This window comes from Pteronotus mesoamericanus, unplaced genomic scaffold (genome assembly GCF_021234165.1).
Source record: "Pteronotus mesoamericanus isolate MK-2021 breed Mesoamerican mustached bat unplaced genomic scaffold, CSHL_Meso_final contig_29, whole genome shotgun sequence".
NCBI lineage: Eukaryota > Metazoa > Chordata > Mammalia > Chiroptera > Mormoopidae > Pteronotus > Pteronotus mesoamericanus.
The window spans coordinates 145,785-277,305 of NW_026555123.1; the positions used below are offsets into that span (position 1 = coordinate 145,785).

The 131,521-nt window shown below is 44.5% G+C and overlaps 4 protein-coding genes and 2 long non-coding RNA genes across 10 annotated transcripts; 2 read left to right on the top strand and 4 right to left on the bottom strand.

Annotated features, from left to right (window-relative positions):
- Window positions 1-19,069: 19,069 nt before the first annotated feature.
- CCL28 (C-C motif chemokine ligand 28) lies at window positions 19,070-38,562 on the bottom strand. Its single transcript, XM_054575283.1, is given in 3 exon segments — window positions 19,070-19,559; window positions 25,380-25,506; window positions 38,446-38,562. Coding segments are annotated over 3 exon segments (495 nt in total). The 5' UTR covers window positions 38,510-38,562; the 3' UTR covers window positions 19,070-19,255.
- A 19,357-nt stretch (window positions 38,563-57,919) lies between these two features.
- TMEM267 (transmembrane protein 267) lies at window positions 57,920-66,706 on the bottom strand. Its single transcript, XM_054575284.1, has 3 exons — window positions 66,437-66,706; window positions 61,976-62,362; window positions 57,920-59,755 (listed from the first exon to the last, which is right to left on the bottom strand). Exons 2-3 carry the CDS (start codon window positions 62,285-62,287, stop codon window positions 59,420-59,422), a joined length of 648 nt encoding a protein of 215 aa, XP_054431259.1. The 5' UTR covers window positions 62,288-62,362; window positions 66,437-66,706; the 3' UTR covers window positions 57,920-59,419.
- A 1,953-nt stretch (window positions 66,707-68,659) lies between these two features.
- On the bottom strand, window positions 68,660-88,067 carry CUNH5orf34 (chromosome unknown C5orf34 homolog). The gene is made up of 13 exons (XM_054575286.1): window positions 87,948-88,067; window positions 84,340-84,572; window positions 84,111-84,200; window positions 81,357-82,003; window positions 79,405-79,506; window positions 78,224-78,347; window positions 76,561-76,652; window positions 75,150-75,219; window positions 74,325-74,495; window positions 73,838-73,932; window positions 72,614-72,712; window positions 69,843-69,883; window positions 68,660-68,922 (listed from the first exon to the last, which is right to left on the bottom strand). Exons 2-13 carry the CDS (start codon window positions 84,535-84,537, stop codon window positions 68,732-68,734), a joined length of 1,920 nt encoding a protein of 639 aa, XP_054431261.1. The 5' UTR covers window positions 84,538-84,572; window positions 87,948-88,067; the 3' UTR covers window positions 68,660-68,731.
- A 374-nt stretch (window positions 88,068-88,441) lies between these two features.
- LOC129071957 (uncharacterized) lies at window positions 88,442-97,634 on the top strand. Of its 3 annotated transcripts, none has more exons than XR_008529323.1 (3): window positions 88,442-88,710; window positions 95,015-95,126; window positions 96,964-97,634. It is a non-coding gene; the product is annotated as an uncharacterized LOC129071957 (long non-coding RNA). The 3 variants fall into 3 exon arrangements; XR_008529324.1 differs by lacking the exon at window positions 88,442-88,710 and adding an exon at window positions 89,359-89,590 and having other exon boundaries at window positions 95,011-95,126; XR_008529325.1 differs by lacking the exon at window positions 88,442-88,710 and adding an exon at window positions 89,740-89,903 and having other exon boundaries at window positions 95,011-95,126.
- On the bottom strand, window positions 93,713-119,964 carry PAIP1 (poly(A) binding protein interacting protein 1). Of its 3 annotated transcripts, none has more exons than XM_054575323.1 (11): window positions 119,847-119,964; window positions 118,451-118,596; window positions 110,998-111,183; window positions 107,247-107,359; window positions 104,003-104,114; window positions 102,495-102,620; window positions 100,838-100,944; window positions 100,233-100,350; window positions 99,462-99,516; window positions 95,702-95,795; window positions 93,713-94,078 (listed from the first exon to the last, which is right to left on the bottom strand). In XM_054575323.1, exons 2-11 carry the CDS (start codon window positions 118,544-118,546, stop codon window positions 93,985-93,987), a joined length of 1,101 nt encoding a protein of 366 aa, XP_054431298.1. In that variant the 5' UTR covers window positions 118,547-118,596; window positions 119,847-119,964; the 3' UTR covers window positions 93,713-93,984. The 3 variants fall into 3 exon arrangements, with proteins under 3 accessions (XP_054431298.1, XP_054431296.1, XP_054431297.1); XM_054575321.1 differs by lacking the exon at window positions 119,847-119,964 and adding an exon at window positions 119,124-119,630; XM_054575322.1 differs by lacking the exon at window positions 119,847-119,964 and adding an exon at window positions 119,361-119,628.
- On the top strand, window positions 99,229-104,277 carry LOC129071958 (uncharacterized). Its single transcript, XR_008529326.1, has 3 exons — window positions 99,229-99,303; window positions 102,005-102,268; window positions 103,640-104,277. It is a non-coding gene; the product is annotated as an uncharacterized LOC129071958 (long non-coding RNA).
- Window positions 119,965-131,521: the final 11,557 nt, after the last annotated feature.

A 131,521-nucleotide genomic window follows, 5' to 3' on the forward strand; every position in this document is an offset into this window, starting at 1 on the left:
GCAGCCTAAGTGTGACGATATACCCGGAAGAGAGGGGAGACACGGAAGGCGTGGCCAGCAGCAGGAAGCCCTCCAGCACTCTGGGCCCCGCCTCTGTTCCAGGCTTGGCGAAAGGAGTTCAATGCAGTGTTCTTCACTCACCGTGATTCCAGGAGTTACCTGCTAACCGCATATGTGAAAATGTTTTAATACTGGCTAGCAATTACGGAGCACCTACTATTTCCCGGGCATTGCAGTAGGCATCTTCGGTACCTTGTCCTACCCACCAACCTTCAAGTGGATATTATTTCCAATTTACAAGTGAAGAACGGAGTTGCAGAGAGTGTTAGTAATTTGCTCATGGTAAATAAGCTGAGATTCAAATCTAGGTCTTCTTTGCCAAAACTCACGTTCTTTCCACTATTCTATGCACCCAAAAAAGCACATTTGTGACCATGGGGCTGGGGTGGCAGACATTCCAAAGGGAGGGGCAGCTTTTCCAGAGAGGCACACAGGACAGCACCCAGTTCTTTGGGGAACTGAACGTGCTCAGGGATGAGGTCTTGTGGGCTCAGAATCCAGCTTTTAAGAAAAGGCTCAGGAGTAAACTTACATCGGCCAAGCCAGTAACGTGTATTATAATATAATCAGAACTCCAGCTCCAAATGCAGTGGCCTGGAAAAGCACAGACCAGTCAAGGTTAAGAAATACCCGTCAGTACACATGTTTGAGAAGAACACTTTCTTGGAACTGTCTTTGATGCCTTGCAGGTGTGTCCTATGTGTCATTTCTGTGGGAAAAGCATAGAAAGTGGGTACTCTCGCGGCTTACAGCCTAGCAAACGAAATGCTACCATGCAAACGCTGTTCCAAAGCATTAATTGTATATTGCATTATAACCATACTCTCAAAATAAGAGTCTCAAATCATAGCAAGTGTTAAGATAAAGAATAATTAAGGGGAAATATGCTCAGAACAGTTATGGAAACCAAATACTTAAAAAAAAAAAAAAAAAAGACAGGATTGTTCTCAGAAGCCTGCATGGGAAAAAAATATATATGTAACATATATATTTATATATATAAACATATATATAAAAGCTTAGAACTTATATTTCCCAAACTACTTGATGAGGAATTGCAATTAAATTGCTGAAGTATTCACATTAGGATTAAATTTAAATAATATGTAGTAATTTTTTTTTAAAGAAAAGATAGGAAGAAAAACACATGTAAGTTGGGTGCTATTTTTTAACACTAGATTGAGGCTCAGTTTCTGAACTGAGAAAAGGATGTTATATCATGGTACTCACATTCTGAATATTTCCGGGTTTAAAAGTAGTAAAAATGGGAGAGCTAATAAATGTGCGACCTCAAGTATTTCTTGGCTTAGGTATTTCCTTTCTTGATTCTCCTAGTTGGAATGAAGATAAACATTTACTGCTATATTAACTTTTTGTCATGTGGAATTTAACTCTTTAAAAAAGTCGAACTGTGGGTCTCATGCCTCGTGATAATAAAGGCACTACAGAATACAAAATCGTGGGTTTATGCCTGACCTATTTTAAGCCATGCAGACATTTGGTTACTTGCATGAACACCCAAGATAGCTGTTGTGCACATTTGTTGGGTTGTTTTGTTTTGTTTTCTTGAAATCTTGGCAGGTGAACATCTTCCCTTTATTTAGGAAATGCCCTGTGAATGTTTCCTGATGTCTTTTTCCCACAGTCTGATGAGAACCGCAGATAATCACTTTGCTAGATCCCTTAAAGGTTAGGGAGAAAGTGTGTGACCTAGAATCTGCCCGTCAGATACACCCACCTGGGACTCTGACTCTGAAGCCAGTGTTGCAAAGAGGCGAGGAAAGCGGAGGACTCCCCGGCCAGGGGCTGCCCTGGCTACACTATCCGTCTTCCACCGGCAAAGGCCAAGAGTGCTTGGGGAGGAGCGGTGCCAGCCGTGGCCCTCGTGTGTGCGCTCTGGCCCTCCCTGACCCGTGCGTGTGTGGCTCCCGGCCAGTCCTGGGGAGACTGGCCAGCCTCCCTTCATTTCTGCCCGTTTTCCAATGCCGGTTTTTTAGCCTTCCCCCAAATTCTCCAAGATACTCAATGTCGGTTCAGTAAATCCCTGTTCCACTTAAACCAGCCAGAAATGGTGTCTGATACCATGGCTAACTTGCTGAATTTATTGTACTTAATTTTATGTTAAAAATAACCTCTACAGTTACTTGCTTCTTCCCATTGGTATTGGGGGATTACGAACGTGAGATGTTAGTGGATACGTGTTGCAATCCAATTTTTCCGACTCTTTTTAAAATTCATTTATTGGGGTAACATTGGTTAGTAACATTATAGAGTTTCAGGTTTATAACTTTATAAGACAACATCTGTGGACCCTACTGTGAGCGCACCGCCCAAAGTCTAGTCTCCTTGTGTCAAGTTGTATTTGAACCCCCTCACCCTCTTCGTCTGAGTCTTTTTTAAAATTTGTCCTTGTGAAACCTAGAAAAATAGCATAAAAATGGCATAGACCTTGCTGAGGTTGGGGCAGAGGGCATGTGGAGGGCAGGACTGTTTACTGTCATTGGCGTCTCTGTACTTACGTACTCCTTCTACCTTCGCAGGAAGGAAGGAGTGACTTACCTAGTTAGAGGCTGAGGGAGAAGGCACCAGGTACGCGCTCTCCCTCCCTGTTGGGTGCAGCGGCCTGCACAGAGGGGTGCTCTCAGTTGCCGCCCACCATGTAGTAGCTGGACATATTGGCCCGGCGCTTCTGGAAGAGGCTGGTCCCCCACGACCTGTGCCTGGGAGGGTGAGCCTGTGGTTCCGGGGCGCAGGATTAGGGAGCCCATGGACACTACGCACTAGACTGTGTCCTTTCCCTTGGCTTTCATCAAAGGCAGGACTTAAACCCCAGCCCACAATTATTTCAGAACTTGGCAGGAGCAAAAAGACTTTTCTATCAAAGGCCCCGCAGACTCTCAACACATCTATACAAGTTGTTTCCTGTCTACTCTTAGAGTCAAATTTAAATGTTCAGTATGTCTATTTTGCTGTTTTTCTCTTTCAGTATCAGTCTGAATCCAATAAGGAGAGAGAAAACACCCCGTAACTGAAAAAGGAAGATTTTACTATTAAGAATTATTAAGTAAACTACAAGATTGAGATAAGAAGGGGTTAGCTGGTCCCGAAGTAAAAGGAGCTCTAAAGAATCCAGGCACAGCAGAGAGACGGAGCCACCACCCTCGCTGCTGAGGCAGAGAGAGAGCGTGGGAGGAGAGCACCTCACGCCACCAGGCTGAGGCCCAGGCTGTGGGCGGGAGCTTGGCGGAGGCTCCTCGGCTGGTAGAGAGATCACTGTGGTGCCATAACATCCTTCGGAATTTGCTGGAAGTTTACCCTCCAGGTTGCTGGAGAAGTGGTTGGGACTCACCAGAGGCACTGGGTTATAAAACTGCTCCAGGCCAGGGAGCTGCCATAGGGGTTGGAACATTACTGGCCTTGGGGTGCCACCAGGTGCCCCCTAACACCCCTGCACTGTGCTCTGCGGGAGTCTGATAAGAGGGGCACACGGAACAAAGACGCAAAACCCCTCTTCCTCCTTCAATGCCTCCCTAGTGTTACCGGAGATCAGAAATGACACCGGAGATCAGACCATGGTTCAGCAACCTCAGTGCTAAAAAAGAATTCAGAGCCAAGGCTCCAATTATAAAAGGAAGTTCATTTGGAAAGTCACAGAGGTAGAAGAGAGCCAACTGGACTGTGTCGGCTCAGGAAATCAGTTACAGAGGTAACAGAAGGGTCCTTGGAGCTTAGGAGAAAGGCAAAGGTAAGGTACCTGGAGGAGGAAGATAAAGCGGAAAGGAAAAGTGTGGGCCTGCTCCTGAGAGAGCGCATGCCAGGGAAGCAGGTGGGTAGGTGTGGACAGGCCCCTGGGAAGGGGAGAGCGTGCCAGGCCCTTTATCTTAAGGTTTTTACCTGTTTTCCAAAGGCGAGAATGAGGTCCTAGAGAAAGATCTCAATAGAATATTCATCAGCTTTATGCTGATGTACTAAAATAAGATTTATTCTAGACTTCACCTATCCTTGCATGTGGTCGGCACAAATGGCATTAATTGGATTTCTGTTACCTATCCTTCTGAGTAGGGTGATATAAGCTATTTACTCTTTGGTTGAGGAGGAGAAGTATAAACCATTTACTCTTAAGTGTCCTTGGTTAGAGAGAGTAGGATTTTGCAATTTACCAGACGGCTATAAACTTCTTGGCCATTTAACTGTCTGTCTTGGTGTCCCTATTCCACTTGTCCCGGCTTACTGACCTGTCTCACTAGCACCGCTCTGCTGACAAAGCTTACCCTTGTGCCGAAGGAGAAATACGGAATCCAGAACAGTTAGCTCAGAGCAGGCATAAGGGTAAAGTTAGACCTGAGACACAACACACCCTAACTGTCATGCTGAGATATTATTCGATTGTATTTTACAGTGATATCAAGTTGATGTATTTTATGACACTCTCAACTGCTTTTGCAAACTCCTTGTAACCCAGTACTGGAGTAGCATCTATCTGTGTTTATCCAAACTCACCTGAGGATTTGGAGTTCACTGTCTGCATTTGCTGCCATTCCCTTTGAGGGAACACTGAGAATTTTCTTCCCTCCCAATAAATGGTTACATATTCAGATGATACTGATAGGTTCACTAGGTTTTTATCACTCCTTCATTTCCTTTCTCACAAGTCTGTTCGTGTTGTCTCTTTTTCTAGGCGTCCTATCTTTTTGGATTTATGGCTTCTTATTTCTTTCCGGAGATGGTCATTTTAATGCAGAAAATCAAGATAATTTACATATGAATCAATAGGGAACTCAAGAGTTAAAGATTTTAGCTTCCGTCCTAGTTGAGAGGCTTAAGCGATTAATGCAGGTGGAAAGCTGTCATTCCAGGAACCGGAATGCGTGACCTATGAGACCCCGGGAGGTCAACAAACAATTCAGCCTTGTGCCCCAGCAGGTCTGCAAGCGATGGATTCGGTATCTGAGCCATTGTGTCCCAGGGAGGGATCATCAGTTATGCGTGTAAAGGATTGTTGATCAACAGATGAAGAAGTGCTAGGAAAATCGCCGCAGGACTACTCCCCTTATCTGATTAACTTTTGTCCAAATCCCTTACCTACCCTTTCTTCTCCTTATAAAAAAGGTCGGCTTGAGATGAGATGTTAAGATGGTTTCTGAGGGTATAGAACCTGCTGTGTTCTCAGGTCGCCAGTGTCTGAAGAAAGTGCCTGTAAAGATTCAACCCTTGTCTCTACTTATTGGCTCTGGGCGTGATAGAGCACACATGCTGGCTTTTCCAGTGTCACACCTAGACTGAGGGGAGGAATCAAAGCCACCTCTCTCCTCACTAAATTGTCTCTTAAGCACTCCTCTTTCAACTCACTAATAGTCTTTGTATCAGTCAGGGTTCAACCAGAGAAAAAGAATCAATACAAAATATATGTATGAATCAACTGCAAGGCATTGATTTACATGGTTGTGGAGGCAAACCCATAGGTCAGGTCAGCAGGAAGGACAGGCTGGAAGCTGCATTCACAGGTGCAATTTCTTGTTCTTCAGAGAAGCCTCAGCCCTACTCTTGAAGTTTGTCACCTAATGGCATCAGGCCCACCCAGAGTATCTAGACATCTCCCTTAGAGTCAACTGACTTTGGATTTTAATTATAAAACACCTTCTTGGCAGCATCTAGATTAGTGTTTGACTGAATAATAACTGTAGCTTAGCTTAGCTGACACATAAAACTGCCCATCACACACTTCTTATGGGTTGAATATTTTTTAGAATAGAAACCAGTGCTTGAATATTTCCTTTGAAAATCTACATCTTATTCTTGCACTCACTTTGGAATTCTATATCTATTATATCAATTTCATTTCCATATGTCTCATCTTGATGCCTAGCACAGGAGAATCGTCCGGGCGAATGAGCCCCTTATTTGTAGTTTCCTGAATCTCCCTGCCTCACCCCTGGTTTGCACCTTAAGTTTCTGCCCAAGACATCTCTTAGCCCCTGGGCTCTGAAACTGGCTGCCAAGTTTTGCAGTTATGGTCTTACTCTGACGCATATCCCATTCCCCCTGGCTCACACATTTAACTGCCTATGCTTAAGCCCCTTATTATTCCTATAGAACGCTCCAGGTTCCCCATCTGTTCCTGCCTCATTCAACGAACATGCCTTTCTCCAGTCTGTCTCATGCTCCATGTCTACATTGGGGGTGCAGAGTGGCTCGGACCTTCTTACCCCTCTGCATTGAAAAGCACCAGGCCAGGTAAAGTCCTACATCTTTACGGCCAATGGCACAAATGGAGCACTCCTTATTTATTGCAGAATATATACCAAAGCCATGTTCATTTAAAGCCCTCCATAATATTATTCTGGTCTATTGTAGAATTTTCTCACCAAACCAGGTGATTTGCTCTTCCTCAAATCAATCTGTTCTTTCTGTGGATGAAAAAGCATTGCTGTAATAAATCATAAATTCCTATCTGTGCAGGTAAAGGTGTGTAGTCACACTCCAGGCCTCTAACTTCTTTGGTGAGAGGTCCTTAAGCCAGTTCTGTCCATTGCTCTTGTGCATTGTGGTTAACACACCTTGGAAATGCCAGAAGTAATACCCCTCAAAGACATAACCACCCTCAAGAGAGCACATAACCTTACCTGTCCTGTAATCCAGTCCCCACCTTGCTTTCTCTAACCTTCATGTAATCTTCCTTAGGTTTTCTCATCAATTCCAACTGTATAAGAGAAACTGAGAACTGTTATTCTCTGGAGCATTTGAGATCGTGCTTCCTGGCATATGTCATCAGTTTTGGTGCAAACTCTTCTAAAAATTCTCCGCAGGTTCAGACGTTTCTTATGTGAACATTTCCTGCATCTCTGACTTAGCCTGCGCTCTCCTTCTGTCTACAACATCTTGCCCTCCTTCCCTCCCCGTTGTCACCCACCAAAATCTCATCCGTCTTCCAAAGCCCACCACAAATGATACCACAACTGCACGGAGACTCCATTTTTTAAACATGACCCTTTCTCTTTTCTGTTTGTCCCCTCACTGTCTTATTCATTAAGCTGCTTAGGACATCAGATTCTGGTCAGCATCAAACTGTTTTAAGAAGAAAGCATCAAGTCTCTTGACCACAAAAACAGAGTTTTTGTCACGCTAAAGATTACATCTTGACATCAGACGTGTTTCAGCCCCAGGCCCATGAGAGCTGAATCCAACCACATCCTCAGGAAACCAGACAGAGCAGTGTCATCCATGGCTGACATCTGGACCTGACCCAGCCGTCACTGCTCCCTGGCCTGGTCCCAGCCACTCACTCAGGAGAGCCCAGGGCCCCGACTCCCTTAGCTACTGCGATTAATGATCTCTTCTCCTTACATAGCCCGCCCCCTGGAAGCCACCCGGGAGCCAGGTCTGTGAGCAGTGCTCAGCTGTGGCTCCAGGCACGGCGCCATCTCCTCAATTAATAGGCCCTCACTTCATTGGCTGCAGACTTCTGTTCATGTATGGTGGGGCTTTGGTGCGTGCAGGCAGATGACCCCCCTTAATCTGGTAACAATTTCCCCTCCATGAATCCTTTCTTAATATCCTTTACTGGATGTCAGGTGTCCCTCCTCACGACCCCATGACTCTTATGGAACATATATTACTCTTATCTTATAGTCACGTCACCTTGGTGTTACTTACCGCCCATCCCCAAATTGGAAGCTCTTGGGAACAGATATTGTTTTGGCTCATGTTTCCATGGCCACTAGCATCTAGCACAATGCTTTGCCCAAAGTAGGGCCTTAACAACTATTTTCTGAAGTGAATGTATTTGATCTGAGTCATTATTTTCCTTAAAATGTTGTGAAGGAGCTGGACATATGATCTGTGAATCAGGAAACTTGACTCTGAGCTTGCCCTTGTTAACCTCATTTTTTTTTTTTTTTTTTCTGGCCCTCATTCTCTTCATCTTTAAAATGAGAAGTTTGGGCCAAATGATTTTCAGAGTTCCTGCTGTGTTCCTAAGTTCTAAGATTTTTTTTAATGCCTAAAATGAGGATGCTGGTTTGTTTTCACAATTCCTCAAAAAAATTATCTTTGCTCCAAGGAGAAAGACATGCTATTCAAGGTGACAAAGTTTGAGTTGCTGACATGATAGTGACTTGGCAACTCTGACCCGCCCTATCTTGCCCTGCCTGGGGCCGCATGCTATCCACACTGCACGCAGTCAGGGAGTAGGAAACCTGGTCACATGTACGAGGAGGACAGCAGATAACATGGAGCAAATGAGGGCAAGAAGAGAAACTGAAGGCAGTTTCTTAAAGAAGGGAATTTCCCAGCCTTAAGGAAAGAGAAGAAAGAGATATCAATGAGTGAAATAAAAGCAAAAGAACCATTTCTTTGATATCACTCCTGATATGGATGACAGGAAAGCCATTGAGAGTTATTGTCATTGAACTTCAGCTATGGTGTTGGGAAGGGAGGCAAGTGGAAGCAGAGGGGGAAAACAAAAACAAAACATTAGGAAGCTCCTCAAATCATCTGCTCATTTCGCAAAGCTGTAGCTATACTTTAGCCTCCGCTCTTGTGTTCTTTACGTTCCCCCTACCTCTGTCTCAGAGGTTCTTATGATCAAAAAAAAAAAAAAAAAGCAAGGGGAGAGGATTTGATGGCATTTCCTAACTTTTTCCCAGTCCAATTCAAATCCATAACACAGAATTATTTCCGTGTTGTGAACACATGTAACTTGGTTTTAGCCAAAGAGAGGGGCGAATTGTGTTGATGCTCAGTGAAGACATCTTGTAATCCCGCCACCCGAAAGGTCAGAGTTTACCTTTTTGCAATGTGACCCCCCAGGGTGCAGGGGGCACTGTCCCAGCTGCGCTCAGGGACAGGCAATTTCTGTGCTTTTGCTCTGGCCTTATTTCTGCTGTCCTGTTGCTTCCTCAGCTGCCTGTGACCCACACGAAGTCACTGCTGCTAAGGGCACAGACATCCCCTCTTCTCTTAGTGACATCCCCAATGTCACCTCTCAGGCTGAGGGAAGACAATGCTCTCCCTTCTGCTGTTTTTGCTAAGGCACAAGGCAGACCCTTCCCCCACTCCCCACGACGCGAGGGAGGCCAGGCTGCCCTGTCTAACAGGTGTGCGAGTGCCAGGAATCAGGGCGTGGAAGTCAAGCTGCAGAGCACACCGTCACTCTCAAAGGCTTTTCTCACTTACGACAAACCAGGTTGCAGTAGCCCCCAAAACAAAACGAGTAGTTCCTGAGATCCTCTTCTGGGGTGAGCACAGCGCTGCACATTACACCTTCCCAACCATCTTTTTTTTTTTTTTAGTGGCTTAAAACACCACAAATTTATTGTCTAAAGTTCTCGAGGTCCCAAGTTTGAAATGAGTCTCGCTGGGCTCAACTCCACGTGACAGACAGGAGGGCTGTACTCCTTTTGGAGTCCAGGGGACCATCCGTTCCTGTGCCCTCTCCAGCCTCCCCACGTTCACAGCTCGTGGCCTCTCCTGGATGGACACAGGACACAGGATGGTCCTGGAGTTTCGGAGCAGCAACCGTGGGTGGGATTTTCCTCACCGCACATCACGGTTTTTCCGAGAGACCAACAATTCTCCTCTTGTCGCGTCTCCTCTGACTCCACAACATCAGTCCAGGTGTCACCCTCCCCACCGGCAGACGGACAACCAACGCCGTCCACAAGGATTTCAGCGACGGCTACCTGACCAGAGCCATCGGTGCTTTTTCTACCGCTAATGCTGCATAAGTGGGTCACCAAATGTCAAAATTAGCTTTAAAGAAATAATGTTCATTCTATCAAATGATTTTCTGGAGAAATTTCTTTAAATAAGAAACTCTCCTGCTTCATTTAAAATTGATTTCAGCTCTGACTCACCGATGTCGGTTGGGCAGCAACCTGCAAAGCAAAAGGTCATCAGTTCAATTCCTGGGTCAGAGAGGGTTGTGGGTTCAGATCAGTGTTCTTTCTCTCTCCCTTCTCCTCTCTCTGGAAATAAATAAATAACATCTTTAAAATTAAAATCGATTTTAATTTATAAAAATAAGTGCAATACCGACAGTTTTCAAGAATGTTTAGTTTATAAAAAAGATTCACATACAGTTTCAAAGTTGTGTGTGTTTTTAAATAGCAATTGCTAATGCCCCAAATCTCCTGCCAGATGATTAAAATTAATATTTTATTTGAATTGTTTACATAGTAGTCACTATATTAGCTTCATATATACTGCTCTGTCTTTGCTGCCCCTGATTTCTCCAGCTGAGATATGGGAAACTGGTTTTGAAATTTAGCTTGGGGAACTGGAAATGACAACTTGCTTCTTTTACAACTGGAAAGTAACTTGAGCCCATTTTGGATGAAGGAGCTATTCCTAATATTAAAAAAAAAAAAAAAAAAAAGCGTGTGTATTAAGGGTCACACCCAGTTACAATCAGACTTGTTCAGGCTCGTCCTGTCTGGGAAGCAATTGTCACCTGTGGTCTCTGTGTGTCAGATGTCACGATTATATCTGATGCAAATGCTAAGACTTGCTCCACGGGCTTCAGGCATAAATAGTCCTATCTTTGTTTTTCCAAGCCATTGATTGCAATCGATTCACCTTTATTCCCAAGAACTGGAATGTGTCCCTTGTAAGTTCTCTCCATCTCCTCCGACGGAGGAGGTGGAGAATTCAGTCTCAGCAGGGCACCCGGCTTTCCGAACACTAGCTAGAGAGAGAGGGGCTCCTGTCGACCAGCTCTGGTGCTGTGCTTGCTCCCCGCGAGCGGTCGTCCCTGAACTCCAGATTCCGTGTTCTTTCTTAGCAACTTCTAGGCTCGGATATTCCCTGAGCCCCTCCTAGGGCCCAGGCGCCCGGCTGAGCCCAGGATGCCGCTGGGAACACCCTGCGCAGGGCTTCTGTCCGCCTGGGCCTCCCCCGTGCCGTGGGGTCCAGGGGATGCTGCGTCTCTCAGCCGGGCGCTCCGCCCGCAGCGGAGAGGCTCCAGGCTGGGGTTCCACTGACGCCGCTCTCATGGGTCACACGCAGGCTCAGGCGCCACACCGGGAGGGGCAGGGGCTTGAGAGCTTTGGCTGCCGACCGCACACTGCGGCCGAGGGGGATGGCCGTCCAGCCTGACTCCTCCGAGGCGAGGAAGCCGCCTGCCACGCCGGTCTGCCTCGCCGGCAAGGGGCGCCTCCCTGCCAGCGGGCCGAAGGCCACCCCGACCGGTTTCCCCGCTCCCACTCTGCCGTTCCGGTTCGAGGGGGAGCCCTTTCCCCCGACGCCCCCGCCTCCTTGTGCAAACTCTACACGTCCGCCCCAGAATTCCGCTTAGATCCGTGGAAGAAACTGCTGCGAAGCCACCAAGGGAGGCAGGGAGATCTGGCTGTGTGATCTTCGTCTTGGCGCGCACACCTTGCATTCATGCAGCCAATGGAAGCTGCTCAAGACACCCTTTCCAGAAGAACTGAGACTGGCAAATCTCCACCCTAAAGTGACTTCCTGACTCTGCCTAGAAAAAAAGAGGCCGGGATCCCTGACAGTGTCAGAGCCCTGCCTCACCATCTTCATCTCGGGGACAGCCAGGCGAGTGACACTATCTGGGCTCCAGAAAATTCTCATTTATATAGACTTGGTTTTCCAATACACACTGTGACTTCTCTAAACTGAGATATATTGATATATAACATTGTAGAAGAACATCGACAAATAACATTTAGGTGTAATCTCAAACACAGGGGTTTGAGATATAGAGACATAGACATAGACATAGATATAGTTATATATGGCACAGAATGACAACGACACGTTTAACACCCATCAGCACACATAGTTACAAATGTGTGTGTGACGAGAACTTTTCAGATCTACTTTCTTAGCAACTTTCAAATACACAACACGGTGTCGTTAACTATAGTCACCACGCTGCGTATGACATCCCATGCCATTTATTTTAGGACTGGCAGTCTGTGTCATTCAGCCACCTTCACCCATGTGAGCCACCTCCGCACCCGGCCTTTGGCAACGACCAACCTATTCTCTGTGTCTAGGAGTTTGGGTTTCTGTCGTTTTTTTTTAAAGATTCCACACACAAATGAGATTATACATGATTATGTTTCAACGGGAGCAACACAGAGCAAAGTGATGCTTTGGGGGTGGGAGGGAGGGGGAGAAAAAAAGGACAGTGACTTTTCACAAAAGTAAAATGTGTGTATGTGTGCGAATGTATTATGTAGGTGGTTATATAGAAATACAAACTATTTTATATATTTATGCCATTCCATGGTTTATATATGAAATTTCAGTTGCTTATCACTGTGCTAACCTAATGAAGTCTAGAAATGGGCAACTCTGGTATCTCCCATACAAATCTTTATATGTTTTTTTATCTTTATTATACTTTTTTCTATTACCATGTAGTCTCCTTATGCCAGCCCTCAGCCGTCTCCAGCCTGTTGTCTGGGCCCATGAGTCTTTTTTCCTTTTTGCTCGATCCCTCCACCTCCTAACCTACCGCAGTTCTGAAGTCTCCCCTACATATCTTTACATATATTTTTAAATTTTTAATTTTTTTCAATTACAGTTGACCTTCAATATTATTTAACATTAGTGTCAGGTGTACAGCTTAGTGGTTAGACAATCATATACTGTACTAAGTGTTCCCCCCAATACTTCCAGTCCCCACCTGGCACCATACATAGTTATTACGATATTATTGATCATGTTCTCGATGCGGCACTTTACCTCCCGGTGACTGCTCTGTAACTGCCAGTCTGCTCTCCTCAGTCCCTTCCCCTTCTCCACCCAGCCCCCAACCCTGCTCTCCTGCTCAACCACCAGTCTATTCTCTGTATCTATGAATCGGTTAGAGAAGGATATTAAACCCTAGTACACTACATGGCCTGGCAGAGAACAGCACTTACAGAATCAGGAGAGTATGGGTCCTGTGTACTGGTTGTGTTAATTTTCTAGCGCTGCGTAACCAAGTAGCACTCATGTAGCCATTTGAAACCACGCTTGTTGATTAGCTCGCAGTCTCTAGGTCAGAAGCGGAGACGTGTAGTGACCGGGTTCTCTGCTGGGGGTGTCACAGGGCTGAGATCAAGATATTGGCTGACCCGCATCCACTCCACAGCCTCCATGGGAGGACCTGGTCCAGGCTCATTCTTGTTCCTAGCTGAATTCAGTTCCTTGTGGTTGGAGGACCGAGGTCGCTGTTTCCTAGCTCTCTGTCAGGGGAAGGGGCCTCTCAGCTCTGAGGCTACCTGTATTTCTTGGGCCTTGGCCTTCTCCATCTTCAAAGTCAACAACGGCACTCTGAGTCCATCTCCTGTTCCCAGTCTCTCTGACAACCGGCCTCTGACCCCTAGACCCAGACTGAAAGGGCTCCGGGGACTCCAAGTCACTCCCACTCAGATAATCTCCTTATCTTAAAGTCAACTGGTCATCTTAAGGTTGCCTCCATTACATCTGCAAAATACTTTAACTGCTACACCTGGATTACCCTTTAGGAGAAGATGTGTGTATTCCAGGAAAGAGGCGTTTTGCTGCTGTGAGGGAAGGTTTCATTTTCAGCATCCTTATCTCTGAAGGCCAAGGGACACGGAGAAGAATCCTAACAACCAGGCCCTGCCCGGTCCCCGAGCCTGTCACACGGATCTCCGCCTCTCTGGTCCAGCGTGTTCCTCCACAGCGTCCACCAAGCCAGCGTCAGGCGCTCGGGTCGGCTTCTGGGGGGCGTCATTCCCCTCTGAAGGCACCCCCGTCCTGTGAAACACATGTTAAATAAATGTGTGTGTTTTCCTCCTGTTACTCTTTGTTGGTGTGATTTTAGGACCTTCCCGTGAGCCCTAAGAGGACTGAGGGAAACTTTTTCCTCCCCAACCACCAGAAGAACTAAATTTGACTCCTTGACTTGCTTATTTAAAGTTCCTGAGATTATGGCTTTTTTTCTTATTTTGGCTGTATAGCAAACTGTTTCAATCCACAGTTGTGCCTTATGGCTCCGTTAAAACTGTATTCTTCAATCTATCAATAAATACTTGTGGTTAAAGCGAAAAGCAAACAAAGGTTAAAAGAGTTTGTGCCAAAGGAGTAGGTCTGGGATTAGGGAGGCTAGAGTGAGAGATGTTGTTTTTCATTATAAATTCTGCTGTATTTTTATATATATATATATATTTTTTTTCCCCCACACACTTGTATTACTTTAATAAAAATATAATCTAAAAAAACCTTATGGGATTAATCCTGTGACCCAAACAGTATGGGTAACACAATGATACTTTAATAGGCCCATGTCAGAGCCGGTAAAGTGGAATTTCCTTCAGAAACTGCACATGGTCCTCAGAGAAAGTTTAATTATCTGCATTACAGTAAAATTTAAACAAACCTTTTAAGTATCTTTTAGTGATTATGCTGTTACAGTCGTCCCAGTGTTTCCCCCTTTGCTCCCTCCACTCAGTACCCGCCTCCCCTCCAGCCACCCCCTCCTTCAGTCCATGTCCGTGGGTTGTGCCTGTAGGTCCTTTGGCTTCTCCATTTCCTATACTGTTCTTAACATCCCCCTGTCTATTTTGTTTTCATTATAAATTCTGCTGTACCTTTGATTATTTTTTTACTACACACTTGTATTACTTTACTAAAAATATATTCTAAAAAAAGACTACCAGTTATGCTTTTTATTCCCTGTACCTTTCCCCCCATTCTCCCCATTCCCCCTCCCAGCTAATTACCCTCCAAATGGTCTCCATACCATGGAATCTGTTCCTGTTCTGGTTGTTTGCTTAGTTGTTGTTGTTGTTGTTGTTGTTTGCATTCAGTTGTTGGTAGTTGTGAATTTGTTGCCTTTTTAATGTTCATGGTTTTGATCTTCTTCTTTTTCTTAAATAAGTCCCTTTAACATTTCATGTAATAATGGCTTGGGGATGACGTACTCCTTTAGCTTTACCTTGTCCGGGAAGCACTTTATCAACCCTTCTATTCTAAATGACAGCTTTGCTGGATAGAATATCTGAGTTGTAGGTCCTTGCTTTTCATCACTTTGAATACTTCTTGCCTGCAAAGTTTCTTTTGAGAAATCAGCTGACAGTCTTATGGAAACACCTTTGTAGGTAACTAGTTGCTTTTCTCTTGCTGTCTTTAAGAATCTCACTTTATCTTTAACCTTTGGCATTTTAATTAGGATGTGTCTTGGTAGGGTCCTCTTTGAGGCCATCTTGTTTGGGATTCTCTGTGCTTCCTGGACTTGTATGTCTACTTTTTTTGCCAAATTAGGGAAGTTTTCTTTCATTATTTTTTCAAATAAGGTTTCAATTTCTTGCTCTTCCTCTTCTCCTTCTGGCACCCCTATGATTCAGATGCTGGTATGCTTAAAGTTGTCCCAGAGGTTCCTAAGCCTATGCTCATTTTTTTGAATTCTTTGTTCTTCTTTCTGTTTTGATTGAATGTTTATTTCTTCCTTCTGTTCCAAATCGTTGATTTGAATCCAGCCTTCTTTCCCTTCACTGTTGGTTCCCTGTGGATTTACCTTTATTTCACTTAGTGTGACCCTCACTTTTTCCTGGGTCTCTTTATTTTGTTGCCAAACTTGGGGAGTTCTCTGAGCACCCTGATCACCAGTGTTTTGAACTCTGCATCTGATAGGTTGGTTATCTCTGTTTCATTCTTTTTCTGGGGTTTTATTCTGTTCTTTCATTTCGGCCATACTTCTTTGTCTTCTCAATTAGAGAGCCTCCCTGAATTTGTTTTTGTGTATTAGGTAGAGCTGCTTTGAGTCCCCATCTTAGTAGCGTGGCTTATATAGAAAAGGCACCTGTAAATTTGTGGGGTGCAGCCTTAGGTAATTGCCAGTGTGGGGCAACCTGCTTCACTGCTCTGTGGCTCTGTGCAGGGTGAAGGGTTGGAGAGGGGACAAGGCCGCTGCCTGGCTTCGGGAGGTTTGCCTGGCACTCACCCCTTTTCCAGTCACTTCACCCACTCCCTGGATGCGACTGGTGCACTTCCAGATGCTGCTCTGGTGCTGAACCCCAGAGTGGGTGGGTTCGCATAGTACTAAGTCCATGCAGGCCCTTTAAGCAACAAAAGTCCAGCAGTTTCTTCCACAGCCCCAACCCCCACTGGTTTTTACAGCCAGAAGTTATGGGGATTTATCTTCCTGGCACTGGAATCCTGGCTGTGCAGCCTGGCCTGGGGCTGGGGTTGCTAGTTCTCAACGTGCCCCTCCTGATATTTATCTACCACATGTGAGTGTCCATTCCCCCGCTGCTGCTGCCACCTCTCATCCTGTCTGTGACTCCGCCCCTCCTCCCCATCTGGACGAATGTGGCCTCTTTAAATCCTTGGTTGCCAGACTTCCATACCACTCGATCTTCTGACAGTTCTGGGTGTTATTTGTTCTGAGATGTGTTTGTAATTCTCCCTATGGTTGCACGAGGAAATGAAGCATGTCTGCACACACCTCCCTCTTGACCAGAAGTCAGTAAAATCAAAATTTAAAAATATAGCATATAGCCCTGGCAGTGTAGCTCAATTAATCGGGCATCATCCTGCACACCAAAAGGTTGAGGGTTCGATTCTGGGTCAGAACACATACCTAGGTTGCGGGTTCAGTCCCCAGTTAGGGCCTATACAAAAGGCTACAGATATTGGATGTTTATCTCTTTCTGTGGCTCTTAGAACCTTCAATTTGCCGTGGCTGGTGTGGCTCACTGGATGGAGCACCGCCTGGAAACCAAAAGGTCACCAGTTTGATTCCAGGTCAGGGCACAGGCCTGGGTTGTGGGCCAAGTGCCCTGTTGCGGGCATGCGAGAGGCAATTGAACAATGTATCTCTTACACATCGATGTTTCTCTCTTTCACTTTTTCCCTCCCTTCCCCTCTCTCTCTAAAAAAAAAGGTCCTGCCATTTGATGCCGTTGGATGACAATGCTGTGGTCTGAATGTTTGTGTCCCCCTCCGACTCCTTTGTTGAAACCCTAACCCCCCAAAGTTGGTATTGGTGGATGGAAGTCTTCAGGGCGTGAGGGTGGAGGGCAGGGCCCTCATGAATGGGATTGAAGACTTGTAAAAAGGAGGCCAGAGCGCCCCCTCGTCCTTGCCACCAATAGGCGAGGACATGGCGAGAAGCCCGTTGTCTACAACCCGGCAGAGAGCTTCCATGAGACCCCAAATCTGCCAAGGCTGCCGCCCTGGACTTCCCAGTCTCCAGGACTGTGAGAAATCAACACTTGCTGTTTCTAAGCCACCAGTCTGGTATTTTGTTACAGCGGCCTGAAGCAACTAGGACATTGAGAAACTGTTTTCCTCAGATCCCCTGTATTATCATATGATCATAGGGAGAAGCTCAATGGGATTGAGGGGAAGAATGCTCAATTTTTTTTACCTAACCTGTCTTTAAGTTGAAGAACCTGGTGAGGCGGATTTTGCAAAACAAAGGTGACAAATAGCGTGCAATCTTCTCCCTTGCCTAAGGTTGGGATGCTCAGCAAAGTCAGGTTGGGGCCTGCTGTCCTCTGCGAAGATGGTGCTTGCTAGTATCGGCACCTCCAGCGCCTGTTGCAGCTCGCGTTAAGGTCAAACTGTCAGCAGGCTTCCGCAGGGAAGCACCAGGTGCACCGATCTCTATCTGAATTCCTCTGCCTCTGCCCCACCTCCGGGCCGTCCAGGGCCCTCTGCTGGGCCTGATAAGAGAACAGGAAGAGTCTGGAGACCTGACCACAAGGCTTATCTTGGCCACTTACTGCGTGACCTTAGGCAAAGTATTTAACATCTTTGAGCCTCAGGTTTCCTTATCCAAAAAGTAGAAATAGCAGTATAACACAGGATGATGGGTGAAAGTAAGTAAATCACCTGCTAAATGATAAAGGACCCATGGACAAAGCCAAAGAGGGGTAGCACTGAGAGTGGGCGTCGGGGGCGGGGGGAAAGCGGTGGCAGGAAAATGGAGACAACTGTGTTTGAACAACAATAAAAAAATTATTGTCAATGAGCAGTGTTAGACAAAGGTCGATGGCGATGCTTCAAACTCCATCAGACTCAGTACCTCATTGTGTCCCTTATCACTTCCAAGTCATCCTGGTGACACTGGTGCCTGGGACGGGCCAGCGGGACAGGGACAGGACTCCTGACACCTGGCGAAGTGGATGTGTGCTCTTGACAACTAACAGCTGTTGATGAAACCAGGTCTGACTCTGCACCCGAAGCTTCTGTGGCCAAGGAAGCCAAAAAAGGGCCAGCCCACAACATGTGGGAAAGGTGGTTAGGAGTTAAAAGATGGAGGCTCCTTGTTTAGGGGCAGTGTAACATCATCCAGCATGGGACCCCATTCCGGACCCCCCCACCCCCAGGGCTCTGAGGACCGGCAGGGGGTAGACGGCTTCTGGGGCAAAGCAGACATATTTTTTTTTTCCAGCATCAGTCAGTAATTATCAACAGTAGTTATTTGAACTAGGTGTTTTAGAGTGATATTCAGCTAAAACTTCTCTACATGGAAAATGAGCTTCAACGTTTACAAAATCCAAACAATGCAATAAGAAATATACAGACTCACACGGGAGGCATTCTTCCTGCAAATGTTGAACCTCGGCACACTCATGACAGACAAACCGGTAGACTTTTAAAGAAATCTATGCCACGGGAAGAAAGAAAAAAGGCAGAGGGACTGTCTTAGATCAAAAGATACTAAAGAAATAGAACAATGAATTGCAACATGTAAACCTTGATTGAGAGATTGAGAAAACTATATAAAATACTCTGGAAATAGTTGGGGAAATTTGAATGTGGAATATACAGATCTGACACTAATTTTTTTAGGTGTAAAGCTGATAATGTGATTATATAGGAACTGTCTTTATTCTTGAGGGATGCTGAGTTGTAACAGTAAAAAGAAATTTAGGGGTGAAGTATCATGATGTTTGCAACTTATTTTCCAGTGGTTTAGCAAAACAATTTATATACTTTTATATATAATGTTTTATATACATACATACAGAGAGAGAGAGAGAGGAAACAAATGTGGTAAAATATTAACAATGACTAATCTAGATGGCAAGAATACAGGCATTCCCTGTACCATTCTTTCAACTTCCCAGTTTAGAAAACTTTATAGTAAAAAAAGTTGAAGAAATAACATCTGTACACTGTGCTCTTAAAATATTATATGAAGATAAGTGTTATTTCTTCATTTCATTTTTCAGTTGAGTATATTATTGGCTATATTTGCACATCCTTTTAACAAATATCATTTTATTCTTCCTTGTTGGCTCCCAAGAAGGAACATTCCCAGGATAAATTTATAACCCGCCGCGGCCAAGTTCACGTCAGGAACGTGTTCACAGGTTCGCCTGGGCCGTCTCGGAGAAGGAGCTCAGGGGCCGCGTAGTTTGTGCCCCGGATGCGCCCCTTTGCTGCTCCTCTTTCTGTGGTGTTTCTTCTTGTGGCAAATGTGGCCTTTGGCATTTCTCTTGGCTGCTTGTCCTTTCATCCACTGCTTAACAGCGTGACTGTGGGGGCTGACACAGATTCTTCTGCGCTTGATGTGAAGGCTGCCGAAAAGAGAAGGCAAAAATCACGGATGGAAAGCACACAGATGGAAAGCACACGAATGGAAAGCACACGTAAGCACTTAGTGACGTGCCGGCAGTTCCCGCTTCCAGACACAGCTTGTTCTTGGGAATGAATCCTAACACTGAGCACCAGAAAGTTGAATCCTCACTACACTGCTGCTGCCTGTGGTTCCTCAGGGAGCAGCAGAACACACAGCAGGAAGAAGGAGAAGGTACTGGAAGGAGAAGGGGGAGAAGTGGGGAGGGAGGAGGGAGGAGGAGGGAGCGGGAAGGCGGGAGAGGAGGCAGAGGGAAAAAACCAAGTGAAAACAAATCCCTCTCTGGACCCCAAGCTCCATCCAACAAAGCCGACTCAGCCCTCACTGCCTGTCTCAGACACACCCTGCTCAGTCAGGTTTTCCTAGACCCTCTCAGCTAAGTGCCCTTTTTTCCCTCCGAGTCTCCGTGGCCCTGACCCTCGTCTCTCTTCTGGCCCTTGGGTGACCCCGTCTTTTATGTGAGTTCTTGTCTCCAACTTTCTCCTTTTGCCGTGGTGTTATTCTTTGAGAGAGGAGTAGTCTGGAAGTGTCTTGAAAAGACCTTGTTCACAGTAGGAATTCAGGAACTAGTTGTAGGTATGCAGCGAAAATCGTTCAACATTAAGGACAGTCTGGTTTTGTTTCCAACAAAACAATCAACTGAAACATTCTAGGTTTTCCTTAATATTGTAATGGACTATAGATCTATGCCACATCTCAGAATTTGTTACCTTTTCCTTTTTCTATGTGAGAATTTGACTTTGGGGGGGCAGACCCCCTGAACAGTATTCCCAATTTCTACTAACTAGAGGAATTCCTGCCCTGGCTGGTGTGGTTCAGTGGACTGAGCACTGGCCTGCGAACCAAGGAGTCCCTGGTTCGATTCCCAGTCAGGGCACGTGCCTGTGTTGCAGGCGGGGTCCCAGGTACAGAGCACTGGAGAAGCAACCACACATTGATGTTTCTCTCCCTCTTTTTCTCCCTCCCTTCCCCTCTCTCTAAAAATACATAAATAAAATCTTTAAAAAAAATTCTTACTATGAAAGATACTGTGACTTTTAATGCCTCATCAGATACCATGCAGTTTTTATTAAATGTTGCAAATCTTGCTGGCTCTACATATACAGTATTTCTATGTCTGGATAAGTGAAGTCCTGTTTGGGGGAGTGGTGGAACCAAGGGTGGAGCTGCCATTTCTCCAAATGACTCAAGAGGTATCAGTTTGTGTGTTGACTCTTGAAATGGGAGGAACAGCTGGGAAAGGTTTGAATAGTTTGCGCATAATCAAGCCAACAAGTGGGAATATTTGTTTGAAAGAAGGGAGGCATCTTAACAGGACAATACATTCTCCGTGTTACACTGAGAGCCTTCAAGAGAAAAGCTACCTCTCACCATGGCCACGGGTTTGCCTTCAGCTTTGAGAAGAGGAAACTTGGCAATAGCACTAATCAAGTGAAAAACTAGAACCAAAAAAGAGTGAAGTTCCTACCTTTCCCAAAGGCCTAAACGCCTCTCTGTCCCCAGATGTCGGTGGGGACCTGAGCAGAGAGACTCCGCGGAGAGCCAGACAAGTCCAGGGTTTCCACGGAAGAGGGTCAGGGCTCAACTCCATTGTTCCGCGGGGAGTGAAGGGTTCCTGGGAGGGGCACCAGCCGAAGGGCAACGTGGACGGGGACAGAGGCAGAGAGAGAGACCCAGGGAGATGGTGAGCCGGAGGAAAGGAGGCCACAGCTGCCGTGCGGGGTCCTTTTCAAAGGCTTACCCAGGGAGAGTTCAGCCTCTAAACCCAAGATGCTCTCACATTCAAAATCCTACAGCCGAAAGAGTGCTTGAACCTCCATTGGTATCCCCTCAGGATAAGAAGAGATGAGGTGACGCTGGCAAGAAGGTGGTCTCCCGCACAGTCCCTGCCCTCCCCCAGCTCCATTGGATTCTGGTGGGCGTGCCCTCTCCCCCCGCAGCCCACACGCACTGGGAATTTCTAGGTGGAAAGTTTGACTCTAAGAAATCACAGGCCGATCCCCTGGTCCTTTTGCCCACAGGAGGGTAACGAACAAATGAACCCAAAGAGGTGGCCCTGCCATCGAGATTGTATCCATAATTGTTCCCTAAACTTTATGTCTTTACCTGCTTCTCTAAGCACAACAGCCCTTAACAACCACTTCTGAAAACACACTCAAGCCTCCCAGCTAACCCTTTGTAACTGTCCCAAATTTCCTTTCCAGCAGACTACGTGATTCAAGAAACCCCAGTCCTCTGCCCGAAAGAGACACCTTCGCATTGTGTTTATGTCTAGAAACATCCAGAAGCTCTTTAATGAAGTCGCTGTGGAGGGATTTTTAAAGAAAGAAATCGTCTCAGATATCAACAATTATAATGATTATCGATAGGGTAGAAGACAAAGGACATATTTCTAGGCAAAAAAGGAAAAGGAAAGAAATCCGGTGAGTTTGCTGTAAATTAATTTATATCAGGTGGTTGTGATTAGTGAGACATCAGTCTAGTGGGGAATTATATTTACAACACCTGCAGTGTCTTCTGCATCTAAAACATTTGTTTCAAACCTTTGACATCTTTGTACACATTCAAAATTAAAGGATAATGTAGTCATGTTTTGTAGTAAAACAATTTGAAAATAATTTTTATCTATTTATGTTGTATTTCAGGAAACACAATACAGAAGATCTGTGATTTATGAGTAAAATATACTCCGTAGTCACATTTCATCTTTTTTTAACCTTAAATTTTTTTCCTCCCTGGCTGGAGTGGCTCAGTGGATTGAGAGCTGGCTTGTGAACCAAAATGTCACCAGTTCAATTCCCAGTCAGGACACAGGCCTGGGTTGCAGGCCAGGTCCCCAGTTGGGGGTGTGCAAGAGGCAACCAACTGATAGATGTATCTCTTGCACATTGATATTACTCTCTCTTTTTCTGTCCCTTCCTCTCTCTGAAAATAAATAAGTAAAATCTTTTTAAAAAATTGTGTAATGCTGATGTTAACAAGCACTAAAATGAAGACATAGTCCTAATACATCAAAAACATTAAAAATTTCTATCGGTATTATGAAAGATTCCAACAGATATTTTTATTTTGATTTATTGATTCTATAAGCACAGCAGCATTCTTCAAAAGGATTCCCTCTTTTTCATTGAATTTATTAGGGAGACATTAGTTAAATTTCATCTTTTTTGAGACAAGATCATAACTACTCTATATTTTTCCATTGTCTCATTGGCCCAAAAATGTCAGTTTACAAACTTGTACTTGAATAAAGAAATTATTTTTAGATCCAAGTGACTGGCTGCATGTTTTCCCTTACATTAAAATCGAGTCCTTATTAAAATGAAGACTTATTTTTTTTTAAGTCACATTTTCCCTCACGTCATCTCTACTCCTACACTTTAGGCCTCTAACGTGCATCTGCTTGCCCCCAAGACACTGCCTTGAAACCCCTGCCACCAACAGTCAGTGTCCCCGATAATCCTCGCACGTGCCCCCTGCTGTTGTGCACACCCGGAAACTTCCGGTGGGCCTTGCCCCGTGCCTTCCGGGGAGTCTCAGGCAGCCCTTACAAACTCCGAGGCCCTCTTTAGCCTGAGGCAACATATGCCAATGAGGTGAAAGGAACTGAAAATGGAGGAGATGACGGTTCTGAGAGTAGCCAGAGCAGCCTTGGGCAGATTCAGTGCAGCCAGGGAGACCTGCCCCAAGTATCCAGAAGTTTCTAACTTTCCAGAGCCTGGTTTATCCATGAACTGCCTATGAATTTGCACCCTCCAGCACTACATATTAAGACTAAATTTTTAAAAAACGGATAGAATTATGGCCGGGCATTTACTAAGGTTTTTTGAAGAATTTGGGAATTTGAAGCATCCCTCGGAAGGTCCCCGAGCGGCTGGAGGGAGCCCGCTAGGTGGTGTGAACTCAGGAGACGCTGCGAAGCACTTGGTCCCCTCCTTTCCCCCACACAGCCAGCCACTCAGGAAACCGGGCGGGCCATCGCCCCAGAAACGCGCTCACACCTTCGTACCCCTGAACCTCAGGGGCTTTGCAGCCCCCGGCCGTGAAGGAAGTGTATCAGCGACACCTTACACACTCTTCCTCTGGACTCCGAAGAGCCTTGCCTTGGAGCAGTGTGTCTCAAAGCTGGGTCACAGACGGCTCCCTCTGGGAAGGCGGGAAACGTGTCTTGACTCTCAGAGGGTGGCCTGCAGGGGCCGCCGGAGCAGAGTCCCCGCAGACTCAGGGAGGACGGGGCCTCTTTTGTCACTGGGGCATCCCCAGCACACACAACTGTGCTCAGCACCTAACTCCTAATCAATAAGTATGTGTCGAATTCATGAGTAAGTAAGCAGGTTCCCCAGCCGCTCAGGCGCTCAGGGATAAGCCGTGGGCCTACGTGTAGCCCAGCGCAGGGAGCGCCGAGTGGCTCGTTAGCCGCGTCTGGAGCCGCAGGCGGTGTGAGGAGCGGCCTGCCAGCGTGATGCCCACTGTGCTGTCGCTGCCAGTGGAAGCCGCTGCATGTCGGGGGGGTTTCGGGGGGCGTGCGTGGTTCGTCCCACCATCGCTGCTGAGAGCCCTGGGAAGGACACAGTGCTCCGAGCAAAGCTGCTCACTAGTCGCCTGTCATCAGGTTCAAGGGTAAAGCCAGCGCCATCGGTTGGCGAGGCGCCCTCAGCCGGGCAGGCCTAGGACCGTGTTAAACATGGCTGCCAATGTACTCTTCTGAGCCAATGGCCCCAGGGCTGGAAATGACTGGAAGCAAGAACAGAACTAACTGCTCCCCACAGCCGCCGGCGGAAGAGAACCCTGGAGCAAACTGGGCCTCGGTTCGATATCCCCACAGTCCCGGGGCCACACAACAGCACCCCCACCCTGTTCTAACCCAGCTATAGCCCAATAAAAGGTCCAAGCCCCCGCCTCCCAATGCTGGCCTATCTCTCCACGCCAAGCCCCTCTCCTTCCTTGGACACTAAATAAAAACTTTGCTCTCTGCACTCTCTTCTCTGTGTGGATTCCTTCACAGCCGCGTCACCAGCCACCCTAACACCAGGTGGACTTTGTGACCCCGTGGTCACCTCGGTCTCCTGAGCGATGTGGCGCTCACAGATGCCTTCCTCTCAGCATTGATGTCAGCATCCAGATTTGCAAAACACCACTGCGTTTCAGACTGTACAGTCTCTACGGAGCCACTGAGTCCACCAGAGTCTAACGTTTTCAGTGACCGAGCCACGGGTGAGGGTAGGACGGGGTGAGAGGGTTCACCATGAGCCAACAGCCCAGAATCAAGAGCAAAGACGGGCGGCAACCGAGCTGGAGGACAGGTGGCAGCTGTGACGGGTGCAGCCATCTCTGCCCCTCTGTTTGACCCTCACACTCCCCCTCGATGAATTCAGGGGTAAAAAGGACGGCACCCCCCATGCTGGCCTGGAGAAAGCTACAGTTAGAGCCATGAAGTAGAGCAGTCACCTTCTGTTTTTATTTTTCTTCATTTGTTTTTTCCTTCAGAATGTCCCTGTTTTGCTTGGAAAAGTTGTGTGCCTTGTTCAGTGGCTGAAGGCATTTAGCCCTGATCTCAGCCCTGCGCTGGGTATCGTAGGGGACAGTGTGGGGCTCCGGACACCCTAGCACAGGAACAGGGGTCACGCATAAGTCCAGGAGCAGGGGAGGAAAGGTAAACTGTGGACTGTCCCCTCCCCGCTTCAGTGACCATTTGCATCTGGTGTATCGGGCAGAACCTTTCCAAGAAATGGTCGCCGTGCGGCTTTAGACCTCCACTCACATGATGGCAGCCAAGTCACAGTCCCCATCAGCTCTCTGAATGCGACAGACGTTCACTCTCTCCAGAAGCCTTCTGGAAATATGTTGGGAGACCTCGGTGCAGCAGCTGGAGGCAATGGGAAGTATGGCTAAAAGAAGAAAAGAAAGAAAACTTTAAACCTTGCAGTTTAGAGGACAATGGCCCAGTTCTCATTTTAAAGATTCTGGAGAAACACCCATAGACCAGTGGGACAGAATAGAAAGCCCAGAAATAAGCCCAGGTCTATATGAGCAACTAATATTTGACAAAGGGGGCAGAAGCATAAAATGGAGCAATAATAGCCTCTTTAACAAATGCTGTTGGGAGAGCTGGATGGCTGCATGCAAAAAAGTGAAATTGGATCATCAGCTGACACCATACACAAAAATAAACTCAAGATGGATAAAAGTCTTAAATATAAGTCGCAACACCATAAAAGTCCTAGAGGAGAACATTGGCAGGAAACTCTCAGATATCCCACGCAGCAATTTTTTCACCGATATGTCTCCTAAGGGACATAAAGGAAAGAATAAACAGGTGGGACCTCATCAAAATAAGAAGCTTCTGCACGGCTAAACAAAACATCAGCAAAATGAAAAGGGAGCCAACTCTATGGGAAAATATATTTGCTAATGATACATCAGATAGAGGTTTGATCTCCAAGGTATATAAAGAACTCACTCAACTCCACTCCAAGAAGACATATGATTCAATCAAAAAATGGGCAAAGGACCTGGGCAGATGCTTTTCTAAGGAAGAGATACAGAGGGCCCAGAGACATTTGAAAGGATGCTCGGCATCACTAGCCACCAGAGAAATGCAGATCAAAACCACCATGAGGTACCACCTCACATCAGTCAGAATGGCCATCATAAACAGATCCACAAACAACAGGTGCTGGCAAGGCTGTGGAGAAAAGGGAACCCTAGTACTCTGTTGGTGGGAATGCAGACTGGTGCAGCCATTGCAGAAAGCAGTGTGGAATTTCCTCAAAAAGTTGAAAATGGAACTGCCTTTCAATCCAGTGATTCCCCTGCTGGGACTATACCCTAAGAATCCCAAAACGCCAATTCAAAAGAACCTATGCACCCCAATGTTCATAGCAACACAATTTACAATAGCCAAGTGTTGGAAGCAACCTAAATGCCCATCAGTAGATGATTGGATCAAAAAATTATGGTACATTTACACAATGGAATACTATGCAGCAGAAAGAAAAAAAGAACTACTAAATTTTGCGACAGCATGGATGGAACTGGAGAGCATTATGCTAAGCAAAATAAGCCAGAGAGCAAAAGACAAATACCATATGATCTCACCTATAAGCGGAACCTAACCAACAATACAAAGATGCAAGGGAAATAAGACCAGCAACACTGAAAGGAAAAGAAACCAACAGAGACAAGAGGGAAGGAGGGAGGGGTGGGTGAGGGAAAAGGAAGAGAAGGGGCAAGTCAAGGAACATATAGCAAGGCCTCATGGACAAAACCAAAGGGGAAGAGTTGAGGGAGGGAGGGGGCAAGGGAAAGTGGCGGGGGGTTGGCAGAGACAAATGTATTTGGAAAAAAAAAATACATAAATAGGAAAAAAAGAAAAAATAGGTTATAAAACCAGTATTTACAGCATGACTTCTATTTGATAAATATACATATCTATGAAAAATTTAGAAAGAGATAAACAAAAAAAAAAAGATTCTGGAGAAACAGAACATTAATCCTCTCAAGCGCAGACGGATCGTGGCTCCGTGCATGCAGACAGGGGCAGGTGCGCCTCTACCTTTCAGAACTTACTCTGTGTTTTGCGGGAGATAAAACCAAGTCCGTACAGGCAAAGACACAAAACAAGTAGAGAGATGGAAAAACACTCCAGACGATGATGACGATGCGAGTGAGGCTGCAGACTGACCGGATAAAAGACGGAAGAAGCAACGTTAACATTGTTCTGAAGAGAGCGACCACATGGGCACCTGGAGCAGGTGTAAAAGTTTCCCTCGGGGGAGCGGGGAGAGGCCTTAGCCAAATCCTGAAGGGATCACATGGGCGGAGAACAATGGAGACTTATCCAGACTAAGGGAAGTACACAGTCAAGAGTTCTCAGACACGCCCTGGCTGGGGTGGCCCCGTGGAGTGGGCGACGCCAAGTGACAGTTCACCTGGTTTGATTCCCAGTCAGGGCACAGGCCTAAGTTTCAGTTTGGTCCCCAGTCCTGGTGGGTATGAAAGTTCTGAGATAGGAAAGCACCACATACTTTCCTACTTACAAGTCATAAAGGTGGGTGCAGAGGTATTCACTAGGGCAAAACATTAGAGACTGTCTGCATGTCTGCCCATAGTTAAACAGACAATGGTACCTCTAAATGGAATAAAGGATGAGGTAGGTATATATATGCTCATGTATGTGAATTCCATAATTTATTGTTAAGTGAGGAAAGCAAATTTCAGCATAAGAACTATTAATGATTCTATTTTTATTTTAAAAAATGTACACACATACACAGCAGAAAAGATATGGGGATATATAACCCCAAATTTATAAGCAAAGACCGCTTCTAGAAAGGGGACAGATTTTCAGCTGGCCTGCGATCCTTGTAATTTTTAAAAGCTTCCAGTGCTGTGGAGATCCGGAACAGGTCCCATAGAAATACAGAGTATTAGTGGACTCCACCTAGGGAAGAGGGAGCGGCATCAAAGGATGCGTGTGAAGTTTGGGCCCAGTTTTAAAGGAGGGGTAGGAATTCACCCAATTGGGGAGGGGGGGTGGCACATTCCGAGTAGAAGGAACCTCACGACCAGAGCCCTAGGGCAGCAGGGGAGGAAATGCTGAGTCAAATTCACAGTCTTAGATGGGGCAAGTGTTCTCTGGCAAGATGCTTATCAGCAATAACAGCACAAGAAGCCAAGGCTCCGCAGTCACTCCAGGCGTTGTCCTTGACCTTAGTCCCAGGTCCTCAAGGAGGGCCCCTTTCAAGTGCACTGGAGCTCTTTGTGGCCAGAAGAAAGGACTTGCACCTTCTTCCCTGCCCTGCCTGTACCAACAGCTCAGTGCTGCTCCTTTTGGAACGGAATCTTGGCTCGATTCTGGTAACCTAGCTTCAGCTCCCCGTGTGTGTGTGTGTGTGTGTGTGTGTGTGTGTGTAATACAGTTCTCAGGAAATTAGAATATACATACAATGTCCAAGTATACTTTAATTATATACTTACATAAATTCATTTACAAAAATGTGTGTCTTCAATAACTTGTTTCTAGCAAGCAGAGTATAACCAGAGACATTGAAATAAAGAACAAACCGACAGTAACCAGAAGGGATGGGGGAGGGGGGTAATGGGTGAAAGAAGGGAAGGGTCATCAAGGGACATGTATGAAGGACCCGTGGACAAAGCCAAAGGTGGGTAGGATTGAGGGTGGGAGGTGGGGGCGGGTGGGGTGGGGGAGAGTGGCGGGAGGTGAGGAAATGGAGACAACTGTGCTTGAACAACAATAAAAAAAAATAACTTGTTTCTATTCATTTTTTCCCCACATGTGGTGACAGAGAATGTTACTGGACAGGTACCAGCCCACAGTGGGTCTGCCTCGGGCTGGCTGCTGGTGTGTGGGTTCTTGGCCTTGTGCAAGAAAGATTTCACAGTACGAGTCCAGGCAATTTTGAGAGGACGTTTATTAAAGCTGGGGGCAGCGAAACAAGGAAGGGTCAGCACAGAAACAATGAGAGAGCCTAGGCGGGACGGCCTTAGCTCACTGGGAAGTCAGAGAAAAGGGGGCCTAGGGGACAGGTACAGGGGTGAGTCCAGGAGAAGCTGCTGCTGCCCACTGCTCCCCTGGTTGCAAGTCTCATGGGGCCCTTAGAGTTTAGGAAGACCCACGCCTCTCAGGGAAGATGAGGGGGAGGGAGAGGCCTGGGCAAGCTCCCAGGAGGGAGAGGGCACCTGTCTTCAATAACTTCTAAACCATGCATTTAAATGAACAGATACAGTTGAAATATAACCACACAGACCATGTAAAGTGTTAATAGTTCTGCTCAACCTCACTTCATTTCTGAATGTTACTCAAGTCTGCAGCAGCCCGAACGAGGGAGAGATTTCCATTCTTTGGCACAAGCTCTTTCATGCTGCAAGGATCTCTCTCTTCCCTCTCAATCTAGAGCCAGTCAGAACTTGCCACTTTATTCGGCACGTGAGCGATGTGTGTAGAGGCACACCGAACACCACACCGAACACCACCCAACCAGAGTCGCTGGAATAGGAAAAGCAGTGTTTGTTCAGCAAACATGCATCGCACCCCGTGCGAGGCCGGAGACCCTGGGTCAGAAATGTTGAACTGAAGCAGCCATGGAGTCTGCCCTCGTGAAGTTTAACGGAGGCGCGGAAGGCCGGCGGCTCAACAGGTACCTACAGCACGGCTACAGCACGGCAAAAGGAGGGGCAACAGAGGCATGTTCGACGTGAAAGAAGCCAGATTCAAAAGGCCACATAGTGTATCATTCTGTTTATGTGAAATGTCCAGAACAGGCAAATCCACAGAGACAGAAAAGAGACTAGTGTTGTCCAGGGGCTGGGGTGCGGGGAGCGGGGTGGGGGTGGCTGCTCACAGGTGCAAGGTCTCTTTTGTGGGGAGGAAATGTGCTGGAATCAGCGGTGATGGTGCATAATTCAGTGAACACACAGAAAACCACTCAACTGTTCACTTTAAAACGGTGAATTTTATGGTATGTGAGTTATATTTCAACTTCTTAAAAAGTGCTGTAGGAGAACAGAACAGTGGTTGTCCTTATATTCATCAATATTAATATCTTTATTTTCTAAAACTAACTGTTTTTTTTTCTCTCTCTAGCTACACTGTGCTGTCCATTCTCCAAACCAAACTGTTTTAATAGCCCCTCGGAATTTTGGAATTTATCCAGGTACCCAACCGTGCACACACCCATCTCACTCTGCAAGTTCTTACAGAGTGAACCACAGCCTATACCCGTATCTGCATCTCGACCTCCCTCTCCATTGATAGCATGTATGCCAGGCTGGAGGCAGAAACACGAGGCGTCAGGAGCTTCAGAGAGAACCGCCTCCAGGTGGTTTGGACGAGGGCAGTGGTGAGATGCTTCGGGATAGTGTCGCCCCCTAGAGGTTTCCTCATGCAGGCTCCAGTCAGAATCTTTCCATTTTTGAAGAATGGTGGTCAGCAAGTCCTCTGATTTCCATATAGGTGAGATTTAGTAGTGGCGATAAGGTTGGAAGGGGGATTCGGTGACATTTCTTCTGCATTTACATAGTTTTTACTCATATGATGCGTTTACTTGTTTGTGGAAGCAAGCTGAGAAGGAATTAGGGAAACTGAGCCTTCCTACAAAGACCAACTTGATGGCACCACTGCATAAGGCCAGGGACCCCAAGGAAATGAACCTGCTTTTGTCCTAAAACAGTAGTTCACACACAGACCCGTCTGATGGAGCAGGGGGTCCCCAGAGGGAACTGTATGAACATTACTGCAGATAAGAAAGAATTCTCGCAGAGCGGGCTTGATAAAGCATCAGGGCCCAGAGGCGTGAGGGAGCAAGGATCCTGCTTCCCCGCCAGCCCCTCTCCTAAGCTTCCAGAGACACCCTCCCCGCCCCCGCGCCCGCCGCTTTGCTTTGGGAAGGACCGTCCAGAATGTCAGCCCAACAGCTCCCCCTGGAGTCTCCTCGGTACAGTGATTTTTTTTTTTTTTTTTCCCAGAGCGGCGCCTGCCAGGCCAAGGTCAGTGCCCTGGGTACCGAGGGGAGCAGCAGGTGGCAGGGAGGGGGTCCAGAGCCGTGGCCCGGCTGGTAGGGGCTCTGACCATAGGAGGGACCAGCCTCCAACCCTATCAGACCCCTTGCCCCAGACTCTGAGACTGGAAGGACTTTTCTCTGGGACCCACAATTTGAGAATTATCAAGACTATTTGGATTGGGGAATCATGGGGAAAACCTGTCACGGCTGCTCGGCTGCTCCGCAAGGCTGAGGCAGGGCAGGGGCAGAGGGAGGGGCTCAGAGCATCGCAGTCCGCGCACCGGCCAGTGAAGCTCAGGCTGCACAGCCTCCGTGGGCAGGGTCTGCTGCGTGCATTCCTCCTCCTTAGCCCACTCCTCAATAAGCGCTCCTCAAAGCTCCATCCTTGACCTTCCCTCTTTTCTTTCTAAATTACAACCTATGTCAGTAACTTCAAAACGTCTTTGTCTGCTTTAACCTCTACCCCAATATCCTGGCATTTAACGAGCTGCTCTTGAACGTACACTTGGATATCCCACTGGCTCCCCTAACTCAATAAATACCCAACTGGAGACAGTATCTCCTAGCCCCTTAAAGTTCTTTTGCTCACCTCCTTTAACCATCATTTACCATTACTTGAGCCACAAACCCACGCGTCACGTCAGCCCGGCCCCCTGCACGCCCCACAGCCGGTCACAGACTCGTGTGCGCTCTACTCCCTTAGCATTGCTGAGATGCTTCTCTCCCTTTGCGTCCCTGCTGCTGCTGCTGCCCAAGTTCAAGACCTCATTAATTTGGCTCCTGGCCGACTGAGCCTCCCGGGTGCCTTTTTTATCCCAGTCTTGTTCCTTCTCCATGTGAATCTGTGGTCCGACAGCGCTGTGTTTCCCTGTCTTCACAACAAAGAGAATTCGGGGTCTGTATGATGTTGTCCTTTGGCTGGGAGCTCCCTCAGGACATCGTTCCACACACACTGTAGCACAGTGTCTGGGATTAATGCTAAAAAAAACGTCTCTGGGGCTGAGCTAAGCTCTGCTGTAGTCCTGTAGATCTTATTTTACATTGGCTTCAGCCTTTTAATGGCATTTAAATATTCCCCCCCCCTTTTTTTAAGGAAATAAGATAATCAGTTTTGGGTCAAGGTCTTATGTCCTGATTTTTTTTAAAAAAATTTATCTATTTTTAGGGAAAGGGGAAAGGAGGGAGAAAGAGAGGGAGAGAAACATCAATGCGTAGTTGTCTCTTGCACGCCCCCTACTGGGGATCTGGCCTGCAACCCAGGCATGTGCCCTGACTGGGAACCAAACCGGTGACCCTTTGGTTCGCAGGCCGGCACTCAATCTACTGGGCCACACCAGCTGGGGCTTATGTCCTTAAATTTCACAGTGCCTTTTAGAAACATACCATCCCTCTACCCTCAAGCAATTAGGGGTCAATTCAATATGAAATGAATCATTTGCCCCATTGCATTTAATATTTTAAAGATGATATTAGTATCTTGTTAAAAGCATTACTATTTCTTTGATTTATTATAATGTTATTGCTTTTGATTCTGTTGGTTCTGGGTTGTTATCCTTGTGGCTTCCAGTATTAAGTGGACTGAGCGCTTAGCCATGAATATCTGTCCCTGATTTGGTTCTGTCAGTTTTGGTCACTGGAGGCTAAAGCCCAACTAGAGTCCTGTGTTCAAGACCTGTTAAGAGGAACACTAAAGCACTACACACCACATCTGTGGAACAGAAACTAGGTTCTGGGTTTTAAGGAAAGGATCCTGTTACTGTGGAGACTTAAACCAGCTTCATCGCTTCCCTGGGTGTATGTATTGCTCAGTCTCTTGCTGCTCAAGTGCAGCCCCCAGAGCTGCAGCGATGGCAGCGCCTGGGGGCTTGTTGGAAAAGCTCCGCCATAAAGGGCACCGTGGACCACGGCACCGCGGAAACAGAGCAAAGGTCCGTGCCGTTGCTGGAGGGAGGACTCCCAAGATAAAGGGAGAAGCTGGTGCGGAAGCTTCGCTTGGCTGCTGAAGCCTATGACCGCAGACTGAGAAGGAAGGTACCCGGACACAGGTAACGCTCCGAGTGTAGTTGGTGAGGGGTACCCTTCCCTGTCCCAGTGGGCTTCCTGCCTTGTGGAGACACACCACATATCACACACGGATACCTCCAGACACAGGCGTCCACTGCCACCCCCAAGCTATGACGCGTGAAACTCTGGGCCCAAAGCAAGCCGGGAACCCTGGGAGAGCGGCTGGGTAATGGAGCGTGAAGGAGGGTTTTTCTTGTCCTTAACATGGAGGCACATGGTCACCAGCACTCCCCACAGCGTGGATGCTGGAGGGGTTCGGGGGTCTTCCTGCAGCAGGGTGGATAATTGGGGCCACAGAGGCACGCCAAGAGGCATCGCTGCTTAGTCATTAAGCATCTAGAGACAAGACAACCAGATTCGATTCCCGGCTCTGCCAGGATGTTGGGTGAGTTACTTAATTCTCTGTCTCAGTTCCTTTATCTGTAATATTAGGTGGGAAGGTAAGGGCACCTACTACCTGTCAGGGTTGCTGTGAGGACTGCATGAGTTTGCACACTAAAGTGCTTAGAACAGGGGTGACAATAGTAAGTAACCAGATAAATGGAAACAAGCAAACATTTAGAGGTCAACATGCAGCGCGGCCTGCAACCCAGGCGTGTGCCCTACACTGGGAACCCGTGATCTTTTGGTTCGCAGGCCAGCGCTCAATCCCCTGAGCCACACCAGCCAGGACTAATAGCCAATTCTTAAAGTACTACTTTCCTTTGTCAGTGGTCATGTTACACTTTGTCGGTAGAGGGCATTAGAGAGACGTTGACGGAAGGAGGGTTTCCCCGGCAGCTTCTCCCGCTACGGGCTCCGCGAGAGCGCAGCAGCCGGCAGCGCCCCTCTCTGGTGAGACACCTTCTGACAGCTTTACCCTGCAGACTGGAGAGCTAACCAAGTGATTATTTTTTGCCCTTAGTGGAGCCATGGCTGCTCCCTCTCCCAGATCTGGAGCTACCCAGGTTGGGCAGCTAAGGGGTGTAGGATCTCTTCTTGAAACCTCCGTCTCAGCCCTAGGAATCTCTCCTATTCCTGTGTTTTCTAAAGAATATAAACATGAGCACTTGTTCTAGCCTGTCTCTTGGTATAATGAATAATTTTCTACAATGGACTTTCCCTGTTCAAATTATTGTCTGGTTTTCTTCCTTGATAGGTCCATGATTGATAATGAGTAAACGAAACTGTAATGTTCCAAATTGTTCTAGGAAGTTTGTATGTTGTCTATAAAATAAATAGTGCAATCTCTTATGCCATAATTGTATGTGTTAAACAGGTATACTGTTATGATTAAGTGAAAGTGATTAATTTATAAATTTTTATTTTTCAATCCAGTTAACATTCAATATTATTTATATTAGTTTCAGGTGTACAGAATCACTGTTAGACTGATTCATTTAAAAAGAAATATGTAGACCGTGGTGCTCATCATTTTTTTAAAAAAATAAGTGTGGGTATAAATGGGTTCATATTTGTAAATTCATAGAGGAAGTTCTGGAAGGACACGCAGAAGCCAGAAGGGTTAATACCTCTGGGGAGGAGAGAGAGATTTAAAAAGTGGAAAAGAGGTACATTCATTTTTTAAAAATCTACATTTTATATTAAATATTTTTATACTAACAATTATTGAACAGCTACTAAGTGCCAGATACTTTCCATATATTCTCATTTAATCACGAGAATAGCTGGGTAACACACAATTGTTCTTTCTATTTTACTGATAAGCAAACTGGAGGTCAGAGTGATTAAGCAATTTCCAAAGTTCTGGCTTGGCCTCTGGGAGATCAAAGCCACCCAGACTCTTCTTGAGTACACCAGCATTTCTCAAACTTGACCTTCCATTGACCTCTGGGAAGGAGCTCATGGGTGTGTTCTCAGGGATCATGAGCTTTCCAGGCATTTCCTAACCTTTGGTATGTCATTTCAGTGATGATCTTTAAATAGACATGTTCTGGACCTTAAGGAAGACGATCGTAAAAGAGCACCTTCAGGACATTGGAACTTTGCTTATGTTTGTGGTAGTGTTGTTGCCAAGTCAGGTCCTGCCTTATTTGTCCCGGGCCAGTCAGGACAGAACAGAGCAGACTCACAATGCATTCACGCTGAGGGAGGGCCAGAGTATATCATCGTGGTTCAAACAGAAAAAAGTGGTGGAGAAAGAAACACTCCTTATTCTGAACATGGTAGTATATGCCCATCACACTCAAAATCTGCACCTCAAGAGTCAGTGTTGTATTCGTGTTTGGAAAGGTGCTTTAGTTTTGGCCAAACTGTATTTTATATTTATACACCAAGTAATATGGTAAAATCATTTAAAAGTAATTGTTGAGAGTAAAAAAATGTTTTCTTTCAAGGGGGCTCACACACGACTCACAGGGGAGAAGATTGCTGTTAATCACGCTTCCTCTCCAGACACAACAGAGGACACTTGAAAAAGCCCTGACTCACATTAGAGATACAATGACTGGGTCTTGAACCAAAACCTAGAACTTTAAAACAGTGCTGAGGAGCACAGGACAGTCTTTGAGCTAAAGGGCGCGCCTGGAGAGACACCGAAGGGCAGGTTACCCGGCGCGTCCTGTTGGGCTTCTCAGGGACGGTTCCCCCAGACAGGGAACATCCTGACTGTGTAGAACAGCTTCTGAGCACAAATGTATGCCCCTGGGAACCCCTCCTAGTGAGCCTCTTATGATTACAACAAGCAAGAGATCGTTTTCTCTCATGAAGGATGCAAGCAGCAGGTCTCTAGCAAGTGTCCGTGCAATAAGGAGCCACCCTAGAGAGGGTGGACCGTCAGTGAGAAGGAAGCCAGTTTGGGGCTCAGTGAAGCAAAATCTCCCACTTGCACCTGGCGGACACAGCCAGGCCCACAGAGCCTGACCAGGGGTGTCCGACCCGCGGCCCACGGGCCACACGCAGCCCAGGAAGGCTGTGAATATGGCCCAACACGAAATCATAAATTTACCAAAAACTTTATGAGATTTTTTTGTGATTAGATGTCACAATGTATTCAACGTGTGGCCCAAGACAAGGCGTCTTCTTCCAGCGTGGCGGCAGAGACGCCAGCGGGTTGCACACCCCTGCATGTGGCTTCCCAATCTGGCTCGGGGCCACAGAGAGTGGGTGATAGACATTTTTATGGACTCAATACTGAGTTCTGGGAGCCAGCCGCCATGCCAGTGTGAAGTATGCCCTCTTGCCTTTGGGTAGAATCCAAGGTTTTCACTCACTGCTTCCTGATTTGTGCAGGACACTGTGGGAATGGCAGTCCCTGCACTGTCCTATCAAGGCGGTCATTGCAGGGATCATTAAGGAACCGGAACGGCTAATACTGAGAAGGACAGAATGTATTTCCCAAAGACCCCAACCGTCACAGGCCACTGCCCCATTCCCTCCCCCGCCTGCAACAACTCCAAGGCCACCTATACCTCCTTCCCTGCACTGCTCAGCTTCCCCACCTCCCTCCCTCCGTGCCTCCGGACCGGCCTCCCCGGCCGGGGTCCCCAAGGGCCTCCCCAGGGACCTGGGACCGGACACTCAGAGTCCGCTGCAGACAGCGGCGGGCGGCCCTCCCTTCCACGGCTGTGCTCAGGCCTCTGCTCACATGTTTCCACCCCAAAGCACTTACTTTCAAAGGGTGGAGGGCTGGGCCTTCTCACACAAGGTAATGTGCCTCTGGCCCAAACAGCCTTCCCGGAGGACTGCTGTTGGCTCTCCCCAGCTGCCTTTCCTTCTTTTCAGCACCCGCTGTTCCTTGGTAAACACCATTGCGTTCTGCTGTCCCACTGTCTCTGCCTGGACCCAGTCTCTCCCGGGGCCTTGGCCTTGGACCTGGCAGGGCTACCCCATTGCCTGCCCTTCCACCTTGCCTTCTGCACCCCACCTTCCATCCTGCAGGCAGGTGCTGTCCCTGCTGCAGCGGGGACGGCGGAATGAGGTCAGGAGGCTGCAGGGAGGTACTTAGGTGAGAAAACATTTGTGTTGCCAAAATGCCCCTGTTTAGATAAAGTCTCAGCAGGCAGAGCTCTGAATCAGCCGCCTCGGCCTCTGCCATTAAGCCAGGGCACCCCGCCCCAGGTCTGGGTAACAGCGCATCGGACTCACTCCCCTCGAACAGTGGGGGTGAGTCCTAAAGTTTCAATGGTGAATTTTTCTGAAGAATCTTACAGAAACATGTCAAATGAAAACCTTTTCTCTCTGCCTTGATAAAATGGGTTCATAGAAATGGAGACGAGATTATGCAGATATTTCCCGGGTTCAGTGGTTTCAGCCGAGCGCTGGCGAACACCCCGGCACCCCACGCAAACGTGCCCCGGAGCCCGGCAGCTCCCGGGCAACGGCAGCGTGAGGCGGGCCGAGGCTGGGCTCTCCCTGGCAGTCCTCTCCGGGCACGCGGGGCCTTTGCTACCAGACCCGATTTTTCAAGAGAAGATTTAAACGTCAATTGGTATGTGTGTTTCTGTGAGTAGGCCTATGTGAGATCAGTCTGTTTTTAAATGCTGGCCTAATTTTTCTTTTTTTTAAAGCAGACCAAATACAACTTATATTTCACCTCTGTTCTGGATTTAGAGAATCTTTTCGGGGTAAAGTTTTAGGAAAATAGGCAGGGAGAAAAGAGTCGACTCAGTCAAGCATTAAGCGCCTGGAGGCAGGGTTCCCTAAAAGAGTAGAAAAGCTTCCTCCAGTCCAAACGGCGTTATTCTCTCCGCATAAGTGTTAGCGGCTCACAAGTACGTTCTCTTTGATACAGTTTGTACAGGTCAGTCTCCTGTATTCTGCGTCCTTCTTAAGGTCAGATTGCAGTTTTGGTTTCCAGTATCCACAGAGCTGACTTTGTCCAGAAAACTTGCACCTTCCCAAACCCCAACCCAGAAGGTCCGCTCTCTCCCTTCCAGGAATACGCGCACCCCCATACAGACGGTCTAGCAGGTTAGGGCGAGAGGAGACCAGGCATAACCGGTGCTCCCACCTAGCCTCTCCCTGGGGATTTCTTAAAATGCTGTCATCAGACAGGAAACTACAAGCTGCACTTAATCCAGGAGGACCTCATCTACCAGGTAGTGAGTCACTAATATTCCTGTTCACATGAAAATTCCTCTGAGAGATCAGGACTTTAAAGCTACGCCATTCTCTTGTAGATGACTGCTAATTCCTATCTGAAGATCGAAATTCCTGCTCCAGGTTGCTGGCAGCCCCTTCCTCTTGGGAGGAAGCCCCCCACCTTCCACTGGAGGCTGAGAAGCAGGCACCCCAACTCACCTTCCGAGGGGTAAAGAGCCACACAGACAGCCAAGGCTGCGAGAGCCAGTCCCGCCTGCTGCATTCCTGCCTCTCCCAGGAGCTCAGGCTCAGACGCAGGCACCACTCCGCAGGTGAGGCTGTGAGATCAGGAAATGAGGCTCCAGTCATCCTGGGGGGCAAGGCAAGAGCGTGAGGAAAGCAAGCCAGCAAGCCCCGCCCCGCACCCACACCCCCAGGCGTGGCATGCCTCCTTCTCAGGTTCCTTTCCTGGAGAGCAGGATCTTTCTTGTGACCAGTCCTGTGTCTGGCCACAGGCGATCAGGCCATGTCAGTGGCCATCTGACAGCAGGTGACTTCATTGGGAGTTAGGGATGTGCATCAGGTCCCTTGGAAACCCTTAAAAAAATAGAATAGCTATCTACAAGAATTCCTCCATGGACCCCTACATCAGAATTTTGGAGTAGGAGGCCAGGAATTTGAATTTTTAAAAGCTCTACCTGGCCATGTAGCTTAGCTGGTTAGAGCATCATCCTGATGTCAAGGTTTGTGAGTTCAATCCCTGGTCAGGGCACATACAAGAAGCAACCCAATGAGTGCGTACATAATTGGAGCAACAAATTAATGTTTCCTCTCTCTCTCTCGCTCTCAAGAAATAAGAATTAAAAATTAAAAAAAGAAAAGAAAGAAGCTCCATAGGTGATTCTGATGGACACCTCTGTGGAGAACCATTGCACAAAAGAATCAGAGTTTTTAAGTACCTTGTTAGAACTGAAAGTTTCTGGGGACAAGGGTGAAAAGTCATAAAAAACATTATTATCTGGACCTGGTAGAAGGCTACGGAAAAATTTGATTCCACTCTGGACTTGGTTTGCAGCCAAATTGTTTTCCAATGAAGCTATTAGTTTAGGAGAAAGGGGAGGATGGGTGGAGGGGCCCTTCCCTGTAGGCCATGCCTGGTAGAAAAGGGAGCCAAGAGCAGGTGTGAGTAGGTACAAGGGCTTGTCCAGCTTTGCTGTTGATCAGCTGCCTGGATAAAACCACAGGGTAGGGAGAGAATAGTTGGATTCTAATGGCGCCTTTTCCATGAAATGGTTGCATAACTTCAGAAAATGTACCTAACTTTTCTGCAAGCCAAGAGTCAGGTCGGATGATCTCCCAGAACCCTGCCAGGCTTCCTGTCTGTCTGAGCTGCCTCCCAGGGTGACCTCTTGTCCACATGTGGCCCTCGAGCATTTGAAATGTGCCAGTCCAAATTCAGTTGTGCTGTAAGAGTGAAACACATGCCTGCTCCAAATGCTTAGTCCAAAGGTCTATAAAATATCGTTTATAATTTTCATATTGATTACACGCTAAAATGATAACATTTGAAGATATTCAGTCAAATAAGATGTTTTAAAATAATTTCACCGATTTGTTTTTACTTTTTTAATGTGACTACTCAGAAAATTTCACATTACAAATGAAGCTTATGTTGTACTTGCGTCAGGCAGTGCTGCCTCACGAGGTCCAGAGCCAACAAGGCGTGGTGCTTAACCGCGCTCCAATTTCACTCTCAAGAAGTGGAGTTATTATAAAAAACAAACACACACAGGAGACGGGAGCTTTGGAAGACACCGGGCGGGCAAAGACAACCGCCCCCGGAATGACAAGACCCAGACGCACAAATCAGCAGTCTCGGACTCTGCCATTAAGCAAGGGCACCCCGCCGCAGGTCTGGGTAACAGCACACAGGGCACCTGCGGAGGCGACTGTCGCCGCGGTGAACGCAGGTGCACCCACCACAACCACAGCGTCCTCTCTGGACCAAGCAGTGCGCCCTGAAGGTCAGAGGCAGGGAAGCTGGGCAAAAATTAAATTCTGAGACGGCCAACTTTTAAACATCACTTTGATTTGTAACGATTTCCAAAAGGATTTTGGTGTACAAAAACAACACGCGTGCCTGAGCACCCGTTCAGCAGCCTGGCACTGTGCCTGGCGTGGTCTCCCGGAGAGTCCTCCCGCAGGAGGGCTTGTCTGCAGGGGAAGGGAAGGGCGCCCCTCGGCGGGGAGAGGAAGCTGGGATCCCACCCGAGGCTGGGCTCGTCCCGACCAGCCTGGGGTCAGGCAGACGCTGTGCACTTCCGCGTGGCCTCGTCCTCGCTTTGCTTGACCGGACAGCTTCCCTTTCACCACGTGCCCGTTCTCCTGCAAGGCACGGCCGCCCCGGGGCTGCCAGGAAGAAGGCACAGGCACGGACTCCAAGCGCATGGAAAGCACAGGGGCTCCTCTCTGAGTCGCCCCATTTTCTGATTAGCATTTTCCCTCTCCTTCCCGGTCCCTCCTGGGGACCACCAGAGGAGCTGGTGGGTTGGAAAGGGGTTTCCTGGGAGACAGGTGCTGTGACGCGTGGGGCGGAAAGCGCTGAGCCTGCGCGCGGGAAACCACCGTCATCTGAATGACGGCCTGGGGCCAGGGTGTGGCGTAAGCCCGGTGCCGAAAAGCCCCCAGGATGTCCACCGATGGGAATCCGAGAGCCTCTGGAACACCCTCCGCCATGCCATTACATAGCAAGACATGCATGAGAGGAACGCTGGGTAGATCCGTTTCGATTGGGGTGGGGACAAAACCGAATAATAGGATTTCTGTCTGGAGGGAACATGATACAAGCAGTAAGAATGGGCCGTGTGTCTCTGTGAATGACGGGGTGGCCACAGGCTGGCACGGACCAGAGTTCACGAGGAAGGAAACCCAAGGAGGGTGATCAGAAAACCAACGTGGATTACTTAAATATTTATATCTGGACCTGGGCCTCCTACAAAACCGAACTGGGGAGGTGGCGGGGTGCAGAGCCGTAGAATGAAACACTTTGAGGACAGCCTAAAACTATTGTTCTGTAATTTTTCATTGTGAAATGTCCCTGGCTAAGAATACCGGGATGCAAACTTTAAAAAAAAATATTTTTTTAAATTTTACCAGAAAAACCAGATCATTTTCATTACAGAGAAGTCAAGTGTAGGTCATTTTAAAGGAGCTTATGGGGCCAGAACCAGGAACTCTTTACGCTGAGACCTGATTGAAGTTCTCCATAGAATGTTAGACACTCGCTAGTGCTGCTGTTTTCCTGAGGAGATACAAGATAGATATAAGATAGAGTGATAGACAGACAGACAGACAGATAGGTGTAAAGTGTACGTCTTTAGGCTGTCATAAAAACACTTCATGACATCCATGCTCTGGATAAAATCACCAATTTGAATTAGGGGGACAAAGATGTCAAAATAGTAACTTTCATGAAATAAAGTCAAGCCAGTAAATTTCCCTTGAAGATTGGTCTTGAAAATTTGTATAAAGAGGGACTATTTTGTAAATCATGTCAACATTGAAATATTTTAGAAAGATTTACAGTTGAGTGGCTCCCCTCCCTGAATCTTTGGTGTTGAGAATAATCACCTTCTAACCTGTGTGATGCTGGTTTTCTGATTTGTGGGTAACAGCTTTGTTGAAGGAGGGCAGAGCCAGACAGGGTTCTCATACTCAAAATACTTCATGGTAGGCTCTGAGCTACAATTTTTAAATATAGTATGCTGTTCTCTTCCAATTGCAAAATTATATTGGGTCCACTGGAGAAAATTTGCAATGTGCCCCCCCCCAAAATATATATATATATATATATAAATGAGAATGTTTAAATATCCAGAAATGATATTTCTTAACCTTTTGGTGCATATTTCTTTAGTCTTCTTTCTATGTAGATCTAGTCATTCATTCATTGCACAAACCTTTATTAAGAACCTACAGTATACAAGACGTCGTGTTAGACAAATGGCTGGCAAAGGGCTGTAGTCCCCTCCAAAGGGAGGGCAAGAAAGCAAGCCTTAGCCACAGCATCTGGTAGGTGACAGCCCAGGGAACCACAGCAGTAGGGCTCCTGCCACTGGGGCGTTTCATCCCGTCTGCGGGTGAACCAGCTCTAAAACATGCTTTTGAATTGCTGCCTAGTTGAGTATTTCATAGCACAAAGGTATTGTACTTTATTGAATGTAACTCTTAGTAGTGCATGTTTAGATTGTGGACTTTTTTCACTGTTACAAATAATTCTGCAATGCATCACTCCTATAATTCAAACCTTTATGCTCATTCTTTAGAATGAATTTTGAAAAGCAGAATTGCAAAGTTAAAGGGCACAGATATTCCAAAGGCTTTTGATATACGTTTAGGCTCTGATGCTGAAATATTTATTTATTTTTCTTCAACACTCTTCACATTTTCCCATCATCCTACAATGAGAGCTCTAATTGTATGAAGCAAATAGCATGCTTTAAAATAGCTTTGGAGGGCACATGGCAAGGCCCTTCCATCCTCTGAAGATCTGTTTCCCAAGGCCAGATTTAAGGCTTTTCTTGCACCTCCTGTAAATAGGAAAACATGTGCCTCTCTGGGTGAATAGTCAGTCCTGTACAATTTGTTCAGCCTCAGGACCCACAGCTTGACAAGCAGAAGGTGTTGCATAAACAAAAGACCCCTCTTCCCTAGAGCAAAGGGTGGGGCAGAGGTGCCCCTTCCTCTGGCAAGATGCAGCCAGGGCGTGGCGTCCGGCCAGCAGGCACCTGCACCCCCATACCTGCCCCGGCAGGCAGCAGCCGTGGGTGACCTGCTGCAGGTGCGCAAATGGTACAGCTGTCCAGGGCTCCCGCCTCCCGGTTTTGCCCTGATCTTGTTGCGCTGGCCTGGCCAAGCCCCTCCCATCCCGGCTAAAAAGCACCTCATTCCTTAAAGCACGACCCCGGAGTCACTGTGTGACTTGTTGCTGCCTTCTTTGCCACCCCTCTGGCCTGGGAGCAGGAAGCTCTTCCGGCCGGACCCACGGGTGCCTTGCTCACCCAGGGTGAGCGAGGAGGGAGCAGGGCTGGGCTGCTTGCCTGCACTTACCACCTACATTTTCATAAACTCTGGTCCTGAGTAAAAGATGTCCCTCGTAAGATGTTTCTATGAACATAAACTATAAGATGCAGTTACATGAACATGTATTTATCACAATATGGTATGAGAAAATATAAAAGTCACTTTTAACCAAATAGCCAGTCAAATGTGAACTTCTCGTTAACATTTGGTTGTCTATCCTTTTAGAATTTTTCATTTCTCTGTGAATATATTTTATGTTTACAAAAACACAGCCATGCAACACTCTCTGACTGTGACTTTGTTTTTTAGTCAACGAGTCAGGGATAGTCCTCCATGGCATAGCCATACCTATAGATCTCTGCTGCCTGTTCTGTAGCAAGGGAGTAATAGTATGTGTGGTTTTGCCATGGCTTATTTATTTATTTAATTTTCTCCACTGCTGAATATTTAGGTAGTTTGCTTGTATTCCTTTTCTGGTGTTTATGATTACTATCGAAATACTTTGATAAATCAGTCACTTTGTCACTCGTTTAAACATTTTCTTAAATTCTTAGAAATGGGACTTCTCAAAGGCATGCCCATGTAAATCTCTTTACTACATATTGCCAAATTATCTCACACTATTATAAATATCTCTGTGTGTGCCTCTCTCCTCCAACAGAGGAGCTCAGTGAGAGCAGGACTCCTCTCTTATTCATTGCTATACAGCCAGTGCCTAGCTCAGTGCTCTGCAAAAGCCAGATGCTTAGTGTTTATTGAATGATCAAGGAATTGGATTATTCAAATACACAGGCCTTCATTACATGGGCCACATCTTGCCGGTGTGCTCACAGAAGTCTACAGGGATAGTCCTGGCCTCTTCTGAATATCTATAGCCTAATTGGTAATAATATTTTGAATGTCTACGTCTCAGTAGAAATTGTTTTCTATACCACACACAAACCCCTTCCCCCTCAAAATTTTATGTTTAGTTTCCCTTAAAGCATGGAGGATGGTTAGATATAAAAATATGTAACACCAGGGGACTTACAGGCTGGAAACAAGAGCTAAGGGGAGTGTGTGTGTCTGGGGGGGGGGAGTGTGTGCATCTGTGTGTGTGGGTGTGTGGGTGTGATCTTTCAGAAATCTGTTTTCTTTAGAAACAGGATGAAACATCAGCTGTGATGGCTGTTAGGAGAGGCAGGCCAGGTCCCTGTCATGCTGTGCTTTCCTGACCTACTCTTTTTAATTAAGTGTGTGGTGGGGCTGGAACCCAGGCATGACAAAGTAAACAGAGGAAAGTGCAGGACTTATCAGAGCAAACAGAGTTTGAACTTAGAGCCAGAGTAGAGAATTTTCCTCCTACTGAATTACTTATTCCTGATTAACACTGCTGTTTCCTTCCCAGACTTAAATTTGTAACTCTTCTTTTTTAGATTTCATGCTTTCCGGATTTGTCAATAACCCAGACTCCTTCCAGCACCATTGTTACCAGTTTTATGATGATGCTGAAGCCCAGAAGTTCAGGGACTTGTCGAAGGTTAGTAAATACATTGGGAATTTGGGCGAAGAAGAACATCTCAAGCTAATAAAGCAAATAGACCACCACCAGGAAGGTCTGAAAAAGAAAAGCAGTAAAGGATCTTTCTGGATTGAAACACATTGTGTATCTACTGTAGACACTAGGTATGGATGCATGCATCCAGAAGTTATATGTTTGTGTGAATTGAACACACAGGAAAGTTTAGCATTTTACATCAGGGAGAGCTCTGGATTACCAAAAGAATGGCTTCAAAACACCTGGTTGACAATGTGGAAAAGATAACAAGGAAGCTTTAAATTCCAAATGTATTAAATATTTAATACAAAGAATTAAAATATAAAATTATCCAGAGGAAATATGAAAGTTTTTTTTTTGTTTTTTGTTTAAGTTTTGGAGCAGGCATGGACTTTCTAACTGAAGCGGTAAAGAATGAAAACTGGGACCACATGAAAAAAAGTGAAATTTCATGGATATACATGGGAAAATAAATCGCACTAAAATACAAATAGCAAAACATTGTGTGTGAGGGGGAACATTTGTAAGACAACAAAGGGCAGCTATATAAAGAGGTCTTATAAATATCAGTGAAGAAGTGTTCAGTGACTCAACAGAAAAAGTGAGCTATGGATATGAACAGAAAAGGCTCGTAAGTATTTTTAAATGCTTGACGTTATTCAAATTAGTTAAACACAAATAAAAGCAAAACAAAGTGAGATACGTTCTCACCTACCAGATGACCAAAGGTCAAAATGTTTCATATTACCTAGTGCTGTTAGCAAATATTTACCCATATATGGTTAATAGGAGTGTAAATTGGTGCTATGTCTTCAGGGGCAAATTTGGAAATGCCTATCAATTTAAAATGAAGTCCTTCAACTCAAGAGTCTCACTACTGAGATTTATACTACAGACACAGAGACATATATGCAAAGACGTAAGTTTAAGAATCTCATGGTAGCATTATTTTTAAAAGCAAATTTTTAAAAATACAACCTGTATATCTCTTAATAGGGTATCAAAGAAATAACCTGTGGCGTACCTGCACAGTGGACTATAATTCAACATTAAAAAGGTGAGAGTAGAATGTTGTAGGAAAAGATCTCTGGTCTGTGGGTGAAAAGACAAAATGAGGTGCAAAGCAGTGGGGAAACACCCAGCCCCATACACAGTTCTTCCCTCTCCGTTTCCTTTGGTATACCTGGTGACCGACCTCACTGGCCATTTAATGGCAGAGAGTAAATCATGAAACCACAGCACTGAAAGAGACCTCAGCGGGCTCTCCTAAAAGCAGTCTCAGCTGAAGTTGTTCTGTCTTGTTTCTAAACAACACAGAATTCTAAAGTATCTCACACAGTCACTGTCCGTGGCCCTTGTTTGAAGATAAATCTAGATATCCATATGTCTATAACTATGATGTGTGCATACACACATACACACAGATGAATGTAAATGCTGATACTACACACAGAAGGTTCCTGGAACGCCGAAGCACAAATTTTTACCGTGTTGGCCTCTGAGAAGAGGGAGGGTGTGGGGTGGTAGAAAAATCTTTTCATTGTTTCTACCCTGCATGGTTGGAATTTTGACTCATGATGTTTGCTTTCTATTGCTGGATTACAAATTAGCAAGACTTAAAGATTTGAAGCAACCTCTCTTTATTAGCTCACAGTCGCTACGGGTCAGGAGTCCGGCTTACCTGTGCTCTGCGCAGGACCTCACGGGGCCGCAGCGTCAGCCGGGGCCACCGGGCCAGCGAGGCTGGGGCGCGTGCCAACGCCGTGGCAGTGGCCTTCACTTCGCCGCTGAACTCAGGGCGGCTTGCTTTCCACGACCCGCCGGAGGGCGAGCGCTTGGTCTTCTTTCAAAGGGCTCACCTGGTCAGGTCCACGCAGGATAATCTCCCTTTTGATTCACTTAAAGTCAACTTAGGGACTTCAAATACACCTGCAAAATGCCCTCACCTTTGCCATACTATCGGCTATCAGCAAGTCGTGCATCCGGCTGCACTCGAGGAGGGGCCATTCCACGGTGGCTGGAAACCAGGAAGCAAAGCCACCCGGGCCTCCTTAGAGTTCGGCCTCCCACACCAGGGTTACCACCTAGGAAGGCAGGGCTTCAAACACTTAGTATATGTCGTCACTGCATTGGCGGAGCAGCCCTACAAAGTCGGGACTCTTATTGCCACCATCTACAGGTGAGGAAACAGGGGCATGGCTTGACGTGATGTGCTCAAGGCCGTGGGATCCGTAAGAGTTCTGGGTTCCTCACCACACCACATATACGTTTCACAGACACAGTAGTAAAAAAAAGTTTTTAAATATTCCAGTGATGGAAGCTGTATAACAAATAGGTCAACGCTTGTGGCCTCAACAACCACAGCATTTATTTCACTCATGAGTCTACTCCTTACGCCAGCGATGGCTCAGGCCAGCTGTGCCCAGCTTCACCTGGAGTGGTTTGGAAGCTGGCAGCTGGGGCCACCTGGAGGGGCTCAGTCACCTGTCCTGCAGTTGACTCTGGCTGCACCTCGGTGGCCTCTCCGTGTGACCAGCTTGTATTCCTCCTCACGGTACGGTGGCCGAGTATCTCAGGAGTGTGAGAGTGAGCCAAGTGGAAGCTATGTTGCTTTTTATGACCTGTCTTGGAAATTTAAGCAGGTTCTTGTCTGCTGCATTTGATTAGTCGGAATAGTCACAAGTCCCACCCTGGTTAAAAGCGAGGGGAGACAGGCTTCACCTCTCAACAGGGCATGGCCAGGTTCTGGAGGAGCGGGAGGACCTGAAACATGGCTGTCCATCTGCCTCAGAAAGATGGGCCAACTTATTCCTCTATGTCAGAGTTAGCCTGTCCCCAGACCATCCCAATAATTTAACTATTGTTTTCTTTAAAAGCATCCAAAAAAAGGCCCCACAATCTCAAGTAATAAAACATCAAATTAATGTCCATCTTCTCTTACATGTATTTCTTTAGGGTAAAGAACAAATGAACTATAAGCTCCTGGCAGATCTTTGCTGCTGGCTTTGAACCCGGAAAATTACGTTTTCCTTCTTCTTTTTTTTTTTTAATCTTTATTATATGTATTTCTATTACCATGGAGTCCCCTTATACTCCCTCCCCCCAGCACTCCCCACACTCTCGTCCAAGCCTGTGAGTCCTTGTTCCTTTTTGCTCCATCCCTCCACCCTCCACCCCAACTGGCTGTCATCTGCCCTCCCTCTACGAGTCTGTCTCTGTTTTGCTTGTTAATTCCGTTTGTTCATTAGATTCCACATATGAGTGAAATCATATGGCATTTGTCTTTCTCTGACTGGCTTATTTCACTTAGCATAATGCTCTCCAGGTCCATATATACTGCTGCAAAGGGTAAAATTTTCTTCTTTTTCACGGCTGAGTAGAATTCCATTGTGTAAATGTCCCATAGTTGTTCAATCCACTCATCTCTTGATGGACACTGGGCTGCTTCCATATCTTGGTGATTGTAAATAACGCTGCAATGAACATAGGGGTGCGTATGTTCTTTTGAATTAGTGTTTTGGGTTCCTTTGGTGTTTTCCTTCTTTTACCTGACTCTTTGGGGAAGAAACCTGGTACAGGATGGTCTAGGAAGCGTCAGCTCTTATCTTCTAAAAAACAGATGTAACCACTCATTCATTCATTCAGTGAAAATGTATTGAGTCCCCACCTTGCTCTACGGAAAGAGTAAGAGATGGAGACAATGTCTCTGCCCTTGAGGAACCGGTGCAGGGAGAGAGAAAGAGAACCAATAATTTCAATGTTAATTCTGGTGACAGGTCCCAGCCTTTTCTGGTCCTTAGGGGAAATCCAGACAACCACCTTACAGGTCCCCAGCTGGGCCCTTGTCTTATCTGGGATTGACACATCCTAGCACCCAAATTCTCAACAAGAAGGCTTCCAGCACGTGCAAGTCAGTAATGTGGTTCCCAAAGTGTGTGCCAAGGAACCACAGGTTTCTGCGCCCGACTCTTAGGGTGCTGTGGGCTGTTCCTAATCCGGAGGGAACCGCAGGGACATCTGTGGGACATCACACAGCTACTACTGTTATGTCATCTAGATCTAACACAATAACAGGAACTGTTTAGTATTTCTTTTGGCCTAGTGGTACCGTGAAAAATTACTGAGACATGAAGAACAACCGTTGGCTAAGAGAGTTTGAAAACTCCCCTAGGACTATCAATTTTCCGGATACTTCCTTATGGTTTGTTTTTGTTATTTTCCCCCCAAAGTGAACACACACAGATTGAGCCAATCTTTCCCTGGCGGCAAGGCCTATCCCCTGGGCCTCCTGCAGGGACCTGTCTTGGGGCCCACGGAGGGCATCCTGGGGCGGGGGCGGGGCATCACCTCCCCGCTCAGTGTGCCCTCAGCCAGGCGTGGCTTCCCTCGGGAGACCAGCCTCAGTCCTCAGCCATGCCTCCTGCTGACCTGAAGATTCTGCATCCCTGCCCTTTCTGCCTCTGCCCAGTTACGGCTGCTCAACAAAAGGCGGAGTCATTGTGAAGGGCTGCGGTGGGTTCAACGCCCCAAGATGGAGTTTCATTTGAACCCCTGGTGAGATGAGAAAGTCCTCTCCCTTCTCTAACATCTCTTTACCCTGGTTTCTTGCTGATTGATATCTGGGGCTACCATCCTAAGCTAGCACTGAGCATTTTACATGAACTAATAATAAATGGTACATGCACAAATGTGTTCTACTTGCAAGGCTTCTCCCCCAACGGGTGAGTAAGGGTCGGACAGGACAAGCCTTTAGCCCCTGTGCTGCGTTGCGTAGTGAGAACCGAAGAGAGAAGGACGCAGGAGACTGCACGGAACTGCAGCCCTGGCTCCGTCCTGGAGGCTGGGTTGGGTGGTGCAAGACGGTTTACAGGCAGCACACACTTAGGGTGAGTCTTGCAGGGAGGCTTGGACCTACCCAGACGTGTCAACAGGGAGCGAAAGCCTGCCAGACAGACGGAATAGGATGTGCGCTGAGGCGAGCCCCGCACCTTCTGCTCTAGGCTCCGTGCTGGTCCGGGGCTCCATGCAAGCAGGGCAGACGTGACCCACAAAGGCTTCAGTCAAGGGCGAAGGGACCACATCCCTGATTTGGTTAAGGTAGGGGGGATTTTCCTTAGACATCCTTCCTAGAGGCTTTTTTAAAATTGTTGTTCAATTCCATTTGTCCCCATTTCCCCCCCCATTACTTTCCCCTGCCCTACCCATCCCCACCTCCCACATTCAACATTTCCCTCCCCCACCCCTGGTGGCTTTGTCCCTGGGTCCTTGATGACCCTTCCCCTTCCCTGCCCTAGTATCCCCTCCTCCCCTGTGATTACTGTCAGCTTGTTATTTATTTCGATGTCTGTTGGGAAACGCCCTGTGTGGTTTCAGGAGCTGTAACCCTGCCAACAGGCTGGAGGGCCCCAAGGCTGGAAATAATCAGGGAGGCCTTGGAGAAACAGGCTCCTGAGGAGACATAACCTGTCCCTGGCCGGGGTGCAGCCCCTGCCTCTGCCTTGCCATGGGTGATCGGTGATCCATGATGGGTAAGTTATCTCAAGCTGAGATATGCAACCTAGGACAGATGCCAATCAAATATTGGCAGCGGACAAGAAACTGGGGGACACAGAGAAACCACACCCCTCAGCTTGGCTTGGACGTGGCCGGAGTCCTCATTCTGTCTGAAAGAAGTCTCCTGGTCTCTTGGCGGCTCCCTCCCCCTGCCTGGCTCAGGGTCAAAACAATACAGGAATCAGCCCTAAACCAGATCTGGCAGTTCCCGGGGAAATCAGGCCTAAAAGTATATTCTTTAAAGTGTGCTTTGTTCTTCCCTCAGAAGCTCTAGCCAGCTCACGCTGAGAAGGAAATTTACATTATTCACAGACCCTAACCCTTGGGCGCTCTTATGTTTACTATGCTCTCAAGTTTAGTCATCTCTCTGGTTTACTAGGCTCCTCTCGGGCCCATGTAAATTGGTGTGTTCCTGCCATTTGTTGTCTTTAAAACATCACCCATTCTCTGTGAACACTAACATACAGATGTAATGAGATCACCTGTGCGTTCCTGTTACCTAGCCCCACTGATAACCTTTTCAATAAAAGCCTTTGAACAAAGGGACTCAGGGCCTCCCCGCGAGAGGGATGAGCCACGTCCCCTCTCCCGGCAAACAAGTGTCTGCGACGACTTGTGTTTACCCCCCTCATCCATGACAACCCCGGACGGGCTCTGCGGGATTCGGAGCCCTGCGCCCACCTCAGCGGGCCCCGGACGGTAACCCTCAGATTCTGGGAGCACCGCGCTCCCTGCGACTTGCTCCATCCCCCCCGGCAGTTGCTGCCCAGCCTGGACAAGCAGTGACCGGAGCAGCGCGTCCCGTCTTGCCACCCTACTACAGATGTCTCTGATTCTATTTCGCTCACTTGCCTGTTACCTTGACCAGGTTCCATTTACAGGTGAGAGCGTATGGTATTCAGCTTTCACCCCCTGGCTTCTGTCACTTAGCGTCCTGCTCTCCAGGTCCTTCCGTGCTGTCGGAAGAGGGAGGAGTTCCTTTCTTTCTGCTGCGTAGTATTCCATTGCGTGCCTAAGCCTAAGCCTTCTTAGTGTTTGCTTCTCAGATTGTAAGTAGCCCCAAGTTAGAGGTAACTGGCGCTGAATACATAGGCTTCTTATTGCTGCTACACCTCTGTCCTTTGAAGTCCTCGGTGGGAAGGACACAGGCCTACCAGACACCAAGAAAAATGCTGGAGCTCTAGGCACCTGTCCATGAACAGTGATTCGGCTTCCTGTTACAGCTTCCAGAAAGAAAGGCTAACCCGCCCGCGCAGGCCATAGGCTTTGACCCTTCAATGTTTCCGCGGTGCCCACAGGGTACAGTGCCAGCTCCTTCACAGGTGAACGAGGTTCTTGCCTCCCTGTTCCCTTCACATCAGCTCGCTGCCTTCAACCCCACCTGGCTCCCCACTCCAACGCTCTGCTGCCACCACGTGGAATTACCTGCAGCCCCACTCCGGGCTTTCTGAAGGCCGCGCCCCCTGCCTCTCGGCCTTCCCGCCCTTCCCAGGGCCTCTCTCTCACCTTCGCTGGAGCCCCCCTGTCTTGCTCTTAGTTTTTGGGACCTGCCTTTCTTCCCCAGGGGCCCTGTGTTTGCTGCTATGATAGCACTCACCGCGTTGTCCCGAAATGCCCTGTCTCCTGTACGGCTCCATGGGGGGCCTGGCCTTTCTTCCAGGAGATGGTGTCTCCTTCACCGTCAGACCTCGAGTCTCTAACACACACCTGCTGCCGAGGAATGAGCAGGCGGAGCATTTGCTCAGTAGCTGACCGAACGGATGTTGTGGGAGTGCAAGTACTGTGTTCATTTTCACCCAAAGGAGCCACGGATGTTTAACTGGCCACAACGTTTATGAACTGAAATGTTACTTTTTAAAAGGAGAATAGGGCAAGGGCTTGCATAAAGATTAATAATTCTACACGGGGAGAATAGAAGAGCAACACAACTATAATGTTAATAGCAAAGGGGAGAAGAAGGACATGATTATCCCAAGAGTAACTTGAACTTTGGCAAGACAGGTTGGGGGGCATTTCCCTGGAATTCGAAGACATTCCCACGGCCCCTGGGACCAGGCGGGAGGTCACAGACAGTGTGGGAAAGGAGTCTTGGAAAGCCCCCGGCGTATCCCTCATCAGCTCAGAAAGGATGAGCGACTCGTCCACAGGCACCTGGGCCGGATTGTGGTCCAGGGCACAGGATTCAGGAGAGCAGTCTCAGGCGGGTGCAGTGGGCTGGCTTGCCAGCTCTTGAAATTCAACAAACAGACCAACAAAACAAATTAAAAATAAGGGTAAAGAGGATAATGGCCCTAAAGATCTCCACATCCTAATCCCTGGAACCTGTGAATAGGTTGCCTTATGTTGCCCCAGGGGTTTTGTGAATGTGGCTAAGAAGCCAGAGATGAGGAGCTTATCCTGGTTTACCCAGGTGAGCCCCAGATAACCACAGGTGTCCCTAACTCAGAGAACATCCCCAGCTGGGGTCGAGGTGGGCGTGGCTATGGCAGGGGGTCCCGGCGATGCAATGTGAGAAGGAAACTGAGCTGGCCATTGCCAGCTTTGGGGGTGGAAGCAGGGTCCATGATCCTGGGGCAGCAGGAGGCGTCTGGAAGCCACAAGAGGCGAGGAGAGAGGCTGTCCCCTGGGGCTCAAGAGAAACCGGCCCGCTGATGCCTGCCTGATTTAACCCAGGGAGGCCTGCTCTGGATTCCAAACATAAAAGCTGTCAGAGGATGCATTTGTCTTGTTTTAAACCATGGAGTTCATGGTAATTTGTTACAACAGTAGAAGAAGGACAACACAGGATTCTCTCTCTCTCTCTCTCTCTCTCTCACACTATAACCTCTAAGGGGGCCACACAGCTTCCCTCTCTCTTCTATGGTTTCTTCTCATGCTTTTGCAGTATTTTTACCCTTTCAAAGATCCCTGGGGGTTATTTCTATCCCATTTCTTTTGGGCTCTTATGTCGAGGGGGGAGCAGGCAGCTTGCAGAGAAATTCGCTGGGCCTCATGCCCCAGGACAGGCCTCGGGGGCCCCTCACTCTCCAGGGGGCTATGTCAGCCAGGAGGAGCCCAGTGCCAGTCCACTCGGAACATAGAAAAACATCAGCATCTCTGCTGGCCGAGATACCAGGCCTAACACCGAGACTATTGTTATAGGCAAATGCCCTGGAGGTCCAGCAAGAAGGAAGTACGGTATTTACACATGGCTTTCCAAGAAGATGAGGTCACACAGCTTACAATGTGGTCCTTATACCTGACCTCTCCTGAATACCTGAAAAAGCTCCAGCCACTCCCCTGCCACTGTGCGAAATAGCTGAGGGTGGCGAGGTGTGACCTCTGACATTTAGGAATGACGGTCCATGTTTTATCCTGCTCTACCTAGCACTCCCTGGGTATTTAGAGGCAATTGTCTCCCTGCCTCCCGCTCTGTGTGATTGATTGGATGGTATCCCTGACCTGGAAACCCGGGCACCTGGGCAGTGCTCTTAATTAAGCGACGAGGTCAAATCAGCATTGAATGCACAGGGGTGTGTGCGTTCAGACGGATGCTTTCCTCAAGGACACGCAGATGCCTGAAGAAGAGCAGAGCATGAGTGCGGGTCGTCACGGGGCTGATGGGACCGGACGGCTGCCCAGGCCTCGAAGCACCGTTAGTTAGTGCTGCTGGTTATGTAAACCCCGCAGCTCCTTGCAAGGGCAATCAAAAAATGTGAAATGCTTCAAAACCTGTTCATTAGAATCATTGTTCCTGGGAAATACACAAATGCCAAGGGGACACACGAGGCGATGCCATGGATTTATGCAAAGAACAAAGCAACGGTGGAGAATGATAACTCACTGATCTGAGTTTGTCAGATCAGTGGAAGCATCTGAGCTTCCTGGCTTGGGGCTGGATCTAAGGTGGGTCCGGGAATATTCCTGGGCCTGGTGAAATACAGTTAGGTAATAGTCACAGCCACGTGGGTCTAACTGAGGTGGAGAATCCAATGTGGAAACAGAGAGGCATGTCAATGGCTCGCCGACCCACTGGGACAATTGGCCCAGCACCCACGGTGCAGGCTTCTGAGGAGCCCTGCGTGTCAGGTGTGTGTGTGAGACCAGGCCTGCTCCCCAGCCTGAGAACTGGACGTACGAAAGAAAAGGGGAAGTACCGATTTTACAAAAATGAAACCATGCTGTTCCATGACTGGTTTTTACTTTTTAAACATTTCATGCAGATAATTTTGCATATCATTACATGGGTCTACTTTACCCATTAGTATGCTATTGTTGGTACAATAATTGAGGGTATAAATCTCTAGTTAAAGATGGTTAAGTGGTTTGTATGTACTTTTTTTTTTTCATTTTCAGCAACCAATGAAACTTTTTTCCTTTGTACAAGTACCTGTTTAGTTCTTTAGAATAAAGTTCCTGTTTAGTTCCTAGAATTGGGATTTGGAATTTCTGGGTAAAATGACTTAGACTTTAAAAACATATTACTAAGTTCCCTCGAGCACGTAAGTGTGAGTTTGCTGTTCCACACCAACAATGCCCATTCGCTCTACACTTCCTGCCAACATTAAATGTCATCGATCTTTCTCAAATTTGCCAAACCGAGAATCAAAACCACTCATCGCTGTTTAATCTTACATTTTAATTAAATTCAATGGTTTGGGTTTACATCGAAGTAAAGATTTATTTCTATAACATAGCAGTTACAATACTTAGAGTAATTTGCAATAATTAGAAACAGGCATTTCGTGATGCTATGGACAGATAGAGTTCCCTAATAAATAAAATAATATCTATAAACTCATAACAAACTAAATCAAAATCCACCTCTTACCACATCCACAGATTTCATTAGAATTAAATTCAGCATGTCTCTTAGCCCATGAAACAGACAGTAAAAATACAGTAACCATTTGTGAAGTGGCACATGGCTTTTGTCAGGAGATCCTAAGGATATTCATTCATGTGGAATGAATTACAAGCTACCCTGCCCCAAAGCAAAATGGTAGTCAGATTTCTCTGACGTCCTGTGATAGTGCAAGTTTGCATTTGGAAGTCACATAATGAGGAGAGGGAATTCGTAATTAGGGAAAGAAATTCCTTATTGGGCTATAACTTCATGGTTTGAGCCCAGAGGCAACACCACGGGAAAGCAAGCAGAAACCTAACCGCACGTTTGATCGCGGGGTTATTCGTTGACGGACAGCATATACATTTCAGTCAGCACATCCAGGATTATGTAACCCGATAGACATCACTTTGCTGGCAACCCTGGCACAGGACCAACTTCCCATTATCTCTCCGGTCGGCCCCGCCCGAGTGCAGGCTGGGTCTAGGAGAGAGCCCAGAGCGCGCACAGCAGCGCACACTGCCCGCCAAAGGACACACCAGGGAGGCGCTCGCAACCCCTTTCCACCCAGGGCGTTTCCCGTGGGCATTTGAATTGTGGCTCTTCTGAACTTGCTGTGGCTATGGTACCCGCTTGCTCACTGATCCCCAGCCTTCCAAAAATACTCACAAGAAGGAAAATCGTAAGGTGAGATTCTCGTCCCTCCTGCTTTCTTGGCCTGAGAGCGTGGGTTTGTCACCGCAGAGAGCACTCGCGGGTTTCCTCCGCTGGGGGCACAGGTTGCTGGGCTGGAGCCGGTGGCTCGCCCGCTGGCCCGGAGCCCGAGACGCGAAGCCATAAGCAGCATTCTCTCTGCCTGAACACACCAGCGCTCTCGGGGCATGTGGGTCCATCAGGGGTCCCAGTCTGTGCGAGGCCCCGCGTCTTTCCCATCGTGGCCTCGTCTGCACAGGGAGGATTCCACCCCAGCGTTGCCTTTCCCGAAGCAGATCCGTGGGTCTGCTACCTCACTACCGTGGAGATCCGTTTCAAGGCCACCGGTGACAGTGAAGTCTTTGCTTACTCACTTGGACTGTCTTGGGGAGCGGCTCTGGGTTTTGGGAGGGCTGTATCTTTGCAGGCAATTCTGTCCCAGGCTAAGCCATAAGAGGCTCTTCGGCTTAAGCCGCAGAGGCAGAGAGGCAGCTGCTGCGGGAGGGGAGCAGCACCGGCCTGAGCAGCGGTTCCTAAAGCGCGGTTCCTGACGGCAGCTTCGCTGCCCGTTGGGAACTTGGAAACGCAAACTCTCGGCACCTAGTCCGTCAAAACTCTGGGGATGGGTCCCAGGCAATCCCCGTTTCAATGTGAGTTATAGGTGACTCCGAAGTCTGCTAGAGCTTGAGAAGCATCGGTGGAGGAAAAGCAACCAGCCTGAGCCCGCGGTGAGGAGCAGCGGCCCCAGGGACGGCGCCCCGCGGCCTGCTGCAGGCTGCGGGGCTGGCGGGCGGGTCGGCGAGCCTCAGGGTGCAGGTGGAGAGGGAAATGCTGAGGCCCGGAGCTCAGGCGGCCCCCGGGTGCCGGAGGGCAGTAGCTTCAAGGGCTGAAAGCAAAAGAACGAACGAATCCAGGGGCGCCCGTCATCGAAGGGGACAGTGAGTCTTAGGGGGTAGCGTGGAGGGTGAGGAGGATTTGGAGCAACAGGACGAGGTAGCAAATGAAGAAGACAGAGAACCCGGACGGATAAACGGTTGAGCGGAGACGGGGGTGAGCAAGGACCAGAAGAGCCCCTATTCCTCTCCCCTTCCGGTGAGAACAGGGACAACTCTAAGTCAGCGTTCTGCCGGCCAAAAGCAAAAGGAGCCAGGGCCCATCTGCCCGATGGGGTGCGGGTGGGAGGCTGGCAAACGGGAATTTTTACCCACGGGCAACAGGGGTTCTCGGCCTGCAACTAAGGGACACGAGGCTTGCGGATGTTGAGGTGGGGGAGGCCCCCCCGAGCCGCCGGCAGGCCCTGCCCGGCTCCGGAGGGCGGGTGAGAGGGCGGAGGACGTCGGGGACGAGGGAACACACACACACAGACGAGACACAGCCCGTCAGGCTGGAGCCACGACACAAGCTCCGTCGCTAAGAAAAGGCACAGCCGGGGGCACAGGAGCGTGGCTGTCATGTTTCTAGAGCTGACAACGGCAGCGTTCTGAGACCACGGAGAGGACAGGGAAGAAGTACTTCTGACGGCAGAGGTAAGAGCAAAGACAAGCCCACACTTAGGAAAGTCTGCAGTTCCTGTTTAGGCAAAGCATCATGGGCAAAGAGAACCCGCGTTCTAATGAAGGATGATAGAACACCCTGCAAATGCCAATGTGACATTTTTAAGTAAGGCCCTCTGTTTTATAAAGATTTTATTTATTTTTTATTTTTAGAGAGAGAAGAAGGGAAGGAGAAAGAGAGGGAGAGAAACATCAATGTGTGAGAGAAACTGGTTGCCTTTTGCATGACCTGGCCCACAACCCAAGCATGTGCCCTGGCAGGGAATCAAACCAGTGACCTTGTGGTTTGAAAGCCAGTATTCCATCCACTGAGCCACGTCAGCCAGGGCAAGGTCCTATGTCTTAAAGATAGTTCTTTGTTTAATATGGAGAAAGGACAGGAAAAGTTATATAAGATATAGACTTTATTTCCATGGATTTCTGAAATTATATGCTTTTTAAAAACCTCTACCTTAATTTACCCCCAAAATATTAACTATTAAACCAACCAAACTGATACAATAATTACTCTCAAAAGATAGTAACAGATTGTAAGACATAATAGGTTGTAAAATAAAACAGATTGTAACCAATTGGTTAACAGAAACAATAAAAACTAAACTAAAGGACTTGAACCTTGGTAACGATTTACAGAACTGTTTAACTTAATAACAAAAGTCCGCTTTGGATCAGTAAGGCATTGCTGCATTATTTCTCAGAGAGGAAGGCACCCAATCACTAGCATCAAAAGTCACAAACATGTAAGAAAACATGAAGACAGCCCGTGGTTCACATGCTACAAACAAAAGCTGGTGCCTTTGGGGCTTCGACTTTTGTATCTAAGTAACACTAAACTGTGCACATGTAAAATTTACAGCAACTACATTCCCTTCTCTAATAAAGGCTAATCATTTTTGACAGATCAACCTGAAAGAAAAAAAAAAAAAGGAAAAGTCAACTTTTCTAACACTACTTTGAAAAAAAATGTTTTGTCTCTCAGTATCAGGCCAATTTTTTTTTTTAAATGATGTAATTGGCATAATATTTTGGAAGAGTGTGTGAACAAATTGACAGCAGCTAAAACAATTTTAATGGCACATTCGGGAGCTCACATTCAAAATGACATTACTGGTAAGTCCTTTCCTGTGTGTGAATTCAAGTCCTATGGTTATAAGCCACATAGCAATACTTTGTTCATGTTAATTTTTAACAAGTATTTTGTTCAATTTAGTTATGCTTTTCAAAACAGTTAAAACTCTAACACATGACGTTTCGGGGCAAAGATACTGAAAAAATAGCACTTCAGGAAGATGTTACTACAGCCAACGTATTACAATAATTTCCTAAAGTGATTGCCGAAAAATAACCTAGATCTAGTGTTAGTCACTGTCATTTATGAATATTATGACAATTTCTCACAAGTGCATGAAGCCGATTCTGCCAGTAGTCACAACTCACTAAAGCACTTGAGAAATTAAACTTCAGTCTGGATCAACATATATGACAGAAAGAAATGTTAGTGTTCACTATTCATCTTACTCATGATCTCATTTACTTTGGCCATTTCACTGTTTCAACATATCTGGAAAATGAGGATCCAAATACAATGCTAACTTTCCACAAATTAGTCACCTGAAAGTCTGAACTGTTTTTCATCAGCAACAGACTCCCTTAAAACTATATGTCCAGAAAACTTAACTAGGTGTTAATCTAATAGAGCTATTAGCAAAGCCAGGTAAACAGCAGGAACGATGGAATAAATGGGCCTCTAAATATCACACTATATATAGAGAAGCAGAATTACAAGTATATCACTTCTAAAAATGTGTACGTGCCTCCTGAGCAAGAGGATCCAGGAATCATAATGATTAATACAAGTACCTAACATGTTTTCTAAAATGCAGTTTAACGTTGGCTACCCATAACTGTCCTGCCCGCCGTGCGTTCATCCCCGGCGGCCGCACGGCGGGCTCAGACATCGATATGGACGCCGTGCTTTGAGGACATCGCTTGTCTGGTCCCCGTGAAATACATAGCCAGGGAACAGAGGTGAGGTAAAGATGACGTGATCACCACATAAAGCCAGAACGGCACGGGAGAGGTTTTTCCGAATGGGCATATCCACAAGCCGTGGCGAATGCCATCGCGGACGTGGTGCGAGGTCCAGGACAGGAACAGCATCCAGGGGAGGAAGCACCACGAGTCTTTGAGCTTGAAGAGGTGCATGGTGAACTTGAGGGTCAGAGCCACCGCGGGTATCACCGTGGAGCAGTGCAGGAAAGGCCTTCGTGGGAGAGTCAGCGCAGCCTGTGGGCGAAAAGCCGAACACTTCCTTCAGAAACAAGGATCCGTAAAGGGGCTGGGTGAGAAAGAAGGGAAAGTGAGTACGAGAAATATTGGGTTGGCCAAAAAGTCCCTTTAGTTTTTGTCGTAAAATGAAAGATATATTTTTTCATTTTCAGCAACGACTTTATTAATTTGGATATTTTGAGTATGTCTGCTATCTCCCGTGTGGTATAATGTTGATTATTCTCAATTAATGTCTTGATTGCTATCAACTTCAACTGTTCTACCTGCCTGCGGAGCATCGTCCAGCAAGAAAACCCCAGCTCGAAACTTTTCAAATCCCTAATGACACATATGATCAGTCACAGCACCTTCTGCATACACTGCACAAATCTTTTTATTGCGTTTCAGTTGCATTTTACCTTTCCTGAAATAATAAAGCATAATATACCGAAAATGTTGCTTATTTTCTTCCATCTTCAATATTAAAATGGCGACTCAAAAATGCACCGATTTTGATGTTTTTTTAAATGCACGCTGACATGAAGCTGTCACAATACAATCTAACAAAATTGTTTCGAATGAAGTTACAGACAACTAAGCGCTACTACAGCCATCTCATGGAAAAAACCAAATGAACTTTTCGGCCAACCCCATATATATATAAAAGTAATACAGAGGCACAGACAACAGTGTGGTGATAGCCAGAAGAAAGGGGGGGTGGGGAGAGCGGGGAAGAGGAAAGCGGGATGAATGGGGACGAAGAGAGACTTTCCTGCAGGCGACGGGCACCATGCAGCGTGCGGGCGGTGCTTTGCTGAGTTGCACACTTGAAACCTGTATGGTCTTCACCAAGGTCACCCCAAGAAATTCAATTTAAAAAATTAATTTATTTTAAAAAAGGATCAATACCAGGACAATGCCATACTTTACACGCACCATCGCATTTAATCCTTATAACAATCCCATGTGTCAGGGATTGTTTTACAAAAAGGGGCCTGGGACTCGAGGGGCTAAGCAACTTCCCGGCGCTGGGCGAGTCAGCGGGGAGCCGGGACTGATCCGGGGCCTGCGCCCGACTCCGTGGCTTAGTCTGAACACTGCGGCTTCTGAGTGAATCAAAGAACAACGGGGCATAGAGCCCAAATATCTTTAAACGTTACAGTAAGATAGATGAATTCTCACGCTTATCCCAATCTCCAACATTTGTTAACTCTTGGCTAAGGAGCATCATTTAACATGCTCGTGTAATCCTCTCAGCAACCCGTGGAGATAATTAGGGTTATAATCCACATTTTACAGGTAAGGAAATTGAGACTTTGAGAAGGAATGGCATGCTAACATGGTATACAAGACTAGGATTCAAACTCAGATCTTCTGATTCCAATCTTGTACTGCCTCCATATAGAGCGAAAACAATTGTCTTTAATCAGGAGTTACTGGTTCCGTATTGGTCGAGCCTCTAAACAAGTAAGGCCACCTCTGAGAAATACCCAGTACGATACCTGACACATAAGGGGAAGCAGCAGCCACCATTTCGCATTCGTTCAACAAATACCTACACAACATGCACTGGGTGAGCCGGGAACTGTTCTAGGCCAGTGGGGAAGAAGCCCAGTCCTTGCTCTGTGAGTCTGTATTTCTTTCCGTGAAATGTTTACAGATCATAAATACTTAAAAGGTAAGCAAATCTGTTGATACTTAGCAAATATTACCTGAACTGCCCCGCCAAGCTCACTCAGTTCACCTGCAAGGCGCCATGGGGCTGAACCCCTGAGGCCTAAATGAAATTCCGCACTTTCTCCACCAGGGACAGCGTCCTCACCAGCCCACTGAAAGGCACAGCTTGGGCTCCCAGAGGGGCCGGGGAGCGAATCCACTGAGGCCACGCCCCAGGGCTGGGGTCGCCGTACAGCCGTTGAGCTGCTGCAGAGCTGCGTGGGCTGCGTGCGCACAGTAGGTCATGGAGAACGCGGCGGCAAGTGCCAGGGTGGTCCTGAAGGAAGAACACGGACACAGGAAGGACAGGGAGTGTCCCTGAGAGTGTCCCCGCTGTCCGTGCGCACCGTCCGGGAGGCATCAACCCAAAGTGCTCAAAAGAGGCGGATGGGTGGGCTTTCTGACTTTAAAACAGGGCTCATCTTCTAAGGCTCTAACTAAAATGCTGCTGCGAAGTTCAATATACTGTTGCTAACAACATGAAAGGAAAGACCTGAAAAATTAAACAGATACGACTCTTACCTGTAAAGATAGGGATCTAGCTAGCAAAAAGTGGTCTACATCAATAACAGAGGCCAAAAATCCAGCTAAAATGATTTCTCTCAGGTCAGTCTTCTTCTTGACTCCAATGACTATTGCCCAGGACCACAGGCCAATCACACCGTGCACCGCATTGTCAGAGAGGGCGCGAAGCCAGTTATTCTGCTGAATTATGGAAAACTGCAGAAGTCTGTCGGCCATCAGGCAGAATATGCCCAGGCCGAGGCTGCAGAGTAGAGACTCAGCGCTGCAGGACTGGAGTAGAGCCTGGGCCTTCTCGGCCTCGGATGCCATCACGGACAGGGCGTCAGTGCACGTGAGGAGCCATCACACACGGGCAGCTGATTCTTGCTGACATTCCCGGTCGCCCTGACATAGAGAGCAGAGAAAGATATTAACAGCGACGATGGGCTGCCATACAGTATTATCAAAACATTATCAGCAATGATTTCACAAATATAAAACCAAGTTGTAAAACCTGGTATTTCTTTTTCTAAACTGGTCAAACTTTATTTTTCCTAGCTTTCTCGAGATACAATCACTTTGGTACACTGTGTAAGTTTAAGGTGTACCATGTGCTTTGATATACATTCACATTTTGAAGTGAGTACCACAGTAAGGTTAGTTAACGTATCCATCACTTCACATAGTCACCTTTTCTTGTGTATTGAGAGCATTAAAGATCTACTCTCTGAATAACTTTAAAGTGTAAAAAAACAGTATTTCTGACATGTTATATATTACATGCTATGTGGCCCAAAGGGCATAGCTGTAGGAAAGACAGGTGGGATGGAAATGTGTATCGGGAACATTTAAGAAAGCCCGCCGACTGTAATCTATTACTGTGAGGTCACTACGTGGCCGGGGCATCCCTCGGCTCTGTGCCCCGCCACTACAGTACTTCGCACGCTGCTTCCGGTAACAGCATCCCCTTCCTCCGGGAAAACGGCTCCTCACAACATCCAAACTCCAGAACCAACCAATTAGGATTCTCCGTCTCCCTTTTTAGTAGTAGTGATTAATTAATAATATCTAATTAGTAATCATTTCCCAGTAGTGACTGATTAGTGGTGATTATGTTAGTGAGGGAGGTGGCCCAGGCTGGACCAGACTCCTTTCCAAAGTTTTTTCTAAGTGGAGCGGGTGCAGAAAGTTCATTTCCTTCTTGTACATGATGGGCTCGGCAACATGGGGCAGCCCAGGAAAAAAGAATCGTAAGGACATCAAGTCCTCAGGCCCAGCTCCATATCCTCAGAGCTGCCCTCCACTCCCCCACTCCTCCTTCACATCCGTGGGCTCCCCGACATTTCCCTATTAATCCCATTCTCCTTTCTGTGGCCTCTAACTGAAGAGCCTTAACTGATATGAAATGGCCACCATAAGTCTGTGTGGAGTGCTTCCCTGGCCCAGAATACAGAAATCACCTACCCATTTAAGGTTATCCATATCGTGAGACACCTGAATTTCTGTTTTGTATTGTTTTAATTCTGAGACTAAAGAATAACCGATTTGTTGCAAATGATTCAACTTCCATTCTGTAATAAAAACTACATATAGCTCATTATATAAATTTTAAACTTTACAGGGAAGTGCAAAAAACCTAGAAGAGGAAAACTTTAAAAAAGAGGAATTAAGTTGAAGGGCTACACCATTTGATTGCAAGTATATCATAAAGCTACACCAATCAGGACTGTGGTATTAGGCCCTGGTAGGGTGGCTCAGTTGGCTGGGCGTCGCTCTGCAAAGCAATAGATTCCTGGTCAGGCCACATGCCTGGGTTGCAGGTTTGGTCCCTAGTCAGGGTGCGTTCGAGAAGCAACCGATCGATGTTTCTCCCTCACATCAATGTTTCTCTCCCTTTCTTTTCCTTAGTTTATAACATGTCACTTATACTCCAAAAAAGATTATTAAAAAGTTAGGAAAATATACTTTCTTGTTAATAACACCAGCAGACGTTCCATGTAAAAGGAGCAATGCAAAAGCAAGAGAGAGGTTATGGAGAGGGAAAGCCTGCCTGCCCAGCCAAAAGGTTAACAGAAGGAATGCACGGTGAAATGAGTGTTTCAAAAAACACCAGTGAATACAGTTTCTAAGAGTTTCCCCAGAGCCAAGCGGAAAAAAAGAACAAAGAGGTAGGTATTGAAAGAAAAAATAAATTCAAAAAATAAAGAGAAAATTCTTTATTGGTATTCAAGTCAGGAAAAAAAAAAAAAGGTTATCTGCAAAACAATGTGATTGACATCAACACTAAATACCAAAATGTTGTGGGGTACAGAGCTCTAAGACTAAAGGATTGTTGTAGGATTCTAAACGTAAGGAACTTATGGACCAATGTGACAATCATGAATTTTGAGAGTTCTGCCATTGAAATTACAAACCCAATGTACAATTCCTGGGGGGAAAAGAACTGAGGAGCAAGACTTCTAAATCTCTAGGGAGAGGGAAGAGGAATAAAGAACACTTGATCAATACAGCAAAACAGAACAGGAAATAAAGCAAAGAAAACCTTACCCCTGCCCCCCCAACAAAAAGCAGTTGGGACCAGATAAATCAAACGCAAATATCACAATAAATGTAAATGTATTAAATTTCTCTATTAAGAGACAGATTGAGACAAAAGATCTATTTTAAGCCTCTAGCTTTTGGGGTAATTCATTATGCAGCAATAGTTATAGAAGTTTCTATTTTAAAAAAGGTATAATTATGGTCCCAGAAACACACAATTCTTCTCCAACTGTTGAAGATATTTAGACTCTCAGTATGAGACAGAGAAATTTAGTAAGTGTACTTCGTCTTATTTATTGTCTCTGACCAGGACACCTAAGTGACTTATTCTTACTTTGTTCATCCCCTTTTGAACTCCTTCTCCTCCCCCTACAAACAGAATGGACTCAGGAACCTCCCAAACTGTACAAGAGCCTTCTTTTTATTTTACATACTCACTTTTTGGGCGCAGATTCCTTAAGAGTAGTAATTATAATTTTATTTTAAACCTGTCATGCATAAAATCTAATGCACTCAGGTGTTTAATAAATATTTCATTACACTAATAAAAGGGATGAACAGGTAAGCGACCCTCAGTCTCCGAAGGAAAGCTGTGACCTCTCCGCGGTTAAAGGCCCGTCTCCCACGTCATGCGTTTCTCTCTGACTTGCAGGAACCAGTTTCTGCGATTGCCAAACTCTGCCACACCTCATCCCCATTACAGTAAAATGCCATCAACTATGGGGCCTTCAAAGTATACATAGCAGTGATCTGCCCTGTCTTCAACTCCACAAACACACAATTAGCCAGTTACTTTAATTATACACTATTACACTGTTTGTCAACAACCCCTTAGACATATTTCTGCCAAAACAAATCAGAGCTGACAAATCCCCAATGTAAATGTCATCTCCTACTTCACCCCCTTCCTCTCACTTCCCCCAATCACAAACACTTACAAAAACCCGAGGTAAAAGTACAATTAAAAAAATCAGAAAACTGCCTTTATTATGAATTACAAATAAGTCCTCTTCGCTGAACTGTAGTTGCTGCGAAGCTTGTATTTCTTTAACGCTACAATACCCAAAGCAGATGCCAAATCTAATGCAGCTAATTTGCAAAGAAAGGAAACACAAATCGTGCTCAATTTCACGGAAACTTTTTATAGCCCGTACATTAAAATGTTTAGTTCCTATGACCATTAAGAATAAAACATACAATTGTGCATTTCAGCTTGATGTTTGCAAGTCTCAGCAAATTCCCAGTGTCATTCTTTCGTCTGGTTGGTGAGATGCCATAATTTCTCAGAGGATTAAGAGAATAGGGTAGGAAGCCGCGGTGTCGGCAGGGAAGGGCCCAAGTTACACTCGTCGCATTCACGCCTTCCAGGATCGGGGCGCCGAAGGGCTCTGCCGCCAGGTCACAATAGCAACCGGCAGCTCTATCAGACCCCAGGCTCCCCACCCTGAGCAAAGGAAACGCCAGGGGCGCGGAGCCTAGGCGAAGACGCGATGAAGCCGGAGGGCGCTGCCGGGCTTCGCGCAGGTCCCCGGACGGTGCCAGCCCGCGGGCCAATCACATCCCGCTTGCTCTTGGGTCCCGCGCGCCTGCCGCACCTGCACGCCCTCCCCATCTGGAACCTGGACCTTCCAGACTTCAAGCTCAACCAGCCCGCGCCTCCGACCTCCCACAGAGGACGCAATTTCGCAGCATCCATTGCATCTCCCTCCCACCCGGCTCTCCGATGCAGCTCAGTCGCACCCACCCTGGCCTCTGACGTAGGCCGCAGCCCCGCCAGCGGAGGCCCCCTCCTTCCAGTCTACCGGTACCATAGAAATGCCGGCGCCGGCCAGAGCGGCTCCAGCCTGCAACGCCGCCCGAGAGGACGACGGGATAGGGCGCCGCTCGGAGCCGACAGGAGCAGGTATTCGAATGCTTTTCGGTGAAGGGACTAGATACCTCGATTTCTTCCCCATCGTGACCTTTGGGACGACGAGGTGAGAGTGAAAAGTGCCTTGTAGGCTTCTGCTGTCAAACCTGGATTCGTTCTCGGTTTAGTCGGCGCCGTGCCGCAGACCCAAGTGGCGGTCGCGAAGTCGGAGCCGCAGAGCGAACATCACCGAACGAGGGGCGCGCAAGCCCTGTGCCCCAGCCGAAGCCTCCCGGCTGCGCGCGCCCCTAAGGGATGGAAGTAGTCCCCACTTCCTTTGACGGGCCCTGGGGAGACCGCGAGCCGGGCCACCCGGACACGCCTCCGCAGCGTTTCACCGCCACCTTGGGGCTGGCTGCGTAATTACTCTTGGCCACTATGCGGTGGACGATGGGGACCGTGACTCTGCCTAAAGGGTAACTTGACCCCCATTAACAGGACAGAATGCAGCTTATGGACTGGGACTGTGGCCAGTGTCGCCCCGTCTCCCTGCCTCCAAACAGTCGGTGCTTGGGCTGTCTTAGCACCAAGACATCTCGAGTGACATTTTGCTCTAGGAAGGACTGGCCCAAAAGAGGCTCAGAAAGGAATCTTTCTGCTTACTACCTACAGTTTCTCAAAACAAGTGTCAGATGGAAGGCAGGGAGGATTGTACCCACATGCCTGAAAGAGACCATGGAAAACTGGAACCGTCAATCTGGAGCAAACTCATAGGCCTCTCCCAGAAACCTCAAGTGCGGCTCAGTATTCTCAGGTAGAGCTTCGCGCTGCCTGTCACACTCTTGGTGCTCAGCCAAAGGTTAGAAACATCTAAGAGGGCAAGTTACACCTATGTTATCCACACTGCATAAAAACTAATTAAAAATACCACCAAATACAGGGCTTGGCACAAATAAGGCTCCTTTTTTATGAGCAGATAATCTACAAAATCATAAGCATGTTGGTTCTGTAGCGTAACAATATAACAAGCACACCATGTGACATTTTAGGTGAAATGTTCAAATTGCTGTCCATCTTGGGCAAGACATTCACGTACCCTACCAACCACACTCGATGTTGTTACTGCTGCAGGACCCTGTACGTTAACCACAATGTTAGTCATGGTGACAGTTTTTTCCTGAGTGCGGTAACAATTTGGCATTACCCTATGGCAGCATAGGACATGTCTTACTATAGTCTAGGCTCCCTAGAGCTCCTGCAGGACAATGTATTGACTAAATTTTATTGAAATGAATATGTTGTCCTGCGGGAGCTCTAGAAAGCTTCCTGCTACCACAAGAAGACCTACAGTTCTTTCTCTGTAGTCCTCGACTGCCCAACGGCACCGATTCATTTATATAACCCAGACCGAGTGCCCTCGCTGTGCCAGGCGCTATGCTTGGTTCTGGAATTACTGGACGGAGCTCAGGTCTTGGGGAGCGCAGCAATGACCACCAAGAAACTGGACAATTGAAGTATGTGTTGAAAGGAAATGGAACAGGTGGTGCAATAGAGAGTAACTGGGGGAGGCCCCTCTGAAGAAGTGATATTTGGGCTGAGACCTGAAGGTGGCAAAGCACCCACCGTGAAAGGACCTCAGGAGAGCATCGCACCATTCAAATTCTCTCTTGCTTCTTCCTTTTTCTATGAAGAGGCTAGATTTGTCTAGAATCCAGAAGTTAAGTAGAACATTTCTGGTTCTATTTGGTATAATCTTGAAATCTTTAGATGTATGCTTTTGTTCTTTCTCAGTAGACAAAGTATAATAAATAGCACTTTGGTGAGCGCATCTCTCTTTTAGTTACACGTGCTTTGTAGCATAAATCTTTTCAGGTGTTCAAAAGAAATGAACATATCTGGTTCATGAGACAGTTTAGATAAAACTTAGTCATTGCTGAAATACTTGCTTCTTACCCTGAAGCAATATTACCTACTTTTTTTTTAAGATCTAAATTTCTTCTCATAGTTCTATTGAAAAAATACTTGAGTAAAGAGACTAAATAGCAAATGACCAAATGCACACAATATTGCATACTTTTTTAAAAGCCTTGATTAACAAACAGTGCATGCTTCACAAGATAAAACTATAATTTTATCATTTTTTCTTGTGAATCAGAAATAATAGTTCAAAATTTCAAAATAGTTCTTTATTAATAAAGTATTTTATAAATATATATTTTTTCATTTACAGGTTAGGTAAAATACATCCAAAGTTAAATGTCACATCTCATATAATTATTGAACATAAGTCATATATACAATTCCTTGGCTTTCTAGTAATTTCATACCAGTCACTTGAAACAACATCCTTAAGATTTAATAATATATTGTAATAATTTCCTTTTTCACTTTTTAGAGTTTGATAGAAGACAGTCAATATCCTGAATAACTTCAGAGATTTCTTTCAATGCTACTGATACTCTCTTTTCATTAACTTCTTCTAGCAACGTTTCTGAATATTCTGGTATATATTCAGAAGACTTTTCATTCTTCTTATTAGAAATCTGGTTTAGGACACCACTATTCTCCAATAATGCTAAGTTGCTTAGTTAAGGAGATTTTACCCACATTTTTCATTATTCAAGTATTTTTAATTGCAGGAAGCCCGACCTCCATATTAAAATACGATTTTTTCCATTGGGAGGGAGATCTCTCGGCACTTGAGAACTTACTGAGTCTACCCCTTATAGGTGAAGAAACTAGAGGATAAGAGTAGGGTAAAGGAAAGAGTATGTGTGTGTGTGTTTGGATGGAGGTTTGACAGATAGGAAGGAAATAAAAATTAAAATCTCAGTAAACTTTTAGCTACATTTACTAAGGAACAAAGTAAGAGAACTGAAATAAATAAAATTACAATAGAAATAAAAGGGGAAATTGCAACAGATAGCACACAATATAAAGGAGCATAAGGGATTACTGTGAGCAGTTATACCCCAACAAATCGGACAGTCCAGAAGAAATGGATTAATTCCTAAAAACATGCAATCTGTGAAGACTGAATCATGGATAGAAAGTCTGAACAGACTGAGTGCTAGCGAGGAGACTGAAACAGCACCCAAAACCTCCCAACAAACAAAGAGCCCAGGGCCAGATAGTTTCATTAGTGAATACTACCAAACATTGAAGGAAGAATTAATACCAATCCTTTTCAAACTCTTTCAAAAAATGGAAGAAGAGGGAACATTTTCAAACTCATTTCATAAGGCCAGCATTGCCCTGACAACCACAACCAGAAAAAGACACCACAAGAAAAGAAAATTATAGGTCAATATCCCTGATAGGCATGCAAAAATCTTAATAAAACGTACCTCCTACATACAAAATACACCTGGAATATCTTAAATATTCAATGAAGCTCTGCAATGTATGTGTGGACTAACATAAACTAGAGTGATGAAGTGAGCCTAGAATGGAAAGAGTAATTATGCAGGACAATACATTATGTTTAAAGGATACAGTTAAACTTCTGTATCTTTTCAAGTTCAGAAGCCACACACCTGTAGGGAAAAGAATAGTAAGTTCATGCTAGTTGTCTGGTTCTTTTTTCTCCACAATATTTCAAATAAGCATACTTGATTTTTTCATAAAGGTTAGAATTTTAGACAGAAAAACCTAAAAGTTAAGAATCCTTTTTTAATTTTTATTTATCAACAAATCAGCTTGATGCAGCTGATAAATTTACTCAGTGCTTTTAATGGGTAAGCCAAGTGAATAAAAGTACCACCTCCAGGAATGTTTTAATCAAGTATCAATATTTGAAGGTTACAGCCTTCCTGCCATGTCTTAGTTCTAACATAGCATACCCTCTATTTTCTTCCTTAAAGTATACTCAAATTTTTCAAAACCAACCAAAATCCCATCCCCTTTGTAAAATAAGTGATCTCTCCTTCCTTGAATTCCTATAGATTATTTTAATTAATCATATACCTATTTGTAATGTCTCCTCTTGAACTATTTTATTTTCTTAATACCTAGACTCTCTCTGTCAGTAGTATGGACCTTTTCTTATTCTTCTGTATTGGGCACATAGAGTAAGACTTCATTTATATGGCACTCAGGGTATGGATAGTTTTGGAGGGTTTTTATGCAGTTGAACTAGGTCATAAAACATAACATTTTCTATTAAGTTCCTTCTGGAATAGACTACCTACTCATTTCACTGTCTTCCTAACCACAGTATACTAAATATTCTCTTCTCCTTGACTTGAAGGCCTAACATTATGAACATTAGCTGTTATCATGTTCCAAAGAAACAGATTTGGAGGCAGCTGGTAAGGAGTAGAAGGCAACTCCAGCAGAGCCTCTTCGTTGTGTGTTCTTTCTCTCCTTCCTCATCAAGCTACAATAAAACATGAGCAATGGCATACAAGTAGAAAACAGTGTAATGTAACTCAGCTAGCTCTCTGAAAAATTAAGGAGGGCACTGATGTCTAAAACATCTCTTTATTCAAGTCAGTAGAAAAGTCTTCTTGAGAGTTCCTAACAGGATATGTGACTTCTCTACTGGATTTCCTACAATGGACCACATGTACCTCCTCATCAGCTTACATTCTTTCCCTATTCTCCAGCCAATGGGTGGAGAATGAGAGATTTTCCCTCATTTTCAGCATCTGTGATAAAGACTGAATAGAACTTGCTTCAAAACCTGCTGATCCTTCATCACTTCAAAATGCCTATTTTTTTTTTAACAGAGACACATTTTTTTTCCGGCCATAAACAACAAAACAAACTACCTTTAGTGCTGTTGTTCATATAATGAACCAACTTCTTACCAAACATCTTCTGTACTATTTTTAGACTAGCATCCCTATTAAAAAGTTGAATGAGTAGACTAATAACAGAAGATGAGTTGGAAAAAAATACCAAAGTACCATTTACATAGCTATTTATTATGCAGTCCCTTCTCTTTCTTCAGCCAGCCACTGACATGAAAACAGTTTGCAGCTGCAGATCTTGGGCTTGCAAAGGACATGAGGCTAATGCAGGGGCCCCTCCCTGCTCCGCCTCAGTTCCTTCCTCCTTGTGGCTCCTTATTGCCTCCTGCCGCTGCCACCACCGACCGGCTCCTCTCTATTCCCTCGCTCTTTCGTAGGTCTTGACAGTCTTCCTCGTCTTGCCTTCGTGTAAAAAGGCTAGCATTTTACAAACTGCCACCTGAGCAGTGGTGAAGTGGCCAATTTTATAGCTATGAACCATTTCCCTTCCTTCCCAATATGTGTTTTGCTAATAACTTGGACACTTTTCGGCCCCCAGACAGGCTGTAGTTGAGGAATGAGGGATATGGAAAGTGGAATCCTTAAGATAGCTGAGAAAATCAAATAGTATCTACTGATTTGTGCCTCTTTATCTAAGTAACTTTGGAAAAGGTGATAAGAATCAGGCTCATGTTTATATTTTTTTCACTATGCTATGCTCAGACACCTTACAATCTACTTTAAAGCTTCCTAAATTATTGCTGGTATCCTTCTATTCCAATATATTCAGATTATGCACTCAGTGATGCTAACCTTCCTAATGACCTTTCTTCCTGTCATTTTTTTCCATTCAGGAACTTATAATGTCATCAAGTCTGAGCTCCTTTAGTGAATACAAGATCCATTCAGCACTCACACTATACCTAACAGACAGTGTCTGCTCCGGAAAAACTATCTTCTCACTATCTCCACAGTCTGAAATACCCATTTCTTCCGCTGTCCTTGCTTCCTCCCTAAAATGTCTTAATTTCCCTAAATATTTCTTTGGGCCCAGTGCTAGTCCCCTGCACACCGAAAGGCATGCAAGAGGGACTAAAACACTTGTTTTATTTGCTGATTTGCCAATTAATTTGGGGGAGGCTATAAAAAAATACTTTTTCTGAAAGTTTATTATGTAGTCCACATTTTATTTCCCTTAATATTACTAAAGTTTTTTTAAAAACCTCCTTTAAATTTTTCCATAAAGTTTTGAGGATGAATTTCTCACATTGAAAGAGTCACCCATTTTAACATGATGTTTTCAGTGCAGTTTTCTGACCTCCAGATGAACTATAATATAATGAACTATAATAACTTAGATATCTGATAAAAAATAAATTATTTTTAATCTTAGGCTATCAAAAATATAGAGTTAAATATATTTAAGAAAAAGTATCCTTGAGAAAAAAGTCTTGAGTTTACCATTTGACATTTTAATTTTTGAGTAGTGGTTGGCTCTTCTACACACATTAAATTTAAATGAAATATAAATACCAATTTTCTTCAGGAACAGAAAGTGAAGGATGTGTGAGCATCTCTTTCTGACTAGTCTGGGTCAGTCTTCTGCACCATGATATTACTGTTTCCACATATCTAGATTGAATACATTAAAAGAAATATTTGAAAAATGAACTTGTATATTTATAAAAATATTTTAAAATGATTGAAAAATTAAGACACTTTGGGGAAAAGGGTAAAGAAAATATACTAAAATAAGGCATTTACTCCATTGGAAATATTCAGCAAGGAGAAACTTACATTCATGATTAGTAAAAATGAGTTTTAAGAATCAGAACAAAGGGGGATATTTGGATTGCATTCAAAGTTCAAATTCAAATGTCGTAAATTCTCCTGTTAGTTTTTCAAAGAATTTCATTAAACTTTATCATGTAAATGTGTTTACACATAAGACTAAATGAGCATTTGCTTTTAAAAATTTAATCTAGAAGACACCATTAATGCATATATACATATATGTATAACTATATATAACTCCCTGAATATGCAAAACAAATATCAAGTTTAATAAAATGATTGTTCTGAAGTGGCTTGTTGAAACAAATAGTAATGTTTGCTAAAGACACTATCTTTTTGAGGCAAATTATTCAAACTCGCAATGGGTGTGGGAGCAGTTAGACCAAAATGCAATAAATCCCAACAGAAAAATAAATTCAAGAGATAAAAAAAGCAATTCTTTTGTGAACATACTCACAGTAAAATCACTAAAATGTCAAGAACATCGCAAGTACAATGATCATAACAAATTATATAAACTGAAAGCAAAATACACATTCATAAAAAGCTGATTTCAAGAATCTTCTTCATTTTAAGAATAGTTATTTTTTTCTACTTCATAGAAACATGCAGAGGGGTAGTTATTTGTGGTTGCAGACCTTATTGCAAATTGGTTAGGGGATTAATTGGTTAACATATCTGACCAAAACCCCCACTGCAAGTCCTTTATATCTAACACATTCACTTGGAAAAATCACTTGCCGACAAAGGGAAGTGATGAAGGCCGACCTGACCTTTGTAGTTTCGCTAGATGCCAATATAACTGTGAGCTCTGAAACCTGGAATATGACTTCACTCACATCACATGTAAAAACTAAAACAAGATATAACATGCAAATATGGTTTATATGTTTCCTCTCTGTCAATGAAAAGTAAAGGTTTTTTACTAACATGAAAGTAATTTTTAAAATTGCGTTTCAGTACCTTTCATATGGTCCAGAGTGTTCGATCTGAATTAACTGATTGTGTCCATCAGGAAAAGTTAACTTACACCAGCCTAAGCTGAGCCCTGGATTTACCTTAAGAAGCAAGGAGGAAAGGGAAGTTTTATCATTTGAAAACAAAACAAAACAAAACAAAACACCCTGAAAAGAAAACCTTCTAATTTAACAATTTTAAAAAGTATATAAATCATTTAAAATTTATTATGACTAATTTAAAAGTTATATTTTACATGAGATATTATTAAACCACCACTTACATAATTACCAAAAAAGCAAAAATACTAGTCCCTCTCTCTAAAATGAGTTACCTTTATAGACATGACTATTTGCCACATCTACCTGATTTTTGCTAGGAAATCCAATGAGATCAGTAAAGCCTCTTGACAGATTTTACACTTCAAAAAATAAGTTGAGATATAGCAAAAAAAAAAAAAAAAAAAAAAGATTTCAGTCTGAAGTATACTCACCTGTTTCTTTCCAATAAAAGAGCCAAAATTCCAATTTAGGGTGAGAGTAACGCCGTCTAAAAAGATAACATGTACTTTGTCATCAGAATATGCAAGAAGTCTTCCCACGCTGGGTATGAATGATTCTCTCAAAAGCAAAGGCAGGATATTGTTATCACTTATCCCAGGGACCTGAACCAAGTAAGTAAAAACAGCAGGAAGTATAGTTATCCATTGATAAGATTTAAATGATTAATAAGTTCTGAGGCAACTTTCAGATTCTTATGCAGAAGTTGAATATTGTAGAATCTTTATGTATGTTTTAACTTTTCAAAAAGCGAATGCCCAAAGCAGTCTATTCCAAGCAAATTAAGCTCTACTATCCTGGGAGAGTCACTGTTCTGCTCTGAACTATACATAGAACACAGACAAAAATTAGCAACTACAGGAACATAACCAAATTAGTATAAATATAGAAATCAAAGTCTGAAATCACTTCCTCCAAATGAGCATTAAAGAGTGTTCTTTCACAGTATGGACGGGGAGTAGAAGACTGTAATATCAATGTTTACAATAACTATGTTTCTACATACAAATCCAATCAGCTCCCGTGGCCTTCCTGCTCCATTTAAAAGAAACAAAAACAAACTATATACAATAAAAATATAACATAAAGCCTCATTTTGCAGTGTTTACCTATTAAGTGGGTATTTTTCTGAATAAGTTAATATTAATTACAAAGAATTTCTCACACAACTTAGAGGAAAGTAATTTGAACTTAGGAGTATATATATAAACAATAAAAACACTTTAAAATATCTTGCTTTTGAATTAATTTTAAGATACCATTTTCCAGCAGCATATACAATAGTTATGGCTTAGAGAAAGCCTCAACTTGGCACAATACTGAAGAATCCTGTGAAGAGGAAAAACATGACTTCAACATTTGCAAATAATAGCATTTTCTAAAATTCTAGCAAAACATTCTCAATGCCATACAGCAGCAAGTTTCAGCCTTTTTCCCTTGTGGCACACATAAACTCATTATTCAAGTTCTGCAGCACACCAGAAAATGTATTTTTTGCTTATCTGACAAAAAATAGGTATAATTTTGATTCATTCACAGCAGACAGCTATTGTTGTGTTGACTGTTGTCATTTTTTTATTTGACAGTCTGAGGGGAAAGAGGTCAGTGCCCCTGACTAAATATTTAGGTATTGCATGTTTTAAAAATTCCTTTTTTCCCACTTTTTATTTATTAATTTGAGAGAGAGAGGAAAGAAGAGAGAGAGAGAAACACTGATTTTGCTGTTCCACTTACTGATGCATACATTGGTTGATTCTTGTATGAGCCCTAACCAGGGATGGAACCCGCAACCTTGACCAACTGGGATGACTCTCTAACCAACTGAGCTACCCAGCCAGGGCCTTGCATGTTTTAAAAATCCTTGTGGCACATCGGTTGAAAATCACTGCCATACGACATCTCAGGCAAGTAGTTCATTTCTACTGAAATATGTCCTGACCTATTTCCTTCCCGAAATCCTTAAGCCCTTAGACAAGAACTACTACTGTTCCCCTTTGTGCTGTCTTACTTATTGTACTTAAGGTTATTCCTCTAATGTTTAGCAATGAAATGATTCCAAACAGAATTTGTAGGTGCTACTTTTTAAGAGGGAAAGAGTCACAGTGCCTGAACAGTTTAGCATAGTCTGAGAGTGGTGGCCTGTAAATCAACTGTCCCTAGGAAATCAAATTACAGGCCTGCTCCTTCAAATCTACTTTGGAACTGGCTTAGATGTAGTTTATAAAAATAAATCATTTAATCTAACATTATGCTTTCACTCTTCTGAGTGCTATGATTAATTGGAATTTTTTTTAAAAACGTGAACCTAACTACACTTCATCTTCTGTACACATTTAGAAATCTTTATTACTATGAGGATAATAAAGAAGTATGAAAATTTTAAATATATCATCAAATCCTCAACTTAATTCCTAGAAATAATGAAGCCAAATTTATGAGAAGTTACCTATTTCTTAGCAGCACTTGCCACATATAAATGTTTCTCCATATTTCACTTTACATTTTAAAGATGGAATTACTCTTTTAATGACATAGTGATTACCTTATTTTATAAATGATGAGACCAGAAAAGTTGACAGATTTTTACCAGATACATATGTTTCCAGTGCACTATCGATTCTTAATTTCATCTTAATGGTTAGAAAAGGTAGCAAGGTTCTTGGAACTTACCTGGTTGCCTGTTTAATTAGAGAACACACAGAGAACAGACTTCCTGGTCTATCTGGAGGTAGGTTATTTACTGAATACATTTTCTCTTCCCTCTGAAAATTAGTTTAAGATGAAAAATATCATTAATAATAAACATTGGCCATTATTGCTTATTTTTCTTGAAATGTGTATTTACATAGCAACAAAGCAAGCAGTTATTTTAACTTAAAGGCCATAAAAACTGTATGTTTAAAGGTATATTATGACGCTTTTCCATTTTTCCTACCTATTCAAAAGTTATATTCTTATAGCCTATAACTCACTGTCCAATTTAAACCTTGCCTATACTAAAATTAACATGGTTTCAAACTAATTTTCCCACATATTAGGAAACATAGCACATAAACTTTCCCCTTTAGACAAAAAGACAAAAAAACTAAACACCAAAAAATTACTTTAACTGCATGAATCATTTTGTTATATATTCTTTATTAACGGAATAACTATTGCTACAGTTTGTGGAAGACAGTATTATTTATGATCTCGAGTTTAAAAAATAGTTATTCCTTCTGGATTTCCTCTTTCTCAGACCTTTTCCCCAAGACTTTGCCTCCAGCCTCCTCTTCTGGCTCCCTAGTTTCTCCTTGGGTGAATTCCACAGGGTTCAAAGCTATGTTTGTAATCATTACAATAGCAACAGCCAACATTTACTGAATAGTTAAGTGCTAGATGCCTATTAGATGAGGAAACTGAGTCTTGAGAGCTGAGTAGTAGAGATCTGTTTTGAACCACAAGAGAGTACAGCCCATATGCTACCATCAGAATTTAGTAATAGTATGTACTTAAAAATAATACATGGGATTTATGTAAAGTTAAATAGGGACTAAAGGGGGCAGTGGGAAGTACATATGAAACAAGTTGGGGGTGATAGGTACATCAAGGTCTGTTACACTTGTCTTTCTGCTTTTATGTATGTTTGAGGTTTTCCACAGTTAAAAAACAAAACAAAACTGCTCTATTTTTAACTCTTCTCCCTAGCACTCCTGATAACCTTATTACTTAAATACTCTCCTCTGTAATAGGGGAAGAAAATGCATTTATAATGTTCCATCCTGCAAAGCAAAGCCTTGTGGTGCTATGGTAAGCCCTATAAAAGGGTGATGTCAAATGTGGGACTGGGCACAAGAGTTACTAAGAAAATATCTACATTATTACATTTTGATCTGATTTGTTAAATATATCATGTTATGTTTCACTGTTTTCAACAATCTTTTTCTACTTTCTAGTTATATATAAAGATTTAGGAGTTAAGAGATATTTAAAATATGCAAACAATACATGCTGGGGAAAAAAGGATATGCTTTTTAATGTGCAAATATTAACTCAAAGAAGTATATCAACTCAAAGTAATGCTGCTGGGTTTAGTGTTTCCCATTGATAAATTCTGACAGAGAAATTTAACTTCTAATTTAAACACAAATTGCTTTGGCAAAGGGAAGACAGAATACAGTATGAGAACGCAGTGAAAATAAGGTGGTTAAAAATTATTGTGCCAATGCTGGCTAGTAGGTTATGTTAATTGTTCAGACTAACCAGTAGCAAGCAATTTCCCACATAGAGTCACAATTATTTGGAAACAGCTATATACCAAAAATCTTGAAGTAAGACATTACTGTCAGCTTACCTCTTCAGATCCTTCCTGAATGGGATAATACGTAAAAAAGTTCCCAAAATAAGCTCCTTCTGATTTGAAAACAGATCCATCTCCAGGATAAATCTCTATCAAGTTCACATTTTTATGGGTTAGTCTAAGGAAAAGAAATAATCACTTAAAAAATGTTTTTCTAATTGAGATTAAAACATGCATCAAGTCAATTATCAAACAAACAAACAAAAAAAGAAGTATAAATTTTTACCTATCCAGCAAACAGATAATTTCATATTCTGGACTACCAGCCAGCTAAATTAATTTTTTGCAAGAGAATAAACAGAGCGCAAAGAAGCGGTTGTTGTATCTGCTTGGGTGTCTAAGCACAGCTTCTGGAGGTGAAGCATCTTGTCTTACCGCCCTGGCATCCCCACGTCAGTGGCTGGTGCGTAACAGTCCCTAAGGCAACACTCATTGCATAGGAATTAAATATAACGACCCTAGAACCTGAAAGTAAGATTATTCTTTACTAATGCAATGAGTAAAATCATACCTGATAGAGGACATGAGTCACGTGAGGTATAAAAACTTAAGCCAAGTCAATTCATTGAAACATACACGAAGATTGTGTTGTCAGAAGTGAGTGGGTCCTCGTGCAGGAAAAAGAGAGCTCAAGCACGAACGGCGTGCAGGACTCCTCAGCATCATTTACAGACGTGACCCTCCGGAGCTGGCCAGCACTCGTGTTCCGGTCACTAGAGCCGGGGGGGAACTCAGGGGAATCATGTGGGCACAGCGCCGCTTCTGCGTGAATATCCGCTGCGTGAACGCAGGCTGCAGTCTCCCTTAAACTAACCTCTCTCATTCCGCGCTCACTAGGCAGCCTTCTGATAGGACTCATTCAGACGGCTAGATCCCCCATCCCTGGAATGGGTGTCCTAAATAGCTGAAATGCATATTTCATTCACTAGAAAAACTAATCCCTTGCTGCCTTTGGAGCTGTCACAAAAATCTTGCAAACATGGTTAATGTGAATCAGTAACAAGACCCCGGTGTACCCTAATGTAATTAAGTTTTATGATCTTAAATCTCAGGACCAAACACAGGAGCACGGTGGCCCCCACAAAACTGTGTCCTCTTATAGTTTATCTGCAAGGCTAGTCCTGTCTCCTCTGTGACATCACTGAACGGCTCCAACTCCAACGCAGGCGCCTCACCTGTATGTAACGCCCTTGTCCCAAACCACTTTCACTAGCTCAGGATAGGAGTATTCCTCTTCATCAGACTGTCCCAGGGAGAGGGAACCACAGAAGCTCCACCTATAGAGTATCAAACACAAGTCACTGTTTCTGGTTACTCCACATAATTACCTTGAGGAGTCAACAAAATAGTGCTACTATAACAACAGCGATTTCTTGCTTAATTCATTAGATCAAAAAAAAAAGGAAAAATTAATATGAAAGTATATTGATTTAATTTTAAAATGAGTCATTTTTTCATGCATTTGCAATAATCTCATTATTGAATCTCAGCACAATTACATAAATTAACAGTTTTACTAACCTTTAAAATTTAGGATTCAAACAACAAATATTTACTGAAATACCTATGGTGGGCCAGACACTGTAGATACACTGGCGCTATACCACCCAAAAGCAAACGTGGTCACTGCGATGTCAGTAAGTACTGAGCAGGGAGCAAGGGGAATCACTGCATGCTGTAGGGCCGCGTAAGAACCTTATCTGGCCTCGAGACTCCAAGAAAACTCCCTCAGAGGGAAGGCTCACACAGAGACCTGGGCACGATCAGAAGTTAGCCGAGTATCCCTGGCAGAAGAAAGAGCAGGCGCAGTGGCAGCAGAAGCTTGAGTGTGCTTTCTGAGGCCTGCAAGGAGTCCAGTTCAGCAAGAGGGGACCACAGACACAGGAAGGAACCAGGGAGTGGAAAGCCTATTAAGCAACATTGAAGGATAATGAATTTCAATCTAAAGTCAGTGGCAAGTTATTGAAAAATTATCGATTTAGAGGCATTAATCTCTTTTGATGCATACTTACACTACTGGATTCTCCTATCTTAACTAGATAATCATGACAAGCCTAAAAACCATTCCAATGTTGTAAATAACAAACAGGTACTCAAGACTACCTGGGATCAAATGCTAATTCTGCAAGTATTAGCTGTGTAACTTTGCTCAGGTTATTTAATATTTGTGTCTCAGCTTCCTCCACAAAACAGGGTGATGATAGATAGCACTACTATCTCATGGCATTACTACAGGGATGAAACAGGTAAAATACAACCGTACCCGGCACACAGCAAGTGCTTGGTGTTAGCTATTATCGTTATTACTACAATGCTTATACAAAGTTTGTATTACAAATGTATCATCCTTAGGTTATTCATCTCTTAATGGAAGTAAAAGGTTTATACCTAGCCATCCAGAAGCCCCTCCGTGTCACCCTCCACAAAGTGGACATGTTTGCAGTCAACCAAAGACAGGCATGGCCTCTGAGGCCAAGAAAAAACCATGATCACAGACTTGTCAGCTCTGTCTCCAGCGATCGAGGTAACAGGCTCCACTGAGTGGCAGCAGACGTGCCCACAGAGCCCTGTGCAGGTCCCTGGGCTGCCCCTCCCCACACTTTAATCATCTCCCCAGTCTTGGCCGGGTAGCTCAGCGGGTTGGAGCGTAGTCCCGATGCACCAAGGCTGTGGGTCTGCTCCTTTGTCAGGGCACGTGCAAGAATCAACCGATGAATGCGTAAATAAGTGGAAGAACAAACGGATGTTTCTCTCTCCCTCTACTAAAATCAATAAATATAAAAATTAAAAACATAAAAAATAATCTTTTCAGTGACAGTGACCCTCACTAGACTATAGGCTCCTAGAAAGCAGGGACTGTGTCTTAGTCATCTCTATGTCTCTGAGCTCAACAAAGCAGCTCACGTCCAGGTGACCTTCCCTAAACATTCCTTCCATGGACACAGTTAAGAAACATAAACAGCCCATTCACTAGGGAAATTATTTACTATCAGTTTTAAACAAAGTTTTGGATGAACTGAGTGAACTTTCCTTATGAATGGTATCAGGTCGTTTAGAACGAAAAATTACCCATAGGCGGACTGGTTCTGACAAAAGCTTTATGCCCAATCACTCATTCTTCCATTACCTGTGCAGGTGTGGGACAGGGCAGCTGAGTAACAGGGCCCTGGGAAGGACAGAAACCTCTTTTCCTCTTTCCTCTGAAACATCAGAAGTTAAAGCTGCATTCTGGGTGACAGGTACATCAGTTCCAGACAAACTGCGTATTTTATTATGAAAATGAAGTGCTAAAGACAGAGGGTATTTCCATTCCTCTGGACAGGAGGCCACAGACCAGCGCTGCTCTACCCATGTGTATACACACGTGTGCTTCGTGCCAGGCAGAGGCAGCGCCTCCTTCCCCTCGGTTCCATTTGCACAACGCTCCTTCTCCGAAGGTTCTTTGGATTTCACGACCTGACAGTGAAGTTCATTTTCTTCATTCTTCAGGCTCTGTCCTGGTAAGCTTCCACATGTGAGGATTTTGCTGGCTTTTTCAACCAGTTTATCTTTTTTGGCTTGATTTTTTTTTTCAGACAATACTGTAGACGAGTCTGGCTTCTGGCTTACTTTACACAAAAAACGTACTGTGAATTCATGCCGAGATGCAGGCAGGCAGAGGTAGGCGTGACCATCTAAAGAGGCTACCTTCACAGTGCCACCCTGCAGCCACGCCACGCTGTCATCAGCATCGGGACTGGGCCACCGCACTTCTGAGACGTCGATGAAAACACGCTGAGGGAAGAAAAAGGAGATGGTCAGTATTTTCTGTTAACAGACCAAATTTTTCCATACATTTGATACTTACGTATGTGTAAGAAAGCTCTTAAAATTTGTTTTACTACGTAAAGAGAATAAAAAAGGAGAGCCAGGTGTCAGCCTACATATGGTTTTCCACAGAATATTTGATATTGTGAAGATTATCTCTTTAGAGCAGTAAAACAGACGCATGCTGACAAAAACTGAGAGAAAAGAAAAAAATCATCCTAATTATATCCAGTGTTAGACATATTTTTTGTTTAAGATGATGTACAGCAAATCAGAGATAAAAAGATTTTGAACCATTCCCAAAAGTCTTCTCTCAAAAAGACTATAGTCCTGGCTGGTGTGGCTCAGTGGACTGAGTGCAGGCCTGTGAACCAAAGGGTCACCAGTTCAATTCCCAGTCAGGGCACAGGCCTGGGTTGCAGGCCAGGTCCCCAGTTGGGGGCATGTGAGAGGCAACCACACATTGATGTTTCTCTCCCTCTCTTTCTCCCTTCCTTCCGCTCTCTCTAAAAATAAATAAATAAAATCTAAAATACAATAAATAAAAATAAAAAGACTATAAATGAAGGAAGACTAGCACTATAATGTACAATATTAAAAGCAATCATAACTGAAATGGTATGAAACTAGCATATAAAGCATTGACAGAACTCAGAGAACACAGAAACTGACTCAATATATCTTAAAAATGTTACTTGTGATACAGGTTTTTCAAAACAAAGGGGGAAAAGGGAGAAGTATTTAATAAATGGTACTGAATTGTTCAATAGCACTTGGGAAATATCTCAGAGGGTTATGCCCTCGGCTAAGGTACCTGCCCTGGATAGCACCTGCAAACCAGACACTAAAATAAATTCCAGACGACTCAAAGTGTAATATTTTAAACAACTGAAGAAAAAAAGTAACATTTTCAAAGGTAAGTGGATGGTAACCAACAGCAAGCAGACTCCTCACAGGTCACAGTGCCTGCTGTAGATTTTCGTGTCAGACAGAAACAGCAGGTGTCACAGAAAAGTCTTTTTATCAGTTAATCTTGCCAACAGCTAAACATTTCAATTTCCACTTATATAGAACTTTAAATTTACAAAAATCTTTGTCAAGAAAGCTTCTATATTTACAGTGCTATGTTCGTATACTAACATTAAGGGTGGTATTCATTGACGGCAAAGCTGGTTTGTAGGGATGATTGGTTCAGAAAGTTCTCTCTTCTAGAATTAGAATACCTGATAATCCTACTGCAGTATCAGCAGCAAGACACACAATTTCAATGAATAAAATTACTCCAAAGATACAGCGGGGAAACAGTCTTGCAGACTAAGTTACAGCTTACAGTTTTTCAAGGCTTCTTTGTCATGAGACAGCATTACAGAAAACCGGGACAGCAGTAGAAAGTGGTTAATGGGCGGCCTTCGGAGCCAGACTGGGTTCAAATCACTTAGCCAGTAAGAAAATTTCTATGGACAAATTAGGTAACCTCTCTGAGATTTAGTTCTTTCACCTTTGAAAAGGAGCTGCTATCCAGCCAACAAAACCTTTTCTGACTGCTTGGATGCCCATTTTGATCAGCAGGCACACCAAGGCATACTGGTACTTTTAAATATTTTTAACGTCCCTCCCAGTTCTTAGCCCACAGTAAACCCTCAGTAAAAGATAGTTATTATTATTCCTAAAAGTTCAAAATCAAATATAAGCAAAAGAATAAAATTTGTATGCCCATAAGCAATTATATATCTCTATTACACATTAACAAACAACTACACATATGCTACTAAAAATGTTCACATAATTTCTTAAATTTCACATCTCTAAGAATCAAACAGTCACCAACCTGAAAAGCTCTGAGTATAACCCTTGGCTACAAAGAAAAAAGACAGGGTAATGAATTATGTAACCTCTGTGTCTCAATCAATATATAAAACATGAAAACTCCCTGGTCTGGTGAAATATAAAGGCCTATGCATCCTGTAGCAACATGTCTATTCCAAAGTGTCATAGAGAAAAAGACTAAATATTAAACAGCGTATTTCTAATCATTTGTCCTTGAATCTTACAAAATTGAGGTTTAAAAAATTACCTTTTTTCTTTCAGAAGGTATAATGTTTTCAGATAAAAAAGGGTAAGTGGCGAAAGTGTTTCGAAAATCTAGGGCTCGCTGTAGTTGCTCCTACAAAAAGATACAAATGTAATCTTAAAAAATTATTGGAAATAAATTTAGCATGGCAGCTAACCAGCATACACACATTCTGACACCACAGCAACATTTTAGTACTAAAAAGACTGGCGTGTGTGTCATCTTTACTTACTCGGTAAGTGCTAATAACAAAGTGTGTCCTTTGACGAATTCTTTCTGGTTGTTCTAAAGGATGTGCTGAAACAGGTGGTGCCTTTTCAAATAAGAATTCAGCACCACAGGGAGAAAGCTGCAGCCTGGAACCATCGACATATTGCACTTGCACCGAATCGTCTTCATAAAGCACCATCCGCACTGCAGCCGCCGTCATACTACTGGGGATAAAATGTCCTTCCAAGGCAAAGGCTGAGGAAATAGGACACAAGGGCACAGATCGTTCTCTCAATGTACAAAAGTTCTATCAAAATAAGCTCATGCATTTTCTTAGGACAAAAGTAAAGCATATTGCCATTGCATTTACTTTTGTTGAAGGAATGGTGATTATCTTACTATACACACTTAAATGACCTGAAATTAACATCCTTAACAGAAGGTTTTGATTAGCCCCCAAGGCTTTACTCCAGGGTGGGTACAGAACCTAGAGGGAGAAGACAGCCCACCAAGTTATAGCTGCCTTTATCATTTTAGGAGCTTTACTTCTCCTGAAGTTCCATTTCAGAATATTATATGCTCACCATCTCACTTCCAACAAGTAAATTCCACCTTTGCAATAAGAATCCAGCAAGTCATCTGTAATACAATGCAAAAGGCATGCCAAAAGTGACTCTTAGGCCTAAACGAACACCTGGGTTCTTGTCCCTAGCCTGGCATTAAGGAAGTATCTTAATGTCACTATTGAGCAACCTAACTCTTCTCCTAGGTCTTAGATTCTTCCTCGTCTCATTCATTTCTATGTCCTCTTCTCCACCTCTAACATGGCTTGTGACCTGCACCCACGCTTTCCATATAGGTATGATGGAAACGGAATTAGACGGCTGGGTTCCACACATGTCCACCACGTACTAGCTATAAGCTTCAGGTTGGTTGTTTCCGTATGTATAAAACGGGGATAGTAACAGGATTGTTAAGAGGATTAAAATGAGGTAACACATATGACAGTATCTAGTATTGTGAACGTCACCTCATAGGAGCTCAATAAATACGATTCCTTTCTAACACTCTCCCTGCAACTCCTTCTAGGACATTATTTCCTTCTACTACTCAGGTGATCAAGATTCACCTGACAGAAAAAAATAACTTTCCATAGCTACCACTTGGCCTCGTTACCCCTAATTCCTACCAATACACCTCTCTGGTGTAGTATCCATTCATTGTCCATCGAGCTTCAGTCCACTGCAATCCAGCTTTCTCCTCCATCTCCTTCTGAAACCGTTTCACGATGGTCCCCAGTGTTGTCCTGCACCTGGTGACTCCAGTCTTCATCCTATCAAACTGGTCGGCTTTCAACAGCACTATCCACCTTCCCCTGTAGCAAACTCCCTTTTTCTCTGCCTTTTATTTTAAGAAACGGGGAGAGGGGCTGCCACAGCTTCTCCACCCCCCACCCCAGCCTACCTCTGTGTTTGGTTTAATCATTCCTTTTCACCATTCTCTTAGATCAAGGATTCAAGACCTGACCTCTGTCCCCATTTCATCTCTTACTATATATACTCGTCAGTTTTATGTCCACCTTTGCTTTTTTTCCAAATCTTACCACCTTTCAATGTATGTAACCGCTACATATGATTAGCTAATAATTGTTTCTGTACAATGTCAGGATATAAGTAAATGTTAAACCACAGGATCTCTCCTGAGGCGATTCAGACAACTTATTTATTTTCTTTCTCTAAAGAACTTCCAAATCTACCTCACCTTCTCCAGAGCTTCCTGCTGCCTGCTCCACCTCTCCTGTGCCTGTCCATGGAGAAATCAAACTCAATGTGACTAAAATGGAACTCAGTCACAAAAGAGCCAAAGGGATCTTTTAAAATAAAAATGAGACGTCACTCCCTGGCTCACAACCTACCATGTGCACTTAGAATAAAACCCAAGCTCCTAACCATGGCCTAACCTAAGCCCCACAGCCTGGCCGCTCTCTCACTCTCAAAATGTCATCTCCTAATTCTCCTTGTACAGGGCACTAGCTCCATTGGCCTTTTTCATGTTTTTTGAACTAAGCTGTTTCCCATCCCAAAACCTCAGCACTGTTCTTTCTGCCTACAATGTTCTTTTTCTAACTCATCACATGGCTGCCTCTTTGTCACCATTAAGATCTCGGTGCAAATGTCACTTTTTTCCAGGCCTGACCCGACCTTCTCAATTACAGTTGCTCCCAACCATCTCCCAGTCACCTTTTATCCGTGTCAGCCCCTGCCTCCACGGCACCTAGCACGCTCAGAACTGATTCTACTTTTGTACTCACTTTGTGTCTTTTCCCTCTAGGACATAACGCAATCAAAGCAGAGACTTCATTTGTCTTACAGGACAGGAGTTACAACTGTACTCCTGGCATCTAAAACAACACTTGGCAAATAATAAGCGTGCAATAAATATTTACTTAATGATAAAATAAGTACATTTTAAAATTCTTGCTTTTCTTGATTTTGCAATTTGAGTGCTTGTATCTCAGTGTTAGCAATGTCTGACTTCTCACTGTTTCCCTCCACACTCTTCTAACAAGTCCTGTTCCTTTTGTCTCTCTCATGAACCCATCTCCTCCTCCTCTACTTCAGGGCGTCAACTCTCGCCTCAATTCCGGCGGCTCCGTGGGACCTTCTCCAGCTTCTCCCCGCTCCCGTCCATTCCCAGTATTGCTGTCATACGTAACTGCCCACAGCCCAGCCCATACCAACCCCTTTACATCCCTCGTTTACATGCTTGTTATGTGGCAATAAATATTCATAGCCATATATATGTGACATGTACACATACAGGACATCTACTTGCTATTTCGGAAAAAACAGAACAGGTGCATATACCAAGGAGGAAAACATATTTTCTGGTTATACTTGGGAAAGTCTCTACCTTTGGCCAAGGTTTTTATTTCTTTATAAACAGCTTATTGAGGTGTAACTTTTTAAAATAAGAAGCATATACAAGAAACAGAAGTCTAAAGTTCCAGGCATATCATAAATCCACCCCAGCCCCCATTTCCAGCCACAACAGTCTTACTCCTTACAGTTTGCGTCTTCAACACCCAGCACGCTATGTTTGAGTATGTTCAACGATCACAAGGCCTGTTCTGCCCTGGCTGGTGTGGTTCAGTGGATCCAGCACTGGCCTGGGAACCAAAGGGTCTCTGGTTCGATGCTCAGTCGGAGCACACGTGGGCTGGTCCTCAGTGGGGGGCGTGGGATAGGCAACCACACCAGGAGATGAAACTAAAGGAGATGTTTCCCTCTCCCTCCCTTCCCCTCTCTAAAAATAAATAAAAATCTTAAAAAAAAAACCCCAAAAACAAACCCAACATATTAAAAAAAAAAAAAAAAAAAAGCCTGTTCTTGGGGCAAGACCGTCTGTTCCTGACACCAGTGGGAATCTTTTTCTTTTTCTTTTTAATTTTAGGGCTAAAGGAAGGGAGGAAGGGGGACTGAGAGAGACAGCGATTGTGGTTCCGCTTATTTTTGCATTCCTCGGTCGATTCTCGCACGTGCCCGGCGCGACCAGGGCAACCTCATTCTTCAAAATGCGATATCTAGTTACAGAAAAAGCTCACCGAAGCAACCAACGTTTGCAACTCACACAGCAGTTCCGAGCTGAAAAGTCGTGGAAACGAGGCCAGTCAACGGCTCCTGCGCTTTAACTCGCCGAAAGGCTCCACCCGCAGCGTCTGCGCCAGTCCATGACTGCTTCTCGAGGAACTTTTCTTGAATTTAACAAATTACCAACAAGTGATATTTCTCGATGAAACAAAACAGTCACAACCGCAGGGGAACTAAGGCTACAGGGAGAGTGTTCTGGCCGACGCATCCGTCAGGCCTGAGTCGTCGGAGCAGCGACAGCGCGGGCGGTGCCCCAGAGAGAAGACAGGCAGACAACAAAGATTGAAACCAACCCACCTCCCGAGGCAACCGCTTCTCACGTTTGAAACTGGGAGGCCGGAAGTTCCGCCCCGGCCGCGCCCCGGCCACGCCCCAGCTCCGGGGCCGCGCCCCCTCGCGCTCCCCGCAAAGGGCGGGGCCGGAAGTGGGGAAAGCGTCGGCGGGGGTCTCAATCGGGAATCCGGTCGACTCCTCTTCCGGGCTTACTTCCTGGTACCTCAACACAGAACCAGTCCGACCTGGCGGTCAACGAGCCGGCGGGACGACCCTTCTAACGGTCCAGCCACGCTCAGCACGCGGGCGGGCGCTATGCAGTGCGCTTCTTTAAGCAATTTGAACGACAGTTTCCCCTCAAGAAGGCTGTTTACGCCTAACCTGACCAAAGATAGAGGCCTTTTCTTCTAACCTGGTGTCAGAAAACATGTCTTTCAACTACGTATCTGCACCTTTATCTAAAATGGCAAGTAGACTTGACTGCTCTGTTAATCGTCATTAACCAAGTATTCACGGAGCGCCTGTTATGTGCTAGGCACGCTGGGGAGAAAGCAGAAAAGGGGTCCCAGGGTCGAGGGTAGGAGCTAAGATTAACTGGAAAGAAACGGCTAGACAAGAATTTGATCAGAGCTGTGGTAAGTGATCCTAAAATAAAATGCACTGGTCGGTGGCAGCATATAGGGGTAGCCGTAGCCTGGGCTGAGCAGTTATTTCCGCGGAAATCCAAAGGATAAGAAGGTGTTAGCCAGGCAAAGAGGAGCGTTTCAGGCAGCGGCGACAGCCTGGGCAAGGCCCCGGGGCCAGAAAGCCAGTTTGGTTCCGAAGGATTAAAGAGAAGAGAGAGGCAGAGAAGCCTGCTGGGGGCGAGGAGAGAGGCAGGCCAAGCCCAGGGTGAGTTTATGGATTACAGGCTTCATCTCAAAAGCAGTGGTAAACCGTTAGGTGGGCTTTGAGCCAAGGTGGCAGCAGCGCCAAGGGGTGGGGAGAAATCTAACTCCTTAAATCCATCTCCGTTTGTAACCACTGATGGGTACATTGACCTCAGACCTTATGCAAAGTTGTGTTTCACACAGTGCTCACTTAGGTCCTGTTCCTCTCCTACCTTCTCTCCAATGTCTGAGAACCTGCTAGATATAAATTCTCTTCACAACTGAGGGGTTTTGTGGTGCTATTTGTGCTTTAGAAATATTCCTCCACTGCTGTGTGGAGAATGCATTGTAGGGTGCGAGAGCGAATGTGGGAGCCCAGCAGAAGGCCCTGGAGAAAGAATCGAGAGACGGCAGCGCAGGCGGGGCAGTGAGGATGGAGAGCACAGCCCCAAGGAATATTTAGAACAGCTACAAAATCTGGGTAATGCTTGAGTGCGGGGGCTTGCGGGCGGGGGCGTTAAGAGTTTACAAGTTCTAGGTTTTCTGGTTTGTGCCAATGGCGAGGTGGCAGCGCTCTCAGTGAAGGGGGCGGGGCAAGAGCAAATTTAGGGGCCAGCATGACTTCAGGTTCGTAAGTCCTGGTGGACATGACAGGTCAGCAAAGGTGTAGAATCAGAGTGGAAACAAATCTGGAGGTCACCTTGGCCTGACAGCTGCTGACTGAAGTCCAGGAATAATGTGACGTGAGAGAAGAATGCCAAGGACTGCGCTTTGAGGAACACCAGTCCGTACAGGTGAGGTCACAGAAGAGAACCCCACAGAAACCCTGAGGGACAGCACAGGACTAGAAAGCAAGCGACTGTGTTCCAGACGTCCAGAGGTTTTCAATTTTGGCATCACTTGGCAAAGTTGTCCGCTTTCACCTAGAGAACAAGCGAAAGAGTGACGTGTCTACTAGATTTTGGAGACATGAAGGTCATTGGTCTCCAGTGAGCGTTGTTGTCTATATGGCGGCAGAAGCTACCGTGGGTTTGAAGAGCAATCAGAAGGGAAGGAAATGGAAAGAGTGGAACAACACTTGAGTCTGACTCAGAAGCAGACAGGAGTAGTTGGAGAATGGGAGGCATGTTCAACAGCTCATGCAAAGATCCAATGGGGAGACATAAAAAATACAGACCAAATGATAACAGAGCTCAGAGTGAGAGAGGATGGGATTTCAGCACATTAATAATTGGCCTTTCATAGGAGCAACCTTCCCTGTGCAGGAGGAGGGGTTAAATGAATGCAGATGCATTTGTGTCCATTTGTCTGGTGGCTTTCTTTTTCAGTGAAGCATATCATCATTTAGGGGATGGAGCAGATCAAGGTCTAAAAAAGGAATAAAGAAACAGTAAGATTATTGGCAGAGCTGACAGCCTAATTGAAGGTGGTGACTATGAATTTACAGGGGTACAAACCTACCAGAAATATGACCGTCAGCTGTCTAGATGCTGGCCCAGTGTAGGGTTCATCCAGGTTTGACATCTTGACAGGCTAACACAATATGGCAGTAGCACACATGACTGTGAGTTATTTACATCTGCCAAAGTCGTCAGCCAAAGACCACTAGGCTCAAGCCTTGCAGTGTGACAAAATCATATTGATTGATTTGCAGGCAACGGGGCTCACTCCAGAGGAGCCATGAATGGCACTCTTTGCTGTGGTGGTAGGAGGGCGCCGTCTTCCGTGAGGTCTGGGCTCCTGCTGAAGGGTGCTGGGAAGCTCGGGGGAAGGGGGACGAGGTCTGGGTTGCAGGCTGTGTCTCAGGATTAGGAGAGGTGGGCGGTTTCCTAGGGGTGGGTGCTCTGGGGAGCGAGGACAGTCTAGCTACTGGGTATCCCCAGTAGTAGGTGGGAGGGGGTAGCAAAGAAGTCTGGACCTGTCCTTCTGAACAAAGCAGTGGTCGCACTAAGAAAGAAGGGGTCACGGTGACGTTACAGCTGCTGCACAACCTTGGCAGAAACAGCGTTTCCTGTTAAGCCTGCAGTAGTTGTGTCCACCCTCCCAGCCGGTCGAGCAGCAGGGCTTGCTTTTTTCTCTTTGCAGTTTGAGTCAGTTTTCAGTCCTTCAGTCCTGGACAAGTTCTTACTTTCATACCAAGCCATTTCCTCCTCTCTTGCCAAATGCGACTTTTAAAACAAATTACAACTTTATATCTATCTGTGCCCTAATAAGATTTAATGAAATACCCAATTACAGAGTTGCCCCTGCTTTCTGATAATGTCTAGCAGGTGTCCAACCTGTGGCCTGCGGGCCACACGCAGCCCAGGATGGCTCTGAAGGCAGCCCAACACAAAATCAGAAATTTACTTAAAACTTTTTGTTCATCAGTTTTTGTTAGTGTTTGTACATTTAATGTGTGGCACAGGACGCCAAAAGGTTGGCTACCCCTGCTTAGACCCTCCCCTGAACCACCCCATCAAAGCCCATATCCTGTAACTGGTTGTTTCTAACACTTCTTACTGACACAACCCACAGCTCCCCAGTGTACAGTCTGTCTTACTACAATACTGAACCCAACATGTCTGGGGACAGGTGTGTTCCCAGTAGTCTGGCTGAAGGGCATTGAGAACACAAAGAGGGTCTGAGGTGATGACATGACCACCAGGTTCAGACCAGCGGTCGCACTGCTCCTCCACAAGACTAGGGCACTGACTGGCTCTTTTGTGTCCTTGCTCTTTGCAGACTTGTACTAATTAATAATCCTGACACAAGGCTTACTGGTTCATGGAAGATATGGCAATCCTAAAGGCCAGCAATTGTAGCCTAGGACCAAATCTTTTAATTACGTACTGTTGCAGTTTTAAAACATGGTCACACATTCCCTGATGCCCCGTTTGATACGGCCTTAGCAACTGGACCAAGAGACTACAGTGCAGGTCTTGCTACCCACTGCTTCTGAATGCAGGCTCTTCCTGAGTCTTCTGGAATGTTCACTCCCACCTCCATGCAGCAGCCATGTTGTGAAAAGGGTTGTCTTCTAGTTACCTCAGCCGTTCAAGCCACCCCAACCCCCCAGGTCCCAGCTGAGGCCTCAAACATGATAGGCCAGGAGGCACAAGACCCACGAGCATAATAAAATGCTTATTGCACAGAGACTCTGAGTTGGGGCGGTGTTTTAAGCAGCACCAGTAACTGGGACACTCTGTTGGAGGCTGTCAGGAGCAGCGGTAGATGTCAGTGAGCTAGCGGACAAAAGGACAAAACTGGATGCTATCCAGAGCGAATGCTCCAAGTTTATCAAGTTAGCATGTGCTTGGCCCCTGGTCTAACCTTTAGCCCCTTCCCCGTACTTCCTTCCTCTGCCCCCAGCTAGACAGTAGCACCATCTTTAGAGAACCTCAGATTAAGGTAACAGTTGTTACAGGAGCCATTTTGAAAAAAAAAGTTCTGACTATTACAATTTCCAAATTGCATATACAGGTTGGGACAAGAGGGGGTTTACAGCTGTGAGTATACAAAACAGTTGATTATTGTATTATTTATTAATTATTGTAGTCTTTTCCATACAAACTATAAACCTACTTTTGACCCACCCTGTATACTTCCCTTTTACAATGAAGAATCTAAAAGTTTTTTAATGTTTTGTACTTGCCAGTTTTTCCACCTAGGTTTGTTATTGAACTGAATTTTTATTCATGAGACACTGGATAGACTATCTTCCATACCAGTTTAGTTTCATAATTTTATAATGTCATATAAAAAAGTTCAACACAAATTCTTTAAAATACCAGGATACCACTCCAAAAACTTAGAGAAAACAAAACCATTTCAATTTTATTTTCAAAGTCTAATTTTAATCCAGACTGAACAAACAAGCAGAAAAGTGAGAAAGCCAACTGTAGTAGCAGACACAGGTGTACCAAATGTAAAACAGTGGGGTTATTAACAGAACTATTTACATGCATATTTACAAGCAATCCTTTTGTACATAAGTTTTACTTTCAGTTAGTTGGAAAAAGATTTCTGACATTAGGTAAAAATAGGACTAAGGTGATACCACATTATAGCAAAAGTATTAGAAAAGTGATCCTCAAGGTGTATCAATTATAAAGGAGATGAAAACTGAGTGACAAAGATCTAGCAAAATTCTCTAGTAAAAAAGTCAATGCAACTCATGCTACCAAATAAAAATGAGAAAGCCTTATAAATAAAGCAGAATAATGTCCTAGGCTTCTGAGTAATGAAGTTAGGTGAAAAAACAACGATTTAGAATTGCAGTAAATCCTCGGTGAAGAATCCTGGTTGTTTAGTTGGGGGTTCTAACTCTTTTTTATGACATTTTAAAAGCCCTTGGTATCAAACAACATCTGGATGTGTAAATCACTTAATGATACATTCTAAGACTTTAGTGCCACAGATTTTTATGATTGTGATTCATATTTGAAACCCAATTCACTGAGACACTAAATGTAAAGCTAAATGAAAGTTATTACTCAACTAAAAAAAAAAGGATGCTACATTTTTGCAGTAATATGTATTTCCAGACTAAGACTTTTTCCCTCAAGAAAAGCTGAATTTAAAGGATAAGCTTCTAACCAGCTAGCAAAATTTACTTTCAACATTTCATTTATTTCAAAATCGATTTTATTGCAGCCAAAACAGTGGAATTAACTGTACATAATAAACTATTTTATATATATACACATTTTAAGTTATAGGGAATAAAGTTTATTTTGGCAGATAGTGTTAAACAAAATTAAAGTTGCATACATTAGTAACATAACTCAACATCCTTAATTTGGTATAAGTGACACAATTTTCTTGCTGTCCTGTGTTCTGCTAAATCACCTTAACCTAAACTGCTTTATAAAACTGATATGGTGAAATTTAACTTTACTGTTTTCGCTTACACTCTGATTCCAAACAAAACTTTTCATAAGCTTCTTCTATCTCTGGGTCCATCTCATCATCAATATCATCCAAGTATCTGGAAAAAAAGCAAAGATCACTCGTAAGTTTTTTTCAATGCAGAAAATGTCTTATACTAAGCCATGAGGAAAAGCATGTGATATAACTTTCCTAGATGGGTTTGATAATGCGAGCACTCTCTAGAATTACATTAAATGTCAGCCCTCAGACAATAAATGCTTAATATGGTGTGTTCAGTTTTACAGTGGATTCTGAATTCCTTCTGTTTGAAGATTCTGCTATACTTTTAGACATGTTAAATTCTTTAACCTAATCTAAAAGTTAAAGGCTTTACATATAAACTTTGGGCTCAAGATTGACATTAATTTCATAAATTTAGCTTGTTAACAACACTTATACTATAATTAGAACATAGAATTTCAGGTGTACCATTCCCTTCTAAATATGCACTAATATTTTATGTCTACTTAACATCAGAAATAGTATTTCTGCAATGACAACTTAAGTCACAATCCACTGGGAATCACACTTTCCCAGCAAGAAGCTACTTTTGAGGTCACCTATTGCATTTCAGGTTTTTTCCAACTATTCAGTAGTTTAAAATGATGGAAAACTAGGCTTTCCATAATTTAGTGCCCACAGAGGCCTTCATATACACACATCCTCACTGAATTCCCAGAGCCATCTTGGAAAGACAGGTACTACTATAATCTTAATGCCAAGAACAACTTGAACTTCCAGTGGTACACTGAGCAGGGTTTGAATTTCCCTAACTGTGCTTGTGCTTAGGTCCTTAAAGCCTTGTATTTTTCCTATTAAACTAGTTTATAAAAGAATGACTGTATATATAAGAAGATCATAAACTGACTTACAATTAAAAATGTCACTAAAGAAAGAATAAAGGCAGTTCACTATTTTTTAAAACCCACACACCAAGAGGAGGTCTGTAAGAAAAGGTGGAATCACAGATTTAATTTACTCTTCCCTTAGGAAGAAGAGGGCCGGCGCAGCTTGTCGCAGTCCATGTGAGCTGTCAACAGGGCTGGGACTAACCCTTGCAAGCTTTTCCCCCTTCTGTAACAGGATGCAGTTAAGTCTGATGATAAGTGAGTAATACACCAAAAACTTCTTACCTACCAAGAATGGCAGGTAAAGAAGCTGAAATATGAGAACTGTTCCCATCAGTCCAAACATTTCCGTGCAGTAACCTGCTTTCTTAGGCTTAATTCGCCCTGTAACAGCTCAGAGAGGGTCTCTGCCACTGCTCTCTGCCAGAGCACTTCTGTCTTCTCTTCTCATTCTCAAAAACTCTAGGAGGGCAGTGCTCTTCCTGTTTTACAGATGGAGCCACTTGTCCAGGTTCTCACAGTATTAGAGCTATTTATTGTACAGTTTTAGGTATGATAATAGAATCTGTTTTGTAAAAACTAATTATGCTTGAGTATACTACATTTTAATAGTTTTCCCCCTTAACTTTATATAAATTTTTAAAACCAGTTTGTGTGGTTTCCAACATGATTACCTGAAAAGTTTTGGTAAATAAGTACTACGTATATACCACTATAATACCATCAAATCAAAATGCACATTCTTTTATCTACTTTTTTTCTAGTCTAAACTCCTATGTAAGCTGTGGCCATAGAAATTTCACAAATAAACTTAGTAGCTAAAGAGAGCTTACGGATCACTAGCCCCTGATAAATCGGTTCCATTTTCTTCATAATCTGGAAAAAAGTCTTCTCTTTCAAGTAACTCTTGATATTTCTCTTGGTAATCTACAAAAAAAAAAAAAAAAAATTAAATGCTAAAACATTCATATGAAATAGCCAGTTATTAAGAAATATTCAATATTATGATGTGACATTTAAGTAGATCTGAAGTTTAAATACCAGTAAGCTGTGTTTGTTTATCAAGTAAGCTTAATTACATACGAATAGCTTTTGCAAAACTTAAATTCTAATTGGCTTGCTTTTGCCCCCTGCATGCTCATGAATCTTAATTATATATATTTTCCTCTAAATATAAGTTGGAACTCAAAGCCATTGGGAACATACCAGAGTACATCTCCCGGCCTATGTGTATGCTGTCTACATTCTCTCCTGCTTCTTTCCCTCAGACAAAACACTAGTTACAGTTTGCTGGGGAAGAACTTGTTTCCCCATTCTCCTGTTTTCCTTCCACAAGGAGAGATTTCATTCAAATAATCTGGTGTCCAGCTCTGTTACTCCTCCCCAAGGAGGTCCAGTGAGCCATCGACCTGGCTGGCAAGCAATAGCCATGGGCCCATGGTCCTCAATCAGAGGAAGCTGCCCTAACAAGGGTCCATGCACAGGGCATTTTTTCCTTTCTTCCTGGGCCTTAGAGACAGCTGGAAAGTAGCTACCTAATCAATGTTTCAGCTGGGGGGGGGCGGGTGCTCTTCCTAGGTGATACAAGTGATAGCATAGCTCTCCATCTGCCAACTGCCCTCAGCACAGTTACTGCATCTATTATAAGATTAGCATGGCTGTAGGGAGTCCCTACCACTGAATAATAAAATGCATCAGTGTGTATTAAAACTGTCACCTTAAAATTAGCTTCTTGTGAACAACAGCTACCTCAAATTTCAAAAGGATAATATATTTGACCAGGTAAAAACTATGTTTTTCCAAAACTGTCAGTTGCTATAAAACTTTAATTCCAGTTTAAAGGATGAGCAACATTTTTGACATTCAGTTTTGGCAATTTGGAGACCATTTGAACTATGAAACCTTCCTACAACAAATACTTGAGGTATCAGGTAAGAAAAACATTTTTTCAAATGTACAGATGAGGTCACAAAAAACATCAAGTCTCCTGATGACAGAAATGAGAAGGGAACTGAAAGCCACACACAATTACTACAGCTGGGAGGCCTTTGGACCACGTGGTAACCACAACTGAACTTGGATTTTAAACCCACAGGTCCAAAAGAAAGGCCTTGGGCCCACTGAAACAGGAAGACGGAATTCACGCCCCCACTCGTCTTACTCTTCACAAACCCAGGACGTTCAAAGGGCTGATTATCTCCAGAAAAAGATGAACCAGGTAAAAAACAAAATGTAAAACACCTCAGTGGCAAAGAAGCCTGGTTGTGTCTGTCTGGGTTTGGAGCAGGGACAGTGGTACTCTAGCTCCCCAGAGAATTTGAAACAATGTCTGTGCCTCAAAATTTCACTACCTATATAAAAAATACAAAACAAAAAAACCCTACGACAAGAAAAAATCTTGTTGCAAGCCACTCTTACACCTGTGGCTCCCAGTAGGAGCAAATATAAAACCCACATTGGATAGATTCACCTACAATCCAAGCCACAAGCTCCTGTGAAGAAAAACAAAAGGGCACTTAAACACTAGAGCATTCATAAAGGACAGAGCAAATGACAGGAAAACAGATCACACAAAGATGACAAAGAACCACAAGGAATCGAAGTAACTTTGAAGCATAAAAAGGAAAATCTGTCTTACCCAGGTTATAAAAGATTTACAGCAAGGTCAGAATAATTAAGAATATGGTGCTGGTGTTGAGACAGACAAACAGAAGAAAGATCCACATGCAGAGAGAGGAATGAGACAGATTACAGAGGAATTACATGGTACACAAGAGGAACACTTTATCTAAAAGAGGAAGGATGATTCAACACCTGTTGTTAACATGAAGACTATGAAAAAATATTTAATTCCTACTGTATCCCACACATAAAAATTAGCCAGGTTAAAGACCTAAATATAAAGCAATAAAAGATTTATAGAATAAAATGGAATTTGATAGTAGCAAGGAGACTAAGTCACACAAAGCACAAATGACATAATTTAGTTTACATTAAACTCAAAGCCTCCTCTATGTTAAGACAAACAAAAAGGAAGATGGGAAAAGAATTTCCTTTCTAGGCTATGCAAGGAATTACAAATCAACAAGGGAAACAAATGATCCAACAGAAATATGGGCAAAGAACACAAATAGGAAATTGGCGAAGAAATCAAAAGTTCAAGAGAAACATGAAAAGAAATTCAGTATCATGAGTAAGAAAATGAATTTTAAAATTTCATACAATCAGACTGACAAAAATTAGGTCTCGTACTTAGTGTTGCCAAGATGAGACAGGAACCCTCATATGCTGTAAAAACTAAGTCGTATAATTGCCTGAAAAGCAGTCCAACAACATTTAGTGAAGCTGAAGATGCAAATAGCCTATAATGTGACAATTCTACCTCCTCACCCTAAAGAAACCCCTGCAAGTGCCCAAAGACTTAAAGGTGTTTGTCGGCACCAGAGGAACAAGTGTGAACCGCCCGACCACCCCCAGCAGGGGAGCTATACACTGCAGTTTAGCCTGAGCATTATTTGGCATTTAAAGTAAAGGAACCAAAGCTATATCAAATTAACAAAAAAGTATACTGAAAAAAAAGGTGCAAAAGGCCGTGTACAGTAAGATACTACGTGGGTTAATACTACTGTGTGTGACAATCCAATAGTTTACAGACACATATGGAGTAGAAAGACATCACAATGACACAAACTAGGGACAATCATCACCCCTGGGGGAAAAGTGATGGGAGGCCTGAACGTGGGGGTGACAATGAGAAGGGAAATGGTTTACTATCATCTGTAGGGTTTTATTTCTTTAAAAAGACCCAAAGTGTATAGTAATATGGCAAAATGAGATTGGTTTAATCTTGGCTGTGCCTCAACAGGTCAGGTTTTGTGGCTTTGCGTTATTTGAGCGTTTCTTAATTTAAAGCTGAGTGACCAGGCCTCCTCTCTGCCGCTGGGGCACGGACAGCCAGGGCCTGCCATCCAGAGAGAACACGCGGGGAAATTCGGACCATCAGCTGGTTGTAGTTTTTCCAAGTGGAAAAAACATCTCTCTTGACCATACTGCAGTCCCATTTACCATAATTAAAGCAATGCTTCTACCAAATGCTCTCTTCTAAAAGGGAAAGCATGCAGAGATTTAGATTTTTGTTAACTGTGACCCACCACGTATTAATGAAACCTGTATTCTTAGTATCTGCAAGTATTAACCCATATTAATGAAAGCTGCTGGCTATGTAGTGAATTAGAACCATCTTTTCCTTCCATCCTTATCACCCCAAAGTTCAGAGTATAAAAATATTGGAGGAAATGCAAAATAAAAACGGTCACATTTAACTGAGGGATTCTTCTAATCTTTCATTGTTAGGGTGACAAGACACTATATACTGAGTCAGATGTTCTACTTGAAATGATTCCAAGTGGTTCCTGTAAGGAACATTCTCTACCAGGTAAGCCTTTACCCTATATATTTTAGAATGATGTGTGAACTCTTCAAAAAGATAGGTTTGTGCTGGTGAGGGTATGTTTTTCTGTAATTTACCAACTTCCAAACAAAAAACAAAAAAAACCCCCCAGAAAACAGGGAAATGACGGTGAGACAACATACCTGGATCAGCTGCAGTGAAAGGAACACCATCAGGTGTGTAAAATGTTGGTTCATTCTAGGTTAAAACAAAGTGATAAAAGTATGTATTCATTTCAAAAATCGATTTTTTAAAAGCACATTACCAATGAAGCATGGCCAGTGTCACTCATGTGCATGTGATTGTGCAGCGCATGAAGAAGCAAAGCACAGACTTCTCCGCAGCCATTTCACGTCTTGTTCTATTATCTCAAATGCCTGTTCTAACACTGCACCGGACACATCCCACTCGCGGTGAACTGTGCTGCTATGCTGTGTGGTCCCCCATCGGCTCCCCACCCCTTTTTCCTTTGAGAATTTCCAAGACCGGGGTTGTGGGAGCGATTGCTCTATAGCTGCTTTATGTCTGTCCTGTCAGGAGCTTCAGGGCACCATTGGCCTAGTAACCATTTTTGTTTTCTTAGCTTAGTTTTTGACCACACACAAAGTAAAGTCTGACATGCAAGCCTTTGTTATGAATTCTCTGGAAAAACCATTTCCTGGAATCCCTACGTTCACCCAAGCCCAGGTCTTGTCAATTTCCCCTGCCACTGGATGGCTCTTTCTTGTCTACCTGTCCCGGGAGGATTCCATGTCTCTCCCATTCACCTGCTCTGCTTGCTGCCACATGATCGTAACACCCACGAAAAGTTATTTGGCATTGCACTTTGGGAGCAGCTTTATGTAACTCATCTAGAAATTTCCAAAACTGAATTCAAGCAATAAGCAAAATTTAACAAGTAAACACTGACATACCATAAAATAGTTAGGGTCATTTTCAGGTGTTGCTTCTCTGTATGTTGAGGTTACATGGACTCTACCCCAGTTACTTGACCGGAGTTCTACAAGCTTCAAGAGCATCTGTTTTACATCTCTGCAGACAAAGAAGTTAAAGAAGTTAAAGAAGGTGGAAAAGAAGTTAAGGGTATATGCACTGTAGGTTTTCTCAGGCTCTATAACACCAGACTCCTAAAACTGCTCCATCAGTTTACCATGGACATTCAGTGCTTTGATTTTCTAGACATTTCCTATAACAACACAAATTTACCTTTTTTTAAAATAAATAGCCTTTGGAATTTGTTGCATATAACTAACTATGTGGTTCTTAAAGGCAGTGGCCGTCTTGCAATCATTTCTGTGCTTCCTTATAATAGTACTTCACCCAAATACTTACTGAATTATTGAAGAAAAATGGCTAGGTGAGCAGAAGCCACAGGTAAAACATGCATTTAAAGAAAACGTTTCTGTAGATCAATCTGTAAAGATTTCAATTATTCTGATGAAGTGCAGCTGATTAAAAAACAACCCCAAAGAAACAGCAAGGACTGGAGCTGTCTTGGCATCTCCCTTGCCCCTCCCACCTGCTGCAGTGTGCATCTAGGACGACATTCTCAATCCTCTGAATAATTTCTTCCATATCAATCTTTCCTTTTTCCTTCCAGGCATCTTCCAAAACTGACCCTGTCAACTAAAAAAATAATGCAGGTTTCAGTAAAATGAAGAATTCAATAAAGTACAGGTATTCTAAAAATATCTTAGCAGCACTTTAAACATTCTTTAATCAAGTTAAATATTCCCAATTGTTCTCTACCATCTAATACTCAGGTATCTCAATATCATCTATGTTTTCTTGACTGAGAAACTAATGAACTACAGCAGAATTCTCACTATAGGTTTTGTGTGTCAGTGACTATATGGTATATACCCTGCATGACTAAGACAGGCTATAAAATTTTAATCAATATGTCACTTTTTGAAACATGCAGAATGTAATAAATATGGAAGTTTTGAATTAAATAAAATCTTCAGCAGGAAAAAATGACTTAAGGGATATAAACGTAACACACAAAAACTAAAAATGTGTGTAATAAACATGAAGAAATCATCAGGAAAATGCAAGTTGAAATGAGGTTTTCGTTTTCACTCATCACCTATGACAAAACCAAACCCAAGACTGACTGCAGCCACCACTGAGAAGGACATGGATGGGAAGAGGGGTATTCACTCACTCCTGGGGGGCAGACCCTCTTCGGCGGAATGTTTGGAAGGGAAATTTGGAATTACAGAAGGTCTCCAACTTACAATGTTAGACTTATAATTTTTTTTTAATAATGTTTTAACTTTGCAATGGTTCAAAAGCAAAAAGCATCCAGTGGAAATTACTCTGAATTCTGGTCTTTCCCCGGGCTGGTGAAATGTGGTACGATCCTCTCTCAGGATGCTGGGCAGTGGCCGGGAGCTACGCCTCCCAGGCAGGTTTGTATTCACGGGGGTGAGAAATGGGTCCCTCTGCGTTTTTGTGTGTTGGGTGATTCTGCCCAACGTGGCCTAATACAAGTGTTCTGAGCATGTTTAAGGTGGGGTTGGCTAAGCTCTCTGTTTAGTAGGTCAGGTGTATTAAATGCATTTTTAGCTTACAATATTTTCAGCCTCTAATGGACTTAGTGGAACGTAACCTCATCCTAAGTCAAGGAGTATTTGCACTTATCAAATCAGATTACACTCTGATCCACCAAACCTACATGCAGGAACTTAAGCCTCCTAAACCACCGCACAGAGACACGAGTACTGACAGTGCTGCAGAGAAATAACCAAACTGAAAACAACTCAGCTGCTGGACAACAGAACGCACAAACAGTGAGTGTGTAAACAACGGGGTCCTGGAACCGCTGCTGAAAGATGTAAATCTGTGCCACGCAGAGACCTAAGAGCTTCAGTAGGTGGCGAACAAGCAAGTTCCAACACAGTAATGCTGCTTGTGAGAGTATACCTACAGCACGGGAAAGGAAGAGGTAAAGTGAAGGATTTCCATTTTTCTCTTCTAAAATCTGCTTCTTACATTAAATAAATATGTACTGCTTTTCCAATATTAAATCTGAGAGGAAAGTACAATGTCAATCTTTAACTTGAAGTAATACCTTAATGTTGAATTCATGTGTGTATTATACATACTTTCTCCAAATTATATATGAAAGGAGTAGAACAGTTACACTTTAAGGAAAGAAAAGTAAAACCTACCTTCAGTAATTTTACCGCACAAATTAAGTTATCATCCAGAGGGTTAGAAAAGAGGGCATTCAGTAGCTCCCGCAGACCAACCTGAAGAATGTCTGCTCTTGTAACCTGTCCATTTGTTCCTTTGATCTTTTGGGACAAAAGGAAATAAAAAGCAACTATGCCAAAATATAATACAGATATATAAATGGTCTGACAAAGTGTTGGTATTTTATGTTAAAACAATACAGACATCATAGGAACACACACTAATATCTTCACAAAATTACTCACCTTATATATGTAACTAACATTCTAATAAGACTAATAAACCTATAGGTAAAATTTTCATTTATCACACATGACATATGGTCCAGATAATATAAGTCTCCCTGAATGCTACTGCTTCATGAAGCATCTCTAGTTTATTAAAGCCGCCACCTTTTGGGGGAACACACAATTTTACTATGCTTTTTATAACTGTTTAAAAATACTGATTTTGGATAATGGTTCACATTATCTCATCTCTCCAGCTGGAAGACTTTTAGGTTCAAGAGCCATGCCTGATCTTTCCACTGCCCACAGAGCCTCCACACCAGCCCCCGGCCCCACACACAGAGCACCAGTACTTCCAAAAAAAGAACACAACTGCATTCTTAAAATGGCTCTCCATTCAAGGCACATTTTAGATTGGTGCTCTTATCTTGCCTTGTGTAACAAACTGAAAAAGATTAAAACATGACATTTTCATGAAATTAAGCCCCGCTGTGACAAAAGGGATAGCCGATGAGGCCCTAGACTGGACGGAGACCTTCAGATGCACTGACACACACTTATGTGGACTCATGTATCTTATCAGTGGTGTTTATGGTACTAAGGCCTCGATTTAGGGTGTAAGAAGGTAAACCTGTATCTGAGACTAACTAGTCAAAAAACAAATCACATAATCATTACAAAGTAATATTCAGAACTTACGTTTTCTACTAACAATATGTCAAGTAAACCAACGATTTACAAACAAATTTAGCTGTACACTTCATACAAGTGCATTTTATATGGAAGATTAATACATAAAACAGGACCAAGAACTAATCTGGGTGAATTAGGTGAAAAAAACCAAAAACTATTAGTCTCTCTCTACCTCTTCACTCAAAGCTTTTGTTCTGTAGGTCAAGTTGCTTTTCAGCCACCACCTGAATGTCAACATGCTATGTACTGATGTTCCTGATTCAAGAATTCAAAAAAACCATGAGCGTCTACATTTCAAAAGCTTCAACATGCACAGAACACTATGGCTTTGCAGAAGTCCTTGAAGACTTTAAAACTGCTTCCCAACATCTCTCCCATGAACAGGAACAAGCATGTTCCTTTACAGCAGACTCCGCTGTGAGCGGGCTCTGAGACAGTGTTCTGTCTCTCCCGTTCTCCCTCCCCCATTCCACTCTCAATGCTGTAAAAGGATAATGCAAACAAATTCTTTACTGATATCCAACTGTTCTCAAAAGTATTAACAACAGAAAACATCTCCTCACCTCCAGATTAAGATAAAGCTCTCCCAGAAAGAGCACAAACGCATGGAATCGTTTTCGAGTTGCTTCATCCCCCTTTGCAGCTTGGTCTTTAAGTTCATATTCAGTCCGACATCTAATAAAGATAAAGCTTTTATAATCTCAAAACATTGCTTTGTTTTGTAAATAGTCAAACAAGATGACCGACCATTCGCCAGTTTGGTTGTCCACAAGCAATACAAAGACAAGTAAATGCACAAACGTCCAGACCTCCTACAACAAGAAGTGTGCCCATCTATTATAGAGATCAGACCATGCATCGCCTTTTCTAAGAGGCCTAGTTTTAAGAAACTTGTAATAGTGGAAAATAAACCTATCAGATCAAGTTGTAATAAGTTTAAACAACATAAGTTTCTTGAGGTTCATATATGCTGGCACTGGTTTTACAAAACCAAGCTATCTCTGTAAATTGGTCTACTCTTTATGAATATATTAACTTTGAAACAGATCTTCTTAAGCCCATTATCCTTGTTAATTTCCATTATATAAATCAGAGAAGAGAAATAAGGTGAAAAGCCCTCAATTGAATAGACACACAGAAAGCAATTAATTTGGCCTCTATTTCTAATAAAGACTGAAAAAGTCAAATAACATTTTCCCCCAAAGTGGCCCATTTGCCTTACATAGTAACAGAAAGAAACCATCCTATCAGAGCTTTATGGGCACAGTTCTAAGAGATTTCTGAAGTTATCACAACAAACCCTGGCCAGTGTGGTTCGGCTGGCTGGAGTGTCGACCACAGACTGACAAGGCCGTGGGTCCTGTCCCCAGTCAAGGACACGTACAAGAGGCAACTAGTCAATGTTTCTCTCTCACAGCAATGTTTCTCTCCCTCCACTCCCTTCTCTCTAAGATCATTAAGCATGTCCTCGGGTAAGGATAAAATAGGTAATAAAATAAAATCATCACAACCAGCCTATCACTGCCTGTGTCAATGAATTTGGTGTCAGCTACTGCTACTAACACTAATTTTTTTAAATGGACTTTTAAACTGTTAACCATTTTTGTGTTAAATGTTTTTTCCCCCTTATCTTCATTATTAAGGTGGTGATATGCAGGTAAGTTGTGTGTTTTATAAAACTGATCTTGACAGTTCTTTAAAGACCAAGGGAGAAGCTTATGGAGACTGGCTTTCATTCACGGAGGACCAGTTTAGGCTGCTTTGTAAAACCATTTGTCAAAAGAAAAAAAAGTCACTCTTGACCAAGAATTTTCCTTGGGTCAGTTTATGAATCAACCATAAATAAACCCAAGATAGCTTACTGTGCACCTGTAGGGCTGATTCTGATGCTTACAAGTTACATTAAACAAGTACCACCTACTGTACGAGCCAGATAAGGAAGGTGTTTGTTACCTTCTCATACACAGTAATTCCTCATCAGGAAAAAAAGCTGGCATATCTATAAATAGAACGCTGTGGTTAATTATGGAAAGGATCAGTTAATTAATGCCAATTCAGTTATCCAAGCACCTTGTGGCTGCTCTCCTTTCTCTGTCCTTTCTTTTATGACTTTGCAGGTAAAATCTTTGATGAAATGACCTTTTGTTTTAAAAATGCTACGACTATTAAGACAGGTGAGTGTATGTGCAAAAGCATATCCCTACTACTCCTGTAACATTATTGATTATCTAGGTGAGAGGAAAGAACCTAAACCTTTTTAAGCTAAGGGTTTCAATTATAAAAGCATGCTTACCTCAGAGAGGTTAAAGTGCAGGAAAAATAAAGAACACAGTCACTGTAACCCAGAGATAGCTGCTGCGAAGGTAACGTCTGTCTTTTTCAAATATGTGTGTATTTTTAAGTTAGGTAATAGATTATGCCCTGCTTTTCTCTAGTTACATGATTAGCATTTTTCCTTGTTAACATCTTTGACAGTATCAGTACTACAGGGGCACACATGGGGCAAAGAGGAAAGAACCGGAAGAGGGATCCTCAGCCAGGGCTACGCAGGAGAATCACTCCGGCAGCTTTGAAAAACCGAGTCCAGGCTCCAGCTTAGCCCCGCCCCCGAGAACATCCCCGAGTGGGGCAGGGGCTCAGCCCCGTATCACGGCACAGCCAGGGCAAGCAGCCCTGAATGAACACGCAAGCCCCCCTGCCCTCCTGCCCTCCTGCCCCCAGAAGTGCCTGCCCTCTCACATCTTCCCAGAAACTTTGTGTTTCCCTAATTATAGGGAAGGTTAGATAGCTTTTTAAACTTTGTCACATATTTTTCCAAATTGTACCTATTCAAAGCCATTCCCAATATTTCTGTTAACATACTGGTCTTTTTCTTACTCTTTCCTAAGACGCCTCTCTTTTCATATTAAATATATGAGCTCACTATCATGTGTTATATATTATTTTTCTATTTTTACTTCAGTTCAAATAAATTTATGACCTCCCCCTACGTGTAATCAAGTTTTATCTCTTGCTTTAGGGCCCGTGGCTATCATGCTGAACTTAAAACATGTACTAAGATTTTGGTTTGCCAATTTTCCTCCTACTATTTACTGTTTGTTTCACTTTTATTTAAATCTTTCATATATCTGAAATATATTTTGGTGTGAAGAGACAGGAGCCCATCTTTGCTTCCCCCGCCCCAAATGATTAGCCAGCCACAACTGTATGTGAGCAGGACAATTCATCTTGTACATGTGTGTCTGAAGTAACATCTTCATCTAAAGCTTGATTTTCAAGTGTCTCTGAAGTGCCTTCTGGAATTTTCTACTCCAGCACAGCTTAAAAAACTAATGTGCTTTTGAACAGTATGGTGATAAAACAAGTGATCAATGGAATATAATGAAAGTCCAGCATCAAAACCCAAATAGATGGATATAATGTGATAAAGGCAGCAAGTAGTTCAAATCAATAGGGAAATGGGATCATTCAAAAAAGTGGTATGGGAAAAACTGGCTGAACAGATGGCACTAAATCAATGAGATCCTTGCTCAAACCCAAAGTACAAAAGTATAAAGAAATACCTAAGTGATCATTTTTAAGCACCTGGGAAAGCAAAAGGCTTTTCTAGACACAAAACCAAAGGCAGAGACCACTACAGAAGGCTGATACACGTATGTAACTGTACACTGTAACACTGTACAGACCAGAAGGTCTGCTGTCTCTTCCCCCGCAACTTTCCATACTGTAGTCTTTGGGAAAAGGGAATAGTCAAATTCTAGTACCTTCCAAAGCAGTTTTCCTTTAACTTCATATATTTACACTGACCTTCGAAGCAGCAATTGGCGGAAGTTGCCACTCTGTGAGCTAATTGTCAGGTGATGGGACAGGTAATTGCAGAGGCGAGCTCCCATGTAGGAGAAATTTGGAATAGACGTAGCCTTTCAAAAAGAAAAGTTTTGTGTGATACAGATGCACTGTCATAAATCCCAACAGCCAACATTCCAGAGAGGAGGAAAACATTTCTACTCCCCCAGCCTTACACTAAGAACAGAACAAGTACAAAGAAAAACGTTTAAGCTAAGTTCTCCCCATCATTTACCTGAGGTCAGCAGAAAGAAAACAGACAATCTCGCTTTATACTAACCCATTTTTGCACAAAATAGGTACATACACCCCGCTGCAGAGTGCCAATTATGAATCAGAGTATCTGCCAAACTATCGATCTGTGATGTTTCTCAATAACAGCAGGCACCGACTCTGGCATCTGCTTATCCAGAACGAGATTCCCAGGCCTTGCGCTTTGCGACTGGACTTCACTAAACCTCCCTGGGCTTCAGTTTCTTGATTCCTAAAGAGGTGACTAATGGTACCCGGTGCGAGAGAGTAATGTTTAAAGAACGCTCCAGAAACGCTTGGGGTAAAGAGAAAATTAAAACAGATAAGCCATTTTAAAAAATAAGTGTGAAAACACTACATATCAAAAACTATGATACAGCCAAAGTCGTGCTCAAGAAGTTTAACTTCCATTGCAGTTTTTAAATAGCAGAGAAAAGAATTCGCTACTAAATGTTAGGTAAGAACAATGCACACTTAGAAATTAAGGGACTTGGCCAAGGTCACAAAGGTAGTTACCCAGTGTCTAAAACAAATGGCCTGATGCCCTTCTGACCCTATGTGGGTCTATTCACTAGCTGTGGAACCTGAGAAAAGACCTTTAACTTCAGTGTTAAGACTTGTATAAAATGGGCATAAGAGTAATATCGCACAACCACTGTGGAGTAAAAGAGTTAACTACGTGTCGAGTGTTCAGCATCACTGGTATGTGTAAGTGCTTTAAAAATTAGATATTTTCATTTCTAATTATTGCCTTGCTCACCCAGGATCCCAAACGTGTCTCAAGAAAGAAAGACTGGCTTCTCCTGGCATCATGAGTAGGTATCTGATACCACAAAGACTCGAAATTAAAAATACTCTTCTCATTATTGGCACTGCCTGATTTTAGTTTAAAAATTGTCACACACAATTTAAAGTCAAGAAGTTCTACAAGGTTGGTTTTTGAAAAGAACTGAAAGTGTCCTAACGACAACCACTTTCAATTCTTGCAGGTCAGAGGTTTTAACCCCTGTACCTGCGTGAGCTGTGATCTCTCCGTTGTGACCTTACTTCTTTCTAGTTTCCCACCATGGAGGGTGAGCATTTAGCTCTCACTCCACTTAACCCCAATGCCGTTCCCACCACTTTCCAATCCTTCCACCTACCAACATGGTAATACCATGATTTTACTTATTAGGTTTGTGTTTCCATTTACAGCTTTCGTGTACAACTTTGTTTTCCCTTGACACTCAATATTTTCTAGTACTTTGATTTTTATACAATTCTCACTGATTTATTCTTTAACTCACTAGTCTGTAAACTTCTTTGCCCCGTGCTCACCTTACCAGGGACTCTTCCGGGAGCCTCTGCTCCATTTCACTGAGGCCGGACCCCCAGGCAGCCGGGCTCATGGCCACTGTCTTGGGACTGCCTGTCGCCCTTGCCTGGTTGACACACACTTCCACAGAACTCCCCGTTTCCTAGTCCCCATGTCTTCGTCCTTGGCTTACGTCCTTTGTTCTGCTCAAGTGCCGTCTTCGTAACTTCTCAAGAACAGTAACCATAAAACTTCAAACTAGCTACTCAGTGCAAAAATATCTAGAGGGTCTAATTTTTTTTTTTTTAGATTTTCTAGCAATCTTTTTGCTTCATTCCTTATTCTAGAGTCTTTTCAAAATTTTGCATCTTAAATCAGGGAGATTCTCAGCTACTCTCCCCGGTTTGAAATTCAACTTATTTAGATCTGTCAAGTCAATTACGACTCACGCCTTCTGCTTTCCAATCTCCAAACTGGGATTTCTAACTCCTTCCCCCACCTCAGTCCTCATGGGCTTCTGTCCTTCAAAAATCCCGTATTGCCATGGTAGTGGTATTTGGGGAGAAATCAAAGTTGAATATGGATATTTAATGTCATTTTCTTTTCTTACAACAGGTCTTCCTTTGTCAGCTGCAATGAATAAATTCTCTCAATAAAATTTAAGAACTGTTGGCCAATCTGTGCATCACTGACCACAGAAAGTGAAAACTTTGAGTACATATGTGAAGAACTGGCTTTGAGACAAGCACAGAAACAGCAGTTTGTCAGTTCACAGCTCTTCCACATGGCCCTGAAGAACTATGATCAGGCGGCCCACTGAAGAGCTGAAACTCAACAGAAGAGAAACCATGCAAAGTTTAAGAAGTATAATTCTTCCATTTTCTTACCTCACATTCTTTTTAATCCAGTTAGAGGCCAAAAGTAGGCATCAGGACAAACAGAGCGGTTCTATGTTCCTAAAATCCCAGGCATTTCTGCAACCTGAAGAGTTGGCTAGGACGATTTTCAACCCACATGCCACGAGAAATTTTAAAACACGCAATACCTGACTATTTAGTCAGGGACACTGACCTCTTTTGCCTTAGATTGTCAAATTAAAAAAACAACAACAGCCAACATAACAACAGCCATCTGGCGCTCACCTGACCAGGGAATCTTCCTAGAGCACTGAATGAATAAAAATTATACCTATTTTTTTCTTGTCACATTGGTAAAACATATTTTTTGGTGTGCCGCAGAATTTTAGTAATTAATTTATACGTGCCATGAGATGAAAAAGGTTGAAAATTGCTGGGCTACAAGATACTGGGGGTCCAGTAACCACCCAGAGCAAACTGGAAATGTAGCCGAATGAGATACTAGGTGGCGAGGAAATAAATAAACCAACCAGCCTGCTTGCTATCATAATTGCCCATATATTCCAAGTTTGAGTTGCTCATTTGAACACTAAAGGCTCTATTGATGTTCATTTCCTACTCTGTTTTTGGTCAATCTCACGTGACTTTAAATGTCTTAAAAAATCCAGGGCTGTCTATTTTCCCCTCTCAAAATAGCCTTAACATGTCAGTGACACTATGCTAGGATCAAAACTAAACTGCATGAAAAAACAATCTATACATTAGACTTTCAAGGAATTAAGATGTAAATTGTTGAAAATTTTATATTAAGCAGAAATGTTAATACAAGACAGGGTGCTTTGTGATTTGGATTTTTTTTTTTTAAAAGAACTCATTTATAATGCAAGAACATTCTCCCATCTTTTTTCTCCCCTACTTGAAAAATGGTATTGTATTCAACATCTTGGAGAAAATATTGCAGTCTTTTTAATGTATTGTTAATTTCAGGTCCCATAAAACAGAAAGGGGTGGGAAGAGGTACGATGCTTATGGAGGCTTCCTCACGAGTGCTCCAGGCTCCTCCCAACTGCATGTTCCGGGCCTCAGCCACGCGGGTGAGTGTGTTTGCCGTATGGCTCCAGCCCTGGATCCCTACTGAAAGGAATTTTGTACAACAGAGACTTAAAAGCTCCCATGAACCATCAAGAGTTAACGAGTGCGCAGGTGGGTGAACATGACCCTGTCCTCCCTCAAGGGGCAGCCGTCATTCTTGGGCTTCGAGGAAGCTTCCTGATGACCATCGCGCGCTACGTGCTATCGGCAAACCTACCTGTTGGTAGATTAGTTCCACAAGTTCTTGCAAAGCATCGTCCGTTGTAACCCAGCTATTGAGGGTCTCTGCAAACTGTTCAATGTCAGTTTCAAAACTGCCAGGCTGCTCTGTGAGATGATTCAAAAAATCCTGAACATACTCTGATAGAGTGGGATAATCCTCACAGCCGTCCTCATAGGATTCCTACAGGTACAAAGGTAAAAAAGTAAACGTTTTAATCCACGCAACGGGCTAAAATGAACAGAAAGCAGCTTTAAGTTGAGATGTCTCTAGCAGAAATGAATATTTTTTAACTGATTTGAAGGAGGGAAGAGAGAGATCAATTCTATTGTTCAACTCATTTATGCACTCATCGGTTGATTCCTGTATGTGCCCTGAGCAGGCGTCAAACTCACAACCTTGGCATAGTGGGACAACATTCTAGTAAGCCGAGCCACCAGGCCAGGGCCCACAAATAATTTTTAAAGGATCTTTCATGTGATAAAATGTGTTATTTTCTTCAATAAAATTAAGTCCAGTGAGCTATCCTCCTTCCTTGTCCAATGGCCAATGTGTCACAACAGAGGGGGAAGTTCCCTCTAGCTGGGTAGGGAATTGTCTTCTCATCCCTGGCGGATAGACAAGATGGCTGAGAAATCAAGTTGAAGCCAATGTTTTGCTATAATACCAATATCAAAATAAAGATTTTAATCTTTGATGGATATGATAAGACCTAGGATTTGCAACAGGAGGGGAGGAGGGGCCAGGGACAGAGAACTGAGAGTGGCCGCATGCAGCTAACTGACGCGGCCATGAGGGTTCACTGTGCCGTTCCCCACATGGTGGGCGGTGTCTGACAATCCCAGCTGGTAAAGGCTAGTGAGTGTCTCATCTGGGTATTAACCCCCAAGGACAGGGACATATATACGTAAGTAACTATGAAGTTTCACCAGAGTGGACAGTGGGAGAAGACGTTTTGGCCGCCACAGCCAGGTTTCAAGCCGACCTTGAGAGTAGCAGTTTCCAACTAATCTCTACCACTATCACCTTCGGAAGTTCTCAACCTTTAATTAATGGCAAGAGGCCGAGCAGGTGAGTATTGCAAAAGGTAACTGGTCAGAACATCAGCTTTCACTCGCGAATGTCTGGATACCACCCAATGAACTCTGAATTTTACCTACCAGTTATGCTCTAACAACAGCAGCCATGTTGCCTGACGAAATTTACCCCTTTCCAAAAGGAGTGAAATGAGAAACCAATATGAGAGAATTAGAATTATGACTACAGAAAGGGTTAAGTTCTAAGTCAGTGAGTGTACAAAGAAAACAAAGAAATCACACCTTTTTTTCAAAATCCCCCTTACAAAAAGAAAGCTCCTTTCTGGAGGTGGACAATCTTGGTGGAAAGACTGACCTAAACTGTTCCCCTTTGTTGATGCTAACCACTATGTCCTCAGCTGACTGCTGCTCAGAGGGCATTTTGGGTCATTTTTATTTATCTCGACACTAAAGTGGCACTTAACATGACACGAGGCGCTCAGGACGTGATTCCTTTGCCTAAGTCATGCTCACACAGTGTCCACTGAGAAGAGCAGGTAAACTCATAGATTGAATGTTCGTCTGATCACACACACAACTCAATCCAGATTAAATGAGCCATTAAATTAGTGTTGATGCAATTCAAATTCATGAATCACAAACAGATGTATGACTGAGGATTACCAGTAAATGAGTTAATGAGTTCACTGAATTAATAAGTAATTTCCCTGGACCAGTGACTAGCACAAAGTAAGGCACTAACTGTTCAACAAGTGTATTTTTTAATTTCTAGTTAAAGACTGAAACATATTCCAAATGGGACTGCCATGCTGTCATGCCTAAAAGCACTAAAGTATAAAATGTAGAATGATAAGAAAATATACTTCTTGGTACCTGGGATGATACCCTGATTAATTCATTAAGAGCACCAGTTGCGCGTATGTTACTCATTCATAACCATTTGGGTGTGGACCACGCTAAGTGCGGAGAGTACCGTCAGGCCACGAATGAAGGAGACAGAGCCCCCCTCCATGGACCTGGTAGTCTGTGACAGAGGGCGTTACTCAGATATCGAGATACACGATGAAAAGAACGGTCAGGGAACAGTCCCTAAGAGGTAACACGTAAACTGAAACAGAAAGAGGCTGTAAGGAGACAGGTACTTGCCTGACACCTTCGAGAAGGGCCAGAGCACAGAAACCGAGGACGGAGTGGTCGCTAATGACCAACAAGAAGGACAGGGAGGTTGCGGAGGGTGACGGGGACGCAGTAAGGAGTCTGCCACGAAAGCCAGTGGGAAAACCTGGGGTGGGGGCTGTTAGGGTAGGTTCGGCAAAGAAGGACCATGTAATTTAGGCACAGTTACAGAGCTAGAACCGAGCACAGGGCAGCGCCTTTTATTTTCTATGCTGTGCTACAAATAACCAACAAAGCTTAAAAGCCAACTTCAACGTAAGTACAAAGGTACTCAGCACCGAAAATTCACCTAACAATCCATCAGCAAGGAACTGGTTAAACATGCTACCTTATAACTATACATATGGAATATTACATAGCCACTGAAGGAAACAAGATTTACATGTATCAATACAGAAATAGCACCACTATAGTGTTAAATGAAAGAATACAGAACTATATTGTAGTACAAAATTTAGTACAATTTTCTTAAAAGAGGCTTACAGGAAATGAAAACCATTTATCTTCTGGAAAGATAAACAAGGAATAATAGTAGTGACCTATGGAGAAATGTCTGTGTTATAAATATGATCCTTTATTATAAAATTGTGAAAGTAGTTATACATTATAAATGCAAATATTAAATAGTAAACTTAAAGTTAACCACACACATGTGGTAATTTTACAATTAAAAACCAAGTTAAGCTGTTGATATACAGCTTAATGTTTTACAGATCTGTAGTATCCTACTACTACTGATAATGAAAAGCAGGAAGTCTCCCGGTCCCAGCTGAGGGTATTAATTTCCTAATGGTTTCTATCAAATGTCATTCATTGTGGTAAAATATACGAGTAGTTTAGATCACTGATTTTAGTCTGTTTTTTTAAATAGGCAAAACTCTCTTTTAAGAAGATCTGAGCCCTGGTCAGTTGACTGGAGCCTTGTCCCCCCCAGACGGAAGGATCGCAGGTTTCGTTCCCGGTCAGGGCGCGGATGAGCAGGCAGCCGATCCACGCTTCTGTTTCTTTCTCCTCCCTCCTTCTCTTTTACTCCACCTGTTCCCTGCCCCCCCCTCCGCCAAACACAATGAAAAAATGTCCTTGGGTGAGAATTAAAAAAAAAAAGAATTCTGAAGGTGAAAGTAGAGTTTCTCTGAATGTGGCAGAATGGGAGTCAGAGCCTACTGTTTTGAGCTAAAGGAGGCAGGTAGTCTGACGAACAAGACTCCAGCATGTGTGAATCAGAGCTGACGTTAGTTCTCTGGTACCAGATTTAAGTCGGATTTCTTCGGTCTTCCATGTGGACCTAAATGGCTTCCAAGAAGAAAAACTGGGCAGTAACTTGAAAGTGCATGTTCTTAGAAAAAAGCTGGGATTTTCCGGGGGGGGGGGGGGGGGATTTTTTTCTCATAGTAAGTTCTTTATACAGAAGATAAATTCTTTTTTATATTTGAGTTTGGATGTGTGATCCTTATCAAGAGGTCAAAACAAAGGGAAACACAAGCATGGAGTTCAGAGGAGGAATTAGGTTTCAGAGTTATCAGCAGACAGGTAGGCCATGGTCAGAGGAGGTAATAAAATGGAAAAAAGACCCGCCGAGACTGCGGAAGGGATGAGCTGCGAGGTGGGAGGATGGAGAAAGAACACTGGCCCAGAAGCCAAAGGACAAGGTCAACGAGAGAGGCTCAAAGTAATTTCACAGGTTGAAATCTGAGAGAATGATGACTACATTCTTGGGAGTGAAGGAGGCTATGCACAGAGGGGGAAAATGAAAATAAAAATTATTACCTTAAATATTCAGTTCTTACAAAAATAAGAGGAACCTTTGAAAGGTTGAAAATGTGCCCATGGCACCTAGCACAGGACCTGGCACGCTGTGACTTGTTGAAACTTACAGATCGCCCTGTGGTCAACAAAGCCTAGGACGAGGGTTAAGAAGGCCACAGATGTTAAATCCAAGAGCATCAGTAACTGTCCCCAGACAGTATCAGCACGATTAGGGGGATCAGTCTGCAGAGGTCTGAACAGTGAGCGGGACATGGCACCAACAGCGAGTAACTTTACACTCTGGAGAATGTCACTACTGAGAGGCTGAAGAAAAGCTGGGTAGCAACTTGAACGTGAATGACCTTAGGAAAAAGCTGGGATTTGTGTGTGTGCTGAGGCAGGGGGCTTTTGTTTTGTAATAAATTCTTCATGAATTCCTATGTGGAATTTTTGGTTCTCGTAAATGAACCATGATTAACTATTCAAGATGTAACCACTGTGCTGAGCCAGCAGCAATGGCCAGGAAGAGAAGGATCAGAAACTCACTGGAAAGGAGGCGGAGAGAGCAGGAAATCCTAGCAGTGAGATCAGGAGGGCTGAAGGCAAAAGGGCCTAGAGTTTTGGGAGGGTTAAGCAAGCACAGCAAGACCGTATCATACTGGCTTTTAGAAAATGCATACTTTCTTGAAAGCAGATTCGGCTCAAGGACACCAAGCAACAGATGTTTGCGTCTAATGAAAGCAGACTCAAGGAGTTTCTGGAGACCAAGCCTGGCAACCACGAGAACAGAGGTTCCACAGAGGTAGGAATTTTTGTCCCTTTTGTTCATTGCTGTATCCCTAGTGCTTGACTCAGGATACGTATTCAACTATTTGTTGAATGAGTGAATACAACTAGCTTCGGATTATGGTTACTGTAAGGAAAAGTTTCCCTCCCAACAAGACTTTATCCTAAGAGTTAGGGGACTAAAGGGACTGTAAAATACTCTTCGCCTTGACAGATGCCTAAAGGGTAAAGGCTAGATACCAGAGCGGGGCAGCAAACTTGAGTGCTGACAGAATCCAGATGCAGTGCACAGAGATGAAGTAAGCCAGTGAGCAAATGAGAGCTAACACGCTCCATCTAAAGGGGCTACCTCTATACAGCCAATTTTTACCAAAATAATAGTCCAGTATGACCGGATCTTATGATTTCAAAGAGAAACCAGAAAATAATTCAGATTGGCACTATGTAATTTAAGTGTTGGTAACTTAGTAAAAATCTTTTTTTAAATACAAGATTTTATTTATTTTCTCAGAGAGGGGTAGGGAGGGAGAGAAAAATCAACATGCAAGAGAAACATCTATTGGTTGCCTCTCACATGCCTCCAACCAGGGACTGCGCAACTTAGGCCTAATCCATGTCTAGGAATGAACTGGTGACCTTTTAGTTTGCAGGCTGGTGCTCATTCCACTGAGCCACACCAGCCAGGGCTAAAAATCCTTTAAAAAAAAATAAAAAACAGGACGGAAGGCAGCCCACCTGCAGGCCACACGTGAGCCGCAGGCTGCCAGCTTGCAATCCATTCTGGAGACCTGGGCTGAGAAGCCATCTTAGAGGTTATCGAGGAATGCCTACAAGATGACAGTGGCTCGAAGCAAGTGGCCTAATGAACGTAGCTCCGTGCGCTGCTCCACAGCCAGCCCAGGAGTCACGGGAACTATGTGAAACTAGCTGGTACAGAACTGTGAAAAAACTGCATCCCTCCTCTCAGGAAATAGCTCAGTCAACAGCGAGTCAAACAGATGGGAACTCTGTGCAGTTAGAAGGTAAGTTCCCTACTTCTATTCAACGTACAGCTCTCCAATGGTTCCTTCTGCCTCTGGGCCAAATACAATCTTCTGGCAAGAACTCAAGCTGCTCTTACTTCTACTTTACAGGACTCATGGCGCCTTTCAACTCAAATAAACAGCTCTGTCCACTATGCCTACACTTTCCCCTTTCCAGCCCCAACACTTTTTCCTAACGCGTGGAGTTCCTAAAGTATGCAACACAGCTTTTCCATACTTCCTATCAAATACGGAAGCAAAAAAAAAAAAAACAAAAAAACCAAACAAAAAAAACAAAAAAAAAGTAACAAAAAAGATGTGCCACCATTAGTTATTAGGTATATACAAATTAAAATCACAACTAGATGCCACACACACACTGAAATGGCTCAACTTAAAAAACAGAAAATACTAAGTGTGGCCAAGCAGAGCACCTGGAAATCACTCTCCAAGCGTCCGCTGGCGCCATCTCAGGAAACCCAGCAGGCAGCCTCTGCCAGGGCCGGCTCCCCTAGGTCCCAGCAGTTCCATGCCTTGGTATGTACCAAACTGAAGCAAGGGTATAGAGCCTCCCCGAGAGGGCCATGGAGAGCAGCCCTATTCTTAACAGCCCCAAAGTGGAAGCTCCCCACCAGTGCCCAACAGACAACTGGTGATGTGGCAAGTCCCTCAGTGGAGTAAGTCACCTGAAATTTCATGCCACAGCATGGATGACTTCTGGTGTTGAATGGAAGTAAGAAACTAATTTAATATTAGGAGACAGAGGGGGCGTTGGGGATGTCGGTAACGTTCCTTTTCTTGATTTGGATGTGGGGTACCTGAGGGTTCCCTTTGCAGAGCTTTGACCTAGCCTTTCTGTGTATATCCTATGTGTTATATGTCAATAAAGCTAAGAATACAGGAAAGGTAGAACTGATGGTAAACTACTATCAATTATTTCTTCAATCTAGAATGGTTCCTGCCCCACCTATCTACAATTAATTGCTATGCATTTACTTAGCACAACAAATTCCGTTCTATCTGCTCCAATTGTGCTGTTTTGTCCTGGTATTTAAGAAAAATATGACCTATTTTAAAAATTCCAATGTTACTGACAAAAATCAATCTGAAAGCTTCAAGAGTTCTTTATACATACCTAAACACTTTATCAAAAACCCCTACATTTCTGCATAAGTTAATTAGAATGAGAAACACTTCTATTTTAACTTCAGAGCCCAGATGTGCACATCTCAACACTCAAGAACCTACACAAATCAGTCTACCTTAAAACCACTTTGACTTACCTTACCTAAATCTACCAGTGAAAATTCTGCTATCTTGCTAAATTCAAATTAAAAATCAGCTTTGTCAGGCCCCTGGTCTTTAGGTTGTCCACAAAGTCTGGACAAAAACCTTGTTTTATAGATTGAAGGTGGGAGGGGTCTTTGCCTACATCAAGTTTAAACGCCTGGAGATTTCGCACAGGTGTTGAGAACAAAACAGGTAAGAATGACTACTCTCAAGCTTACACCGATACTCTGAATATAACTACAAAATATATTCCTGAATCAGTTTTGTTTCCTCGAGTTCAATGAATTCATGTTTATATGTGTAGTACAGAAAATACAAGCATGCTGATTAATAAACTGATAACCATATTACCCAGTCATATTAGCCCAGAGTTGTAATAAAGGGTGTACTTACTGTATAATTAGAATAACCCGAAGGATAAAATTCAGGGGCGTTCGCAGACAGCTTGGACATTAATACAGGAGCCACCACCACCTGGGGTTTAGCCATCGCTGACTCCGAGTTCTGCTGGGAGATGCTGTCCTGGGGTCTCTCTTGTTCTGAGGAAGGAAAAAAGAAAAAGCAGGTATTAGAAGCACTCATACCTTTGTTTAATAACTTACTATGCGGCGAAAAGCCATCTGAGGAGGACTAATTCTTAAGGACTGATTCTTGTAAACTACAAAAGAGCCAGGATAGGTGCAGAGAGCCTGCAAAAAAGAACAATAGACTAGCCCTCGCTCATTTAGGGACACACTCGCTTCCTCCACGAATGCTTGAGGGCTGGTCTCTTTCTAAAGGAGTCGGTGAGAAAAAGGTGGTTGCTCACCCAAGATGTCCCCTCGGAGGACTGGGGAAGGGGCGGCGATTTGTTACTTCCTCCCGGGACCGCCGCACTGGGAGCCCGCGCGCGGCCCCTCCCCCGCGGGGCGCACAAAGGACTCCCGCAGCCACCTTCCGGACCCGCGCGGGCCGTCCCCACCAGAAACCCCGGGCCCTCGGGGCTGCTTTCAGGGCGGGGCAAGAGGACACAGCGCGCGCGGGAGCCCCGGAGGACCGGGGGCCCCTGGGAGGCGCGGCTCCGTACCTGGGAGCGGCGCGGGCCGCGGCGGCCGCGGGGGGCCGGCGGGGAGCTCGCACTGGGCCCCTGGCGGCGGGGCCGTCCTGGGCTGGCGCAGCGGCGGCGGCTGCAAGAAGCCCGGGGCTTTGGGCTGCGGCGGCGGGTGCCCCGTCCGCTCCGCAGGCCCCGCTCCGTTCGGGAAACCGCCGCCCTCAGGCCCGCCCCCTCCGCGGCCCAGGCCCCGGCCGCGGCCCCGACCAGCACCTGGGGCCCGATCGAAACCGTCCGACATGCTCCGCCTGCTTCTCCGGAGCCGCGGCGCCGCGCTGCTCTGCGCTGGGCGGGGGGGAGGACGCGGGGTGGCGCCACGGGCCGCGCGCTCACTCGGGCCTCATGGAACGGGAGGCGGCCGGCCCTGCTCGGTCCTCAGCGCCGCGGGAAAAGCGGACGGCAGCTGCAGCACCCGCCGCCGGAGCGCCCGCCTTCACCGCTCCCAGCCGCTCGCCGACTCGCCCCTAAAGCCCGCTCCCCCGCCTCCGGAGCTGCGGGGCCCCGGCGGGTCACAGCGGCCCCCCGCGGCCCGGAGGCCCCCGGCGCGTCCGCTGCGGCCACTCCGCTCGCGACGGGCTAGTAGCCGCGGCCCAGCAGGACCCGCGGCGGGCGGCGCCTCGGACCCGTCCTACCCGCCGCGGGGGCCGGGGGGGCGCCTCGCCGCTCCCCGGGGTCGGGCTCGGGGACAGGGACGCTTACCCCAGGCGGGCCCGCCCTATGCCGTGGTCCTCGGAAGGGAAGCGCGAGGCTGACGGTTGATGCCGGGAAAATAAAAACGCGGGGGGGAGGGGCGGGGGGCTGGCGCCCGCTCGCGGACGCGCACCTCGGTGGGCGCGCAGGTGTGTGGCTCACGGGTGGGCTGCTCCCAGCGGCCCGCAGCCCCGCCTGGGGGAACCGCCCGCGAAGGAAGCTCCGCCACCTGCTTAGTTCGCGGTGGGGGCGGGAGCTGAAAGAGCCCAAATATGCCCGCCCCCCCGCCACCGCCTTTTCAACTCACTGCAGCCATTTAACTCTAGATCAAACCTATTGGAACCAGGCTTCAGCCTCTTTCTTTTTATCTTCCCTTCCGGAAATTTTAAGGAAATACACTACTTTTGGGTGAAACTCCCCTCTGTTTCATCATCCACCAGAATTGTACAATAAACAGTGTGAGCCACAAATGCAAGCCACTTATATAATTAAACGTTTTCTAGAAGCCACATTAAATGAGTAAAAAAGAACAGGTGAAATGAGTTTTTAATAATGTATTTTTTACTTAACCACTATATCCAAAATGGTATCATTTAAACATGTAATTAATACAAAATATTAATAAGATTTTCTGTACATTAATCAAAATCCAATGTGTGTTCTTACACTTTCTGCATCTCAGTTGTGATTAGGCACATTTTAAATGATAGCCACAGGTGGCTAATGACCACGGTGTTGCACAACACATTTCTACAGACTTTATATGTAAATTACTTTTTTTTTGTCAGGCCCGACTGTTAAAGCCAAATGAAGGATGAATATAAGAAATGCAAAGGAGAAAAAATATATATTTATTTACTGTTAGGTTGAAACATCTCCACGAATTGATTGTAGCCCTGTATTTTAAGCAGGGCTTAATGTTTTTCAGTCTTGCCATCTTGAGAAGCATTTCAATTAACAAAAACTCATCTCAACCTTTCCACCTTGCTAATAAAACCAACACAGGTAGCTTTTATACCTAAATGAATGAGAAAAAAATGGCTTTAATGAAGGCAGTCATGACTCATTCTGTTGAAGGCTGGCAAAACTACGAAGACAGGGGAGAAAGCTAGTCAAAAGGGTGGTTCTTTGGTGTTGGGAAAGAATGTAGGATTTAAAGGATGACAGCTTTGTTTGGATCCTGACCTTGACTCTTAATGCCTGTGTGATCTGGAGTGAGGGATTTAACTTCTCTAAGCCTCAGGTTCCTCATCTATAAAATAAGGATGCTGTAGCATTAAGCATATGTTAAAGACAAGATTACAATGTGAAAATTAGATGAGTTAATGCTCATAACATTAAAACCCATTTATGCAGTCGGCAGTCACTTCTGCCCTGGGCTTTCTGTTATATAGGAAAGACAAACAGTATAGTCACGCAGGAAGAGAAAACCTTTCCCTTCTCCCCTTCTAGGTTGTTGGGCTGGTCTAATAACTAAATTGACTAAGATCAGCAAGAGAAAAGCAAATTTAATTTTGTATGTACAGGAACCCATAAAAATAGGAAACTTCCTGGAAGTGACTAACACAGGCAGCTTTTATACCTGTTAGACAAGGAGACAATAAGCTTGTGAAAAATTGGCAAAACAAAGAGGTTTGGGCTTGAGACAGCAAATTAGTGAGGAAGTAATGCAGGGGTGTCCAACCTGTGGCCCAGGATGGCTATGAATGCAGCCCAACACAAAATCGTAAATTTACTGAAAACCTTTTTTTTTTTTTTGGCTTATCAGTTTTCATTAGTGTTTATGTACTTAACATGTGGCCCGAGAAAACTTTTATTCTAGTGTGGCCCAGAGACGCCAAAATGTTGGACACTAAAGCTTGCTTCCACAGCCTCCTCAGTGCTGAATTCCCTTTCTCTGGCGGGAAGGATGCCTGCCACCCTTTGGTCCAGGGAGGGTGGCTTCCCAGGGGAGATTCATTTTTTTATTTCAGGGGACAAAGGAGGGTCAGCACGTCCTTCTTGCACTGGCTGTTTCTTAAGTAACTTTCATCTAAAATAATATGTCAAAGTGGCACATTCCTGTCTTCTTCACTTGGAAGCAGCGCAAACAGTTACCCTGTACGCTCCGCCGAAGGGGATGCCCCCAAGGCCTTGCCATCTGAGGCTTCCGTTTGCGCTCAGCACCCTTTCCGTCCCCTTAGTACTTTTATGATAGCACCTTTTGTACCTGTGCAGATTTTCTTACCTGCATCTCTACAGCCTCATTTCATTAGGTAAGTTAGGTAATTACGGTGTTATCTTTTGCCTTTTCCCTATTTGCTTGGGTGTAACGGTAGCCCCACTCTCACGTAGTGAAGGGTGGATCTGAGGATAATGGGTATGGAATTAGCTTTGTGATGATAACAACAGCTAACATTTATGAGTGTTTATTAAGCGCTACTGCTCCAAGAGCTTTACTTTTATCACTTTATTTAATCCTCACATCCTATGAGATAGTAGACATTCCAGTCATTCTCATTTTACAAGAAAGGTGCCACAATATTATGAGGGCTCACATTCATCTGGGTACAGCTTTCGGGCTAACTGCCAGGTGCCAGGTGTTGCAAAATGCTAGGAGGCCACACTCGCGCATGTGCACACACAAAAATGAATGCATATTAAACTAAGGTGGGTGGATTGCCTATTGTCAGATTTCTGAATGTGTATTATATGGTGGGGGGGGACCCAAGAAGCCTCAGAATTTGTTTATAAAAAATTGTGTATTTATTCTTACAGGTTGAAACTTCAGTCTCCTTCAAAGTACTCTCCATTTGATGCAATACACCTATTGCCCTAAACAGTTTTTGAACGTGTTGATTTTGATGCCTTTTGGTGCTTCCGCCATTTTTTTGTTTCACCTCTTCCACATCAGCAAAATGTTTCTCTTTGAGGACTTTTTTCTTCCAGGAGAACAAACAAAAAAGTCACTCAGGGGATGAGGTCAGGTGAATAGGGAGGGCGGGGCCTGGGGGTCATGCCATCATGCCGGTTTTTTGGTCAAAAACCGCTGAACACTCAGCGCAGTGTGGGAAGGTGTGCTCCTAAATCACCCACCATGATGAAATGGGCAAATGCATTGACAGAGTCTTCAAAAAAACAAACAAACAAACAAAAAAAATCACTGAAGCTGAGCGCAGCCTCTCACAACAACGCCAGTTGGTGCACTGATACAGATGAGTGCCTAGAACACTCACCCAGCGGGGGAACCTGTACTACTTGAGGCCCGCCCTCCAGAAAATAATTCCAGTTTTGGGGGGCCTCCTTCATAGTTATGCAAGATGTTACTTCTGAGGAAAACTGGATAGAGAGTAAATGAGATCTCTATATTATTTCTTACAACTGCAGGCATACCTACAATTATCTCTAAATAAAAAGTTTTAAAAATCAAACACATATATATAAACCTATTCCATCACTCCCCACTCTTTCCCAGATTGTTCAGTTCACTGCTCTCTGCCCAAACCATCATAACAACTTACATGTCAATATAGGTTAGTGGTAGCATCATTCAGAGAGAAGAGAATTAGCCGATGTGTTTGTTCTCCTGGGTCTCGTTTGTGTAAATTATCTTCCTCTTTTAGTCTCTTGGGTACGCGGTGAAATGAAGTCCCAGCCAGTCAACACTCGACTCCCATCTGGATTAGGCTTCCAGTACATCCCTGAGTCCAAGAGAGCCAGGAACGCTGCTTGGGATCTCATCTTGTGCACTTCCTTGTTTAGTGTCGATCTTTTAGCTGAACTGTAAACTCGGTGAGGATCGCAATTGGTTCACTCACTCTTCCATTCGCTCAGTCAGTATTTACTGCATGCCTACTCTTGAGCCAGACACTGTTCTAAGTGCTGAGGACATGCAGGGTGTGCGATTAGTAGGTGGGAGGCAGACAAGGCTGGAAACAGAAAGTACCTGTGCGGTGGCTGTGGCTGAAATTCTGGAGAGAAACAATGACAGCTCCCAAGGCAGTGGAGTGAGGCCGGGGAGAAGGACCAAATTAGAGGTGATTATGGACAGGCTGGCAGATGTGTATGAGGCTTAGTGAGGAGCCGGAGATCAGGGGGGCTCCCAGGATTCTGGCTTTGGTGCCTCAGTCCCTGGGAGCAGGAATACCGAAGAGACCGGACCGTCACTAAAGAGGGGATGCTCACTAATTCCATGTGCGGCATTTCATTTGGCACCTGGGGCGTGCAAGTGGAATTGCTCAGCGGACAGGTAAGTTACAGAGTGGGCGTTCAGAGGAACGTCGCCTAGAGTTAGAGATTCGAAGGCTGAAGCCATGGGAAGAAGTGAGATGACCTAGGAAAAGTATGTGAAGGCAAAAGCACGAAGAGAAGCGCAATTTCACAGCTGGGTTGAAAAAGAGGAAACTGTTCATGCTTATTTGCATAGGACTGAAACTGAGAGAAGCCAGCGGGCAATAGGAGGTTAAGGAGGGAGAGGCCAGGAGCACCCAGTGTTGCAGCAATCGCAAATACACAGAGGGTTCTGGAGGATCCGTAAGAGCACCCCGTTTCCTGGGTTCCGCCCTCTGGTCGCCTCGCGGCTGGGTCCTGCCTGAAAGCATGACCCCGAGGAACCAAGTCCCCTTCACCACCACACAATCTTCTGATTGTAACTTGACCATCTGTTAAATTTGCACTTTGAGAGGAGCAATGACAAAAGTGATAGCTAATATTTAGCACTTACTATGTTTCAAGTAAACGTTTTACATGGATTACCTAATTATCTCATCTAATCTTCAAAAAAACTCTACGAGGTAAGTACTCTTACCCCACTTTACAGATAAAAACACGGAGATTCAGAGAGGCTAATTAGTTTGCCTAAATTCACATAAATAGTGAGCAACTCAGTTCTGTTAAATCCAGAGTCCACACATTGAAACAATATGCTACCCTTTGTTTCCAGAATGAGTGGATTCTGCTGGTGCAAGTGCTCTATTCCATTTGAGTTACATTTCTTACTTAAGTTAGTAAATAGGCATTCCAATAATACTATGGGAATGATATAGATTTGTGAGTGGTTTGAGTGCAAGCACTTGTCAGTATAAGAAGCAGAGAGAGCTCTAAGTTTGGGTGTGAAATAAGTGGGAAGTGTATGGGATATTTGCAAGGCAAATGTATTAAAGACCTTTGCTCTTGTAGTCTTCTCTTTTTTAAGATGGGAGAAAAATGTCTTCGTTAGCTAAAGATAAAGGGAAAAGGGGGAAAACGGAGGAAATTAAGGACTGGAGGAGGTGGCAAGTCACAAATTCAGGGTACAGGCGACAGGAAGAACTTTGGATGGGAGAAAAGCTATTCCACTAAGAAATGGAAGCAGATGCAGACAGTGCGCAGGAGAAGAGAGGTGCTGGACACTTGCGCTGGGCCCCTCGTCCTCAGTCAAGAAGGAGGCAGTGTCTTTGCTGGGAGGGTGGGAGGCAGGAAAGGAGGGGTCTGGAGGAAAGGGGCTGCAGCTGCAGAAGCGGCTCAAGGAGAAGAAGGAGGGTTCCTAGGGGGGCCCCTGGGTGGTACAGGAGGTCCGGCTGAGTTTGCAGAGCAGGATTTGCAGAGGCAACATGGAACAATTTTGTGATCTCTCTCTAGCCACTTTTGACGACCTGATGTAGGGACTGAGAAGCCTGTTGGTGGGAGCGAGACTCCACGATGCACTGAAGGCAGAAGGACAAAGCCAGAAGGAGGGGCTGCGAGAGGCTGTTCACGGTTTGAGCCAGATAGAGAAAGGGTTGAAGATGAGAGGTAAGTCATCGATTGGAAGAGAAGAGGGATCAAGAGACAGAAAGAAGGGAGCTGGATAAGAAAGAAAGTGGCGGTCAGAGCATGAGCTGTAAGAGTTGAGCAGAGGAAGTCCTGGATAAATCATTGCAACACGCAACATTCTAGTCATTGCACAATTCAACTAATTGAACTGAAGGGCTCGCTAGCCAGCGGCAAGGTAACGCAATAGCTGGAAACAATTCCTTCAGAGCCCAAATGTGACATTCAAAAGACAATTGGGAACATCAATGTTTAATGTGTAAATGCTGAGTACTGGTCTTTTGTTCCTGGCATGTTCAGTTTCCCTATCTCTCCGGCACAGTCTCTTCATGCCGTTTTTGTTGGCATGAGGTCAAAAGCCAGTACCTTCTTTCCGTTTCCCCTCCTACAGGACACTCACGATGTTTTTCTTCCTTTTAGCCATATTCGTTGGCTGCCTAATAAAGCCAGTCTCATAGGCATTGATGACTCTCAGTCGGCAAGATGGAATATCCATCCTCAGGAAGTGTAAGTGCAGCAGCCAGGCAGACAATAATAACAGAGTTGTAAATGCTGTAATTATGTAAAACTGGGGTCTTAATTGGAGAGCACTTCATTCGATCTCGGATTTTTGAAGTCAGGAAAGGCTTGAGAGGAGAAGGTTTCCTCTCAAATGCAATAACGGAGCAGTACATATCATCCAGGGAAGTGAACGGGGAGGGGGCCCCAGGGGGGCCCCCGAGGGTCACAGAGGCGTCTTTCTCCCCAAAGGGGCCTCTGTCTTCCCAGCTTCTCTGGGCGCCTGCATCTCCACAGACCAGTTGTGTCCTACCTGGGGGACACTCTTCCCCACCAGCAATCACTGAGTCAGAAGACCTACCTTCTAGTCTCTTCATCTTAAAATAGGAGTGACAGTACCTACCTCAGTCACTGAGATCACCAAATGAGGTAACACCTGTGGAAATGCCGTGAAAACTGTCAACTACTACCTAGATTTTTAGCTATGCTCGCGTCCTAAGATTGCATGCATGCTGTCTTCTTTTGTATTCTTGTGTGCATTAAGGAGATTAAGAACAAAGAATATTTATCATCGCTGTGGACTTACAGGCAGTTTTCAGGTCTGACAAGTGTAAGATAGGAAGTGAATTATTCCCTGAAGCTACTTAAAATGTTTGAGTTAATGCCACTACTTTAATTCGACTGGAAACTACTAATCTTTCTCGATTTCTGTAATTTTGTTACTTCATGTGTGTTATATAAATGGAATTATAAAGTATGTAATCTTTTGAGATTGGCTTTTATTTTAATATCAGCATAATTCTCTGGATATTCATTCAGATTGTTGCGCATATCAATGATTCTTTCCTTTTCACGGCTGAGTCGTATTCCATAATAAGGTTGGGCCATTCTGTTTCAGCCATTCAGCTGTCGAAGGCCACGTGGTTTGTTTCCAGTTTGGGGCTATTATGAATAAAGCTACTGCTATTAGCTAATGGCACCCCAATAAATTTAATAAAAAATAATTTCAAAATATACAGCTGCTATGAACATTCAGGTACAGGTGCAGAGGCTTCTGATGAGCATAATTCTCACTGCTCTGGGATAAATGCCCAGGAATATAATTACTGGGTCCCCGGGTTACTGGTGTTGCTGTTTGGAGGTTCCCCAGGAGAGAAACTGGGAGGAAACCCCAGAGAAATCTCCAGGAAGATTTTATGAAGCTCCCACTCGGGCACAGGGGAGCTCCCACAGCACAGAGAAAGGAAGGTCCTCTGAACTGACTCACGGGCTGGTCTGCTTGGCGGCTTTTAGAAGCTGGGGACAAAGTGGGCTTGCTGGAAAAAGCAGGCTTGTGGGAGCCCCGGGCTTGTGCGGGGCTGGGGAGTAGAATTTCCCATGTCAGGCTGGGGGAGGGTCTCCCTCTCCTGGGTTGCTCGACAGCAGCTCCCTCTGCTCCTGCTCTGTGGGGGCAAGAGGGTGCTATTCCTCCCAACGCCACCCTAGGAAGGTCAGACAGAGGTCAAACCCTGATCAGCTGTGCATGGGGTTAGAAAGGAGATACAATCAACGTGGAGGGGTGGGGACATGTTCCTTGTGACCACGAGGTCTTGGCTTCCTGACCCCCCAGCATCTCCGTTCCCCCGGCCCAAGTCCCTGTGCTGTCTCCATAGGGTAGGTGCGTGTTTAGTTTCTGAAGAAATCACCAAGGTGTTCTCCACAGGGAGTGGTCCCGTTTTGGATCTCCATGGCGACGTTTGAGCGGTCCAGCTCTCATCATTGTCAGCATTTGGCATTGCCACTATTTATTTTAGCTATTCTTATAGATGTGTAGTAATGTCTCATCGTGGTTTTAATTTTCATTTCCTTAATGGCTACTAATATTGAACATTTTTTCGTGTGTTTATATCACTCTTTGGTGAAATGTGCCTTTTGCGCCCCCCCCCACCTTATTTTGGATTTTGTAAAAAAAAAAAAAAACTTGCGTTTTGGAGAGTTCTTTATATATTCTAAACACAAGTCTTATAGTCACTTCTTTTGCAAATATTGTCTCGCCATCTGTAGCTTTTCTTTTTATTCTCTTAATTCCATCTTTTGAAGAACCAAAGGTGATTTTTTTTAATGAGGTTCAATTAATCAATAGTTTCTTTTTATAAATCATACCTTTGGCGTCACGTGTACCCTTAGTGTTGTAGGTGGGAATCAGGCTCTTCCATGGGATGGCAAGGAAAGCACTCCGAGGACCCACGCGTGGGACCTGTGATGGGCAAGGTTTACTGGTGCGGAGGCATAAGCTGCCCCCGGGTTTCCGGCGCCCCGTCTCTGTCCATCCATCACGGAAGAAGGCCAGCCTTGCCCTCACAAGACCAGCGCGAAAGCCGGCGTCCCAAGTCTCCGCTGCGGATTCAAGCCCAGCCCAGGTCGGCACCGGCCAGCTCCGTGTGCGTCTCCAGCCGGGCCTGGTGCTGCGCTGTGGGGCTCGGGCCCCTCCTGCAGCCTGCGCGTGGGGGCCTCACAGCCACAGCCACGGGGCGCGCAGCTGCTAGGGCCACACGACCGTGGGGAGAACAGGCGTGTGCCCTGGGTGAGTGCAGGCCATTGGTGGGGGGGACTTCTTTGAACCTCCCAAACTTTCACGGGCTTTAGATGGGTTTACGCCCCCTGGTCCAGTATATCCGCCCCCCACCCCGGCCCACTCCCCTCGACAACCCGGTACCGCAGTGGGGAGGGAGGGGTGTTAGTTCCCTTGCCTGCACAGCGCATGGGTTCCTGGAGGGGGACCCACCGTAACTTCCTGGCAAAGCAAGCGGCCCCCCCCCCGCCCCCCGCCGCCCGGTGTACTAAGTTTAGTGTCTGATTCCCTTGCTCCCTTCTCCTTTCTAAATAGTTAAATACTGATGGTAACACTAGGTTCTGAATATTTGTCTCCTATTTTTTTCCTAAAAGTTTTATGGTTTTATACCAAAGCCTGCATTTGATTCTGATTTAATTATTGTATAGACTGTGAGACCTAGGTTGAGATTCTTCCCCCCCCCCCCCCCCCCATGGATGTCCATACACTTGGGCACTACGTGCTGAAAAGGCTATCTTTGCTCTCTGGGCACACTTCTGAAAGCCTGCTACGGGCCAGACCCTGGGCTATCTTCTTTACACAAGTTTTTCCTCCTTTTCTGCAGAATAGTTATTTAGCATCTCTTCTGTGCCAAGCATTGTGCTAAGCTCCGGGAAATGAGAAGAGTAAGGCTTCCTGGGACGCAGCTCAGAGGAAGAGGCAAAAGCTATAACCCGAGGATGAGCACAAACGGCAAGAACGGGCAGGCAGGGCAGCGTCCCAGGCTGAGGTGATGGGGTGGGGGAGGGGCCGTAAAGCAGCTGTGACGTTTGGGAAGCGGCGTTTCGTGATGCCCAAGGGCAGGAGAGCATGTTCTCAGGTTGAGTTTGTTGCAGGGAGTCTGAAGACTTCCCAGAATGTGCTACCCAGGCGAGCCGATTATCATGAGTTGAGAACAAAGCCCAGCAACGTCAAGAAGAGGTGTTTTTGAACCTCCCCCTTTCCTGCCCAAGGAAACAGAAGCTGCTTCAGGAAGAGAAACTTAGCAGATTCAGCTTCGCACCTATAAATTAAGTGTGGCAGACTGGGTGGATCCTGTTTCCCATTGTTTCTGGGTGGCCCCGCAAGAATTTGTTTACCACGCATTTGCTCTTCCTCACTTACCTGTGAGTTGCTATGCCTTCCCCTCCTTAGTCTGAAGATGGTACACCTCATTTTGCCTCACTGTCTTTGGAATTTTCATGCTTATGAATTCCCTGTGCACGTGTGTTAAACTCTGATTTCTTCTGTAAGTCTGTATGTGATTTGAATTTTTTTGATCAGCTAGAAAAACTAAAGGGGTACAGGGAAAGTTTCCCTGGCCTGACAGATTGAATGAACGTGCGGATGGTACCTCCGTGAAAATGACGAGCAGGCAGTTGGCTGCAGGAGTTGGGAGCTCGGAGAAAGGCTCAGGCTTAGACATTAAGCTTTGGGAGTTGTCATAGCGCAGTGAGTGTTGATTGCCAGGAAGACACTGTTAGAGTTAAAAGGAGGGAGGGCTAAGGGGACACTTGAAATATTTGCACATTTAAGTGGTGCAAGAACTGAGAATAAATGATTAAAGAATTTGGAGGAGATAGGAGAGTGGAATGACAAAGACCAATGGAGGTGAGAAATTCTGGTTCTTTGCTTTTCTGTTATGAGTAACATGTGGCATTTTAGAAAGATCTATGCCCTGGGTAGCTCAGTTGGTTACAGCGTCCAACCAAGGCTGTGGGTTTGTTCTCTGGTGAGGGCACATAAGAAGCGACCAATAAATGCATCAATAACTGGAACAACTAATCTCTCTCTCTCTCTCTCTCAAATCAATAAATAAAACCTTTAAAACATCTATGAAGAGATGTTTTACAAAACTGTTTAAAACATATTTGAACTAGAGTTTTCATCAAATGCAATATTTAAAAAGTTAAATATAAACATTGAGATTGCAATTAAGGAGTTTTATAATCAAGTAGTTTGACAATGATTATGTACAGGGTCTGGCACAAATAATGCCCCCTTTTTATTACAAAATTGTTTTATTACAAAATCATAAGCACGTAATTCTGTAACATGATAATATCACACTCAAGCACACTGTATATTTTAGGTGAAATGTTCAAATAAAAACTATTAAGTATTATACTCATATTATTACCCTGCTAACCACTCTCAAGCAGGCGTTACTTCTGCTGGAATATGTATGTATATTTCCGTTTTCTAAGGTGGTAGGCAGTTGCACAAGAGCAGGACGAGAACAATGGGCTAGCTACCGAAGGTCACATGGGCAAAAAGCCCAGGGTACCAGCATGGGGCAAACTGGGCTGGGACCTTGCCCCCAGCATGACCTTTCTTCCCCTAGGTATCACTGGCCATGTGGGTTAGACCCCTGACCTTTCCTAGCACTGGCTATGTGGTTTGGACTCTCCGCTGACTCGTCCTTCCCTGGCATGTTGCAAGTCACGCAGGTTAGACCCCCTTAGAGGGGGAAACAAACAAGGGGCTGGAGAACAGCCCTCAAGCATTAAGCCCCCAGGACAACGAGGTTCTGACCTACTTCAAATACGCCCAGGTCTCAATGGTGTTTTAGCTCCAGGCCCAGAAAAGCAGCAGAACCGGACAAGGGACTCCACGGCTGACATCAGAACCAGCTGCATTGCCTAAGGGCCCCCTGCCCTGCTGTTGACCAATCAGTAGCGACCATGACCTTACAGGAGCACACCTGCAAAGCTGATGAATATGCTATTGGGATCCTTCCCTGGGAGCTCCCGATAAATACCCTCAAGCTGGAGGACCCAGCTTGACTCTCTGTGTGGAGCACACCGGTGCCTCCCCCCGCCCTCCCCCGCCTCGTGTTTTCCTTGCC

Bases quoted from the DNA above. Each gene is read 5' to 3' on its own strand.
- TMEM267 (XM_054575284.1), bottom strand. From the start codon at position 62,287: ATGGCATCCGAGGCCGAGAAGGCCCAGGCTCTACTCCAGTCCTGCAGC. The intron at 59,756-61,975 runs GTAAGAGTCGTA...TTTCGCCCACAG, and splicing joins CTAGATCCCTATCTTTACAG to GCTGCGCTGACTCTCCCACG.
- CUNH5orf34 (XM_054575286.1), bottom strand. From the start codon at position 84,537: ATGACGGCGGCTGCAGTGCGGATGGTGCTTTATGAAGACGATTCGGTG. The intron at 79,507-81,356 runs GTAATGGAAGAA...GATACTCTATAG, and splicing joins CCTGTCCCACACCTGCACAG to GTGGAGCTTCTGTGGTTCCC. The intron at 74,496-75,149 runs GTATCTTAAAAT...TACTTGGTTCAG, and splicing joins GTATATGCTGCTGGAAAATG to GTCCCTGGGATAAGTGATAA.
- PAIP1 (XM_054575321.1), bottom strand. From the start codon at position 119,388: ATGTCGGACGGTTTCGATCGGGCCCCAGGTGCTGGTCGGGGCCGCGGC. The intron at 118,597-119,123 runs GTACGGAGCCGC...TTCCTTCCTCAG, and splicing joins GCGGCCCGCGCCGCTCCCAG to AACAAGAGAGACCCCAGGAC. The intron at 100,945-102,494 runs GTAGGTTTTACT...TTATTTTTTTAG, and splicing joins GTGCGGTAAAATTACTGAAG to TTGACAGGGTCAGTTTTGGA.